Consider the following 116,382-nt stretch of genomic DNA (forward strand, 5'->3'; position numbering starts at 1 on the left):
CAATGTGTGGCCATCTGTTCGTGACCTCAAGCTGAAGCGAACTTGGGTTCTGCTGCAGGACAATGATCCAAAACACACCAGCAAGTCCACCTCTGAAAGGCTGAAGAAAAATAAAATGAAGACTTTGGAGTGGCCTAGTCAAAGACCTGACCTGAATCCTATTGAGATGCTGTAGCATGACCTTAAAAAGGTGGTTCATGCTCGAAAACCCAAAATTCCTCCACAGCGCTGTAACAGACTCATTGCAAGTTATCGCAAACACTTGATTACAGTTCTTGCTGCTAAGGGTGGTCCAACCAGTTATTAGGTTTAAGGGGCAAACACTTTTTCACACAGGGCCATGTATGTTTGGATTTTGTTTTCCCTTAATAATGAAAACCTTAATTTAAAAACTGCATGTTGTGTTTACTTGTTATCTTTGACTAATATTTAAATTTGTTTGATGATCTGAAACATCAGGAAGGGGGCAAACACTTTCACACCACTGTATATCAATTTGGCATTTTCTTAAAATATTTTTGAAGAGTTACCTGTGCTACTGTATATTCATTGTATATTCTTTTTTTGTATCGTGTATATACTTTATTAATTTTTCCCCATTTGTATTCACCCACATTTCTTTTCAGATTTTGCCCACACCATATGCGCACACCATATACACACCATGTTCTAAGATCTATCCACATATTTTTAAGACTGTTCAAGTCAGAGGCCTGTGAGGGAAATTCCAATAGCTTAACTTTGCCTTTTTTGATGTAGTTCACAGTGGGTTTTGTGGTATGCTTTGTTTCATTATCCTGTTATAGAAGCCAGTTTTGTTTTAGCTTCAGTTTATGACTGTCACATTTGTTTCTAGAAGTTGCTGATATTTACTGGATTAATTGGTCCACCTACCCATGCAGTGCTTGATGTGCCACTGTCTGCGACATAGCCCTTAGGCACAATAGATCCGTCCAGTTGCCGAGGTACTTCCATAAAATGCTGTTCCTTCTTTACTCCTAACATATATTTGGTGATTGCAACTAAATAATTCAGTTTTACAATCAGTCCAAAGCACCACTTTATTAAAAGCATCTGTCTTGTCACCAATCTTTTGTCATGAAGTTGCAGGTAATGTTTCCTTCTGATGACACTTCCATGCAGATCGTGTTTCTGTAAGCAACTTTGCAAAGCCGAATGCTGCACTGCCACTCCTGTAGGTTCGTAGTGTCATATGAGGGTTATTTTCTTAGTTTTTTCTGACAATATTCATCTTGATCTTGCCCTCACTTCCACAGCTCCTCTTACATACAATTTCTTAATGATACTTCAGAGGGTGTTTACTGTGCGCTGGAAGCACTCTGATATTTTTATAGCCTTTCTCTGCTTTGTAGGCATCAGTTAGAATAGTCAGCAGCTTAGAACTCATGTTGAGTGATAACACAAGATTTGAAGAGATTTGTTTGCTTCGCTCCACTTTTTTTAAATATAGCTGGGATGCTCTGGCCAAATTTTTTTGTACACAGCAGATCAAATTCAATCCATATACAATTTGAAAGTAATTTGTTAACTAAAACATGACACTGTCTTTACACTATAAACAGAATTTTCATTTCATCAAATATAAAGCACTCATTCTAAGACTTACCGCCACAGCAGATAATGGCAGCCACAAACAGTGCCAGGTCACTGTCATCCAGCTCCAGAGCATTGAATCGCATGGCAAACTGGAACTTGGATTCTATCATATCACTGAAAGGCTTGCGGAGACTCTTAAGAAACTCACGGGTAATGAAGCCGCTGCCCCGTGCCACCAGCATCCCATCCTTGTTCATGCATGATGCCAGCAGGGCAAAGAAAGCTTCATGCACTCCATACTTTAACAGTGTCACCTGGTCATTGAGGTCGAGGCTAGGGAAACCAGGCACAGCTTTTGCAAACTCAGTAAGCTGCGTGACCGTCTCAACCGATATGTACTGACAGCAGTGGAAGATGCGGTCCTCAGTCTCCTGCCCCTGAACAACTGCAAAGTCCTCTCTTCCCTCACTCAGCATTTGAGTGACCAGAACAGGCTGTGCCTGCTGTAATGTTTCCAGGTCATGAATGACAAAAGGCTGGTAAAAGCATTGCAGGGGGAAAAACATGAAACAATAATCACTACTAGCATTAATGTAATCAATAGTGTAGTAAACAGCAACTGTACAAGCTCAGGATGCACACATCATTCTTATCCTTATAACTAAATATGTCCTTTGTACTATTTTAGCTGCTTATTAATTCTTATAATTACAAGGTAATATTTTTAAATGGAATACTTGTATAATAAGCTGGGAGGCACATTATTGTGGGAAGTTTGCCATCATAAATCAAAATAGAAAATGTTTTAATTTCTATTATTTAATTAATCAGGCAGTAGTGATGGTGAAGTATTAGCACGGTCACATCACATCTATAGCTCCCAGGATCAAACCGGAACTGAATTAATTACTTTCATGAATATATAACTTCATATTATGCATGTAGGCTTAGTATTTTTTTCTCTATCTTAAAAGTCGGGCCAGGGGAAAAGGCTGCAAGGATGCTTTGGCTTAAGGTTCTATATACATTAAATATGTGACATTTTTATGTAACTATAATCTAAAAAACATGGAAAACCCAAAAATAGAGCAATAGTCAGAACACATCGGGTCAGATCACAACATGTCAGAAGATCACAACCTAACTAACCTCGTGAAACTAACAATACTTTGCATTGCATTGTCATGGAATTTTAAAGTCCATAAACTTTCAACTTATTATTCAGTTCTTGAAAAAAAAAAAGCATATAGTTTATTAACCTCTACAACTATATATGTAGTTACACAAGTGAGGAATTTTAGACTGGATCCCCTGAAAAAAGAGACTATTCTGGGCTAACTGACTGCTATGTGGCTGTTCAGATTAAAGACAACAATAGGCTGATATAACCAGTTCCCAAGAGAGCAGTGTATGCATATGTAATGATAAATATATTAGTATATATTAAAATGTACTATTAAAAGATAGTGTTACAAACTACAATTTGGTGTAAATGTATGAAGAAATATAACAATAATGTGCAAATGAATGAAATGTAATGCTCACTGGCATGTCGGTCTTGCCAGTGAGAAAACCTCGTGCTTTAGCCTTATTCAGGTGGAATTGTTTAAGATAGGCCTCATGGATTTGGCTGGCCAGAGTCTTCCAGTCATCCAGCTGCATCTTCCTCTCCTTTTTCTCAGGGATCTGCAGTTCTGCTCTGAGCTTCAGCTTCTCAGACTGTGGCATCCTCCCAAAACGAATGGCTGTAATGAAGACAAACGCTATAGGTATGATTTCATTAAAAACACACTATCTCACATAAACAAAGGTAAATACATGCACGCACACTGATGCAAACACATTTAGACAGCATACACATTGGCAGCCAGCCACACAGGCACACAGAAAACACATTAGAGAAATGTCAACATGTCACCATTCCTTGGAAGGGTACAAGTTGGCAGATGGCCTAAGGAGGTATAATATAAGTTAGAACTCATTCTAAAGCCCTGAATAGGAAGGTCACCAACTGCTCCAGAGTCTGCACGTGTCCTGTACGTAATCTCTATACAGTATGCTGGTCAAGGCCGATATATGCGGGAGGATTTGTAGTGAAATATTTTCCCACACAGCCAGACTGCTTTGTCCTTGACAAGTTGACGAAATCAAAGACCTTTGGCAAAAGTGGACATTGCAGCTCCACGTCATCCAGGTTATAGGTGATTGGAAAAAAAAACGAAGAAAAAAACCCTGTGTCTTTGTCACTGGCCTAAATTTGAGAGCCACAGCACGAGAGAACATCTTCTTTAGTATACAACATGCAACTCTGGAAAAAAGCCAGTATAAATTTTAATAAATATTAAGTAAATATTTTAATAAAAAAAATTAAAAAAAAATAAATCAATTATAAAGAAAAAATATATATAATATTATATACATTTTTATTGTGTTTGTTATTTGTTTTGTTTTTACCAATAACCTATTAAATAATGTACATTATGTTAATGCATTCATTGGAAGAGATTCAGTTTGAGTGATTATGTTGTAGTTACCTACAAAGTGATTTTATGAAAGCTCTACCATATATAATGACCAATAAAGTAATCAGAGGGCATACCTGGTTGTGTACATGTACCATAAACATATAATAAATGTGTTGTGGCGCTGTGATTGAAAGCCAGAGCCATGATGTACAGTACATAGGGCACTCACCGTTGTGAGACATGCCCACAGCGAGGCACTTGTGAAAACGACAGTACTGGCACTTGTTCCGGTTCTTCTTCTGGATCTTACAGTTGCGCTCACACTTGTCGTACTCCAGCTTCAGGCGTATGGTTCTCCTGAAGAAGCCCTGCAGAGAATTCATCCAGGGAGGGCTATTTAATGAGTATTAAAGACGGATTTACTTTTTTTTAATTTATAGGGTCTATTTCAATATCCTAGTACTGTAGTAAATTTTGATCATAACACAGCATGTGTAGTAAATATGGATGATATTACCAGGTCGATTGCCCTTTTGATAAGGCATATTGTGCCATTTCCGATAATCTTTATAAACAATCTCCCTTAGTACTAAAGAAAAACCAGAGGTATCCACCCACAAACTATGTGTTTAATTTCAAAGTCCAGTCATGATAGTTGAAACAGAGATGAAGCTGAAGACATCATGCTGTCAATATAAACTACTTACTGCTATCACCAGAATTCTTATTGTACAATTCATTATACAATTACTGTGCGTTTACCTGTGTGTTTTATCTTTCCTTTCCTTGCTATTTACTTTTTTTATCCAATGAAAATTGGATATGACAATAAAATCTAATTAAAAACATGACTGGTTGCCTCCTAACATGGCTGCATTGAATTATATGTATGTATGTAATACAACTAATGATCACATAATGGCATGATGTTATAGTAATAACTACTATTAATAGCCACTTATAACTACTAAGTTAATGCTCTTGCCAACTGTGTCTGAGGTCAGATAGTTGGTAAAGTTTGAAGCAAGGTCAGAAAGGGAAACGTCGGACTTGTAGGAATTAGAAACATCCATGTACAACAAATTACACTTTAGCCTTTACGCCATTGCATAATAGTAGTCTGAGCTATTTTTTTTAGTTTGTCAACGTACATGTGTGAAAGGTCCAGTGAGGCTCACACCAGACAGATATTTGCATCAAGTCATAAGATCTACATTTTAAAATAATTCATGTCAGCTGCTTAGATACCACGTCACGGTTAAAAACAGATGTCTTTGCATCACAAGCCTGAGTCAAAAACACGTGCATGGCCATGGGAACAAACATTCGCTCTACAGTACAGTGGACACTGGGCTATAAACAGCTCATCTGATACACAGCAATCATACCAGGACCCAAGGTATGATGTATGCCAGGATTAATAATGAACATATCACATGTACTCGTCCTAGAACACACTGTCTGGAGTACCCTGTATGCCTTTTGTACTCCTCAGTTGTACCTATTTACAATGTGCTATTCATGCTTAAGCCAAAATGCAAAATACAAAAACAGACTCATCTAAATACTAGTGAAAATAACTTTATCTGTCACTATTATACAAGTTAAGAAGTTGGCTCCCATTAAATGTTATCACTGTAAATATCAAAACAACAAATATTTAATCAAGTCCTCCGGCAAGTGGTATGCTACTGAGCTTTTTTTTCCCCCATCAAAAACGGTCCAGCAGATATGGAGGGATGGATTGATGACATGTTGGAACATGTTAAGGTTAATGTAAACTTTGCCATCTGTATGCCTATAGCACTACACAGGCAATGTGCTGCGATTTAAAATGAGATTTGTAAACCCTTGTGCCAAATACAGTATGTTGCTCTGTAATGCATGCTGTACATTTTTTTTTGTATGTACCATGAGATGTATAACAATTTAAATGTTAAAGACATGCTGACTGCAGTCTGGAAATATATGCATTACACTACTTCCATGTGCATAAAGCACTGCAATCTGCAATCAGGAATTGACTGATGCTTCTATTAAATCTTACCAGGCGAGGATTTGCTGGCTCATTGTTATCCAAGTTTAATCAAGTGTTTACAGAACAAAGTTATTCCATGACTAAGTAACTATGACCTAAAATGTACATAGTATGCTTTTGCTTTGGTTAGTCGAGGGTTGCACTAAAAAGGCTTAATCTTTACTGCAAAATCTTTACTAAAATATCTTTACTGCAACTACTGTGATACTTTTTTACATACCTAACATTAAGAGCTGTCATATTTTTAATACATTGTTGTGCACCAATAGGGGCACGGTGGCTTAGTGGTTAGCACGTTCGCCTCACACCTCCAGGGTTGGGGGTTCGATTCCCACCTCCGCCTTGTGTGTGTGGAGTTTGCATGTTCTCCCCGTGCCTCGGGGGTTTCCTCCGGGTACTCCGGTTTCCTCCCCCGGTCCAAAGACATGCATGGTAGGTTGATTGGCATCTCTGGAAAATTGTCCGTAGTGTGTGATTGCGTGAGTGAATGAGAGTGTGTGTGCCCTGCGATGGGTTGGCACTCCGTCCAGGGTGTATCCTGCCTTGATGCCCAATGACGCCTGAGATAGGCACAGGCTCCCGTGACCCGAGGTAGTTCGGATAAGCGGTAGAAGATGAATGTTGTGCACCAAGGCCTTGTGTGAACATTTGGCTGGTCCCCAGGAAGAAAACTGCTTGAAACATTAGTGTGTATGTACATCTGCTAACCTTACACCCCTCGCAGGCATGCACACCATAGTGGAAGCCTGAGGCACGATCAGCACATACACGGCACTCAAGGTTTAAGGGGCTGGGGTTGATCTCATCTTGTCCTGTGACTGCTCCACAGGTTGCTGAAGACGGACTAGAGGCTGGGCTCAAAACATCTAAGAATACACACACACACATTTTATTAAAACATTTTGTATTACTGTAAGAACTAGGAGAATTCCGAGTTTAAATGCTTATTTTAAGATATATATGAGATATATATTTCAACATATTTCAAGAAAAGTACAGTGTTGTCTGTTTCATTTTGACTAAAAACCCGCTGTAGCGCATAATAAGACTAGACTTGGAATGTGTGTTTCATAAATGTATATGAAGGCCCCAGTCTTTTCAGCATTGCTTTAACACCTTAGCCTCAGAATATCACACAGTCATTCATCTTAATGTATGTTATTCAGTAACCACTAACAGTATAAGGGATATCAAGTTACGAGAGTAAAAAATGTAAGCTAAGTCTTAATTTAAAAAGAAATTACAAAGAGTATAAATATACATATACCTGTATTAAACTTTGATCAGCACTTCTACATCTACAACATAATAAAAGTTAACATGCAGTTGTATGTTTATAAGTACCGAGAGTAGCAGAGCTGTTGGAACTTGTGCTGGATTCCTGGATGTCAGGAAGGTATATCGTGTTGAAGGGGTCATCGCTGAAGGATCGAGAGATGTCCTCAAGCTCCTCCATTTCCTTGATCAGATCTCCACACAGAGGGCTGTCCGATCCTATTTCCCCCAATGAAGGCAAAGGGTTAAATGGATTGGGCACATCTACCATGGTTCTAGGCCACGGTACTGCAAGCACTGAATCACTCATCAAACTGGAGAGAAAAGAAGAATAACAAATTCAGATTACAAGGTTAATAAATAAAAGAGTCCACTAAACAGTATAAAGATCACATTTTGATTTGTTTTGCCAAATGGCACAGATACAACAAAGGTTCAAGAACCTGACAAACAAAAAACCATCACAGTAAAACTTATCCATGGGTGAGATGGATGGCAGTGAGCCTTTGGCATGTTTGCTATGAGATGTTCAGTGTGTCAAGCAGCTTACTGTCCTAACAAACAAAGGGGTGACAATATCTTATCTCACACACTGATCAAAGGTTAAGTCCTCCATGGATTAGGAGCTAATGGAGATACACCAAACATAGGAAAGTGATAGTGATATAATAAAATGTGTTTATTATCCCAAGTTTAAACAGAAAATTTCCATTTTAGAGAATCTGTGACATTACTTGTATGTGAATTGATACCCTTACTGATGGTACTATTGATTATCACAACGCATCTAACATAAAAATGAACATTATGCTGGAGTTTATTTTGCTGTCATAGATTTGACATGTCTATCCTACTGCCAATAAAAGAAGAGCAAATATCACATGACCAGTGCTAGGGGTAACTGGGTCACAGCTTAATGAAAAAGGTATCCTGATAACTCTTGCAATAAATATTCAACATCAAATAGAAAAATAATTTGTCTGCTGCATCATCTGACTGAAACTCTCACCACTGCTCCTGTGTTTCCAGTCTGGAAAAACTAATTGCAAGGATTTCCTCTTTGCCCTGTACGATTCGTAACATGTGAAGATAGAACTCTTACCCAGTTGCTAACATCTTCCGTGCTGCAGCAATTTAACTGGAGAGCTAAAACGACCGTTCATTGAATTCTGTTCTGACTGATTCCTAAACTTCCACAGAAACATTAGCACATATTCCCTGAGCCTGGCTGTGTCAAACATGCACAGACAAGTGTTGCCACAAGCATTCTCACTGGGGAGCCACACAGGCAGACTTCAGTTTTGAGAATGTAGGTCAGTAGTAAGGGTGTATTTGGTGCGTGTTTTTTTCTAAAATAATACTCAAAATCTTTACAAATATGCTGTTGCTTATTTCTTAAAAAGAAAGAAAGAAAGAATAAATGAATTCGCTTTGTTCTGTTTAACCCTTGCAGTTGCAGAGGATCTCCGCAATCATAAAACCCTTATTCCCTTTTATTCAGCCTGCTTTTTACACACATCTGCTATGCAGCATGTGAGTATGGTTGGAGCTTCATCTAACCCACCTTGGTAGAAATATTTTTACATAGCAAGCACTTTTTCTAATGACATATTACACAGGTTTGTGGCATCTACTAGCTTTGTGCTGGCCCTCATAGCCAGTCTTGTTTCCTCGTTCTTTGTAGTTGAACACCTAGGCCAGGATATGGGATGTATTACTAGTTTACAGAAAATGGCGAATCCAATTTGCACAATCCATTCTACTGGACGTGTGCAAGTCAACTCTGCAAACTCTGCCTTAATTTAAATGAAAGTGCACTTCCTTTGCCGGTAAGGAAGCAGTGTAGGGCAGTGATAGAACTGGCTTTTACTTACGGTTGTGAGTAGAGGGACTACACAGTCAAGACAGTGTAGGCCTGGAAGAGTGGCAAATGTAGGAAAGATTTAAAAAGGTGGAAGTTGCTCTCTTGACTCTTCCTAGAACCATAAGTGCTTGTGTAGCAGTTTTGTATAAGAAAGAAAGAAAGAAAGAAAGAAAGAAAGAAAGAAAGAAAGAAAGAAAGAAAGAGAGAGAGAAAGAAAGAAAGAAAGAAAGAAAGAAAGAAAGAAAGAAAGAAAGAAAGAAAGAAAGAAATTCTACAACACAATGTCATTTGGTTGGTGGCACAGACAGACAGGACTGGAGTCCAACATGCCAGATGAATATATACCATGACCAAAGCAGAGCACACGTGATACCTGCCTTATGAAACAAGACTGTAGCCAAGTACAGAGAGATCATCAACAATGGAGACACATACCCTCAGCAGCCAGCACAACCATAACTTCATTACTCAACAGCATACTGTAAATAACACTGCAAGTTACACATATGGACATTCTCCATCACCTAAACACATATCCACACCCTCTAGCACCTAATCTTTGGCTCTGCACATCAATTAATTACATTACTGCAACCGCAACGCATAATGTAATCTTATCATTGCCAGCAATCAGAGTATCAGAAGTGTGTGTAAGACAGCTGCTTAGGGCTCCTGTTTCATGCTTAAGCAAGAGGAAGGAGAACTGAACCACAACACACACACGTGTTATTCCCAATGTGCAGCCAACATAGGCTACGTGCTGAAGAGGAAGTAGGCTGTGGAGGGTTATCACTTAGAAGACTGGGAAAGTAATAAAGCTCCATTAAACCCCTCTCTTCTTATTGTCCTCTAACTGGCCATGTTACTCTGCCTAAACAATAGCTGATAAATATTTTTGGGACTAGGGTAACAGGAAGTCAATCAATGTCTTTGCAGTAACAACAACAACAAAAACACACACATTGCTGGAATACCAGCTGAATATTATCTCAGAAGCATAAAAAACAAACGTGCAAAACAGATTTATACAACCAAAAAGAACTTGTACAAATAGATGAACAAAGTTAAGGTCTACAAAAACAGACTAAAAAACACATCAATTGATACATGATTACACCTAAACACAGTGCTGCTTACTGCAGGGAACAAAAAAAGACATTTTCCAGTCAAACTTGTCTCATGGTCAATGTCTCACAGCTGGAAGCAACATCAGACAGACAAGTGGAACCTACTCAGACATCAGTCAAAAAGGCAAGAGTATTTGATTACAGAAAGAAAAGCAATGCACGTTTACATGCAGATATAATCCTAAAAAGGAGAAATCTCACTTTTCACTGAAGAGCCCTACTTTATAAACTCATATCTATAAGACCCTCAGGTACCCTTCACCACCAGGAGACAGCAGAAGGAAATCAATGCTTACCAGATCACTCCACATGAGCTTGTTCAAGCAGCACCAGCCAATAAATACACTCTGGCCACAGTGGGGGCCAAAGTCCAAACCCCACACACTACTCTCCTGCCTCTCACTGTGGAGCAGATTTCCTGGCGCCTCACCAATCAAAGAGGGCAAGCAAAAAGCACTCACATCTGATAGAATGGATTTAATCTAAACATGTAAGAAGCATTACACATGTGTTCATGTCAACAACAATAGAGGCTTGATCTTAAAAACGCCCTCATACACCATTATCTATTATAATATCCTGACTTTTTCAGAACTTTCAGAAAATAACAGGCTCATCAAGAAAATGAGAAATGAGAAAGGGCAGACAATTACATATGCGCCTACAGAAGTGCAGCATGGGTGATGTTACGTTTTAGTCTCACTTTAACCTGGACATACATTCAGGGTCACTGGATCATCCATTGTGCAAGAATAAACTAAGGTATGATACACAAAAGAATAAATATCATACAGTCAACTGCAGTGATTCAAAAACAGTACAAGTAAAAATACAAAAAAGGTTCATTGGAAACAGGCTGGATGAGGCAAGCTGGGGGGTTTGATTCCCATGGCCCTCAACAGACCAGCTACCAAAGATGAGCCTTAGGAACAAAACTCTTATAGATGACTAAAAATGGGGTTCAGTGCATTAAATTGTCAGAAAATCTAAAATTCATATTGCAGCCTATGAGTGCATATAAAGTTAGGAGATAGAAAAGTACCAGGCTCCAATATCATCTGAAGGCTCAAAGTGTCTATAATCAGAGTATGGAGATAAAAGTCGAGTTTGCAATGCTGCAAATAAAATTGCACAATATATACATTACATAACTTATAATACAGATATAAAACATACCTACGATACTACTAACTACTCCTGATAATAATAAAGATGGTAGTCCTAATCATTATATAATATCATTGTACTTATTACATGAATATTATATAATCATATATCCGTCTTTTAAAAGCCTTTTAAAAGAACAGTCTACATAACACTACTGTCCATTACTTAATGATTACTACCATCACGTTTAATTAGTGACTGCCTGAGATTTTTTTGTACTATGTCCTGGCTTTTATTATGCATTCAACTTCTGCAGCCAAACAATTTCTACACTATCTATCTATCTATCTATCTATCTATCTATCTATCTATCTATCTATCTGTCTGTCTATCTGTCTGTCTGTCTGTCTGTCTGTCTGCCTACCATTCAACAATCTATCTATCTATCTATCTATCTATCTATCTATCTATCTATCTATCTATCTGTCTGTCTGTCTGTCTGTCTGCCTACCATTCAACAATCTATCTATCTATCTATCTATCTATCTATCTATCTATCTATCTATCTATCTATCTGTCTGTCTATCTGTCTGTCTGTCTGTCTATCTGTCTGTCTGTCTGTCTGTCTGCCTACCATTCAACAATCTATCTATCTATCTATCTATCTATCTATCTATCTATCTATCTATCTGTCTGTCTGTCTGTCTGCCTACCATTCAACAATCTATCTATCTATCTATCTATCTGTCTGTCTGTCTGTCTGTCTGTCTGTCTGCCTACCATTCAACAATCTATCTATCTATCTATCTATCTATCTATCTATCTATCTATCTATCTATCTATCTATCTATCTATCAACAATAATAGATGTCAATGACAGAATTTAGGAAGCTAAATTACATCCAAACTTGCCTTTATATACTTATTCAATAAATGTAAGCATGTTATATTTACATTAAGAGGACACCCCTGTTTTAGCCCCGCCTCCCCCCATAGAAAACTATAAATACTAGCTCTCTCTTGACTTTAGGACCGAACTGTACCGATAAAAATGACCCATATAACCTATTACAATGACACACAAGCTCATTGCTGACCAAAATGCCCCACTACCTCAGTGAAGTTCATTTCGCCCAATCCGAAGTCGCCATATAGCAGTTCCTCCAAACTGCCCCTTAGAGCTCCTATTTCCAGCCTCTTCGTCTCTGCTCCACTTCCTGTCAAACCCATCAGTTCAGCCAATAAGCGAAGGACAATGGAGTCGTTGCTATGCGACGGCAACGTATCTTGTGAATACATGATTACTTTAGGAGGCTATCTGGCATTTTAGTGTTTGCACGATCAGGAAGGCATAACGTGTGAAAGACGTTTTAAAAGTGACACTGAATTAAAGTTATAAACGATAAGAGTGAGTTACTCCAAAGACAGCTGCTTTGACTATCTTCTTAGTGTGACTAATAGGATAAAACAGCCACCTGTTAAAGTTGTTAAGGAAAAACCTGATCAGTGCTGCCATCTACTGATAAATTCTTAATAATATAAACAAAACTCAAACCTTTATTCATTAGATGTCAGGAAGATTAATGAATTCAATTTTGTTTAAGAAAACAAGTTAAGTTCTTTTAATGACTTAATCTGAGGTCGCTTAGGTTAATTACTTAAACTAAGCATTTGTACAGTTATATTTATTTGACTTTAAATTGATTTAATGTATTAAACACTGTATTAAACAATGAATTAAACAAAATTTGAACCAATAAGTTTGTTAAAACCTTAAATCCCATTTTGCTTTTTATTCTTAAATTGTTTTCTGTAATCTGAAAAAGAATATATCACTTTCTAAATGATCTGCATTCATAGTTTTTTATGATTCATTGTAAATTTATTCCTATCCTTGATTATAATGATATTACAGAGGAATTTTTCCGAGTTGTTGATTATTGCATGAAAACTGAAAGCAGTTTTTAATAGCAATACAAAATGTGAAGAATACTGGTAAAGATTTATGCTATATATTTTCTTCATTTAAGCTAGCTAATGCTCCTAAGAATTAATTTTATACATTGCATGAGTTGTTCCAAATAAATTTGCAAGGACACACAAACTATTTTCATAAATGTAGAAAAACATGAAATATACAATTTAGTTGAAACATTTTTAGTAAACAGTAAATGGGAAGAATACTGCTATCAGCCTAACATCCCCATCATGCAATACCATGGCAACAAGGTTACCATGGACCCATGTCAGCGCCATTACTTCCTGTCTGCCCCTCCGTCTGTTCTCTTGTGTGTGCCAGTCTCTGCGTGTCCCCCTAGGTGTCTGCCAGTGTCTATAAATTCTGTACCAGTCAAAGGCTGGCCAGCCTGCAGCCATGTAACTGCTCTCTTAACACTGGATAATGGCTTTAGTTACAGAACCAGCTGCTCCAGGGCTACACAATGGATGTTTTTGGGGAACAGTGTTGGTTATTTTGCTGATGTCCTGGTCCCATAGGTTAAAGTAAGAATAACAATTTCTTTAAAAAAAACTACAGTAATACAGGACTTAAACAAGAAATGAAATTTTATTAAATAAATTCAACAGACAAAACACACATAATACTATATTTATCTTTATTATTGATCTTCAGGCCACACTGTAAATTTTGACAGTCCTTCTAGAAAAAAAAAACTCTACTAGCTTGGTGCCATCTTGTCGCTGGTATCCAGTGACGTATTGCTGCCCTTCAGGGAAGGCAGTAGGTTGTATAGTTATCTCCTGATGGGGCAAAATAACGACCCTGAAACCACACAACCTACTACCTCACCCTGTACGAACATCACTGAAAGGTTTCTCCAGGGCACATACATCTTGTTTGGGCTCACAGACGAACAAACATCTGTGAAACTCAAAGAAGAGCTGTTTGGCTCTTGTCTGTCTCAAAATGTCAACAGAAATCCAACTAAATTGAAGACTGGATAAACTCAGATTCTCATTATTCAATTGTTTCATTGAGGCCAAAATGTATCAATGTTTTTAAAGTACACTTTCGTAGAAATTCTTTTTATATTTTTTTATATTATATTATTATTATATTATTATATTTATATCAACAAGACTACATCATTATCATGTCCGTTACAGTATGTATGTGTGTGTATATATATATATATATATATATATATATATATATATATATATATATATATATATATATATATATATATATATATATATGCCTTAAAGAAATATATATGTAAAGTTAGCAAGTTAGCAAAAAGATGTTGCATCCATCTTTTTAAATGTTATGTAAACTATTTTTAATAACTTGTATGTCCATGATTTTCTTTTACAAATTTCTTAATCGCATGTCATGTTTTCAGATATTCCTTCTTCAGATCAGGGTAAAGGTCAGGGCAAAAAAAAGGGTTTTAAAAAATATATATTTTTATTCATTTTACCTTATTTTACAGATTCCTGTCTTGTCTCATAATACACCCAACATTTCATCTTTACATTTTACATTTAATTTCCCACTTTTACACTGTTCTGTAGCTACTATCACAGGGACTCGAGTAAATCCTTAAAAGCATCTTTGTTGATTTCCTTCACTGACCATGCAGCTCTTGATTGATGACATTACGGCCACTTCAGGAAAGACAGTAAGTTGTATAGTTATCTGACAGCAAGGGTTCAACCCTAAAACTATACAACCTACTACCTCACCCCAAAGGACAGTGTCTCAGTGTCTCTGCAGCATTACTGTTGATTCCTGTACCTGGACTCAAACAATTCATTCTCTCAATCCAATACTGAGTAGTGAATGATGCATAAAGGTTATAAAGCACCACATCTTGCGAACATACATATAGACAAAAAGCATGCATTAATAATACCACCTTAAAACCCAGCTCTGCTTCATGAGGAGTTCCATGAGACATGGTTCTGTTTAAAAAATAATTCAGCCATCTGTGGAAAAAAGAAAGAGACAAAAAGAGATTGGATTGTCAACATATTTATTTACATGTACCACAATCAACACTGCAGTGACACTTGCTTTCTCTCACTGTGTCTTTAGCTGCACTGTGTGGTGTGATGTTTCTCGAGCTCCCTTCATTATTAATGGAATCCTTGTTTACAGTTGTGCTTGCTGAGCCTGAGGAGGATCAGATCGCACCTCTGTCTGGCTTGAGTGAGCTCTGGTGCATTGGTGCGTTTCCACGTGTGGACTGTGAGTGCACAGGTACGGCTGCGGCATGCATATGTGAATGTCCATATCTGAGTAATCGGGAGGTCTGCGGTGAGAGTAAGGAGGCAGTCATGTGTGGGAGTGAGAGTGTGGGCTACATTGTGGTTTACCTCAGGCACACGCAAACAGCTTACTCATACTACCACAGACCCCACTGTTACCGCAGGACTGACTCACTCACACACTCGCCACACACACAATCACACACAATGCACAAACATGCTACCACTAACTAAAACACTGATTCAGGTTCCTTTCAAAACAAAAGAACACTAAAATATCAAGGAGCTATTTTTAAAGAAATACATTAGATTTCCAAAAGGATGAACAGAAATTCAGCTGGATGAACGAATTATCTTTCCAAAACAAAAACCATATCAGGAATAAACATTTGCACTCAAAACCATCAAAATCAAACACCTTGGAAATGAACCTATGAAATCTCTTTATTTTGCTCCTGCCTTTTTCTCTGGCTTTCATAAGACATTATGTAAGCACAAAATTTATTTAAACACATTTGTTTAATGTTCTTCTTTTTATATGTTCAGAAAATAACATACACTGTTTTATTTTCTTATTGACTTTGAACCATTTTTAAAATGATTATGATTATGATGTAATTTGCATTACTCCTTAAACTCTTTCTTTTTCTGAGGCTTTTTATTGGACAGTGTAGAGTAGGAGTAACCTGCTCTGAATCATGCTCTATAAATGTACACCTCCTCGGTGAAGGGCGTTTAAAAAATCAACCACCTCTACAATAAAGCAGGAGAATTAACAACAACCCTCAAGCCAAATCATCCATCCACATCAAACTGTGGTGGGAGTAATTATAAGGCCTCCTCTGTGTCCTTGAAAGACCTGTTGGAGTGAGTAGAGTTAAATGTGAAGCCGAGCTCCACTCCCTGTCCATGTGTCTAACAATGTTTGGCATAACATGAGCTGTTTGTGCTGGACTTTTAATAGATAAATGAGAAGCCTTGTTTTATCCCACACATTCTGTTTTCCCCCTAGTTTTATCAAGTCACTATAACATTACATGGTGTGACTGGGCCATTATGTGACCTGTGACCTAGATGCAGGACTGGCACACCTCATAAGGACAGGATTAATCTCTGAGCGTATAAGATAAAGAGAAAGACAAAGAGGTAGAAAGATATGCCACGTCACGCACGTGGCGTGCCCATAAGAGTAAGCTGTAATATCCTTTAACGGCTTACTCAATCTGAAACATACAAGTCCTATACATTCACAGTGCACCCATTGTGTATTTATTTGTGCTAAATGTAGGTTATAATTGTCTGCTGTTTGAGTACTTCGCTCATATGACCCTATGGAGCCTGGTGGAGATGGTGTGAGGTTGGAGCGATTAACAGCCAGTAGGTGGCGTTGTACTCCTTAGGCTTGAATCCTGCCTGCTCCTTGCTGTGAGAGTGAGAGAGCTGTGTTCTGTGACAATAGGGCTCTTATGCAGAACAGGCTACTCTCTGCACTGCTCCAGAGTCCCGTTTCTCTTAATCCCCATTTGACCTTTGGGTGCTGGAGTCACTTTCACGTTTTCATGTACCTGATTTCAGTTACCAAAGCTGCAGCAAGGAACCTGGTCACTGTGACAATGTTGCGGCCGAGCACGGTTTGATTTGCGGTGGTGTGTGAGCTCCACTGACAGAGAGCAATGGACGCTGTAATATTCCAGTGCTAAATCTGTGCTGCAAGTATTTGAATGTCATTTTGCATATGTCAATTGATAAATCATCAAAATTAAAAATGAAAAACAATGATCTATAATCATTGATCGATCTGTTGGACATTTACGATCGCCGATCACACACTAGCCAGTACAGAAACGTACTATCGGATAGCAAAATTCTTACAGAAAATAAAAATAAAGCAACATCATCTAAGAAAAAAATAAACACAATATACAGTATATGTAATAAATACACAGACATACAAACGCACACAAGCAGCAAACCCAAAGTCCTAACCTAAAAAAGGTTTCAGTGCAACATGTACATTTTTTCCACCATTCTCACAGCATTTTTAAACTTCAGTTTAATTTGTTAATTTCAGAAAAGTTTGACTCAATCTTCCTTCCTCTACTAAATGTAGAGTCATTGCTGAAATTATATTGTGAATTAAATTTAATGTTAAAATTTTGTTCCAAAAAAACAGCGCTGGTCTACAATCCATCATCTACATGGTTACATGATTTTTAATACCAACCGCCGTAACGGAAATTGCAAACTTTAAGCAAACAGGTTGGGTTCAGCCATGTGTGAGTGGCAGTGCTAAGACTGTACTGTTAATCCTCTGATGTCACTAGGACAACACACAAATGTCCCTTTGATTGTGATTTCAGAGCAAATGTTATATCAAAGCAATGTAATTAATTTCAACATTATTTTCATTTAGCGAAAAAAAAATATAAAAATTATAAAATATCGGATAATTTAAAAAACCTGCAGTAATTTCGGCAAAATATTTTAAATCAAGAGAAAATGCACAGTACTGTATCTTTTTTAAGTTTTACTAATAAGTACTAACATCTATCTGATGCTGTAGTATGTGCACTATCTTATGTTATTATTTTTTCTAGAATACTTTAATAATCCAACGGTACTATAAAATTATTTTACATATGTCAGCCTCTAAAACTACCATAAAATGGTCATAATGATCTTTTTTTTTTTTTTCATTAAATGGTTCTACATTAAATTCAGTGATTCTAAAACCACACAGTATTTTTACATCCACAAAATTGGGTGTGCCTACACTCACATGATTTCCTTTTCTATTTAAAGCTGTTTGTGAATTGAAATGACGTACAGGTAATGCAGGTAATGTCACACACACATACACACACAGACATACACACACACACACACAGTCTGTACTGTAAAGAACGTTATAAATATGTTTCAGTGCTGATCACGCATTAAATGTTGATTAAAACCTCAGGAGATTTAAAAAATACAAATTAGCTTTCATTCTGCAATTAAGCATTAGTTAGAAATTTTAAGTCAATAATTTAGAAAAAATGTGGCCTGGCAAAAGCGCAAATATATACGTGTGTGAAAAAGCAAAAAAAAAGATCTTTTGCAAAATCACCGTTACAAAATCATTAACACACAACTTGCTTAATCGTTACTAATACTGCTATACAAAATATAGTTTTTTCTTAATAAGAAAGATTGCCATTGAATTTCTGTATTCATAAGTTTGAAAGATTTATGAAGTAATTCGACTTAAGAGATCAGAAAATTACCACACACACACACACACACACACACACACACACATGCACACAAACACACAATGATCTACCTTTTTAAGATATATATATATACGTATATATATACACACACCACACACACACACACACACACACACATATAATATATATATATATAAACATACAGTTAAACATAAAAACACACATACACACGTCAGGCACAAGAACCAATTCCATGCCTTAAACTCCTGTAGCACACAAAAAAACAAACTAATTATTCATTCATTATTAATTAACACCATCTTAGGAGTCCTAATTTTCCCAAACCTATAATTCTATAAACCTACTCATGTTTGAAATATTTAGCTAATTTGAAATAGCTTGATCATATTGTCAGTGGGTGTACAGATACAGCAATGACTATGCTTTAGATATTTATGTTACTAAATATCCTCAACCTCCAGACATACTAGATACATTTGGTTTGTTCGTTTCAAATGCGATTTGTTTTAAATCATTAAATTTTATGTCAAAACTCCTTTTAATTATTCACTGAACATGAGACACGTCTTCCGTCTAGACTGGGTAGGGATGAGTGTCTTTTTTTTCAGGTGGGGAGGAGGGGGTGGGGGTGTAGGCCCTTTAGTCTCATATGCACACATTAAAAGCGTGGGAATTTGGGAATTAATGTCGTGAGAGTCCTCTTACGGGGCACATGGCAAGAGTGTTTAGGTGTGTGTGTTTGCGTGTGTGTGCACGTGTGTGTGTGTATGTGTATGTGTGTGTGAGAGAGAGAGGGAGAGAGAGAGAAATGTATCTTTACATAACAAAGATGGCTTTTGAAATTTTGGGAATATTCACACATTTTAACCAGAACCACATACACACTTAAGAATGTTCTAGAGAAATACACCAAATAAATCTGAAAATGTAACCATTCACAAGACACAACATAAATTTAAATTCTAAACAAGATGCATAAATCAAAAGACACAATTTGTATTTCATAATTTCAAAATATCAAGGGTTAAGGGTTTAACCTGAATCTTCAGTTATGTCCTAATCGCCCTGCCATTTACGTGGTGGCACCTGCAATGTGCTTATACCATACACCATTTCTAAAACACTCCATTCATACAGGAAAATACAGAGTCGATGGGTAGACTGGGAAAGAATGGGTGGGGAGGGATGGGACGTGGTGTTCATTGCCAACTCAATATACCACTTATGTGCCAAAACACTTCAAAACCCCCCACTCAGAGTTTAATCTGTCATTTGTCCAGCAGTAAACTACCTATCATAAACCAACTCAGGTGAAGCAGACCTGCTGAACTACTTGCCTATAAATTTTAATTTAATTGCATTTACAGGGAGAAATGTTCCACTTACAACTGCACCACCATTAATAAAATTTCTAAAAAAAGTTCTAATTGTCTTGCTGAGTAAACATGTGAATTCCTAGATCTTTAAGAGGTGCTTGTCTGTGTGTGTGTGTGTGTGTGTGTGTGCATGTGTGTGTGTATGTGTGTGTGTGCGATCAGAGATCTCTTTTTGTCATGCTATTGAGATTATTTTTGTCTTATTTCTGCTTCCAAAATTAACCTACAAAAATTATATACCAGCAACATTAAAGACAATTCAGAAATAAAGTCAAACAAATACAGACATGGACATGAATAAAATGAATTATGGAAAATTCCAGAAATTACATTCAAATACTTATAAAGTAGCACATTTCTATTTAGAATTTTGTGATAAATATTATAATAATGTTATGTTACGAAAAATGCATTTTTTGGAAACATGACAAAATATCGAATGCGATAACAAAGCCGTCATAGTTTTTAGTTTTTGCAAATATTCACAATACTGAAAGATGACATATTTTAAAACATATATAATATTTTTTAAAAATACAACCAGTATCTATATCTGAAAAATATTCATACTATGATATTGCGAACATTAAGAAACAAAGCCAACTGTTTGTAGGCTAGAATTTAAAACCATAATATTATTATGCATACTTGTGAACACAGAATTGCTTTTATTTATTTATTGTAAATCTGACATTTATTTAAAAAAATGAATGAAGCGCTACACAATACAGTACAAGATTACGCATAAAAATCACTAGACTGAGCACAGTTAAAGCAAACCCAGAGTCAGGCAACATACGAGGTGTTTAGAAATAAAATCCTGTACTCATGGCTTCCTTATTAAACGAAATGGATGCCTGTAGAAAATGTTGGGATGGTAGCAGGGTTTGGCCTGGCCTTAATGTCGTAATGAGCCTTTATAAGGACTCGCTTGAGAAGGACTCCCTTCTCAGCCTTATTTTTTAGTGATCGAAAACCAAATAAGCTCAGCAAAGACATCAGATCCAAAGTTTGGTGTGAAAGCAGGCAAGTTTCCTTATTCTAAGCTCCTGAATATCTACGCCGTTCACATACTATCATTATTATTTAAAATCGCCTGCCGATTTGCGGCATATTATATAGAAATAAATTAGAATTTTATTCAACCTGTTACTGTGCAGATTTTGCATCTTGGTAATGAAAATTAAAAAATACAAAAAAAACCTGCATCCCAAGACATGCAAACATAGACGCACGTTTGAATGAAATATAGGAGCCTATGTTTGAGAACTACAACAGACCAGAACTGTGTGAGTTACAAGTTAAATTACAAACAAAACCTCACACAAAACTATATAAAACTTACCTCACAAAAGAGGAAAGTGTGGACAAACCGAGGCGATACAGACTGGTCCTGAAGGCCTGTGTTCAGGAAGAGGCAGACAGAGAGAGAGAGGAAGAAAGAGGGAGAGAGAAGCAAGCAATGAACTCTCGTGGAGGAGGCAGGGCCAAGGGGTCCAAGCCAGTCTTTCTACCCCAGCTGCAGCCCTCAGCAATGGGCCACATGCGTGTCCAGAACCGCTGGCCTGAGACAAGCAGGCCCTAACCACAATAGGAGGCCATGAGGCTCATCGGTGAGGCGCGTGGGTCGGCCCGTCTGCCAGTTAACAAGTCTTTGAATGAGGAATGTTAGCAAACAGGCAAATAGAATGTCCGATGCATGCTAATGATCCAGCCAGTCCGCTTGCAGCATTGGCCTGGGCCTATGAATAATTCAGCAGACTGAAAACCGAGCTCCCTCCCCCTTTAACCCCCTCCCCTCCACACCCCATGCGTATGAAATGCCTTCAGTGGACGGAGAGAGCGCACGAGGGGAGAGAGATGAAGAGAGCAGGCGAGACGGAGGAAAAGTATTCCAAATCTCAGCTCCCTCGCTAGCTAGCTCACTTCTTCCGCCGTTGCATGCTGAAGGTCCACTTTTACATCCAGCTGAATAAACACGCAATGTCACATGCACATGTACGTACACACCCAGCTCCAAATCTGCTCTTTCGTTTCAACATGCAACTTATTGCTTTCGATGGAGGCATCTCTCACTCATTGCCTTTTTATGTCTTTTGTTTGGAATTGGCACCTGTCCCAGAAAAAGCTCCACCACTGCACCACCCTCCTGCTCTCCTTTCAGAGAGAGAGCGAGAGGAGTGTGAAAGAAGCACTGTATGTGTGCGCATGAGAGAGGGAGCAAAGGGAGGGTTAGAGAGAATGTGAGAGAGAGAGAGAGAGAGAGAGAGAGAGAGAGAGAGAGAGAGAGAGAGAGAGAGAGAGAGAGAGAGAGAGAGAGGGCGGTACTTCAGCAATAGAGCTATTGGCACTTCCCTTCTCTGAGACATGCAACAAGCTGGAAGACCACAGCCATTTTCAAACCTCAGCATTACGAACTACCATCCGAGAACCCTGAGCAAGAACCACAAACACCTGCACAGCAGATCCAAACAAAACCAGCCAGGAGGAGAAAATGAATCTTTTGCAAAGCAGTAGGAAGTCACTCTTGTCATTTGTTGAAAAAAAGGCAATGCTTAAACTACAGTCAATAACAGCCACAAAAATCTGTAGATATGTAACAAAATTGTTATACATTGCAGAACATAATTGACAAAAAAAGAAACTATTCTTCACAACTAGATGGAAACAAAGGGTTAAAATCCAGAGTTGTAAAAAACCCTCCTTCTCTTGGCACAGACTGCCTGAAGGGGAGGATCTTACTGTAGAAATAGCAGCAGACGCTTTTTTCTCTTTTTTAGCTGTATGCTCTCTCTCCGTTCTACTACACACATGCGGTCAAGTCTGGAAAAGGAAGGGGGGCAACCATGGTAGAGGGAAGAGAGAGAGAGAGAGAGAAAGAGAGAGAGATAGAGAGAGAGAGGCAGAGAGAGAGAGAGAGAGAGAGAGGCAGAGAGAGAGAGAGAGAGAGAGAGAGAGAGAGAGAGAGAGAGAGAGAGAGAGAGAGAGAGAAGTGAAGGAGAAGGGGATGATGAAATGAGGGAGTTGCAAAGAACACGGGCAAAGCAGCTTTTTCATTCTTCACCACAGCCAGTGCGAAAAGCCACAGAGAGCGACAGCATTGAGAGGGAGGGTTGAGAAAGTGTAGAGAAAACAGCTTGAGACATAGCCTGTATTCTCATACGTTGAATATTCAAAGACATCTTAACTTGCACCTCTTCTACATGTGAAATCAATCGTTAACTCATTTTTATTATGTCCGCCTGTCTACATGCATTTATACACATGTTTGTATAGATGTTGAGTTATTTTTCATTATGTCCATTTATTAGTCAATTGCCATTGCAAAAACGTGAAAATTTCAGAATACAAAGTTTTAAATATAAAGATGCTGGATATAACAATTCCAAACCATAACAGATGGATCCAGGACAGTTCCTGACATCTTCTCCTGTTTAGGTTTGTGTTTCTAGGTAAGGTACTCATCAGTGTGTCTCACTGTAGTACCTCAGAGTCCCCCCTCACACTGTACTTCCACCAATCACAAGCTAAAGAAAGTCTGCTTTGCTAGAGGTGAAACAGCTGCTGTCATTTGCAGGGGAAAACTTCTTATGCAGTGACGCCACACACACACACACACACACACACACACACACACACACACACACACACACACACACATAAACAACCACACAGTGAAGCCACACCACAGCTAGAGCACAGCCTACCTGACTATCTGCCCAAGGTCGAGAAGTGTTTCACAGAAGTAAACAGTAGGGTCTTAACAAAATCACACTCGCCACTGTGATATTGTTCCTTCTGTTCTTATTTCGATCACAGAAATTGTATTTTGCATATAATACAAATGTCATATTAAGACCGCTGAAGCTTTTCTTGGTGAGAACACACAAACACACGCACACACACACACACACACGCACACACACACACACACACACACACACACACACACACACACACACACACACACACACACACACACACACACACATATATATATATATATATTGAACTTTTGCAGCCTGTTATCAAATCAAATCAAATCAAATTTTATTTGTCACATACACATACATACAGGGTACGACATGCAGTGAAATGCTTTATGCAGTGTTAGAACACTGTAAGATGAAAAAAATATTTCTGTGCTCATGTTCCTGGATGAACAGGAGTAGAGCACATGTGCAGTGCTGAACAGAAAGGCCACAGAATATATGGATCTGTCTATGTTACAGAACACACTCGGGATTCTTTAATACTCGGCTGTGTTTAGCTGAAGTGGCGCTATTTGTAGAGCAGTTATCACTGTGACAAATCCTGTGCTATGTTCACCTAGCACAGACATGTGAAGGGTGCTGCTGCTCCTTGAGCTCTCCCAATCCCTCTATCACACAGAATCTCTGACAAACACTCTTTGACAAGGAGGAGGGACAGAGAGTGGCCGGTCCAGCCTGACTCTCTATTACACTCTCTCTGCTTCATCGTGGGCCACCTCTCTGAGTTTCTACCCCCGTGCCTGCTGTTTGTACGAAATGCTCATTCGAGACAGACGAACACAGTCAGTCAGTCAGTGCCAGACACACACCACACCTTCAAGCCAGTAGGAAATCTGGGCTACAGTGCACCATGTGACACCCTGACAGGTAAAATGGAAAGTAAGCACTAGTTTTCATGCGACAAATGCAGATAGCTCACTTACTCTGGCAAGGCCTAGAATACTCTGACGTCACCTCGTGCCACGTCTCTTGACCAATAATGAAAGAGCAAAAAGGGCCAGCCATTTTTCACTCATGCAACAGCAATACAACATCTAAATGAAAATGGAGACAAGTTCGAAACATTTTGTCTTGTGGTGATTCTGTGTGACTCTGTTCTAATCTGCTACTTGTTTACTATTTAACCTGTGTCTAAGGAGCTTGGGCTTGGCATGTGTTTAGTGTTGTACACTGCAGAGTTCACATGAGGACACAATTTTGGTTTTGGGTTGGCTGCCAACTCCCAAACAGTATGCTGCTCTATAAGGCCTATCGTTCATAAGACCAATGGTCTCGGAGCACTACTGATCAAGTGCCAATCATAACAAACTCTTTATGATATTTTCACGGCACAACCTCAGGGCTGTTTCATGCACCACCACAAACATCATTTGTGAAAGGTTCAACCTATTCTCCCCAACCCTTAATGATCATGGGTAGCTTTTCCAAATTGTTGTTTTAAGAACATACTTATGGTGCTTACATTGTCATACAAATCCACAAATATTCTGTTAAATACAATTCATTGATTATGTACACATAAAGACTTGTGCTTTGTTATATTCTTATCTTACAAAATAACAGTTATTCATGTAGTCCAATAGCATATAAAATTGATCAAAGAAAAGTAGTGCATCAAAAACAGGCTTCATTTTCCACTTATGTCACTAAAGCTTGGCAAAATGTCCTTTCATTCACAAACAAAATGGCTGCTGCACCTCAATACATTAGTGCACATGTACAAAGTGATCTATTCGAACAATCCTTACATATTAATCATGTTTTCTTGGTGTAAATAGACAAGATGTATATGTTACTTATTCAGCATTTTTAAGGTTGAAAAGAAACTTTTTTTAAGCCTACGCATGATTCCTCAGGCACTATTTCTGGGGGTGTGGGTGCACTTATGAACATTTATCATCACGTCACTGGAAAAAAAAAAAATTCAACCACAACCAAGCGCTAAGTGAGTAAGTTTGTTAAGTGTCCCAGTCCAGCTGTGCAGTATATCGTCTGTTTCAACTGAGAGGATTAGCAGAAACCAAAAATGCTGTAAATTTAGTACTAGCAACTTTACTTCCAGATCTGCCAGACAAGTGAGCACACGATTAAACAAATTTGGCACCCAGATAAAAGAATGTGAACCTTATTGTTGAATCAAAGTGATGATAAACATCGAGATCTTCTAATACTATAGAAGAAGTCTGGTATAATGGAGGAGAGAGAGCAAACCTCAGTGGTCAGCTCTGATGTGATTAAATATTGCACATAATAATAAATAAAAACAAAGGAAATAAATATGGATCCAGACATATAGCAATTACTATTATAAGCAATAAAAATTCAAAATTGCATCCATAAAATTGAGCTCCCTTTATATTTAGCACTCAGTGTTCAGCATCAAGATGCAAGCTTTATCTATACACAGTATTTAGTGCTAAAGGACATTTTGTATAAGATAAAGGGTAAAAAAATACACCTTTTTCACTCACCTTTTACTTCCCGGCTCCGCTGCAGTGGTGGTCTCTCCTGGGGCCCCATGCGCACGTGTCTGCAGGATTTCTCAATTACAGCTGTGAACTCTAGGGTCAGCCTCTGTAGAGAGAGAAACAAAGGGCATGACCCTGGGGTCAGAAGTGTTACACTAGGAGCAGGTCGGCCCCCATTCAAATGGAGTGTACTGTTTGCTTTGTGTAGGTAAGGACCACTAAAACACTGAGTAATAGGGATTAGGAAGTGATCCCCTTAGGGCTGTCACTCAGAGCCTACGCATGACCTGACGGCTTCCATTAGGAGCCGAAAAGCCAAGTGCTCTCACCCTGCTGTCTGACAGTGCTGACAAGTGTTTATGCATTTTACACATCACTCACATAAGCAATTAATTAATATAGAGGGAGATAATAATAATAATAATAATAATAATAATAATAATAATAATAATAATAATAAAAAGAAGAAGAAGATCCATTTTCTTTTCAAATTGTATATTAATACAAAAAAAATTATTATTATAATTTCTTTACAAAAACTACCCTAAAATTGTACAATGAATATATATGAAATAATTACAGCAAGGAACATGACATTATTGAGCATTGCATTATCAGCAATAAAGCAGAAAGGTAATTTTTGCTCAAAAAACACCATACTCAGTACAGCCATAGCATTGGAAAAACTCTGCTAATTAACTTTAGTTAATAGACATGCATATCCAATGTCTGCAATTATCTTTTTTTAATTAAAATGTTTACATTTATTAAAATCCTGCCTATAAAAATATAATGTATTCAATTTTGGGGCACCATTGACTAAAAAAAATTTAAAAAAATAAGCTGGTATCTCAAGAGTTCAACAAACATTTCTAAAAATAATTAAACATATAACACTTACACTTTTCAAAACTTTTTAGACAAAGGAAAAAAAAGAAAAAAAATGTTTCCCTTTTCTTTATTATTATTATTATTATTATTATTATTATTATTATGATAATAATAATAATAATAATAATAATAATAATAATAATAATAATAATAATAATAATGGCATTCTGATGAAAATTAAATAGCATGAACTGTAATTCAAGAAAATTAAAACAACAGTTCCATGAATTAAGATCAAATGAATGGGCTAACAAAACAAACTTTGAGATATTCTGTTATAGAAAAGTGTTTAATGTGATTATTACAGAAAAGAGTTTACTGGGGAAATGTATTAGTTTTACTTTGTTCATTAAGAGTCAATTGGCATTCAGACATAATTTTGAGAGGGTGGGGCAGGACTGCAGAGAAACTCTGAAACAAAATGGAGCAGAGTGAGACAACATGGCGGATCCTTTTTTTTAACATAAAAGTGCCTCTCGATGTATAACAAGCAGAATAACAAATATTACTTGCTGTCCAACAATGTTATTCGTTAATAGAATAAAAAAGGACAAATATGACAAATGTAAAAAAAAAAATGGTGTGTAAGAAAACAACATGATTTCCAGCACTCATCTCCAGAGTGTGCAAGAGCTGACTCTGGGGCTTCGAGAGGGACGGTAAATGATTCGGTTAACTCTTAATAGGTCTGACAGTGTCAGAATAATCAGCACCGTCATTTCTTCTATTTAGAATATTCCAAAAATATTCAATTAAATGATGAGGAAGATACAAAAATGTAAATATGTAAAAGTTGGAAAACTGACATACTCAGAACTGAGATTTCTTTTCCCCTTCTAAAACAAGGATATTGTGTCTACGTTAATTATGTAAAGGCTTATTTTAGTTGTTTTTTTTTCTGCATGCACAAAACATAAATCCTGTTTATGTTAAATAAATGTTGTTTTCATTATTCAGAGGAATTATCCATTTTTAAAGTGTGATCACCGAATAAAGGAAAAGTGTCACAAATAATTCAGTAAATACAATACTTTAATATGTTAAATTAATTAGATAGAAATGCTTAAAGAATTTTTGCTTAACTGAACAAGTGGAAAGATAAGGTATAATTTAAGCTTTGGATTTCCATTTTTGGTTAATATCTCATTTTAAGTGAAATAGAGGGCTTATTAAACACATCAGACATAAATTTTAAATATATAAACAAAGTGAAATGTTTTCCGAGATGAGTGTCCCTGTACACCATCTCGCTTAAAAGCCATAAAGTCTCTTGATGATAAACCCTGGTTCAAAGAGATTGAATCTGTTCTTTATTAAATCCAAACAAATCCTTCAAATTTATCTTCCACCTTTTTTTCCCACAGTGAGGAAAAAAGGTTTTATGCTTCATGAAATGCTTTTTTGTTCCCATGATATATTTTGGAAAAGATAGTGTGTTCTTTTTCCCCACATATCTCCAGCGTGGTCAGCAAAAATGAGTTTTTAACTAATTAAACCAATTAAAATAATATTTTTAGAAAAATGTTCTCACCTTACATACATGATGTACAACCTGTTCTGATTTAATATTACATTAATTCATTTAACTCAGTTTCCATTTAACAAAGAGATGTTTGGCAAACAAAAAAGTATGTTTCTTTGAAGTTAATGTTAATTTTACCGAAGTTTATCTTTGGTAAAATTACTGCAGATATATGCTTTCAGAACATGAAAATAGTCCGATGACTGTTAGTCAGATGATAAACAGATGATAAACTGTACCTTTGAAATATAAACTTTGTGCATACTTGTATACAGTAACAACAATTGGCTGAATATCTGTATAATAATTCTCAATTTATTAAAATATACTTTTAAAGTGCATTTGAGTTTTATATATCACAATGTGCACACAATGAAACTCTCCAAAACAAAAAAGAGAGCATATTATTACACATTTATAAAATGACTAATTTAACTTGCAGGCATCATCCTGTATTAATTTGTGTGTGCTGTATTAATTATTCGTTAGCTAGATTTAGATTTCTATTTTATATATATATAATTTATTTTTAGATATTTATATATAATTTGTTTAATTTAGCACAGTAACGGTTTGTTTTAAATAAGACTGTGATACATGATTTTCACTTGTTTGAATATGAATCACAGTGAAGGGAACACATTTACTTTGATTTATAAAATTTCTTGTTAAATATTAAAAGTAAAAAAACAAACATGCAGGAGACACGTATAATATAAAAATCTAAACAAAATACAATTGCAAATACCTCACATTGCATATGGATCAAAACACAAAAACAATTAATATTTCTATTATTATTAGTTTAATTGTTGAGTTACTTTTTCTTCGGAACATGTCTCACCTTACAACGGTGACAATGGGGCAAAGATTGAAAAACTCCGTACTAACGGTGAAAGCAAGTACATGCAACAGCTAATTCACGCTGTGGCTAACTGCAGCACGGCTCAGTGTCTAGAACCTTCTGTGGCGCACTATGCTTCAGGAGTAGAGCTGATTCTGGGCCATTATCCCACACAGTCATTAACTCTGGCTCTTCCAAAAGCTCTGGCACAGGAGCAGTTAAACAAGAAATAGAGAAAAGGTCACTTAAATTATGTAAAATTCCAACAGCTCACCATTATCTTCTTCATATAGGTAAAAAAAGTCTATATATTACCGATTATGTGTTCAAAGGACCCTATAGAAACAGTACCTCGAATGATAGTGCTAACAAACCTCTAAAGCTTCAAACACACAAGTCACTATTCTAAGAATAGGTTGTACAAATATTTAGTTTAGAACTTAAACTTCCACATCACTGTTATATATAAAATGGTTTATAAACCTTTTATAATGCAATAACCTTTATTAATATTAATATGCTCATATTTAAAGCAACTCACAAGAAATGGAAACGTGTGATTTGTCTTTTTATTGATGGCTGTTAAATTAAGGTCTTGATTAATCTGATAACTTGTCAAACATTTTCAGTCCTCTATAAATTAGGATAAATTTTGAAAAAAGCAAACAAAAAAAAAAAAAACACTCAAAATTATTTTAACCACGAATCAAGATCACGTTTGTTCCAATATAGAAACAAGCCAAAGACATAATTCCCTTCCGAACACATGCTCAATAATTATTAATGGTTTCCAAAAGCAGGGTGATGTTGAAAACTGTTTACTCTCATATCTACCTGTTTTGCCAAGGCGCCTGTCCATCCTGGTCTGCTGGCGACAACAGCTATTTTACATAGAGCCTTTTTCATCTCTGTGCATACAGGCCAGGGCTGGAGAGGTGTGTGGGAGAACAGTAAAAGAACTGGTCCTTAAAAGACTCCAGGCCTTTGTAGCTTGTCCTCACATGTGCCACGTCACAATCCAGCAATATTCACAGAGCGTCTAGGATTTGCACCAGTCAAGCCCTCTACACCCATTCCCCAACTGCCCATGATATAATAACTGCCCCTGTTGAACAGCACACAGGAAACAGATTCTAACACTTTTAAAGGAAGATCAGAGACTCAGCTATCCAGTGCATTCCACACATCTGTTAATTCGAAAACATCAGTATGCCACCTTTTCAGTATGGGACACACGTGTAGCAAAGGCCTTGTAGATACATACATCGAATGCCAATATTTCATGCAAATCCCATGCAGCGGACAATCCCTTTAATACATAGGTCCGTTCATACAAGCGTTAATTTTTGCAAGTATGCTGCACTTGTCATTCTTTCTCAAGGGCATTAACCCCATTAAATATAATTTTAAAGGGACAATATAGGTCAGCAGAGGAGACTTGTAATTGCAAACACATTATCCTTGTGTCTTTTTTTTTTTTTTTTTTTAATTGTCTTTGTGGAAACACTCTCCCAAAGGGAATTCTAACCTTTATTAGGATGAGGTAAGAATGGTGTAATACTAATCTGTTTCTTCTGTCTGTCTTCAACATGCATTTAACAAAGCCGAAACTAGCGTTTACACTACGATAGCGTGGCCTGTTCATTTCAGTTTCTAGCTTCCTGAAAATATAGTATGATATAATAAGTATTCTGTAATAAAGACTGAAATATGTTAAGTACCAAGGCACAGTATTATACTCTATATTCAATTTACGTTTTTTTTTTTTTAATATTAACTGGATTATAAAATAAGGATTAAAGAACTTAATCGCTATAAGCCCCGTTTATCAGACCACACCTACTATTCCTTAAAACGCAGAAAAAAATCAAGCTAATATGTGACAACATGCACAGTCTGAACTTCCAGTTCAACTATCCCCAACACTATATAACCCCTGCATTATAAAACACTATATGCTGTGGTGTGGCTTGTGAGGGGTGGCCATGACGAGGGGTGCAATAGATGGCAATAGTCATGAGCATGCAGGCTGTAACAAAAGCAGCCTTTATGTAGAATGTATGCAGATAAAGGAGCCCCCCTTTTGTCCTGGGTTTCACACGTCAGGCCATGAGAGAGCTGGACAGTGACAGCCACGGGGTACTGCAGCAACACGGGGACACACACTGCCTTCATGTGGCCATGCAAAACACACACAAACGCACATATAAAGACATGCCATTTTTTAAAAGAATTGTCATTAATTTTCTATTTTGTACAGGCAGGATGAAATCAGTGTTGTTTGTGATTTCATTTGTGTATAAAATGTATTTTCTATATACTGATGTGAGAAGCCATACTGCTTGATAATGCAGTGGTCATCTAATTGCATATTGAATAATTATTACATAGACAGCACTGCTTTAGGTAAATGATTACTAGCAAGTATGGATAGGTTAAATGAGGCAAAGCTGTGATAAAGGACATATGGAGGGTACAGAGTGAATGCTCTAGGGAAAGGGACACAGTGTTCACAGTGGGATTAATTATGGGGACCTGAATCTTCAGGTTGTGACTACGTCTGCTTGTCTGAAAAGCTGTGTGTCAGCACTGCAGCCATTCAAACTGCTCACAAACACTTCTGAATAGGGTCCACTTAATCAGGTATGCTCCCTCCTTTCTCTCCCTCCCTCCCTCCCTCCCTCTCGCTTTCACGTTCTCTCAGTGCAGACATACAAACACGCATACATGCACACACATGAACAGTCCCTAATAGGCATGCTGAGGTGTGATAATCAAATTATTCTCAGCATTCGTTGGGGGTTACCAGGGGCCCCTTTCCAGCAACTTATCCTCGACGGGGAGTAAATCACTCTCTAGACATCTGAGGTGTTTCAGCACAAACATTACATAAACACTCGCACATGCTCACACACATGCACCAACATGGAGCGTTTTTCATAAGGTGGGAGACGAAATGCTCAAAAGAAAGAGGAGCGGGTTCCTTTTGCACGTTACTCCTTCTTGAGCCCATCTCTATTGACCTGTAAACCTTTGTGACTGGAACAAATGCAAATGGCGCTGACTTGCTCACACAAACTACTAAAGAGCTATTCAAATGAGCCTCTGCCAACAATGCGGCAGCGGCCGACCCAGGGAGCAGTTGCAGTCTGCAGGCTCGGAGGCCCAGTCTGGAACAGCCTGATCCATCACACAGCCAGGGCCTGAGCAGCACACTCACATTACTGTTAATCCTATACCTAAAGCCTCAAACAAACACTCTCTATATGAACCAGTGCTTCCTTTATGCAGATATAAAAGACTCCGTTGAGTGACAAACAGCAAATGATAACTTCTTTCACTGGCGAATTATCACAAAAAAAAAGCAAGCATTTCCTCAAATGCAAATACAATCACAGACTCTTTAACACATACATGCAATATAATGACTATATAAACTTTGTGAGATTATATCTTGTGTGTTTATCAAAAATAATCAAAGTTTTATTTGAAAGATTTTTGTCAGAGAGGAGCAAACACCTCTGTAACACTGAATTACTTCTAATAGCCCATATATCTGGCATTTGTTCTCTAGAAATACACGCAATATATAAAGTATATCTAATTCAACAATATAATACGATTTCAGTACAAGTTAAGAAATCTTATATCTATATCTATTTATATACATTATGCTTTAAACAGATGATGTCAAAGCTCTCGGGTAAAAAATTGGGTAAAAATAAAGCTACATTTGAAATTCTTTGTAAAAAACAAAATCTTTGATTTTCTTTATGATATGTCGAGAAGACATTTCAGTGTGAATAACAATAGTGCTCTGTTTATATTGAGTCTTTTAGAGTTTATCAAGGCACTGAGTCAGTGCTTCAGGTCAGTGGAATTTATGGCCAAGAGACTAACACAGGGCGATAAGGGTCAAATGATGTCATTCAAACAGAATAAATTATCAACCACAAGCTAATGTTAAGTTAATGGAGTGCAGAAGTCAGATCAGGAGTCACAATTGGACCAACCTGTGATAAATTTTAGCTTTTATTAATAAGGTTGTTTCTTATTGAGTATATCATATTGCTTATATATAATAGATAAGGATAAAAGATAAAAAGATAAGGATCTGCATCTTGACAGTAAGAAAAAATAGTTAATTAGAATGTATACTTTACTGCACAAAGCAAGTAATTCTATGATGTTCTGTAGCCATAAAACTATTTACCAATAAACATAAAACAATAAAAAACCAACACGTTTAAATGCAACATTGTTCTTTAAGAGAATAATACAGACCAAACTCTCACTCTCTCTCTCAGGGAAATGAGAACCAGGATGCTAGATCATCCCTATGAAAAAACACCTCTCATACCCTGACATTACGCCTGGTTTTACCATCATCAGAGCTCCTCTCTCTCTCTCTCTCTCTCACTCACTCACTCACTCTATCCTAACATGAGACCGAACCCCAGGAGAGAAATTACACAGAGTATAACAACATCTGGGAGACACCTGCAAATGGCACTGGACCTGAGAGTCATCTGCAGCATACAAACTGATATAGTAAGATGAGAAAAGATGGTTGGAAGATGTAAAAGAGACGCTGAGATAGTAGAGTGGTATGGAAGGATACGACGGAGGCTCCACCTGTCTGGCATTCTCAACCTGTCTGGCATTATTGCCCTCCTCCTCTTTCTACCCACTTGTACTCATGAGAAATGTAGATAAAACGTGCTGTGCTCCAGTTTGAAATTCATTTTGGGGTTCAGCTGTGAGCACATTACAGAACAGTGTCTGATAAAGCAATAATCTTGCCTGCCAAAAAAACAGGAGTGTTTTGAGGAAGTTATTTATAGCCTGCAGAGTTAAAAAAAATATTTTGAGGTATTTTTATTAGCTACATATAGATAACAACTGTGACATGAATAATAATAATAATAATAGTAATAATAATAATAATAACAATAACAATAAGTATTATTATTGTTATTATTATTATTATTGTTATTGTTATTATTATTGTTATTATTATTATTATTGTTGTTGATGTTATTGTTATTCTTCTTCTTATTATTATTATTATCATCATCATCATCATCATCATCATCATCATGGCATCATCATCAGCACGGTTGCTCTAAAATGCAGGAGAAGTGAGCTATTAAATACCTCACTCACTCACTCATTTTCTACCGCTTATCCGAACTACCTCGGGTCACGGGGCTATTAAATACCAGAAATTGTTTAATCATGCCAATTAATGGAATCTAGAAAATACACATACATTAAAAAGTAATTGTTCAGTCACTATAAAACTAAATCAATCAGTAAAAATAATAACAAAAAATAAATAATAATAGTAATATCATTCAACCTAAGCATAATACTAATAATTTTCTATAAATTTATACTTTAATTTTGCACTCCGGCACACTGTGTGAGACTGTTCTCACCGCTAAGTGTAAAGGCTTCTGATATTATCTGTTTTATATAACTATATAACTAATCGCCTTTTACCTGTATCATAAGGCCATGGATAAGCACCACATCTACCATATCTTCCTCAGTCTGTGGACAACAAAAGAAGAACAATATGTACGATTTAGGCAAAGAGCCAAACTATTTAATCCACAAATAATACATTTACATTCACAATGAAAGTCTTAAGTAATTTCCTTCATTTCATTTCTCCGAGTCGTTTTTTTATCACTGCAGTGAGGAATGTAGAATGGAACGAGAAGGAGAGACACATCTAACAGGATTCATGAACTTTCTTTTAACTCTGGACTTCGGCTACTCACTTTAGCCTAAAAAATAGATGTTTTCTTGGCAGCGTGTAAAAAACTGCAAGTTCAGCCAAAATAGACAATAAAGCAGTATAGGGAGCTAAAACACATGCCAGATTGCAGAGGGGCGATTCAGAGAAGAGGCCCTGCCCCCCACACACCCCCATCCCCTCCTTTAAAAAGATCCACAGTGGAAAGAAAAGCCTTCTCCCTGTCCTCAGATGAACTTGAACATGAGCTTCCTGTTAGACCCTGGGAGGAAACACCCAGCGCAGCAAACTTACACTCACAGAGGAAGGCCTTCACTGCTGAATTCTTTACTGCTTGCAAAATTAGGTCAAGCACTTAAGAACTCCTTGCTCAGAAAGCAGTTCGACCTCACTCTCACTCTCTCTGTAACAGATGCATATACACATGCACACATAACACAAAAACATATGCACACATAACACACAAACAGCATGTGATGCAATTGTCTTTACATCTCATGTGTAAACCACATCTCAGAGACAAGGGGAATATGTGTCCCACTCTGTATCTGAGTGGCTTATTTACCGTTTCCTACCCTGTAATGCTCTGTAATGCTCACGGTTGCACTCCAGCTCGATGCAGACATGTTCTTTCTGCGGACGCAGGCCTGTTCACACTCATATCGCTACAGCTCCCTCAGTGGCAGTCTCAGCCTATTATAGCCCTGTACACATATAACACTACTACTCACAAACACTTAACTGAGCCTGAATGGACACATGTGACAGGTGAGCTGTCATCATCGTTTTAGTTTCATTCACAGCTGGATTTTAGACATGGTTAGCCAAAGTAATCTAAATTATAAAGAGGCAGAGTGAGGTTCTGGAGGCTTTTTTAGATTTAGACGTCACACAATTATCTGAGAGGGCCCTATTCCACATGTTCCTGATAACACTATAAGCAGCAACCTTGAGCCATATCTAAGAAATCATCAGATTACAACATTGCGGCCAGGTCATGTTGACACATTACAGACTTGGCCTCTATTCTTTGGTGAGCAAAGGTTTTTTTTTTCTTTACAGAGAACAGGAAGCAGTGTGACCAAGAGCAAAAGCAAGGGAGCAATAGAGAGAAGGTCAGAGAGAAACAGAGAAAGAGCACAGCAATAGCACGCCAATATTCTGTCATCCGTTGCTACAGCAGGGAGTTTGGGGAGACATTCCTGTGGGATTGACAGTTTGGTATGGCTAGAGCTCCAACAGCTAGTCGTGGAAAGACACTTCCAGTGCACACACAGCACAAATTCAGCCAGCTGTACTGCATGCTCGTTGGCCACGGTCACTACATATCAGCCTGTCCAGAGTCCTCACACAGGTTCCCTTAGCTCTGAACTGCCAGCATATATTAGTTTACTAAACATACTAAACAACATCCAAGTTAAAAACTCAATCTGTTAATAAACTCAGTCTGTATGCTAGTTTTCTTAACAACGGCATAAATGGAGGCGGTATCAGTGAATATTTGAAGGCAATAGAAGTAAAGAAAATAAATATTCAGGCTGTTTAAACTGTAATGAAATCTTGCACCAGTTACTAGCCTAGCTTATTTAATGTTTTCAAGAGATTGTCATTGACAAAACATGCAAATCCAAACTTTTGGCAAATAGACCTGAGCACTGACTGGCAGCATTAAAGCGAGTAAAAACCAAAGATATCAAAGAACATGTCATCTTGCTAAGCTGAAATTGAACTGCTAAAATCATCAGCCCTTCAGTGGTCAAACCACTGGCTTGAAAGATAAATGACAGAGCAGAAAAGCTATTCTCTTAAACAAGTCCTTAGTTTTTTTTGTGTAATATGCATTAAGTACATTAATATTAGTAAAAATCTTTCTGTAAAAGTCTTTCTGTTAAAGTCTTTTACATTCTTACTGTAAGATATTCACATCGCCAGGAGTCGGAAGTAGCACTGAGAGTTAATTCAACAGAAAAGAAAGGCCTTACGGATGCTTGTGTACCGTTGTGATTTTCGTACATCTATTCCCCATGTAGCATTCCATATTACTTCCATTACGCAGTAAGCATATTGCTTAATATTTCATTAATGGAAAAGCCTATATAATGTACCTCTAGAATTCCAGTGATAAACCAGAGAGTTAAAAGCATGATTATTACATTGGTACCACAGAATTAAAAGCATTATTATTACATTGGTAACCACAGAGTTAAAAGCATGATTATTACATTAGTAACCTCAGAGCGGCAGGGTAAGGCTCCGCATGGTGCACTAGAACGATTCAGGTTCTAATATGTCTGCATATTCACTGCATTTTTCCTTTGTGTCTTTTTAGAAGGTACTCTTACTGCTTATACTATTAATGTATAATCGTAACTCAGTATTACAGGATTCTCTTCTATCTGGCACTTTGGTGAATTTTTTTTTCTGGCAATGTTTTCGGTGTAATATTTAAAAAAATTAAAAAGCGTTATATTCACCAATTATCATCCAGGATAAACATGCAACATAAACAGCTGTGGCCAATCAATGCTTGTGTTCTTTTAATGCTCTGACAACAGAGAGCAGACTCAAGGTCCTAGTACTGCGAGCACGAGGACAAAGAAACTTTTAGCTGTAAATGTTCTACCTTTGTTTATTGAGTTAAAAATCATTAAACATTTTTTAGCTCCAGCTAAATAATACAAAATGCATCAATATTAGTTAGCGATATGCAAAATGATTTATTTATCACCCCTTCTAATTTAATAGCCACAAGGTCAGCTAGACTTTTGTAGGGTGTGTGTCGTTGCACTTTACAGTTCTACTGTATTTTACTATTTCTAAATTTAATGTAAAATATACTGCCCAAGCAAAACGTTTGAAAATTGCCATATGAGCTCTTAGGCAAGATGTTAAAATACTTTTTTAAAAGTCATAAAATAGAGCATAAAAAGTGTCTTCAAAAAAGGCTGAGTCAACTCCTTTATTAGTCATTTACTGAGATTCATGATTTCTTTAATGAGAAACAGTCAAACAAAACATTATAAAACAAAACAGTACTTGAGCTTACATAGAAATATGGTTTTATTCATAATTGGCAAAAATCTACTTTCTAAATGTCTCAGAATTTTAATAATGTAATTTTTTAAATAACCTTAAGATGTAGCCATTGTGGAGCTGTAAAATTAGAATTCAGCACTTTAGAGTTTTGCTGGTTATAATGTTAAAACCTCAATTGCTGATATGTCAAAGCAAGTCTTTCCCAGGAGAGACCTTTATAATACTAAAGCCATAAACAATGTGAACACAACAGTGTGAATAAATAAACAAGGGAGATGGGGTGGTTGTTTCTTATAATACACACTGAAAATGCATTTTATTTTATCTCTTATCGCTGTTGTGTTATTTCACACAACACACACACACACACACACACACACACACACACACTCTAACTAGTCTACAAGGTCCTCAGAACTGTACCACACCTCAGCAATACACCCATGACCAAACAACCGAGAACACCAGCCAAGCAGTCAAACTGCTTCAAATGCCCATTACACTTTACTGAGGTTTAATAAAGCTCTGAAGAAGATTGTTCATGCAGTCGTAAGCAATCGTAAGGAACTTACGAATAAGTTGGCTTAAACAGTAAGCCAGAATAAAAGAGAAAATAAAAAAAGAGTAAATGAGTAACATCGAAAGACTAGTGCGGGCAGTCTGCAAGCAACACCCAACAAAGTCCTGGAGAATGATATTTAACACACTGTAATGCATGCACATGTGTACATGTGTGAGCATGTGTGTGTGTGTTCGGATTACCGAAGGACCTGTGTCCTTTGTAAGTAATAGCTAGGCCAGACTCAAGCAATAACACTCCAATGCATGACAAAAATACCAAATGTTAACCATAAAAGAAAATAGCAGTTTTGTTCCTCACTCACAAGGAACACAGGAAATAGCTTTACCACTGTAAAACTCTTTAAACTTATTACCTTTATAATGAGAATGGATTGATACTTAAATAAATTCTTAAACTCGATAAGTATCTCAGAGTGGCCAAATGCACCTTACTAACATTATAACTGAAAAGTGCTTACCATAATATTCGTGCTCAGGAATTGTATGCTATCTACACGATATTGTATGTACCGCTGATGTGCATTTCAAATAAGGGTTAAATTTATGAAATGATAAGGAAAATCTTACCTCATCAAGAAGCTGGCGAACAACGAAAGGGCTGCATGTACAAAGTTACGCCATTTTAAGCACCACTGTCAGACACACACACACAGCAACACACACAGTAACACACACACACACACACAGTAACACACACAGAAACACACACACACACCACAGATTTTAAAAAGATTGTTCTCACTAACTACATGTGATCTTATCTACTACAGGCACTTCAGAACCCAATAATGCTAACTGTTTTATCCTACAAATAAAAGGCAAACCCTGAGGAGTGCTGAGGTTCGAGCAACTTTATTTTAAAGTTAATAACTACTAAACACAATCTTTAAACTAGTATCCTTTAACAACAAAATAATTCCTCAGGCAACCTCTTCTCCCACAAAACTGTGGAATAATTAGTCAGCCAGAAACACTAACCAAACCACCATGGACCTAGTCTTAGTAAAATAAGTACACAGGCTTGTTCAGCTAATGATAAAATATTGTTTCAGCTTGTAGCCTACACTATTAAATGTCTCACAAGAAATAGCTTCTTTTGCAAGAAAACATCTCCTTTATAGCTTATAAGTACACAAATCAATTACAAATTGATATATACCAGATTTAGTCATCATTTAGTTAAGCAGTTTTACGCCCTTTAACCTCTTTAGTATAGTTTAAACAGTCTAAAACCAAGAGCTATGAGTCATTATGACTAAACACAAACCCAGGCCCTAAAAATATGACATTTTCTTTAACACACACACACACACACACACACACACACACACAGACACACGTCATAATTCTTCTTTGATCCTAAAAAATAGTAAAATTTGTATAAACCGTAGGACTTATTTCATCTAACAGGATGGCTTTAATAATCTCACTTTGTGGCATGAAGATGTACAGCAAGTGGGATAAGAGTTTATTATAAGGAGTTTTTTTTTTGCTAGGAGTTCACCTGAAGTGCTTTATGTGCTTACTTATAATTAGTTAATCTATGCAAAATAAAATAGAATTGCATACAATTTACACCACGATGGGACTCGTTAAAGCCATGCCTTCCTCTCTCTCTCTCTCTCTCTCTCTCTCAGTTTGATTAGGTAACTTAGTCACGTCTGTTGTTATGTAAAAACAAATAGAAACATATATATGAAAAAAAAACTTACAAGCAGACGGCGTTTAGGCTACGACGGAGTTCAAGTTCAAGAGCGAAGAGAAGCGACGGTAGCTCGCAGACTTCAGGCGCTGGAGAGCTGTCATTCTTCTCCATGGCGAATTCCCGTCGTCCCGGTTACTTTTGTTGCAGCGCGAGCTCCTCGGCAACGAAGGAGACGAGCGCGAGCGAAAAGCACAGCGATCCGGGCCGTCCCTCGGCGTCAGAAGCAACACAAAACAACAACAACGACACAAAAACACGCCTAACATACGTCGAGAGATGGTTTCTTTTTATGCTCTACAGTGTACTAACGACAGCGCGTTCTTTTCTTCTTCTTTTCGTGCTCGCGCAGCCGCCAGACGATGTTCAATGTCTCTGGTGAACTAGATCCCTTAAGTTCAACTGAGGTGAAGTGGGATTCACACCCGACCCGTTATACAAGCTGTTTCCCGAAATAATATCACATGTCTGGTGTTGCACAGTGATGCATTAGGCTCGGTGTTAGACAGAACATGGTGCACGCTGACAAACCGAAAATACCGGAATAAGGCGAACCGTGATGTCTAACAGCTCGTCGCCATTTATAATACATCTCTGAAAAAAAAGAAAAATCCAAAACAAGAGGTTTACAGCTAAACACCAAACACACAAATTCCCCCATAATAATAATAATAATAATAATAATAATAATAATAATAATAATAATAATAATCTACCTTATGTTCAGGGTAAAGTAGAGTCCAGGAAGTTTGTGCTAAATTAAGACTCAGAAAGTTTCTCTGTTTCTGTCTAACGCTAAACACAAACCTACAGAGAATTATTTAAATCTTGCCCTCTATTACTCCTATAAAGGCCTATAATAATATACTGAAACAAAATGACGAAAGGAATCCGGTAATGAATGAAGAATAGAAACAGACTTATTTTTTTCCTTTTTTTTTTTTTTTTTTGCTACGCCCCAAACAAGTTGCAGCTTTACTGTAGTCACACACACACACACACACACACACACACACACACACACACATGACTGCCTCCTTAGAGAAATAAGCTCAGTTTAAAAAATATGACTCATACAAAGACACACACACACACACACACGCAAAAAGATTAAAAGAATAGTAGACATCAGACTTGTGTAAGATGATATTTAATCTCAGCTGAGATTATCTTGCCCTCTCTTAACACCAATTAAGTGCGTCGTCTAAATGAATGTACAGCTCCTTAGGTGGTTTGGCAAAGAGCTTCTTCATCTCTTCTCTAAGTCTCCTGTATTCACCTCAGGGGTTTTATTTACTGCCAAAACAACAATGCTATTATCTGTATTGTAAACAGGTTATAATAAGGACTCTGTTCATTTCCATGTATTGCACAAACAGGCACTGATTTGATTCTAAACGAAATATTTATCTTTATCGTATATTAAATTAATATAATATAATCAAGTTTTTCATTAAGGTCAGTGCTTCTTATAAGTGTTAAGTCTAATTTTTATTTCTCCACAAAATAAAGCTTAACCTGTGTTCTTCAATGTTATTAGTCTTAAGTAGCATTATTTTCAGATTCTTCACTAAAATCTGTTAATTATTTTTGCATAGCTTCTAGGTGTTCACATAAAATAATAATAATAATAATAATAATAATAATAATAATAATAATAATAATAATAATAATAATTCATTATTTAACAACCACTTAAACCATTAAGTGTATCCCTTTTGTACCTTTCAACTATCTTTTAACTAGAAAGGTTCAAAATGTATTTGTTTTCTAAAAGGTATTTATGGTCCAATTACAGTATGTACCATTAAGCTGTTTTTAAAGATACACCATGTCCCCATATCTAGGAGCAATGTAAAATGAGCTGAACATAAGGTTACCAATAAACAGTTGAATTTAGTACACTTTTCCCCTTCTAACTCTCTTTCTGCAACAAGTGATTGGTTTGCAGTGATTTCTTGGATTATACGTGTGAAATGTAGTATTTCTAAACAAAGAAATAAAGAAATTAACATTTTTTGGACTAATCTAATAACAACACTGCTTCTAATAATAGCATGTTAAGATGTACATTGTGAGATTATTCAAATTAATAAAATAGACACAAATTATATATTATCTATTCATTTAACCAGTTCCTTGTGTTTATTGTTCTAAAAACATGTAACTATTAATACTGTTATATTCTACATTTTATTTTATTTAACAAAGATTGTTGGTCAAGAACAATAAACATTTAGCTTGTCTAAAGAAGTAATCTACACAGACAAATCCTTCTCTCTCTCTCTCTCTCTCTCTCTCTCTCTCTCTCTCTCTCTCTCTCTCTCTCTCTCATTATTATAGTATTATAGTAGGGGGATTGCCATAATTATACTGTGGTTAATTTTTTTAATTTTTTAATTTTTAATAATTAAATAAATAAAGAATGAAAGAACTAAATACATTAATAAACAGATAAATAAATAAATTAATTAATATTAGGAAAAATGAAAAACAATGAAAACAATAAAGTCAACACATTTTCCAAATTTTATTTATTTATTTATTTTTTATTCTCATTTTTTAAAATTCATACAAAGATTACACCCCACATTTTAGTTATCAAATAGTAGTAAATTCAGTTTATTAATTGTCATTAACTGATCAAATCTCTCAGAGAATTTTAAACAATATCACATTATTGCATTTTTTTAATCCCTGGTGCTACATGCAGTATAACATCTCAGCCTGTGCACTGACAAATTGTACCCACTCTTAAGACACGTGTCAATCACTACAAGAACCTGTCTTGGGAAGGGTTCTAGTGTCAAGCGGCCTCGTCTGCAGTGCTCAGAGGCTGTCTTTTGTCTTTAACTAATTACAGATTCAGACACAACATTGCTTGCATAATAAGCAACCCCCAATGGCACAGCCTCAACAGACCTCAACAAAAGAAAAGTCAAAGACATTCCACAAACAACTGATATTTCCACCTGACTGAAACAAGGTACTGGTCATCACTGAAGATGAAAAATTGAAATACATTGAATGCCAAATTTAGTATCAGAACTTTATCCACTTCTCACCCCCACAGAATGAAAGCACAGGAGGGTGGGGAGCAGCAGGGCCTGGGCTGTGCTAATTTGCAATCAGACACTCTCTTTGAGTTCTCCTTCTTCTCCTTCTATGCCCCCAGACAGTGTAAATGGCAGCTGAGACAAAGCTCCCATTCTCTCCATGAGGGCCCTCTTAGTTTTATTTCAGGCCAGTGCTCTCAGACGGGGCATTCTGGGAAAACCAGGAGATGGCAGTGGCAAAAGGGGTGGGGCTCAGAGAAAGAGAAAAAGAGAGCAAGATTTTGTGGCAGCACCCAACCCTAACAGCCAAGGGGCATGCTGCAATGCCACACCCTAAACCCATAGTAATATTGTAATGATCAGATTTATAGATAAACTTTAGCTGGTAATTCATTTGCAGTATTATAAATTCAAGTAATCATCTGAAACTAAAGAGTTCAGTAGAAATTCTGTAACTTGTTATTTCAGTGTTTTACAAGTATTTATGTACTACTGTGGTAAGAAATAATGTGAGAATGATCAGTAAGAGCCTTATATTCCTTCCAAGATGCAACCATGTTGTGAAGTGTATGAAGCAATTCTCTTCGATGGAAAAGCATTGGAAAGGAACACTACATCAAAATCCCACATATATAATCAGAATTTAGTCAGGATTAAGGAAAACCCATGAGATTAAAATTTACAATTAAAGGTAGCTTACAAGCATACTGTAGATGACAATTTTATTTTTCTCAAATAATAAGAGCATCATCTATCTGTCTACACACACCACACACACACACACACACACACACACACACACACACACACACACACACACACACACACACACACACATATATATATATATATATATATATATATATATATAGACAGATTTCTTACCACAGTGTGTGTTTGTGTATTATTATTATTTTACTATTATTTATTGTTTCCAGAACATGTTGATTATTTGAATTTTTTTTATATTATTCTATACTTACTATATTAATATTTCTATATTGTTGCTATTATTTTACATACTGCTTTTACATCCTTAATTTAATTAGATGTCAAATAACACTGAAAATATCACAGAAAATAACTAAGCTACTGTAAATAAAATACAGTGCACATGTTTTGTGCAAGCTACATATCTTTGTACACACTTAAGGACTGTTCAAGTCTTTCATTTCAGATAACAAATTCTGTTCTTTTCAGTTGTCGAGACAATGGTTGTCACACCAGTGTTACACAAGGCCACTAGTAAATGATTACCCAGCCAGTCAGTGTCCTCATACAGAGGTCATCGTAGCTGCAGTGTGTGAGAATAACACAGTGCATTGCCCGGCTGACAGGCTGACAGTGGGATCAAGTACATGTGGCAGCAGATGGCATCATTGGCCAAACAGGTTCTGCTTGTCTTTAGTTAGATTTGTGGAATTCGGCACAGGCGCTTTATGTTCAAAATGAACCAACTCTTTGTGTTTAGACATTAGTGTGTAAACCCATTAGATGTCCTTAATGTAATCCAGTATTTGAAGTATCAAAGTGCTCCCACTGAACCATTTTCTATATGGTTTGTGCCATGCATGTGTAAAATAATGATAAAAGGGACATGGTGTGTGTTTGTGCAGCTACAACAGTGAATAAGCTTGATCTTTTATTAATAACGACTGGCACAACTGATATTATATACACATGTACACACACACACACACACACACACACACACACACACACACACACACACACAGTTTTTGTATGCAACAGAAAGCATTTTGACCTCTGCATGACCTTATTGAGAGGTCCTAGGCCTAACATAGAGAACCACAATTTCTGTATATGATGCTCCCCCTCTCTGTCTCTGTGCAATCACAAACAGACATTGTTACTGCATACCACAAGAACAATTGTCTTCTTATGCCACTGACAGAGAGAAAGTCAGGGGACAGAGGCAGAAAGTTTAGCATTGAAGTCACACAATCAAATCACAAACTCTGAGCCCTGGAAGCATGTCCTTATGAGTGCCTGGGATTTGTGCAGCATGAGCCCTGTGCAGTTAAAAAAGACTTCTGGCTGGGTTTCTTTGCAACTCAGCAAAATGTGAACTCCATCCATGAGATCAGCACAGAAGTAAAATCCTACTCACCATATGCTTCATTACTGCATACTCCTACTGATTTTATAGTTCATTTCTGTTCATATAGAACACAGTTATAATGCCTTTGCGGTGATTTCCACCAGTATCACACATCACTGCACTACACTGTTAAAAGCAGGATGATAGGGATTTAGTATGCAGTAGTATGGGATGCAGAATTTAGGAACACCATCCACTCCTTGCCCCTCACCAACCGTTATCCTTCTCTGTCCTGTGCCAAGAGGAACATTGCACAAGGATACTGTCCACCCTCATGTCTCTCGCTCCTCCCTGCATCCCTCCACCCCTCCTCTGGCATGACATCATGCACATCTGTTGTCCCAACAGGGCGTCCGTCGCATGGACAACCTAATGACAAACTTCTCTTTTTCACCTCTTCTCCTGTTCGGCCTCCACACCCCACATTGTGTTTTTCTCCATGTGGCTCAGAGAGAAGCAGCTTCTCTTATTTCTCAATTGGCTGCATGCATAGGCATGTATGTAATGACAATGTGAAAAACAGCATTTATTAAAAGAAAATTAGCCATTTAGTTAACCTCACAATTCACCCATGCGATTATACTAAACTCCATCAACTACCTCCATTCTGTTAGAACACAACCTTTGAACATAACAATAAGATAATTGTCTTATTGGTCTCATTAGAGCAAGGTCTCAATGCTAGTTCCTAGTATTTTATTCTCTATTTTATTTTATTGTTCTTTCTCACTCTGTGTGTGTATGTAATAAGAGTATGTTTGTGTGTGTGTATGTGTGCGTTTGTGTGTGTGTGCTTGTGTGTATATGTAATAAGTGTATGTGTGTGTATGTGTGTGTATGTGTGTGTGTGTTTATGTTTCTGTGTGTGTATGTAACAAGTGTATGTTTGTGTGTGTATATGTTTGTGTGTGTGTAAAAAGTGTATGTGTGTGTAATAAGTGTATGTTTGTGTGTGTGTATAATAAGTGTATGTTTGTGTGTGTGTAATAAGTGTATGTTTGTATGTGTGTGTGTGTAATATGTGTATGTTTGTATGTTTGTGTGTGTGTAATAAGTGTTTGTTTGTGTGTGTAATAAGTGTATGTTTGTATGTGTGTGTGTGTAATATGTGTATGTTTGTATGTTTGTGTGTGTGTAATAAGTGTTTGTTTGTGTGTATAATAAGTGTATGTTTGGGTGTGTGTATAATAAGTGTATGTTTGTGTGTGTGTGTGTGTGTGTGTGTAATAATTGTATGTTTGTATGTGTATGTGTGTAATAAGTGTATGTTTGTGTGTGTGTGTGTGTGTGTGTGTACAAACAGAGTTCAGATACAGAAAAATCTAAGCTATTAAAACAAAACAATGTTATAAATGCTCTTCTGAGAACATTAGACAGAAATAATAAAAATAAAGCTAAAACTTAGTTAGTAACCCTATTTTAACTATTAACCACTAAATGTGAAAAGAAAAATATCAGTTATAATAATAATAATAATAATAATAATAATAATAATAATAATAATAACAACAACAACAACAATAATAATAATAGTTTTATAATATCTCTTTAGAAGTGCTGGTTCATTTCTTATCAGCCATGTTATTTTATTATTGACAAATGTGATGGGAAAAAACATTTTATATAATAATAATAAATATTATTATTATTAATAATAATAATAATAATAATAATAATAATAGTAATAAAATATATATATATATATATATATATATATATATATATATATATATATATATATATATATATATATATATATATAAATTATTATTATTATTATTATTATTGTTATTGTTGTTGTTATTGACTTTCCGTTTCTGTCTGGTCCTGGATTAAAATTAAATTTACATGTTGTCATATGAAAATATATATGTTTTCATGATGGTTTAAATTATGGCGGGCTTTGGCACTGATCGAGAGCGGGAAACAAGATGGCGGGAAGAGCGCGAGGAAACACGGCGCACGAAGCTCACGGTTAGGGCGGCGGCACATGGAGTCATGAAGACTGTCCAACAGCGACACGGTGAGGATGATGTGTGTAACTGCATCCATGCGGAAACGCGTCAGTAGATATCAGTAAAGACTCTGTCCAAACCTTCATACTGCATTTAGGTCTCATGTTCAAACAACCTCAGCATTGTACTGCAAAATACACCACAATCACACATTACTGTACATAAGCACTATTTTAAAACAGAATACACTACTGCAGATTACAGTATTAAATTATTATCTATAATAATATATATTATAAGTATTAAGAGTAGGTTATAAATACTCAAAATCAAGGGTTACTGAGTTCAAATCTTTGAGCTTTGTGTTTCTATCAACACTTTCTATCAACACAATGTCAGGCAACTTACTGTCAAAATAAAAGTCCCTGATGAATCGCTATGAAGTCAAAGAAAAAATCTGACAATAGAAATAGTGCATAATGTTAAAACGAGAAGACATTGTGTTGGAGTGTTGTTCAAGATCACATGATATTGACTACAAGATATTTTAATGCGTTTATATAAATTACATATAAATAAACATATAAATAAACTAATTTTTTTTAGTTCTTGGGAGCACTAAACCACACCTACTTCATTATAACTTGAAAACAAAGAATATCTGACACACTGGTTGTACAGCAATAAGTTCTCTAGGTATTGAATGTCTGTAGAAATACATATTCTGTGTCAGGTAGAATAAAACAAACAAACAAACAAACAAAACCTGCTTTGTGCATCAGTGTAATTTTCTTTAGTGTGATTTTTAGTATGAATTAGTTAATTGGCTGTATATACTCACTTTTCCCTATCAGTGTGGTTCTAACTTAATCGAATGATTAAAGTCTTTATTAATTTCTTCACAGGTCAAACTGGAAGTCCGGGGATCTTAGCTAGATTAGATGCAGGTTACACTATTCTTAGCTTCAGCATCAGAATGTAGTGGTCTGTTCCAGGAAGCTGATTGGCTTCTCTAAATTATTTTATTTCTGTGGTGTGTGAAGAAGTGTGTGATTGTGATTTGTGATTTAAAGTGTCCTACACCTTCTACCCCAGTCCCCTGGGATGATCACACTCTATCTATCTATCTATCTATCTATCTATCTATCTATCTATCTATCTATCTATCTATCTATCCATCCATCCATCCATCCATCCATCCATCCATCCATCCATCCCCTTTATAAAGATAAACTAAATGTCCTACATGTACATTATGATCATTGTGTGGCAATCCATAAATACATTTTTACACAGTCATATTAGATTACATCCCATCAGTCATTATAATTTCTCTTTTTAAACTGCAATCTCTTTTTCTCTTTTTGAATTGCAATTAGCATTAAATATTTAATAAAAATCAATACATAAATGTAGCTAAATGCATAATATATATATATATATATATATATATATATATATATATATATATATATATATATATATTACATATTACATTATTTCATATATATATATATATATATATATATATATATATATGAAATAATGTAGAATACATATAATAATAATAATGATAATAATAATAATAATTATAATAATTATAATAATAAATATATATTCATGAAGGCAGCTAGCATCAGTTTAACAGTTTTGCTGGCATTTTCAAGTTATTAATTGAAACTGAAAACCTTTGAGACTCTACTGGTAAAAATATGACACTGTATTTAGTAAATACACTATTGCACTATATTATATATGTGAATGTGTGTAATTATGGTAAAAGAGTTCATAAATATGCAGATGAGACACTATACTTCTGTGATTGTGTTTCATTGTCTGTGGTGCTCTGGTAAACACAGAGCCATATAGCTACAAGTTAAGTTATTGAGGCGTATCTGTAAATGTTTATAATATGTGAATGGTAATAAAATCTCTTTTCCTGCAATAATAACAGTGATTCTGTTCTTTGTATAAAAGTATTTGAATATGTGTATTATGTTGACAGACAAAATGATGATCTTGAGCATGCAGATATGTTCATGGTTTTGATAATAAAAGAGAAGGTTAAATTAAGTCCTCTGTGAAGGACACATAACACACTAACATGCTGTTAGTTAAACAAAGCTCTAGCACAGAAATTGGAAGAGGATGTTGTTTAGTTGCTATTCCTCTTTCTATACATTAACAATACATGTATATTTACCCGCTAACAGAGTATATATTGGTAGAAAAACTGTAATACACACATTCAAGGAAGCAATAGCCCCACTGGATGAACAAGCTTCTTGAATTTCATATACACCTTTTTCTAATTGAGTTAGAATACTTAATTTTATTGAATTAAATAACCAGATGTACTTAAGAGCAGTATGCACAGGACGTATCTCTATGCATGTGGGAGTGTTCAATAATCATTTACCGAACACACTGTTATGAAGAAAGGAGCCGATTTCCACCTTGTGAATCGTTTATTTAGACTTTTAACCATACCACATGTCACCAGATGTTTCTGTTCCTTTGTTTGTGCCTTTGTGAACTGACATCTGTTTCATAAGAACTTCAGCGCAAAGTAAAAAAAAAAATTCTGGCATGAATTATGAAGATCTGATTTGCACAGACATTTATATGCAGCACATTGATAAAAATATGTTGCCTTGTTTTTGATCTGATCTGTTTATTACAAAGTTGCACAACACTTTGTGACCAGTATAGTTTGAATAAGTAGTTGAGCAAATATGGTTGCAATTTTCTTTTGTCAGCCCATAGAATTTTGTTAATATAATGTCATGGGATTTGATGGGGAACAATAATCATGACATGGCTTTATGACTGGCTCATGAGATGATGGGCCATTGCTAAAATTAAACAAGACACTGTGATGCTCCAAACTATGAATATAAAGTCACTGTTTTTTCTTTTTCACCACAATTCTAAAGAACTGAAAAGAAACAGATACCAATTACATAAGCTTCCAAATAGTGACAGTACAGCTAAAGTGCAGTTTTGGCTTTCAGACCTGTGGTCTAATACAACAGCAATGGCAGTTAATGGAATTCTTTTCTCTGTCTGAGAAAATCCTCCAGATTTTGTGATGTGTTATAGTGCCATGGACTGACCTGCAGTTAGAGACATTACTCACAGGCCCTCTGGATCACAATGCCAGCACTGAATACTATCTGCTAGAGTTGTCTGATTTCAAATAGGATCTAAAGTGCAGATTCTATAACATAATTAAGACATTGATGAGTTCAGTGTGTGTGTGTGTGTGTGTGTGTGTGTGTGTGTGTGTGTGTGTGTGTGTGTGTGTGTGTGTGTGTGTGTTTGATGAAAGACATACAGAACCCAACCTATTTGCTTTACTAAAAGTGGAAAATCATATATATATATATATATATATATATGTATATTGGAAACCCCTAAAGATACGTGTGCGACCTCCACTATTGAGTGCACTTTGATCTCAGTGTTAGAGCAAAAAAAAACTCATAAACATTTCAACTCTTTGAAGCTTTATGATATTCCCTCCGGGTCTCTTTCTTTCAGAACAAACACGTTGGTGTTTGCAAAGTGCATCTTAAAAAAGATATGTGAAATGCATTTATATTTTATTCTTCAACCTTCACCTCACTTTGAAAAACAATATTAACTACAATTTGCTCATAAACACATTCTGAACCTTGAATAGAACTGTGTTTTTTTTACTATGAGAATGAGCTTAGAGCTGGAGGTTTATGACATTGCAACTGCCAGGTCCAGCCACCAGGGGGAGCAGTCTGACATACGGAAAACTGAGATGATGGTGTCAAAGATGCTGCAAACTTTGTACTATTTTGCACTAAGTTCTAAGTACAAAGTTGGTATACAATCTGGCACAGTTAATAACACAAGTATTATATTTAGTCTAGTATAAATAATACTACAGTTTGTACGCACACCATTATGCACAGTAATGAATTGCACCAGTGCAGTTTTATGTGTGTATTTATTATATGAATTATCACAGCTTCAGTGCAACCAGCTGAGGCTGAATATAATGAGTCAGTTTCTGCACATACACTGTACAAATCATTAGCAAGGACAGCTAATAACCCGAGAAAGCTGTCCTTCATACAGATCTGTATCAGAGGAGGAGGAGATGAAGAGTCACCCAGCTGTCCTGTGCACCACAAAAAGTGGGCGGATGGAAGGATCCCCCACCTCCTTCTCTGCCAATGGCAAAGCGATGAGAGAAGACCGGGTTCTGCAATCTGTAGATCCCCCAGCAGCTTGACTGAAACACACACACACGTACATATTCGCGCGTGCACGCACAAAGGCACACACACACACACACACACACACACACTCACACACTGCGCCCGTAGGCAGGAGATGCAGGAGAGACACGGACTGCTCTCCACCGATAAGAGCAACAACGAAGCGTTTCTTGGCTCTCCGCAAGCACCGGCACACCGGGAAGGATCCCCGAGCCTAACACGCGCCTCGTCCTGCTGTCCCATGCCACCATGCGCGTTCTTTCGCCGCGCGCCGCTCTTCTGTCGGTCTCCTACTCTCAACTGTTCCTCATCCTCACCAGCGGCAGCTACCTGTGGGTTTCTCATCACTGACTCTACTCTCCTCCACTCTCTTACTGCTAAGTGCGATGAGTAGACGTACTGTATGGATGTGTAGCCTTGTGGGTGACAGGTGTTTGCACGCGTTCTTACCGGCTTTCTGGTTGCTTTATTGGAAGCTCTATTATACCTGGCACCTGCAGGAAGGAAAACAGGCTTTGGAACCTGTGCACAAGTTACTCCAGACAGAGAAGAACAAAATATCTATTTAATGCCTGTTTAACTGGGAATACGGTTGAGTGCCAAAGTAGGACTGAGGGTTTTTTTTTATACCAACAAGACATTTAGTGTCTGGTTACACAGATGTTCTTTTATTATCAAAAGATTTTCAGTGTGTCAGATATTAATAGTGGAAATAACAAAAGAAACAAAATAATAGCAGTTGAAAAACTTGCATCCCTTATTATTTAATAGATTAACTTGTATGTCCACACACATAGAACTGTCCCCAGTCATTGAGCAGGTTTTGTTTACTCTGAGGTATAATAGTCACCACATGCTTGTTAATGACATACTTGTTTTGATTCTTTCATATCGAACGGCTTCTCTTTGCCTTTTGCCCTTAAGATATTTGTTATAACTATAACCTTTGTCAAAAAGCAAATTATATGCTACCATCTTTGACGCCGTTCCAATCATAATGATCGGGGCATAGAGTTCTTTCATTTAGTAACTTTTTTCCCCAACTATTTTTGGTTGATCAAAAAAATCCCTCTGAATTTCCATTTGTCATCATAAACTGATTTTTTTGTATTTTGTAAAATTTATCCAAAATCCATGAGGAATGCAAACTTTGGCACTCAACTGTGAGAAAGCATAATTATAACCAGAGAAACTGATCATTTTATGCCATATTTCATGCATTGGTCCAGAACCAAACAGAGATGTTGAATCTTCAAAATTTAAACTGCCGTGCAGTGTACCCAACACTGGAAAACAGTAACCCCAAAGAGTTCTGTTTTTCCAATTGGCAATTAGTGGCCACTGTTCTATTTTCCTAATGGCACAACCAGCCTTGCTCGATGCCCAGTGCTTATGGCCAGTGCACTTCACAAAAGATCATCACATTATCTGTCAAACCGTTTCCATAAAGCAAGTGAGAGTAATGTATGCCTGCACTGTGCTCTGATCTCTGATGTTTCAGCCGTAGCGTTTTAATACTGTCTGCCCATGGAGAAATTAAGAAGCCATACATTTAAATCTTTCCACTGAAGCACAGGCTTGTGGTTTAAATAGGATGAGAGTGCATGGATAATGTTTCAGAACTGGTCATTATTATGTTAAGGTTGGAGGACCACATTATTAAATGATATAACAATGTTCACTTTACATTGTGTGTGTGTGTATATATATACATACAGTACACACACACACCAGCACAGTCACAAATCCAAGCAAGTATCTTTGCCTATGTAGCTTGATGTGTTTGTACTGTTGACAGTTAAACCTTAACAGATCTGTATGTGGAGATAAGATCTTTGCATGTTTGATGTCTATTAAAAAGAGCATATCAGGGACTGGTGACTTCAATTCTCCCTTTAAGAGAACGTTTTAAAATGTTTCAAAAGACATTTTGTATATATATGAGGTGTTTTGTATGGTAACTGATATATTGTGTATAAATTTGGGACAAGTACAGTCTTCATGGAACTTTTTCAAGATCCAGAGTTACTTAAAGCGAGCTTGAATTACAAGAATAGTCCAGATTTTATGTGAGGGCTGATGTTTTAATTGGCTCATATATTCCTCCATCCTTTTTTGCATATTGTCTAGGTCTGTAGAATAACATACATTGGTCTGCTAATTTGTTTGGACATTATGTGTGTTTTTGTATTCTAAATGTAATTCTTTGCTTGTATGAGAGGGCTTAGTTGTGTAGTTGTGATTGTTATTCAGAGATTTATATATAATAAATGTAAACAGGTATTGTTAATTTATGTGATCTGCTTTGTTCTCCTACACAGGGCCTTATCCTCAGTGGTGGCTCTGGGTGCCAATATTATCTGCAACAAAATCCCCGGACTGGCCCCCAGACAGCGTGCCATCTGTCAAAGCCGCCCGGATGCCATCATTGTTATCGGTGAGGGTGCTCAGATGGGTATCAATGAGTGTCAGTACCAGTTCCGCTATGGCCGATGGAACTGCTCCGCCCTCGGTGAGAGGACCGTCTTCGGCCAAGAGCTTAGAGTCGGTCAGTAGTTCAGCCTGTCATGCTGACTTTATGTGTCACAGATGTGTGTGTGTATGTGTATGCATGGGTCACTAGATTTATTGTTGTAAATTTGTAAGCAGGGTTTAGTTTAACCGCCAAATGCACTCTTACAGTGGCAGTGCAGTCTATAAAACAAGAAATAAGATGAAGATCAGGGAATGGGGATAAGGAAGAAGGGGAGAGGAGAGAGAATAATCTGTTCCCGAAATGTTGTGGGTGACTAAACTTGGACTTTGACTGAAAGCAAATTTCTTTAGTACAACAGCAATGAAATTACTGTAATATGTTTCAGCATTAAACACACACACACACACACACACACACACACCACACACGGAGATTCACAGGCACAAATAACTCTAGTTTCTCTGAGTAAACCTCAAACAAAAGAAGTAGACTACGTTTGCTGGAGTGCACATATTGCTGTAATTGGGATTAAAATGTCGAGTGCCCATATAAATGGCCTCTCAGTTAAAAATGTTTTGTTTTGGTCAAAGTGTGGTTGGAAGCTGTGTCTAATCCAGTGGCCCTGGTAACAATCACTTTTTGGGGGGTGGGATGTTGGCTGACTTTAAACTGGCTGCAGTTATTTCTTTTGTTCAATTAAATCTATCGGTTTCTCTGCAGTGGTGTTCTCCATGGTAGGCTTTCCTTCATCTGAACACATCCCTTTATTATACTCTTTTGTGCTTGTGGAGGCTCACAATATGATTGCATGATTTCGGACCAAAACACATGAAAAGCACAATTGACTTTGTAGGGGTTTGAACTGTCATCTCAGATAAATCTGTTAATACCACAGATTTCATTTAGGTTTTACACAAAGCAACCCACATTCGTTTGTGGAAGTAGCACCATGTTAACTGCTGGGAGGAAAGACATATGGATTTTGTTCTTTCTCAGAGCATTTTGATGACCTAGAAGTTTTTACATTCAATTGGAGCGTTAACGGAAACTATTTTATATTTAATCAGTCAATGATTCTTCAGTAAAAGATGTAAATATGTTCTGAAATCAATGATCTGTATAGGTGTGCTTATAGATCACAATGGTTGGTACATGGCACTGCAGTCAAGTTTTAGACTGTGATTTATATGTATTTTAGCCTGTATATGTAATAAGTAAATCTGAGTAAATAACAACCAAAATATTACAGTAAAAATGCAACGAATCACTATACAATTTTTATAACCCAGTCCGCCAGGGTTTTCCTGCCTCAGACCCAGTGTTCCCTACCAACTTTATGACTAGGATAAATTGACAATTAATGAAGATGAATGGAATAATAAATTCATTATTTACGTTTTTAATGACACGCCTTTCCATACTATGTGAAGACGGGATGCCTCTCATCAACTTAAAACTGAACCTTTCAGACCACCTGTAGCCTTGATGTTAATGAGCCACCAGCAGGGGGCATTTCCATCTCCCTGCTTCCCTATGGAAATGTCTGAACTGACTGAGCACAGCTCATAAAATAATCACACCTCAGGTCTGATACTAAACACGTTAGACTACTTTCTGATATATACTTGGAAAGCTTAATCAGTGTTCCATCAGAATGTCTATTTCCAACAACCTAATTAGCATTCATGTGTGCACTTGGTGGAAAAATGAATGGTGAATGATGAATAGATGGCGAGCAGACAAACACTTGAACAGAGTGCTGAGACTGAACTGAGATCACATGGCATATACGTATGACCGAATGCAACCAAATGACCAAGTACCTTTCTGTAATATGTGAGGCGGTTTGGGAATTCCTTCAGATATTGCTGTGGCTGAACGCTGAAAACGATCATATAAATCAGTGGTGAATGTTGTTTGCCAGGAGAGGTCAATCCCTTTCTATCTAAGACAACTTAATGAGTCTCTTGTTTAAATGTGCTATGTGACACTTATCTCAAGTGATGAGACAGAGACTCATGTGGTGGCTGATAATCAAAGTGAGAACTCAATTCCCATTGCACTGCAGTACTCCTAGCAGAACATGGCAGACATCTGTCTTTTTCCTCTCCCTAGGCAGCAAGGAGGCAGCGTTTACTTACGCCATCACAGCAGCTGGAGTGGCCCATGCAGTTACAGCAGCGTGCAGTCAGGGCAACCTGAGCCACTGTGGCTGCGACAGGGAGAAACAGGGCTACCAGAATCAAGAGGAGGGCTGGAAATGGGGTGGATGTTCAGCTGACGTCAAGTATGGAGTCGAGTTCTCCCGACGCTTTGTGGATGCACGTGAGATAAAAAAAAACGCCCGCAGGCTCATGAACCTGCACAACAACGAGGCAGGCAGAAAGGTAATATAGATACATATAGAAAACTGATCTGAGAGGGTAATGTATTGTCAGAAAAATCACAGAACATACACACTATTCTATGAGAACATAAAATGTTTTTGGCCTTAGGAATAATTTATAACTTTCCAGAAAATTGGCTGACAACGAGAGTCATTCAGTCTTGTCCTCCGTTGTTTGACACAGTAGGTATAGACATGATATACCACCCACACTGATCATGCTGTTTTATAATAAGGGAACAGTTGAGAAATGATTATAACCTGCTTGGGACAAAATGAAATGACTAATCCAAAAGACTTGTTTCAAAATGTAACACGTCATGAAATATAATTCACCGGAGCAGAGGCCTGTACTACTCGACACATATTATGTTTTCTGCAAAATATTATGTCGTGTTAATTTTCTACAGGACTGTACAGTGTCTCCAGGTACACATTCATAATTAAGACAAGTTGGCATGCTTTATGGAAATGTTTCACTTCCCGATTAGCCGAGCCTGACCTGAGCCATGCTCCCTAGTTTCATTTGTCACTTCAGAGGCCAAGAAAAGGGGGCTGTTGGGCATACAAAGCCCATCCATAAGTAGAATTACAGTGCCTAATGGAGTGGTTATGGAGTTGAGGCTTTCTTCGTGTGTGACAGGAATGCAAAGGCCAACTCGACCAGAGGCTGCCAGTTGGAGGCCTGCCACAGACCCTCAGTCCGTTCATTGAATTACAGAGCATTAAGTCAGGATACAGGATATTATTGCTAGTCTCTTTCTCTTCCTCTGTTTCGTTCACTCTTTTTATTCATACACAGCCAAATCAGGTCCTGCTTAGCTCTACTAACACTCCATGATGAGGTCTTGAAAAATAAGACAAAATAATCAGTCTTATCAGCTGATTTTTGAATTTATTATTTTTCTCAAATTTAATAAACGCTAGGGGAAGAGGACGCTCAAACTCCTTTTAAAGAAACCCGGTTAAATAAAAGAAAATTGTGGTAGTTATTTTACTATTAATGATGAAACGTCTTCAGTCACTTTAATTCAGAGCTAATATCAGACATTAATGAAATGGTTTAAAGTCATCTGCCAGTAAAACAAATCAGTAACATGTTAAAGAAAAAAACAAAACAAACAGATCCATATTTAACTCAAACAAAACTGTATAAACAAATGGTTACTTGAGAGTCGTGGATATTTTTTCTTGCCTTCTGATGTGGCTTTTGGAAGGTAGGGAAAATTACAAGGTATGTTTTGGCAAAAAACTATTTTTTCCTCCCAGATCTGACATATAGCTGGCAATACTTATTGGGGCATTGCACAGAATTTATTGAATAATGAGGTTTGGTTTGTTTTGCCGCAAGAGTCAAAGCAGAATGTCAAGCATTTCCTTCATCATTCAGCTGCATGAATTCGCTAATACCACAAATGTCGAACTGATGCAATTTTAGTTTCAAGTCAAGTTCCTTGAGATTAATAGCAACACTATTCATCTATATTTTTTTTTTATTCTTGAGGCTAGATACACTTTTAAAAAAATCTTGTAATTTTTTTTTTTTTTGTTGTTCATACAAAAATCAGCTAAGTTACTCATATCATCAGTATATCACCTGGTTTAAAATGTGCGAAAATATTAGTAACTTTTTTCAAACATCGAAACAAGCAAATTTTGTGATTTTCCATTTGATGGAAGAAAATGGCCTTTCCTGTAGCTAGTATTTAAAGGGCATAAGCATTTTGATACTCTGAGAACTACTGAAAAAAGAGTAATAACTAGCAACTAGATTGAAATGGATATGATATAGTTAGGCATTCATGACTTTCATAGATCTGGCTTAGATCTGCCCTACAATGATACATTGTGTCCCTGCTCACTCAGATTCTGGAAGAGAGAATGAAGCTGGAGTGCAAGTGCCATGGCGTCTCGGGCTCCTGTACAACAAAGACATGCTGGACGACGCTGCCTAAGTTCCGTGAGATTGGCTATGTGCTGAAAGAGCGGTATGGTTCTGCTGTACAGGTGGAGGCAGTGCGAGCCACACGCCTACGCCAGCCCTCCTTCCTGCGCCTCAAGCAGTCACACGGCTACATCAAGCCCACTGACACGGACCTGGTGTATTTGGAACGCTCCCCTAACTACTGCGAGGAGGACGCTTTGACGGGCAGTACAGGGACGCGGGGCCGCCTCTGCAACCACACCTCACCCCACCCAGATGGCTGCAACCTCATGTGCTGCGGCCGCGGTCATGACACACACCAGTACACACGTGTATGGCAGTGTAACTGCAAATTCCAGTGGTGCTGCTTCGTCAAGTGCAACACCTGTAGTGAAAAAACTGAGGTGTTCACTTGCAAATGAGAACAAGCAAACAAAAAACAGGCAGGGGGCACAGAAGCGTGAAGTTAATAAGCTCAGTTTGTCACGGCTTTGTTTTGCACATCAGGTACTCATTGTAGGGGGAAAGGACAAATATAAAATGGAGGTGTCTTTTGGGGGGAAAAGTGCACTGACTGCAGTCTGACATATCATATGAGTTCATGCTCTATGTGGGACCTCACAGAGTGAAAGGATTTTATAGCTCAGAGTGTCTAAGGCCATTGGAGAAATTTTCTGAGGATCTGATAGCGGCTGTGGTTGCATGATTATGTCAGACAAAAAAGCTGATAAAAAGAAGCAATTCTAAAGACTGAAACTGATGTTCAAGGCAACATGTGTGGATGGATAGGAGAAAAGACTGATGATTTCCTCGACATAACATGCTGGATTACTTCAAATGTTCAATCACACTGTATCTGTTTGAACACTGAAAAAAGACTGACTTTCTCTTTGTCCCCTTCTGGAGAGAGAGAGAAATCTTAACTGCATAGTTCTCGTCCTGACTTAAAGGCAGATGTTTCTTTTACAATTTTGAAAAATGGTTGCTACTGATATGTTGCTGTTGTATTGCCATAACTCATAATATTTCAGAACCATTGTGTAATAATAAGAACACACAGAAACCAGGTGTCAGTTTCAAAGTTGGCAGATGAGTATTTATTTTCCCTGCTTTTCTTTGCTGCTCAATGATAGAAAACAGGCCAGCTATGTCCACAGCCAACTGGACAAGATGTCATGGAGTCACTGAATGTGTTGCTGATTGCTGTGGTGGGATGTGTGATGTTCTGTTTTGTTGTGGCCTCCCAAAAAAATGCATACTTTTGTGGGAACGGTTAATGCTGAACCCTGATATACGGAATCAAACCACCACAATGTGGCAATGAGATCTGCATTGTCTGTTCATCTCAGTGTATAAATGTGTATTTTGTGCATGCAAAAAAGTATGGGAGCGCAAGAGAGCTGGTAAAATACTTCATGCAATTGGGTGACCAAACTATGCACAGAATATTCTCACAAATGCCAGAGACATGGGATTCCACATCACTGGCCCAGCTTGCACAAACTCCCCCCAGCCAACTATATTCCTCCTGAGCCAATGGAATTTGCCTAACCATACAGCTGGGGGCTGAAAAGATTCATGGGTAGCGACATTCTTTTATTCAAAATTGTTTATGCAAGGTTTAAGGCTGGCAAATTTGAGAAAGTATATTTTTTTACTAAGCAAATCCGGCACTTTATGTCATGTATATTCAGAAAAAGAGTAATTATTACTATTTTCTTTATTATATATTATCATTGTTTCTTTAGGATTGGAATCATTAATTTTAATGAATTGTGTCCCAAATTAATAATGTAATTATTATTAATAATGTATACATTATTTCTTTTTTTCTTCTTCTTTGACATAAATCCATCTCATCCTTTTGTAGCCTGGTTATATGTGTAGTATTGCAGAAATGTTACTAGGTTAATAAATGAATTCATTTCAGTGACCCTTGTTCATGACTATTCAGTGTGAAATAGATTTTATAGAAATCATTCATTAAATATAAAATATATTAAATCAGATCAACTTGTGTTCATGAAGCATTTTCTAAATTGAGAGCTGTTGAGTGATGGGTGATTGTTGCTAGCGTGGCACGACCCTCCGCTCTGTCCAGTACTGCCCAGCAAGCATTTGAATAGTTGTCCACACCGCCTCATTCCCTCGCTCAGCGCTCTTTTCTTGTGTGAAAAGCATTACAGGCAGCCAGCGGAGCAGAAGTAAAGCAGTTGTGTTTTGTTAGCTGTCTGAACCGCTGGCTACCGGAACCACATAAGCTCCCAACACTATAGCCTGGATTGGGAGAAAAGTCAACCTCGATTGTTTCACACAAACATTTTGTCATTAAAAAATATGAGGCAGAGCAAACAGGGTTGCGTGTGTCAGGAACACTTAGTTCATTCTGCCAGACTAAGCAGGAGATGAGGTGTCATCCTATCCAGCAAGATAGGTTGCAATGTGATTGGGCCAAAAAAGACTTTTGTCTGTGTATACGAACATGATGGGCTAACAGAGGGACTAAGATGATCAGGTACCTGATAGGTCAGAGCTGTACAATATAGATGCGAGTAGTGGAGTAGAGAGTATAGGAAGTGATGGCATTTTGTGTGAAAACAGACTCTTTTAAACCACTGGAGAAGAAGCCCATTCATCTGCAATAAACTCTACAGAGCCACATAAGTGAGTATTCATTTAACTGTTAAAGAGAAAACCAGTACCGGGACTGTGTGGCCCTGTATATGTGACTAGCCAAAACCTGACACAAAAACAAAACACAAAAAAGTGGGGACCCAAGTCCCACGGCTATTGAGAGGAAACCCTCATGTGAACGGATCAATGGGGCCCCAGGTCTCCATAAAACTCACTGGATTAGAGATTAACCTCTATTCCCCACTGGTCACTAGAGTTTCTTTGGTGGCTGAAAAGCCAGGAAGACATGGGTCTCCTTGTTTCAGAGGATTTGAATCCTATTCACTGGGAGCTGGAATCAAAGGATACTAAATGCATCACAGGCACCAGCATGAGTCCCTGCAGAAAAGCCCCTTGGCGTTCCTCTTATGCAAAGAGTACAAAGCAAAGTACCCCTCTCTCTGCTTTCCTACCCCCTTGTGTTCTCAGTACTGATTGGATATTAAAATGCACTCTGTTTTCTGTGTGCACAACGTTCTCTGTGGGTGTCTTAAGCTGTCTCCAGAATGTGATGTCGAGTGCAGAGGAGTGGATGGGATAAGATAGGTGCTCCAGGTTTAGTGCTCTCTCTGCTCTTTCTCCTTTTTGAGTGGTCTGAGGAGCAGGTTGCCATCTCTCTCTTGCACACAGAAGCCCAACTCTCTGAGTACAGAGTCATCTGACACTCCCTGCCTCCTTAAGCCCTGTACCAGCTTCTGGTTCTCCACATTGTGCTCCAGAATGTTCCGGATGGCAAAAACAGCCCACTGGCTTATGACTGGAGCAATGGTTAAGGAAAGGAATGTGATCAAATACACATCATACATTTCTGTCAGTATAACGTTACCTTGCCCACACTTTCTCAGTGTTTATTATGAAAATAAAATGCCAGCATAGCATTGTGGGATACCCTACTCCATGAAGATATCTCTGCACCCTTGGGTTAACCTTGGCACCATGTCATTTGGAAACTTCCATGGTGTTCATACATTGCATTCAAAACACTCCATTTTGTCAGGGTTTAGTCATTTAGATATTATGCCTTTTCAAAATATGGATTTTTATTTCCTCCTATAATCCTACACACCTGTATCACAGGTAACATTGTGTGCAGAGGCATCAAATCTAAACCGTGTGTCCACTGTCTTGGGTTGTTCCAGTGATCCTTGTTCTTGGCTGATGCGGTCTTTTATGTTGTAGATATCAAGGTTTGACATGTTGCGTATTATGAAATTATTTTCTGCTCACTATGGTTGTAAATAATGGTTATGAAAGTCACTGTAGGATGAATTCTGAAGTACAAGTGGCTATATTATCTGCTCAGTTTCAGACAAATCCTTAAAAACGAATTTGATGCTAATTCATACTGCTGAGAGACAATGACCAACAACTATAAAAGCAACCAAAGAATTTTTTTTTTTAAGGTAGGGATGTCAAATGTTCTGCAATGGTCAAGTCAATCACCTGACTGAAGTCCAATTGAGCAAGCATTTCACTTGCTGAAGGCAAAACTCTCAAAGAACAAGCAGAAACTAAAGACAGCTGCAATAAAAGGTTGGCACAGTGTCACCAGGGAATTATCCCAGCATCTAGTGATGCCTATGGGTTCCAAACTTAAGGTAATGATTGACTGCAAAGGACTTAACATGACAATTTAATATGATTATGTTATTTTATCCAATTAAATTTTGGTCCTTGTAATTTAAAAAAAAAAAATAAGGGCAATACATTTTTATATTTTATAAAAAATGATTAGAATATAAATACCCTTAAATTAAAGCCTGCACAATAAGGTCATATTCATATCAATTTCAACTTCAATATTCTGTGAAACTTTCTACATTTATGGACCTGATTGTACAAATCATTTGGCAGTCACCCTTTTCCAGAGAGACTTACATTTATCTCATTTATACAGCTGAGCAATTGAAGGTTAAGGGCCTTGCTCAGGAGCCCAGCTTGGTGGGAATATAGAAAGTTGGGAGTTCAACTCACTCAAGTCCAACGCCTTAACCACTGTGCTACCACATCGAAAATAACACAAATGATTTCATAATTCTGGACCCTGATTTCACTGGGACATTTCATGCATCTTATACAGTACCTGGATGCATATTATGCACAAAAAATGTGTAGATGTAGCCAAGAAACATTGAAAACTAATTTAAATCCGATTGTTACACACGTCAATGTTTTTGATGCAGTAGCCATCATATAAAAGGGCAATCTGAAAGCACATATATGTGCTGATATGCATATTGATGCTAGATCCGTTTGTCTGACTATACTGCTGTAGTTATAATGAACTCAAGCACAACATAGCTGATTATAAGGAATAAGCAGCAGGATGTGGCCCTCATGCTGTATCATGCCCAAGTGTGAATGAATGAGAGCTTACTAGCACAGCTGCTGCGGATCAGAGTGTCACATTCTCAGTGATGCAGTTAATGCCGAATGGTGTTAATATCCTAAAAATGCTAAATGTCTCATAATTTAAGTAGACATTTTACCCATAATTTCAATCAGGTTTTCCATAAACTGTTGCACATGACTAAAACAGACGTTCTCTTGATACCATATAAATAGTAGATATTGTATATGCACACACACACACACTCAAGCCTGGCAAGCTTTTTCCCACTAGAGGATATATGAGATTCAACTGAATGAGATTCAGTTGAGGCTATGCTATTTGGAATACCTGAAAACTGTGGTACATGACATTTGCATCAGCCAAAAACATCTACACTTTAACCCTGAAGGAGTGATTGCTCATTTCCTACCTTGTGGTGTGGTAAACCATCCATTAGTTATGGAAGCTAAAGGTTTTTTTTCTTCTATGAGTTATTGGGTACACAGCTGGCTATTAAACCGGAACAGAGACCTTACCAAAGTGTCACAAACTGAAGTGGGTATAGAAAGAGTCACAGTCAAGGATACAGGGATTGTTACTGTCTATACTGCAGTTGTCCAGGATGAGGGCTATACCATCTAGTTCTCTGACCTAAGCAGACAAATAAAAAATAACAGTGAGGATATTAATATTAATGAACAGTGAAGACACATCCATAGCAGTACTGTAAACAGCATTAAAAGCCAGACCAGATAAAACAGAACATTTTTTTTTCATGAAGTTGAATTTTACATGGCCACAAACGATTTTCAAGTTTTTGTGCTTTCACTTTCTAACTACTATAGACATCTTTTGACCAATATATGTTCTTAAATAAAGAAAACGATCATATGATTTAATAAATAAGCAGATTTTGTAATAAATCTACTCTTGGTGGTACTTAAGAGGCACAGTGAGAGATGCAAAAGAAGAAAAATGAGGAATTACAAATTCTTAATACACACCTGTTGAGTCTGTGTAAAAGAGAAAGCTAGGTGGAAGAGTGGGGGAGGTAAATAAGCTCCAAAAAAAAAAGAAAAAAAAAAAAAGAAAAAAAAAAAACACCTAACAAGGCAATTAAGTTCGGCATGTTTTTGTGCTGGCACAGATGCAATATGCTCCAAGCAGGGAAACCCATGAGAACGCAGCGGTGAGTGGCAGCTTTAACAAGTGAAGGATTACACGGTCAATCAGTGCGACCACAATCTTGAGATGTCTCGCTATTGTTTTTTGGCCTTTGACCCTTTAGATGTGTGCCTTGACCCCATTTAACAGGACTGGTGCAAGTCTCTGCTCTTAGCTGGCTGAATGGGAGTGAACAGAAAGGGTGCAAATGCTGCCATCACAGGAGGGTACTCACAAAGGAATTCATTAAAAAGAGAGTGAAGGAACAAAAAGTAAAAATCAGCTTGGGGAGGGGCAGAAGAGATGATACAAGCAAAGAGATTTGGATAGTTCCTGGAGCTTTTATCAGTACACACTAATCCCTAGATTAGTTTTCAAGGAGGGAGACTTCAGTGACAAAAAAAAAACAAAACAGAACCCAAGTAGTTAATAGTCAGTAAGGGTGCAAACCACGAGAAGGGAGGTTGCTTTCTGTGCAAAATCTAAAGAATGAATAAAAGGATTTCTGAGAAGGAATTCTGGTCGTTAGAAAAAAAAAAATTGTCAAAGTGTTAATAAACCAGAGTGAGTATTTTTTTCCTCTAGAATCAACTAGTCCATTAAAAAAACATTACAATAAAGTGCAATCTATTTATTCACTTTGTCTGATGACAAATATTGTATAAAAAAAAGACAAATATAACAAAAATGTTAATCCACGCTAGATTTATTTAGTTGTTAGTAATCTTGTTAGTAATCTTTTTCCTGCATTTTTGTGCTTGGTTTGTGCCATACCTGGTTCTGGTTGGCTGTGTGTCCATGGCACAGGTTTCCAATCAGCCGGATGAGGTGAGCTTTAAAGCTGAGAGCAGGGTGTGTGCTTGCTTGGTCTGATGAAGTGAGAGAGAAATCCTGCGCTGCACTGAACACATTTTTATTGGCTTTCCCTAGAAAATGCACTTCCTTCAGGAGCTCTAAGGCACACAAGATATCAAGATTGTACAGTCAGAAAACAACACTTTAACATTAGTGAAACCATTGTTCTGTGAGACAAGGTCACTGTTTTAAAGGTAAAACAGTTAGATGAGCAAATGCAATAACTTTTAAATATGTAAATTTCTTCCAACTTTAACAATATGCACAGTAATTGAATTGCATATTGTCTTTGAAAACTGGCCTTGTGAAATATCCATATGGAAACATACTGGATGACAAAGTTACTAAGCAAGGACATAAAAGTCATAAGACAGAGCAAATGCAGAGATAAATCATGTATGGTCATCCCCTGTGTCTCTAACCGTGGTACAATGTAGCGTGTAGCTGTAATGGAGTGTGACCTGCTGGTGGAGTAAGTTCCCAGCAGTGGCACACAAGAGAGACGACTGCTTTATGTGTTTTCTGAATGAGACAAACTGTCCAGAAATAGACTCTTTCCAGTCAGGGGCATTTAAATAACCACAGAATCTGACAAATAGCCCATTCAAATGGTGTAGATCTAAATTTGGGCTTTCGCTAGAATTTTACAATAGAATATTTTTGGAATCAAGATAGTAGTTCAAACAACATATTTGGTGATGTGAGAAGGTAAACAAGAGTGTGTTTAATGTTCTGATCTAACAACACAATATCTCTCAAACACACACACACACACACACACACACACACACACACACACACACACACACACACACACACACACACACACACACACACACACACACACACACACACACACACACACACACACACACTCTCTTAAACCCAATACCATAAAAAAAGTTCTTTAGCTTTCTGGATTTGGGGAAACCCTTTAAAAGTCCTATTTTTCCTTTAACAGTGCAGATTGACCAGAGGCATCCTGATAGTTTCAACCATGTTTAAATTTGGAAAAATAAGAAAGTTTTGTGGTATTGAGTTTTGAGTAAAAATAAAAATGTTTTGGAGTATGATATGGTAAAGAGATACAAGCATACAGTGTGGTGGTGTGAGAAATTCCTTTCATATGGAGAAAACGTTTGTTTTGAAAATTTACAGATTACAGATTACAAATTTCCTGATCTATGCTTTTATTTTCTTTATCTCATCTTCATGTTATAGCAAAAATCTGGCCACCCACAAAAGCACTTAAAATACAATTCTCATACAGATCACAACACAGACAATCACAAACATTTTCAGCCTCAAACAGTGAGCGTTAAGTGAGAATTGATTAACTTATGCTTGCTTTTGAAATTCAATATTAAAGCACATTCTTTGTGTGAGAAAATCAGAAAGGTTTGTCTTTTTTTTTTTTACCCCTATGTAAATAAAATACCTTTTTTAATAAAATATATAAGTATTCTTAAACTTTCTGGCTATATATTTATTGCCCATACAAAAGCAGAATCTGCAAAAAAAAAAAAAGTTAAATTCAGCAGAAACTGCAAAAATCCTGTCCTCTATAAAAATCTTCAGTGGAAAGTTGGTATGGAAAAGACAAAAAAATGTAGTTGTCTGTTCTTATAATCTGTTACAAGTTGTGCAGTGTATAATTAAATTTTTTTTTGGGATGTGAGTTAAGGGAAATATTGCTATAATATAAAAAAAAAATAATCTGGTAAGTTGACCAACCACAATGTATTTACCAATTGTTGTCTGGAGAAGGTCTTGGTGATCCTGCAGAGCCATAAATTTTCTCTGTCCAGACGTCATATCACAGAGAATATCCAGAAGCCTGATCACTGCCAAGGCCTTATTCATAAAAAAACAATTATGATATCATGCATTTCCAGCCATTTCAGATTTGTTTTATCATACAATGAAGCTTGATAATTACCTGCTCATCAGCTGATGAGACAGAGCTGAGAGAGAGAACAGCCTTGCAGCTGTGCTGGAAGGACGATGCAAAAAACTGAGCTGTTCTCAAAGGAATCACACAATCTTCCTCTTTAACTTCTCCAAGCTGGGCTAACACAAGGTCCAGTAAAACAAGCCTTTTCAAACACAAGTAAGAATATAATGTAAGTAAATGACATTGCATGTGTTTTAACATTTGATTATACACTATCTATTAACAGGTGTAATCAACATGACAAATAAATGTTCCTTTATTGTATCTAAACACACAGATTTTAGCAAACAATTCAGCAGCCTCACAGAAGTGCCAGAGTAGAAATCAAATCTTTGTAGTTTGTTACTGGTTTAAACTTACATGCAGTTAGCCAGCAATCTACAAGTAATATTACATAAAGGGACACGATTTCACAAGGACATCACAATGACAACAACAATCCCCCTCCCTCCTAATTACTAACTAGAAAATAACAAAATGAGCTAACAAAACGAGTAACATACAAGTTTAACTAGGCTTAAAATAACTGCTGCAAGATATGCTAATCTACAACAGTTTTCTAGTAGCATTTCAGTCATAGGGAAACAAAATGAGTTATCATTCGTTACTTAACATACAACTGACCATAGTAGCAATACACATTCACTTTTGTCCCATAACATGGTTAGCAAGCGAATACAGCTAGGAGGCAGCATGACAAGAAGGATCTGGGTGTGTATTAGAGAAGACATTTATCTATATAAAAGGAAATTAACCTCCTTACTGAGGCACCGGCACAATACGGTAGCTAATGTAAGGCTTTCTACCTTTCATGATCATTCATCTCTGCATACATCATCTCGATGAGCTCAGACGATTTGAAAAAATGTTGTGTGACAATCAGGACCCTGCAAAAGCAAACCAGTTACTTTATAACAATTTTAACTTTTACTTCCATATAGCTACATAACAGCTTATCCGAAAATATGGTAAACAGAACAAAATGACATACGTCCAGTCAATGTCAGGCAGAGTCTGGCACAGCTCAGTGACCTTCAGTGCCACTTTCAGCTTGATTGGATCCATGCCCAGCTGCTCGGTCTTCTTTGTATCCAAACAGGTGTATATGACCATGCACGTATATGCCACAGCTCTCTCATCATCCAGTTCTAAAAGATCCCTAAGACAAAACAAGGCCTGATTCAGAGGCATTCCTGGCACAATATGTATGGAACTAGTCTCATTATTAAGGGGACCTGCATAATGAAAAACGCAGGGTTGGTTTGGGTGATGTAAATTCGCTTACAAAAACATGTGTGGAAAACCACAGGCCCAAATGTCGTCTTTGCATAGTTGGTTCCCAACTGCGGCATTGCCGAGAAACTGAATTCCACATCGAAGTGCTGCCAAAACAAGATATTGGATCTGCTGCAATGTCTAACTACAATACAACAGTCATTCGAGAATGTAAATGTACTATACAGAAATGTCACATGATCATACAGCATTGTGTTGAACTAATCAGGTATAAGACAGGACCATTATAAGCGAAATGCTGCTAGGTTTTAAATATCATTTGGCACATTATACAGACTTACCATCGAGACGATGATCAGATGCTCCTGATGTAAGCTTAAGCAACTTTCCTAAAATCCCTAGTGATATCTGGATACAACCCTCATCCCTATTGGGTGAAAAGGTTAAATGTGACACTTCTTTTGTTAAGAGGTTTCAAAAGCACATAGATAACTTGTGGGAAATGGCTGGATATACAGTGCATTCAGAAAGTATTCAGACCTCCTTCACTTCATTGTTTTCCTCATTAATCTACACTTGCCATAATGACAAAGAGAACATAATGTACATAAGTATTCAGATATTTTACTCCATACTTAGTTGAAGGCATTTTGACAGCATTTACAGCCTCGATTCTTTTTGGGTAAGACACAACAAGCTTTGCACACCTGATTTGGGGGATATTCTAAGATTCTTCTTTACAAATCCTCTCAACCTCGGTCAGGTTGGATGGGGACCATCGGAGGACAGATGTTCAGTAGGGTTCAAGTCAGGACAGTTGTCCTTCTGGAACTTTGTCCCATCTCCATACATGATCTCTGGACCTCAGTCAGAGTAACCATTGGGTACTTACTAAGACCCTTCTCCCCGATAGCTCAGTTTGGCTGGTCAACCAGGTCTTGAAAGAGTCCTGGCTGTGTCAAGCTTCTTCCATTTGAGAATAATAGAGGCCACTGTGCTCTTGGGAATTTATTTTTTTTTTTGTATTCTTCCCCAGATCTGTGCCACAGACCTGTCTCTGAGCTCTGCTAGCAGTTCATCAGTAAGCTCACGGCTTTATTTTTGCTTTGGTATGCATTGTCAGTTGTGAGGTCTTCTATAATGTCTGCCTTCTGCCTTTCCAAATCATGTCTGGTCAATTTAATTTACCACAGGTGGACTCAAATCAAGGTGTAGAAACATTTCAGCAATGATGGAGAGAAATGAGAAGCATCTGTTTAAAATTGTATTATATTGTATTGTATGTCTTTATTGTCCAAAAAGGTGGACATTTTTAACCTTCAAATTTCACATGTTGTTAAGGATCTGAATTCTTATGTACGTGTGATTTTTCATACATTTGCAAACATTTCTATAATTTGTTTTCATTTTGTCATTATGGGATCCTGAGTGTAGATTAATGAGGAAAAAATTCATTTGAATGATTGTAGTATGCAACATGACAAAATTGAAAAAAGTGAAGGAAGCCTGAATACTGTCAGTAGAATTAAGAGAAAAAGCAAAAAAAGAGACTTCATGCACACCTAACAATAATATTACTAGTACCCAGGTCTGCAAAACAGGTCTTAATTAGCATGGCCTTTCCCTAAGCAAGTCAGATTGCTATACTTGCGGCAAAACGGTGGTGCACCTCCAGTGTTCTTGGTTTGACCCCAGTGTAGCCTGTGTGGCACTTCACTTGTTCTCCCTATATCCATGTGTGTTTCTCTGAGTTCTCTTGTTTCCGATCATGTCCTCCCTCCTACTCATTAAGTCCGTAGGTGAAATGGCTTTGCAAGGTTGTTCAAGTTTACTTTTGTTCGAGTCATTAATATTCAAGAACGGAGTAACAAAATTTCCTTTACATTGTAATTGGAATAAACACAGTGCAGTGTAAAACTGAAAGTGTAATTTGTATATAAAATTGCAGTAAATGGAAATTATTCGCATACAAATCCCATTTTTTTAATCGTTTGGGGAGCATGCGTAAAGCACTACAAATTCCAATAAGTGTAAATAAAGCCTAAAAATCCATCTACAATGATCTGGCTGACATTTAAGTGTTAAAACAGCCTAGAACCTGCTATACATAAATGGTGTTTGGTTTGTTGAAAAATCAGTGTAAGCTTAAGCTTAAGCTTGAGCAATGTTTACTCTTTAAAAATCTTTAAAAATCCCACCAATAATATGCAAGGTAAGTTACCGTAGAAAGCACTGGTTGCGAGGACATTGCACACAGGCATTTCTCTGTGCCCGGAAGCATTCAGATGCAAGCTGGAGACACAGTGGTGTTGTCTGTGCATCAGAATCCTCTTGAAGCTTCGCAGAGAGTCTCAATAAAAGTGCAGAAAGACTGCGCAGGACCTCGGTCTCCACACCAAACCTGATAGCACAAACATGTCACTGCAATGTGAAAGGACTGCGTCACACATAAGCACAAAATTATAATGAAGTAGGATTTCTTTTTTAATGCCACAGTTACACCAAACACGGCACAGGACTATGACTTCAGCCACTGCACACCACACGATCATGATATTGTACCATGGTCTTTGTTTGCCTGTAAATAAACTACACTGCACTGCACATACACAAACAACACATTTCACATTAAGGGTTGAAAAAGTTCTGACATTATCTTGGATTCATTTTTTTTTTTTTAACATCACAAAAACCTGCCTTTTTTTTTTAAACCAAGAGTGTGTGCAAATCTTTCATATCCATGGTAAGATTTTGCCTTCTATTTAAAGTGAGCCTATGTTTAATATGTGTAACAGTGTTGTGAAAACATGATATTAATGTCTTCATTAATGTTTAATGCTGTGTTGAACAACAAACTGAAAAATTTGATGTGCTATAAACACACAACCCCTCTCATATACAGAGATATACAGACAGACAGACAGACAGACAGATAAACAGACAGATAAACAGACAGACAGACAGACAGATAGATAGATAGATAGATAGATAGATAGATAAACAAACAGACAGACAGACAGACAGACAGATAGATAGACAGATAAACAGACAGACAGACAGATAAACAGACAAACAGATAGATAGACAGATAGACAGACAGATAGATCAGACAGACAGACAGAAAGACAGACAGATCGCCAGACAGACAGACAGACAGACAGACATTATTCCTGCTATAATTAACATTATAAAGCACTGACGTTAGCTAACGCTAGCTATAACAGATGGGACTGGAGGCGGCAGGGCATAAAAAACATTTTCGCACCTGAACTGCTCATCTCTCAAAGCCTTCGTTACACTCTGTAATGAGGACAAATGCTCCAAACTCAATCTATTAACACATATTTCATTCATGACGGAGTTTAAACTCAGCGTGCTTTTACTAACAGAACAGTGAAGACCACAGCAGCACGCTGAAGCATGTCAAAATAAAAGTCCAGAACGCGCGTGCTCGCGGCACCGGAAGTGACGGTTTGGGCTTCCAATTAAGAGTTTATTTTACTTTTTTTTATTAAAAACTAAGAGACACGTGGACAACTTTATCTAATCTTTTATTATATTCGTCCTTTTGTGCTCGATTAATTCTGCTGTTTTAATTAACAGTCATGAGAATTGTTTCAGGGCTTCAATTTATATATATATAATTTATTTTTAACTGCTACAACTGCTTGAACCACAATCACTATGATAAGCAGGCTCTTTGCTTGGATAGACAAGAAAAGTATATAATGTTTGCACCGTTATTGCTGGAGGTCATATGCCACTTTCCAATACATTATAGTACATTTTTTACAATAGTTTTATTCAAGTGTATACATTTCAATGTATGAATTTAATGGAATTATTTTAGAAACATTGTGCTTAATAAAATGTTCATAAATTTGCCCAAGTCTGGCCTTGTACAGCTATGAGGCTGTAGAACAACCATGTACCTGTACAGTCTTGTGAGTTTGTACAAAGTGACCGCTGGCCTGACCTTTCACCAGTTAAGAACAGTGGCGTTTTGGTTCTCTCCATTTATTGTCAATGGATTTTCTTGATAGATAAAAAATCTACAATGTTTCAGTAGTGTTTGTCATATCAATGAGAGATTTTAGCTCGTCGTACATCCCCTGCCAATCACAGTGTCTCTAGCCAATTGTTGGGATCTTTGAGCTCATGTATGAGGTAGAATGTAGAAAGCACTTTCCTCCAAGTGTGTAATGCTGAGTTGTGATTCAAAAAGAGAACCAGTTTGAAAACATGCATTTTGCTGGCTTCATGTGTCTCAGAGGAAGCATGTTAGCTTTCACCATCCCTGTTTGGTAAGTATTGGGGAGAAAATAGGTTAAAGCCAAGAAAGAGTTTCTTGGAAAATAAAACCAAAAAACATACATATAAAAAATACATCAATTCCATACTGATTCTGTACAAATTAAAGTCTCACTAAACCCATACATGCACAAGACCCACCAACTTTCCATTTCCATGTTAATGTCATGGCTGTACTACGGGTTTTCCACAACTCAAAATATCTGGTCAGTTGTGGTCCTGTGATGATGCCTTTCTATTGATGGACTAGACTGAAAACAGACCTTAAGTGCCCTTACACGGTTGGTTTACATGATAAAATGTCAACTCAGTGTTTGTTGATGAGAAATGGTTACAAGCTCTGGTTGTAGCTCATTAAAATGGTCGGCCACTAGCAGAATCTCTACAGCTGTGTACACAAATTTAAAACAGTACAAATTTAAGTAAAGCTTTTCTCTCAGGAGCTCTTCGTGATGTAACATTCTTAGTATGTTTCTATAAGAATGACATCAACAGCAGCACCATAAACCAGACTATCTGATATCCATTCATCTAAACCAGGATAGGCTGCAGTACTCTACAGTTTGGCCATTTCACTCACAAACACCTCCTGAACCTGGTAATTAAGTGGTGAGTGGAATCAGGTGTCTTTGAGGAGAGAAATCATCAAACTGTGTTGGACTCTGTTCCTTCAGGACCACAGTTGGTCACCTCTGATCTAAATCAAGTGTTCAAAAGGGTTTAACATCAATCGTTTCATTTTTCACAACGTTGTGGGGATAAGTCTCCCAGCTGTAACAACAAGGGCAACTTTCACTTTTAAATTTTCATGAGTGCTAGAGTATTTTTGGTCGTTGGCTTACTAGTCTGTGGTCCAATTTCATTTTTTTCTGCCCTAGGAAATGCACCAGAGGAAGTTGGTTGAGGCTAAAGAATATAATTACAGGTGGCTCCATATCAGACAGTGATCCTATGGCTAGGGTGGGCCCAGAGCTAATACACAAATGGTGTGCTAGAGCAACCAGACCTCAATATAGACACAGTGATCACATGAAAAGAAAGCAAAGTAAAAGCATCTACTTAATGGCTTATGGAAAAGCTGCAACTGTTCTACTTACCATATCTGTATTTGGTGTCTCTGAGCAGAGGGGAATTACATATGGTAAATCAGTGATTATTGAGCACAGCAGATAAAAAGGATCTAAAATTCTAGAATAGCTAAAGCTAGCTGATGAGAGTGTAGTGGGTTAATAAGACTTCTTAATACACTTCATTCCAGGAAGGCAAACTTATGTCGTCTGTAACGGATCGCACTTACTAGTGTAGTTTGGCTTCTTCATTGTTGTGAAGGACGTCAGCTGTCCTGTTTCAGAAGATTTAATAATCTGTGTGAGTATAAGCGTGTGTGTTGGTGTGTGTGCATACATGGTGCCTAGTGATGGACTGGCTACCCAAATAGACTGTATATAATCCTCACTCCTAATGTTTCCTGGATGGTTTCTGGATCCACCACAACCATGACCAAGATAATTCAGTAAAATAAGATGAATGACTGGATAAAAAAAACTATTAAGCAATTAAAAAGTCATTAATAATCCAGTTTGTAAAATTTAGTTGCCATTTAATTATGTAAACAAAATTCCACACAACTAGAGCAGCTCTAGGTGTTGAACTCTTGGTATTTCTGAGCCAAACACCCTTTTCTAGAAAAATTGCATCTGGCTTTTGTCTTTCCCGTTCCCAGCCATATCCAGCCTAAACAACTCCTAATGTCTTATTCATTTGACCCTGCTTCACTAGAGTGTGAATGGATGCCAGATTATGTTTTTGTAGAATTCTATTGTAATATAGGGCTGATTGCTAAGGAACAATTATCCTTGGTTTATATTCTGTCACTGCTCCTTTTCTCAGAAGAGTGCCTGTGACATTTGAGCTCACGTCACCAACTCGCAATCAAGTCCGTCACTAGAGATGTCTGGCTATAAAACATGCTCTCTTGTTTGCCTCAAAATGAAGGGACGCACCCAGATAGTGTTCCATGTTTACAACCACAGATTGGATCAGTTCAGTGTTGTCTATGTCTACTACTATTAGACACTTCATAGTTGGTCATATGGTCTTTAGAAGCTTGTATATTTGAGCTACTACAAATGAGAGTGTCTGATGTTAATTATAAAAATGTACTACTCTACAGCATTCTTGTAAATCTTCTGAAGCAGTAAGTAAAGTTTCTAAGCATGTATGCAAAAACTCAGGTGTTAAAGCCAGCATACGTAACAAACATTTGTAAGAATATTTAGCTCTATAAACAGAAAGATTCCAAACTCTAAGGGAAAAGATCAGATTTTGGAAAATCACAAACCACGACTGTTTCACAAAGATCATTTACAGTCATGCTATTGATTATTACCCAAAACCAGCACAGAAGGCCATCATTCATCTTTGTGGCTGGGAGTGATGTCTTGCAGACTGAGTTCCACTCAGTCGCCAGCATCCACAGAACCAAATATGGACGGCGTGAATATTTTCAACATCCAGCACTAAAGAAGTGTTTGTTTGAGAGCGTGTGACCAGCATAACATTATCAGTAGCACAAAAACGTTAACAGGAATATTTTGGAACCCATTTATTTTATTTTTAACTTTTGTAGTGAACAAGATGACGAAGAGGGACCAAGGTTTGATCTGTACATTAACTTTTGGATATCAGGAGGCTGAAAATTCTAAATCAAGTGCCCCCTCTACTGGTCATCCATAGAATTACAAATAAAACCTAAAGTATTCAATACAGAAGCACAGAACCCATTACAGAAGAAATAAAAGATAAAGCACAAGTAAGGAATATAGTGTGTAAATTCACAGTTTAAGTCATTGCATTCCTTGCTTGACCCTTATCATTTATTTATTCTGTCTCATACGTGTCATATCTTACATAATAAACACTGCAATCAGTCCTCACTTTCAGATAGTTCTGTATAGCTAGAGCGGTGTAAATTGCTGATGTTGATATATCTGCTGAAGTAGTAAATATACAGTATACAACATGCACCAGATTAAATAATAAAAGGAATATAACTACAGGACGAAGTTTGTATGTTTGAGCAAACTATTGTGCATAATTAAATGGTTTTCTTTATTATTCGTCGATACGATATATTGTATCGTGGCATACAAAGTATTTCATTTCATAAATTTAGTGATACTGTAGTTATGTAGATAACAGTGTTTGGATTTTTCAACAAAACAGAATCAATGGTTTGAAATAAATAACATTGCATACTGCATGTGTTTGGTGTTATCCGTTTGCATTAAAACCACAAGCACACACACATACACACACACACACACACACACAAGCTTTACTGTAGATTACCAACATTTTTGCGAATACTACAACTACTTTTTTTTTATACATTTACATGTACAAGTTGCTATTCATGTGTGTAAGATGGTAAGTCTACTACAAACAATAACATCTCACAAAATGTGTACTTGTTGAGTTTGTGCCAGGGAGTCACTATGCAAGGTCGCTGCTCTGCTCAACCTGTTCTCTGTTTTTTTGTGGTTCCTCAACGTGACATGCAGTGATTAGGTCTTGTGTGTCTACATCCTCTTCTCTCTTTCGTAACTGACTGTTGGAGGATTCTGTTTCACTGACGGTCGATTGAAACTTCAAAATGAACTCTGTACTGGTGAGTGCCTGGTCATGTTTGGGATAGTTTGACCTCACCGGCAGACGCTTCATCTTGTCTACACATGGATGGGGGGAAAAAGCATATCCACATAACATTAAGTTCAAATGGTGTTGTAAGCAGGAGTTCCAGCAGGATCTCAGTGACAATTTAATGCACTGGGCCACCTGTCCCAGACAACATTTTTGCTTATTATCCCTTTTGTCTTCTTGTCTACTCAAAGCTTACAATTTATTACTTCACAGTCTGTGGGCTTCCTGGGTACAGCAGATTCTAACAACAAACCCTATATCTGACTAAGTGAAACTGAAATTCAAATATCTGCCTGACAGTTCTCTGTGAGGATTTGTTACCTGCTGGTGTGATCGGCTTCATAAGGCCGTTGAGCTGGACGTTCCAATGTCTCATATGTAGTGCTTTAGAAAAATTCTCAGGAACTTTCTGCAAAATAAGACAAATTGAGAAATTACAATTGTGCTTGCCTGAAAGACGAAGGGCCAACAGTTGATCTACTTCTCATCAGTTCTCTCTACTCAGCCTTGTTTAATTACCTCCACATTGTGTTGATGTGTCTCCTCTGTTTCTGTAAACTCCTGGGATGTACACGTTGTTAATTGGGGGCTAGAAGACGGAGGAATCACAGTAGTTGCATGATCGAGTATGTTATCCTCCTCCTTTTGGGGTTGAGGTGTTTTCTGTTGGGTTATTACTGCACAGTCAGGAGTCTCCAAGTGCCTCTGATGGACCATCAACTCAGTCAGCTTCTTCCTTTCTTCTTCCAATAGCCTGGAAGACAAACAAACACATGTATATGCACTAGGAATGTAACAGAGTATAGAATAAATTAGTCAGAATGAGCAGAATGTGCTCAAAACTAATATAAATATGGTTACACACAGTAAGTGTTACTACAGTATAAATGTTTCAGAAACATTCCTAACCTCAAATACAACTCAAAATCCACACAAGACTTAAAACAATCCAAAAGGATTCAGGAACTGCGTAAGTGAGACACATTTACATTCTTTTTCTTAGTCTTTATGTGGGAACATAAACAGTTCTGTATACACAGGTCAACTCTCTTGATGCTGGTAGGTGGAATACCAAATAGAAAAAAATACTTAATATAATTTAATGGCATTTGGGAGAAAAGGTTTGTCTTTCTTTGATGCTAGGCCTTAGTTGATTTCTGTGGTTGAATATAAAAACTAGAGGAATTTGTTATGCCAGCTTGCTCAATACAAAAAACAATAAATATATCAATGAATACATTTTGTAAAAAATATTAATAGAAACATATACTAAAATAAAATACAAATCAGACAACTGCCACGTCTAACTATTGACATTCTTGGTATGGTGCAAGGTGCTGGCCATCGTCTGTGGTATTTGTTGTGTGCATGCAAATTTTCACAAAAAGCTTGAGGCAAAGTTAAGATGATGGATGGTGATCATTAACAGGCCCTGGTGGCCATTACATTTCCAAAATCAGCTTGATGTTTGATGGGATAAAGAAAAATATGTCTGTGACTGACCTTTCAAGCTCATGTCGGACTTTCTCCTCCTCTAAGTGGACCTGAATCTGTGTGTTGAGCGCCTCCTCAAGTTTCTGTTGTGTTTGTTCCAGCTCTTGTATCCTCTTTTTTTGTTGCTGTACCTCCTTTTCCATTTTAGCCAATTCAGTCACCATGTTCTCTCTGGCCTGGGCAGCAACCAGTAAACCATCAGCCAGAACATTTAGAAATGCATTCTAGTAAATAGACATTACTGCTGTCAATAATGTCTCATATTTCTTTCTCTGAACGCAAGTGGTAAATGTTTAGACCAACACGGTGCACTTAAATTATAAAAAAGGACACATCTGTGTCTTACCTCATTTGCTTCCTTCAGCTGTCTCTCCAGCTCTTCTTGCCTCTCCTGCTGCTTCTCTTTCACCCATGCATCCTCCTTTTTGCGCTGCACCTCCATTTCCAGGTGTTGCTAAAACACACTAAATTAGTAAACTCAAAAGCTTGAGCAGTATCACTTATGTCTATTTATTCCCTCTCTTCTACCTGGATGATGTCTATAATTTCCAAGTCTGGTTCCTTGCTCTCTGTTTCTCCGTGTTGAGTCACAGAGCTTGGCTCCTCATCTTCAGCACTATGTTCACTCTGGCTGCTTTGGCTCGAGCTTCTCTTACTACTTTGGCTGGTCTGGTTCTCGCTTTTCTGACTATTCTGGCTGTTCTCCCGTTGCTCTCGTCTGCGCATCTTTAGCTCCTGATGCACTGAGCTCTTCCCCTCTGTCTTCAGACGGATGGCTGTCTGCATAGCTAGTGTACATACAGAGAGTCAGACAGGCTGATCCAAACATTGCATTGTAAATATATTAGGAAAATTGTGTCTGTCTTACAATACTATGTGAAGTTCTCTTAACCTCAAGTTTCAACAGAATTAACCAGAAAGGCTTAAGTACTCACCCTGAATCCATTCCACTCTCTGTTTCTGATCTGAAGCACTCATCTCGTATGTCCTGCCAGGAGTCTTCACACAGAATAAACAGCGTTTCCCTTCTTTATCAGGTATAGTCTGTCAGACAAATCAAAGAATTATTAGCCCTACATAATGCTTAGCTGTCTAGATCTATTCCTGGGATTTTAACACGCATTTAAATTTGTACAAAGTGAGCTGAGGATCTTTAAAAAAAAAGACCTCACTGATTCACATTTATTCACTAAAACGCTTTCAAAAAATGAGTGAAATAATTTAGAAATGTAAAATGTTCACAGGAACAGTTTTTCAATCTGTATTTTATTTACAGGAACACATGATAAGCATATATTTTATCTTCCACCATTATTGAAATTCAGTTCAAATGATTAAAAACAAACAAAACTTGAGCCCATCATTGGTGATTCTGTTCTCTTTAGGAACTATCAAAGCTATATTTTGTGGAGGAAAATTTGATTTGCAATTGAACACAGACACTGAACAACAGCAAAACTCACTTCTATAACACAACACCCATCCAGCTGGACCTCTCCCTTCTTCTCTTTCTGGTCTTCACTAATATAATAGGCCAAGCTTCCTGGCTTAAGCACAAACCAGCGTTCATGCCAGTTCCGACGTACATGCCCCTTTTTCAGCATGTAACCCTGAAAGAAAGAGAAAAATAAGAAAGATCACTTAATAACCGTATTACTTTATGTTAGATAAAGAAAGAAGATATGGAAAACATAACTATAAATGAAAAAAAAAAAAAAATTTATTATCAATTATTTATTAATTTATTTTTAGTTAGTTTATTTACATAATGTTAGTAATAAACTAGTAATTATTTGCTTGAACTACATGTCATTTTAGTAGGTTATCATCACATTTAGATCTGTAACATCTCTTTTAATTACTTTCCTCTTAATGGAATAGCTTTACTTTTCCTCTTGTTGCAAAAGTGCTTTACAGAAAACTCATTATAAAACATATTAATGATTATAAGGCATTCTTTCTAACAAGTTTTAAAAATGTTTATTGGTCTTAAATTATGTGAAGTCTCCCTCATATAAGTTTCCCTCATATAAGTCCCTATGAAAAAGCCATTACTATAGAAATTACTATAGAATTAGTATATTGACTTAAACCTGTGATGTGAAATACAGCTGGAAGAACTGGCAGAGCTTTCACTCTCACTCATTTTCTACCGCTTTTCCAAACTATGTCGGGTCACGGGGAGCCTGTGTCTATCATCAAGGCAGGATACACCCTGGACGGAGTGCCAACCCATCGCAGGGCACACACACACTCTCATAAACTCACGCAATCACACACTACGGACAATTTTCCAGAGATGCCAATCAACCTGCCATGCATGTCTTTGGACCGGGGGAGGAAACCGGAGTACCCGGAGGAAACCCCCGAGGCACGGCGAGAACATGCAAACTCCACACACACAAGGCAGAGGAGGGAATCGAACCCCCAACCCTGAAGGTGTGACGCGAACGTGCTAACCACTAAGCCACCGTGCCCCCCACTGGCAGAGCTGTTATTATAAAATAATATTCAACAGATTCTGACCAATCACATTAAAATTTCTGTGTAGTAATAGAAATATAAAAAAAATTGCATCTCGTTATTTGTCATTCTCATTATTATTGTTCAGTCCGTAGCCTTTCCAATTATTGATAGACGGTCACCTTCTTCAGCACATTGTGGTACATCTCCATGAAGATGTCAGTCAGTGCCATGCTGAAAGCCTCTTTACAATCCACTCTCATAAGGTTCCCTGCACTGAGATGCTCCAAAAACATCCACACGGTCAAGCCATTCTGCAAAGAAGGATCCTGGGATAGCAAATCCTCCAGTGTCTTCCCATCCCACTCCTGGCTCATAGCAGTAGAGATCTTCTTCAGCAGATACTCCAGCTGAGGACATAAGTATTTTTCATATATAAAAGGGGTCAGGGTCATAAATGTCACATTTAATAACTTCTGCAAAGATAGCAAGATATCTTTATCTCTATGAAATCGGTCTGAATTAATGCAACCATACTTGGATTAAATGTTTGTGCAACTCATGGCATTTTTTGCACAACACGAAAGTTGGTAGATTGCAAACAAAGATTTACAGTTTGTGTAATCAGCAGGAAGCCCTATGACTCTAGTTCTGTTTTTACTGTTCTTTAACTTCCTAGCCCATGATAACATTGCAGACAAACTTAAATGAGTTACACATCATTTACTGCATTTTATTTACATTACATCTTACACTTGACAGATGCCATTATTATCTTATATTTATAGGATAAAATCATGCTACCAAAAAAAGAAATCTAGGATCTTAGATCATGTGTAATAAACATAATTGCATGGACTGAAGAAAACTGATCCTATACCATTCAAAATCTCCAAAATACGATCATGCTAGCACCTCTGATTATTATCCATTTATTACCTGTGGTTTCCCTCTATATACTATAAAGCACCAACCTCGGGTTGGATGATGACAAGAGGATAACGATCCTCAGAGAGCAGGTTAAACAGACAGAAGAGCTCGAAGCAGTCCCTTTGGGAACACACCCCCTGCTGAATACTGGGCTTGAAGTTCTTCTTAGCCGTCATCATCCAGCACAGCTCATCAAACGTCTCCTTGTTAAATGTACCCTCAGTAGCCTAAACATTAACAAAAAACAAATAAAGTCAAATATTTTCTTTTGCAAACTCCAGTCAAAGGATAATTTATGCATTTCTACAATTGTGTATAAGCAGATTATCAGATTAACAAGCACAAACTCTTACGTAACAGGCTCCACTTACTATTGTTTTGTGGATTACTGCAAACTTGGTAAACAGGAAGTCAAGACAGTCATGAGTTTATATATATATATATATATATATATATATATATATATATATATATATATATATATATATATATATATATATATATGTGTGTGTGTGTGTGTATATTTACATGTGTAAATGTGTATATTATATATATATATATATATATATATATATATATATAAAACTGTCGTTTGTTTGTATGTATGTATGTATGTGTGTGTGTGTGTGTGTGTGTGTGTGTGTGTGTGTGTGTGTGTGTGTGTGTGTGTGTGTGTGTATACCTTTGCCAGAATGTATTTGTTGAGGTAAGGCATATATCCATGATCAGAGACAGGTCCATTGTCATTATCCTTAAAATGTTCCTCTAAGGCAACAGGGTCATGAGGGATGTTCAGAGCTGTGTATAAATTGTGAGACAGAACCTGTGACATACACAGAAAGAAAAAGAGCATTAAACACAACACAGCTGTACAGCACTGATAGGTGCAAGAACCTGCAGCTGAAGAGAAGGAGTAAAACTGTAATTTATTAATAAGCAATAGGCCATGCTTTGAAAATCTTACTAAGTAATGTTGTAGAATGTTCACTACACAAATAAGCTTGATAGCACTGAGGTATAACTAATCACACTATGGTAGAATATGGTAGAATAATAATAATTTCTTTTTTTTTTTTTTTGACTGTTTATAGAGACAGACTGGTAATAAAAATCTGGTCTATACATGGGATCATAATAGAAATATTACACCAAGGAGCAAAGGTGTGATGTTTTATGTGTGCAAAACAATCAGCTGACAAGCACACTGATGAAATGAGAGGAATGAGAAGTGGAATTCTCTTCCCCATGTCTGTTGAAACAGTGATCTTTGCTTTGCAAACAGCATGTCAGGACAGCTGCCTGATGTTGCTTTATTTTCTAAGCATGGGATAATTTAAGGATGTGTTCCAACATGAGACATTCCACACAAACTGCCGGGATTACCTGCACGGTTCAGTGCTTGTGTATTTTGTGTATTTATGTGCATTGAAAGGACGACAACAAAGATTTTTTAAAACTACAGCAACACATTTAACACAAATTTACATTGTCCTCAATTATCTTATTGAACTAGATATTTTGGTGCAGTATGTGTGAGCTGACCTCAGATTTATTACATAATCTTAGGATGCAAAATTACAACTTGTTGCTATCATATAAACCTATATAACCTATATCTGTAAAAAAAACAAACAAAAAAAAAAAAAAACAAGCAAGAGAACACAAAAGTAGTGATGAACAATGTTTACATACACTCTCAGATATAACTGTACTTTTTCTTTTTGGAGTGGTGCAAGCAATAGGATGTGTTTTGTAATTTTATTATGTTTACATTTTATTAGGAATATAGTTAAAGGTACACCATATGCACTTTCCATACTTAAGAATTAGAGCATTCATCCTTGATTGCACAAACCCATCAAACCAGGAACAGTCATTTTACAGTCCTTGATAACGTTATGGGTTTTTTGTGTGTTTTCCCCAGTAGCAAAAAAAAACCCCTCTTACCTTCAACTGGGACTTGGACACTTTTCCGCTGCCCTCAGCCTCCAGCGACGTGAACGCGTACCAGATGGACTTAAGCAGCTCGGATTTTAGGTCCATGTCGCATCGGATCGCTCACTGACCATCCTGCAGTTAAAGGGAATAAATCCAGGGCGTTTTTTTTGACGCCGTGAACTGCTCTAACACGTTTCAGAAAGCGCACGGCGCAGGCGCTGTGCAGGGTTGCCAGATTGTGTGTAGATCCAGAGCAAGTCTGTAAAAACTTTCTCGTCAATTTGCGCCATGAATCATCCAGTAAATTATAAGTAGCAATCATCTGAAGCTGTAATTGACTTTAATTAATTTTAAAGACATCTTAGTCTACAGGACACAAAACATATATGAGTGAACCTAACCCTAACCTTAGTGTTGGCAATAAGTTACTCATAATGTTCAACCATGCTTCAATGTAGACATGCGACATTCAGCTAAAACATGCGACAAGCAGGAATACGATCAAACCTCTATACTGTTTATACAGTGTTGTAAAGTGTACAGAATTACATTAAGTGGAAGTGAGATGTAACCCATCCCTTCCTGTGATATTCTTCTGCACCAAAGGCATATGTTCTATTGTAGTGTATTTTTTGCACAAAAACTGCACAAATGAGAAGGAGCAGCATTGCCACCTTACAGTTAAGACCTTACAGGTCCCTGGTTTACTTCTGAGCACAGACTTCTGTCTGAACATACACAGTGTCTGTGTGCATTTTCTACCATTGTATCCTATATAGTATATTTTACAGTGCCTTGCAAAAGTATTCATACCCACTGAACTTTCCCACATTTTGACACGTTACAACCACAAAGAAAAATGTATTTTATTGGGATTTTATGAAATAGACCGAAAGAAAGTGGCACATAATTGTGAAGTGGAATGAAAATTATAAATGGTGTCCAATTTTTTTTTATTTTATTTTTTATTTATTTATTTTTTTTTTTACAAATGAATATCTGAAAAGTGTGGTGTGCATTTGTATTTATCCCCCGTTACTCTGATACCCCTAACTAAAATCCAGCGAAACCAACTGCCTTCAGAAGTCACCTAATTAGTAAATAGTGTGCACCTGTGTGTAATTTAATCTCAGAATAAATACAGCTGTTCTGTGAAGCCCTCAGAAGTGTGTTAGAGAACATTAGTGAACAAACAGCATCATGAAGACCAAAGAACACACCAGACAGGTCAGGGATAAAGTTGTGGAAAAGTTTAAAGCAGGATTAGGTTATAAATTAATATCCCAAACCTTGAACATCTCACGGAGCACTGTATAATCCATCATCTGGAAATGGAAAGAGTATGGCACAACTGCAAGCCTACCAAGACATGGCCGTCCACCTAAACCAACAAGGAGAGCATTAATCAGAGAAGCAGCCAAGAAGCCCATGGTAACTCTGGAGGAGCTGCAGAGATCCGCAGCTCAGGTGGGAGAATCTGTCCACAGGACAACTATTAGTCATGCACTCCACAAATCTGGTCTTTATGGAAGAGTGGAAGGAAGGTCATTGTTGAAAGAAAGTCATAAGAAATCCCGTTTGCAGTTTGCGACAAGCCATGTGAGGGACACAGCAAGCATGTGGAAGAAGGTGCTCTGGTCAGATGAGACCAAAATTGAACTATTTGCCCAAAATTCAAAACGTTATGTGCGGATGAAACCTAACACTGCACATCACCCTGAACACACCATCATGTTGTGGGGATGCTTTTCTTCAGCAGGGACAGGGAATCTGGTCAGAGTTGATGGGAAGATGGATGGAGCCAATTACAGGGCAATCTTAGATTGGCCTCGCCATCCAATCTGACTGAGCTTGAGCTATTTTGCAAAGAAGAATGGGCAAAAATTTCACTCTCTAGATGTGCAAAGCTGGTAGAGATATACCCCAAAAGACTTGCAGCTGTAATTGCAGCGAAAGGTGGTTCTACAAAGTATTGAATCAGTGGGGCTGAATACAAATGCACACTTTTCAGATATTTATTTGTAAAAAAAAAAAAAAAATGGACACCATTTATCATTTTCCTTTCACTTCACAATTATGTGCCACTTTGTGTTGGTCTATCACATAAAATCCTAAAAAAAAAACATTTTTGTTTGTGGTCAAAATGTGAAACGTGTCAAAATGTGAAAAGGTTCAGTGGGTATAAATACTTTTGCAAGGCACTTTATATAATGCATTAGAAAGTCATTTTATTTTAAATTCTGTGTCTGCTAGACAGTCACAGTTTGTGGATTATAATCAGTATTTATTATTGGCTGAGTGGAAAGTGGGTGGATTTCTTCATGGTCAAAGTCCTGTCTGCTCTAACAGGTGGAACAAATGTAAGTAAACGAATGTCTTGCTCTGCTTGTGTGGTAATAACTGCTTAAAGCTGCATTAACCTGGATTCAATTCTCTGGACCTAATCTATTTGTTGAAACAATATTGACTTTATTGCTCACACACATTTTAGACAGGTTTGCCTGCCACTGCTTGTGGTATATTTTATAAAGGGAGAATTAGCATAGGATTGGGGTTCCCAGTAAACTGTATTTGGAAGTTTAATCAGAATAATAATCAATGTACTGTTTAAGTGTATAAGAAAATTGCCATTGCTTTAGTCAACTGTTGTTTTTGAGTATGAAGCTCCAACAGCAACACCTCTTCATTGACCCTGTGCAGGGTGAAGCAGGCCAAGGTTAAGGCCACTCTACAGTGTGAATACATCTGGTTTAAGCAATGCATTCCAAAAAGCAGTAGATGGCGCTATAACACAATGTAGACAGGTGTGTCAAAGCAAATGCCCAAATGTAAACATTTTAAATAGTCTGTAATATTGTTGTACAGTTTGAGAGTTGGCCAATATTGTTTTTGTTTTCTCAAAGCCTCACAAAAGAGTGGAGTGGAGTGAATGTTATTATAACAATAATCCGTGGACTAAATCTGAAACAAAATGGTTGTGATGGTAATATGCTCTCACCTATATAAGGATGAGGTTCCCCTTTGAGTCTGGTTCCTCTCAAGGTTTCTTCCTTTACCATTCAAGGGAGTTTTTCCTTGCCACTGCTGCCCAAGTCACCTCAGACTTGCTCATTGGGATAAATACAAATATTTAAATAGATGAAATATTAATCTTGAATTTTGTATTCTATTACTCTTTATATTATTCTTTATAATAACATTTTGTTCTATGTTTATGTTCTGTAAAGCTGCTTTGAGACAATGTCAACTGTAAAAAGCGCTATACAAATAAATGAATTGAATGGTAAGATTTTTTTTGTATTTTTTGTATTTTTACTTGCAAATTTTATTTAGAGTGCAGTTTCAGTTATCTTCAGGTATCTGTATATGTATTTGGATTTAAATGAAATGTGAGTGTGAACTAAACCATAAGCAGATTATTATTTTTTTTTATTATTATTCAAAATAATAAAGATCTCTATTTCTATGGCCCTTTCCATCCCTAAGGGTTATATGCGAATACACATACATAGTAATTTGTGTCAGTTTATCTCCCATATCTTTAGAGAACACACCATGGCCTACAGATACGGTTCAAAACACAAGAACTCTGTTATGTTCACAGTCACCAGACTTTTAATTATGTCTGTCACAAATCACACCAGTCCATACATAAAGGACTCACACAAATTCACTCAATGCAAAGTAAACATGTTATACATGACCTTAAAAGTGCTCTTTGCTCTTTTTCTTGAGTTTTTTCTTCTGGTTTTTCCTCTGTTGAGTCTTTATGCACATCACCTGACATTTGACTGTTTTTTGATATTGATTTGTTTAATTGTGGTTTTCACACTAAACTTTATCTGAATTTGCATCAGTTTGTTATTCTTCTACAGCAGAATTGTTCAATCTTGTCCAGATAGGGCTGGTTCGGTGAAGTCTTTCGGTCCAATCAAGTAGAAGCCACACCTGAGTCTATTTAAAGGCAAAATCTGATGAGACAGATAGAACTGCTTGTTTCTGAATAAAATCCTGTGAACACACTAGGTCTTTATGAATAAGTTTGGATACCCCTGCTCTACAGAGTTAAAAAATTGAAAACAAAACAAACTGTGACTGATAAGCGATTGATAATATTTAGGACATCTAAATTCAATTTTTGCTTTGCTATCAGTCATCTAAAAGCACAGGCTTACTATGCACATTTCTATTTGTAATAGCAATTCTAAGTCCAATTCTAGATCTTTTACTGATTGTTATTAATGTATTTGTTATTTAGGAAGTATAATTCATTTAATAAAGTGTAATATTTCCAAAAAGGCTCTGTGGACCAGACATTGTGTAAATGCAATCACATGGAACACTGAAAAATTTGCAGTAGGTTTAACCAGGTAACATTCTTGCTAGCTGTACATGGTTTCTTTGAAAGAATCTCTCCATGCAGGTGGAAGTTTTTTGGATCACTCTTTCTATGTAATCTTTCCAGTTTGCAATAAAAAGCACAAAAGTGTATGACTACTGAAAACCTAGACTGACCTTTAGACTGAACTAAAAAATTTGTGCATATTATACTGCTAATATGTGTTACTACTACCAAAAAACAAAACTATTGCGTTTTGTTTAAAAAACTGTTCTGTTTACAGAATACAGACATGATTTTGCCTCAATTCTGAGGAAATTATGTTAGTTACCTTTCTTGATAATACTTTTCTTTAAGATAAGTAAATTGTGCATATAGAACAGCAATTCTTGCTTCATTTTCAAATATGACTAGCGCCCAAAAACAGATTTGGTCCATGTATGTTTTGTGGTAAAAATAATGTGGCTATGAAAAGCAAAATATAAGTACTAGGAACTTGTAATACCCACACTCTCTTGTGTTTTGTTGACAGTTTAACATGTTATGCAGTATGCTAAGTACTGGACCTGTTTGAATTTTTTTGGAACATTAGCACCACATTTTTATTTGGTATTGTCACAAATTTCATAGAAATATTTATGAAAGTTGCCAATGAAGAGAAAATGTCTGTTCCTTAAATGAACTCCAATACTCATGCATGTTAAGTCAAATGCACAAATAATGAGTAACTTATAATAAATATTTAAGTAAAATGGCTTTCGTATGTCAATCAAACTAATATAATATGCATATTAACAGAATTCAGAGGAGGAATAACAGGGATATTCTTCTGTGGAGTCTGAACATTTTCCAGATCTCTTTGCACATGAAACTAAAAAGATTGAACGATTAAATGTTGCTTTTGAGCATGTGGTTAAGTAATAAGGACTCAAATAAACCTAATTCTTAACCCAAGTCTTTCCTTTAGTGTATCATTCCTGTATACTCTAAATCAATTGCACAAATGATCATTTACTTTAAAAGCCACATATAAATGTATTTTTCATGGTTACCATATAGACTATAAATTCCAAAGTGACATTTTTTGACTTGTGCTATTTAAGATGGTAATTAATACTATTGTCAGGACCATTGAAGAAAATATTTTTATTCATCTTTATCGACAACTACCTTAGTCAGGGTTTAAATGGATGCAGAGATTATCCCTGGAATGTTGGGAACAAGGAAGGAACACTCTCTATGTCCTGCTGTCAGTAGACCATAACACGTCATCCTGCACAACAAAAGGTAATTTTACCAAATTAGCCATTTCACCTACTTGCATGTTTCCGGAGGTGGAATTAAATTAAGGACCTGGAGGAAACCCACAAGGAAATGGGGAGAACACATAAACAGTAGCCTGAGCAGAATTGAACCAGGAGCCTTGAAATTGTAAGGCAGCTGCTAGTACACATAGAATACCCCCTAATTTAATAATTCCATTACCCCCAATTCCCTTGTTACTTGAAACTAAAATATCTGCATCTAGATTGGCTGCTAGTCATAGTTATAAATAATTAACATGTGTGACATTGGATTGATCCAGTTTAATAGGGTTTGATATAGATTTAGATAGTGGAAAAAATGTTGTATTATTATAACTTATGCCAGTATTTTTATGTAAGCATTTCCTCTTTGAAACAGCTTACCCACAAACATGAGAATTTCTGCAAATAGAATGGAATAGAACGCACATACTAGGAAACTGCCACATGTAGAGAAAGAACAACACAAAGATCTCTACTGGGAAACAGAACATACTGCAAGTCATCAAGACTCCATGACTTAAAAATGAAGATTCATCATTATATGGCACTGGCAATACACTACTAAATAGTACCTGCATTTACATAGAATTCTATTCTGTTTTATATGTATGAAACATATGAATATGACAAAGACAATATCACAAACCTTATATGACTGGCTAACACTTCTACTACTACTACTACTACTACTACTACTACTACAACTACTAGTAATAAGAGTCAAATGCAAAAGGAACAGTATTTAAAGTAGTTTTAAAGCTGATTTCAGAAAATGTTTCCTTAAAAAGATGTAAAGAATGACACTTTTTGACAGCCACCTTTATCTCCATCTCCTCCTGTAGCATTGACACCGCCCACCAGTCAACTTCCCTTATATATAAATGTAAAAGACAGGTTTACTGGTAAATAGATAGAACAAGAAGGTAAATAAGAGAGAGAGAGAGAGAGAGAGAGAGAGAGAGAGAGAGGATAAAATAAGACAATAAGAACAGTAACAAGAACAGAAGAGTGAAGCTGCATTTATTGGAAACATGGCATTTGCACATGACATTGAGCACATATTCAAGTAAATTTCAGTGAAGTGATGGATGATTAACAATTTGTCAATCAGATGAAAGAAGATCAGATTTGAATTGACAGGTAAGAATTATAAAATATACATTCTACTGACTGTGTTACAAATCATGGGTGGATTAATGGATTAATGTAAGTTCATCTGTAGTATAGAACATTTAAGGAATTAAAAACTTTGGGATGTGCTGCAATAGAAAATAGTTACCAACCCAATGTTGCACATTTTTCTATAACCCATTGTTCTGAAAACTTAATTCCTCTTATACAACAGCTATCTGACAATTATTCCTTTATATATTTTTTTATATTAATGAACTATATGTTGTGTACTTATTATTTTTTATGCATTTTGGTTGAATTGCATGGAACAAGTTTCTATTATTTCTATTATTTCTATTACCACTGAGGTTATTATAGTTGCATAGTTAATATAGTTATTCCCTTATCAGCCTCTCATTTAAAGTTAATAATACAATAAAACGCACAGTAAAAAACTTTTTTTTTTACATTAAGCTGAGTTTGAGAAAAGCAATGGATGCATCAAAAATCACCTCAACAAGAAAAATATTCTTCCATGTAAAAACAGGTTATCTTCAAGATGGACAGCCAGAACCAATATAATGTGTCACGGCCCATCTACTCCGTACGTGCCTTTGAACATGTTAACGAAAGGCAAGCCAGAGAGAGAAAGACCATCAAAGAAAGGCTCAGTAATTCCTGCAGGTTAGTTTAGAATCTTAGTGAATCTGTAAAAACTCTTTATGATGTGTGGGGTTAACTACCATGCATGACTTTTCATGCCTTGTTTTTAGCAAACTCATGTATAATTGACTTATTACAGTTGCTCTGCAAAACGGGTTGTGCGGCTGATTAAGGGATTTTTCCCAATCCTTGAATGGCTCCCAGCATATCAACTCAGGCAATGGCTTCCTGGTGAAATTGTAGCAGGAATCACAACGGGTATGGTGTGTGCTCTGCAAGGTAAGATTTGCTCTGGGAAAATAATTAGTTTGATCTCTAGTTTTTATTGTGTTTCTGAAAGGCATTATAATGTTTTTTTTTCCAATTAGGACTGGCCTACTCACTGCTGGTTAATGTTGGTCCTGTATATGGACTTTTTGCTGCTTTTTTCCCAATTCTCCCCTACTTCCTTTTGGGAACCTCTAGACATCTATCTGTAGGTAGGTTGTCTTCTACATTGTATAATTCTGAATGCTGAATCATAAAGGTACTTTTTCCTTTTTTAAAAAAATATAACAGCCATGTAATATCTTAATAATAATAATAATAATTGAAGCTGATTCATTTTGATTTAACAAGTACATTCCCTGTCTGATACTGGGCAGGCCCATTTCCAGTCACCTGTCTGATGATGGGATCAGTGGTGTTGAATCTTGCTCCTGATGAACTGTTCATGGTGCCAGGGAATGGGACAGCAGTGAATGGAACAGTAGCAATGGTGGTGAATACTGCAGAAAGAGATGCAAAGAGACTGGCAATAGCTACCTCTATGACTGTCCTAATTGGACTGTTTCAGGTATTGCTGTGCTAAAATAAAGAAAAACCTGTTCCCATTATTCTCAGTCTCAAAGACACCTCCAAACAAACTTACCTTTGTATGATTTATTTTGTACAGTTTCTTGATTCTGCTCCATAATTCATAATGAATTAATTGTCTGTCTGTGTATGGAATGTTTAAGCTTATTGGGCTAAGATGTTGATAGTTGAATAGAAAAATTCAGTTCTGAAAATAGGATCTTTATAAAATTATGCAAGTGTTGTTTGTTGTGTGTCTTTGCTTGATGTAAATCTCTACAATTTATGTTTTCCAGTTGGCAATGGGTGTGGCACAGGTGGGATTCTTGGTGCGTTATTTGTCTGACCCATTGGTAGGAGGGTTCACTACAGCAGCAGCTTGCTCTGTAGTAGTCTCTCAGCTCAAACTGATATTTAATGTTCCCACTGGTAACTACAATAGTGTCCTGTCTCTTTTTTATGTGAGTATGTAACACAACAAACATCACTATCTTTGACCATTATTAGTAATTAGTTTTACATGCTTTAAAGACTTATTAAGGTTTATTTTCAGTATTTTCAGTATTACATATTTACACAATTTCAGTCAATTGAACTGCTATTATTGTATGATATAAAGGGATCAGTGACATGACATCTTTTGTGTCCAGTCTAATGTAATAAAATCATGATATATACCACATTTATATATATATATATATATATATATATATATATATATATATATATATATATATATATATATATATATATATATATATATGTTTTATTTACACCTGAGAACATGTTTTTCATCCCTGACCAAAATGCATTTCTACTTTTGAAAAGCTTCATTAACTGAATATTTTTCTGTTTGTAATTTGTTGTTAGACTATCGGGGACGTATTTAAAAACATTAAGAAAGCCAACATGGTTGACCTGATTGCTGCAGTAGTGACTATTATTGTTGTTATGCTTGTAAAAGAGTTCAACGCCAGATTTCAGAAAAAGCTTCCAGTGCCTATTCCTATTGAAGTGGTAGTGGTAGGTATCTCCTTTATTTAACCATTGAAAAATAATCTCTAAAAATCTCCATTAAACGTTTATTAACGAACCTCAATGGTGTATTTGTGTTTCTCAGTCTTCAGCTCTGCTATATGTTTTTATTTATTAGACAGTTATTGATTCCGGAGTTTCTTATGCACTTGACCTTCGCAACAATTACGGTTCTGGCATCATTCAAACTATCCCAAGAGGGTAAGAATAGAATTTCTTGTAAAACTGAACGTCAATGATTTAAGTGTGAACATTTGATAATAAGAATGTAAAATATAAGATCACATTTGCTGTGTGTGTGTTTTTAATAGATTTGTTCCACCTCAACCCCCAGATGTATCACTCTTTAGCAGTTTTGTGGGCCCAAGCATTTCCACAGCAGCAGTATCTTATGCGATAGCAATATCAGTGGCTAAAGTTTACGCAGCAAAACATGACCTTGTAGTTGATGGAAATCAGGTATGTGGGTGTGTTCATGAGAGATTAGGAAGTGCAAATTCAAGTTGGCAGGGAATTCTATTACTCCCTGTGATTTTTGACAGAGACCTTATTAACCAGATTACTGCTATCACTGCCAACAGAGATAAGCAACTGGAGGTGAACATACAGTCCTATTACTCACAGGCTCTGCAACAGATTTTTTTTTACCTTTTTTTCACTCAACAGGAACTGATAGCCTTTGGATTCAGCAATATTTTCTGTGGCAGTTTTGGTGGCTTTGTGGCTACCACTGCACTCTCACGTACAGCAATACAGGAGAGTACAGGAGGCAAAACTCAGGTACACACACACAAACACACGCACACACACACACACACACACACACACACACACACACACAGACAGACTGCATGCAAACAACACAATGCATACAAAAATCCTGTTTTTATTGTGACTTTGTTGGAACACAGGTAGCATCAATAATATCAGCTCTGCTAGTGCTGATAGTGATTGTGGCTCTTGGGCCTTTACTTCAGCCTCTTCAGAAGGTATGTCAAAAAACTGCAGAACAAGTAATAAAAGGGTTTCATGCTCAAATTCTATATAGCAGTAGCCTATAACAAAAATAAATGATGAATGAATTATTCTAATAAATTATGCTATTTATTGAAGCCACAACATTTTCAAAGGTCTTTAAGATATACACAATATTTTAGGTCAGTGGTGTTAAAGTAAAATCTGTAAATTTTAACACGTGAACCTCAAATATAAATATGCATAGTGTACTGTTGGTTAACCTGCCACATGCCAACCACATGCTGAATCTGACCACATCTGCAAAGAAATTACACAAACAACAACACAGTCAAAATGAACGATCACCCCTAACAATTTACTTTTCTGTTCTCCTTCTTAAACTTCCAGTCAGTGCTGGGCGCCATTGTAGTTTCCAACCTGAAAGGCATGTTTATGCAGTTCCATGATGTGCCCATATTATGGAGGAAGAATAGGACCGATTGTGTAAGTGGTCATAGCGACATACATACATGCAATGCCAACAAAGGCCAACCTTTCTAAAATTCCAAAAAAAAAATAAATAAAATTTGTATGACAAAGAATCCAATCGTATTAACCTGACTTTAAATATTAAGAATTCTCATGAGATCAGATTCCACAAAGAATTATGAACATAAGTTACACAAGTGAATCAGAAGCATTGGTTATTGACATGAATGGATGAATAAATAAATAAATTAATTCATTCATTCATTCATCACCAGTTACCTAATTATCCTGGTCAGGGAAGGGGTGGATGCAAGAATCTGGGGCTTGAAGTAGAAATACATATTAAATGTAATTTTAGTCAGTTTGCAGGACCCACACTCATTCACATCTTGGGAGAAATTCACCTTTGTTTAGGAAAAGGAAGGGAACCAAAAAAAATGGAAAAAAATGGCATATTGGTTAAAAAAATATCAAATCATGTATATATTCTTTTGGGATCTAGTAATCAGGATGAACAAGAACGACAGCATTACTTTCATTCAACTGGGCTGTTATTTAAAATCCAGTAGATACAATATAACAAATACATACTGATTATATTTTTACATTCTCACAGATTATTTGGGTGTTTACATTCATTTCCTGTATCCTGCTGGGGCTGGATATCGGTTTGCTGGTTGGCCTAGTGTTTGAACTTGCCACTGTGGTTGCCAGGACACAGTTGTAAGTAAACTTGGCCCCATTTTAATGCCATTAAAATGTGTTAAAAATCTTTTCTAAGATTCCGTATTTAAAAATACAATAAGAAATTATTGTTATAAAGGCATTTAATAAATAATAAACTTAATAAATAATATATTTTTATATCAGTCCATCCTGTTCAACACTTGGAAATATACCCAGTACAGACATCTACAAGAACATGAAAGACTATAAAAATGTAAGAAATAAAATATTCCATGTACTGTTTTAACCTATTCTTCAATTAAAAATTTCATTCATTTTTTATTAACATAAAATGTAAAACCAATGCTCTAATTGTCTTTGTTTGGTCATAAATGTTTCTTACAGATTATTGCATGTCCAGGAACAAAGATTTTCAAGTTTTCTGCACCAATATATTTTGCCAATATTGATCATCTGAAAGACCGGATAAAGCATATAGTAAGATCTGCATGTGTTTGCATGTATTTCTTTAATTACAATTGCTTGATATTTTAGATGTAAACATTTTTGCTGGATTGATAACATTTTAACTGTTCATGGCCAGGTGGGATTTGATGCAGTGCAAGTGTTTAAGAAAAGGAACAAAGCATTAAAGAAGATTCACGGTCTAATCAAGAAGGGAAAGCTTAAAGTCACAGAGGTATACAAGCAAAACTGAACACTATTAATCAAAGTTTTACAAGGATTATGAAGTCAAACTAGTGGCACATTCTGGTGACATTCAAATGATTATATTACTAAACCTTCCACTGTATTAATCACAACATCCACTGTATTAATACTACCTGTAGAATGCAATGCATAAAATGCAGCAGCATACAACTGTGCAAACACAGGTCAAAAGCTTTAGTAATTGTTTACATCAAACATCAGAATGGAGAAAAGATATGATCTCTGTGACCTGCTGGAACCATAGTATGGTTGTTAGTGGCACGGACTTCTTCATTTACTTTTTCATTTTCCCGTTAGGGGTCGCCACAACGAAGCATCTGTTTCCTCCAAACACTATCCTTGGCATCCTTAACTCTTGTACCAAGTAGCTTCATGTCCTTTAACACTTCCTTATATCTCCTCTTTGGCTTTCCTTTTTAGTGACACAGACATGTGTCTTATTTTTTTTTAATTATGTGTATTTTAGTGATGTCATGTCTTGAACACTTAACCTATCACCCTTCCTGTTGCAGAATGGCCTGGTGTCAGTAGAACAGCTGGGTGTGATCAATGAGGGGTATGAGAACGAGCAGGACCCTCAGCAGGTGGAAGATAAACCACAGCAGGAAGTGGAGAATGAAGCTCGGACAGACGTGGATATAGAGGTGCAAGTGGATTGGACGGCTGCACTGCCTGTAGATGTCACGGTCCCCAAAGTTGACATTCACAGCTTGGTAATGGACTTCACTGCAGTCTCCTTCCTAGATTTGATGGCTGCAAAGTGTCTTAAACTGGTAGGTGTGCAAGTTGTTAAGTGAGTCTTATATAGTAAGAATACAGAATACTCAAATGTATTTAAAAGGGATAATTAATAGTATTAAAGTAGAGAAAACATAGATTTCTTTCATTTTTTTTGTAGCTTGAAAAATTGCACCAAAATTGCAACAATTTTAATACAATTTAGATAGTTCTGGAAACTTTAATTGAGAAATTACAACAATTAAAGGTTTTTCAAAACAAAAAAAAAGAGGACCAAAAGATTTTTGGAATATTTTTATAGGGGCAATAATGTATTTTTTTCTTGCTAGTACAGATAACCTGGAAAATATGTACAATATAAAATACATGCAATTGGGCCAGAAAAAAAGAAAAAAAAAGAGAGAAAAACTACATGGTTCTAATGTTGTTGAGCTCCTACAAATAGAGATCTAGTAGTGACTTACCTTAAATAATGTACCTTTAAGCAGTCTTTCTTAAACCCAAAAATCTCATTCCTAAAAGAAAGTTTATTAACTTAGCTAAAGTAAAATTTGTGCCATGACTAATTTAACAGGCAGAGAATATGTTTTATGAAACCTAAAAATGCAAAAGCTGTTCATTAATACTTATATTATAAGACATTGTTTTTATACTTTACAGATAATAAAGGAATTTTTACGCATTGGAGTCAATGTATATATTGCTGGCTGTGATGGTATGTACTGATAAACAAACCTCTAGTATATTATGCTTTTAGATAATATTGGTAATCTGATTTAAATTGTTCTTACTTTATATATTTTTGAAATACTAAATATTATAGATGAAATTATCATGAAGATGGAGTCAATGGGCTTCTTTGATGCAATGGTGCACAGAGGCATGCTCTTCCACTCTGTCCATGATGCTATTCTATACATCAAGATGGAAACTGCTAGTGATATCACAGATGACCCGATGTTAGATAAGGTATGTATTTATGGCGGAATTTGTTTGGGCATAAAACAAAATGTAAAAATCAGCTAAAATTAGAGCTGTATTTATAAATGATGCCAAAAGATTAACCACTTGTCACGGACGCGGGGGTAAAAACGGACCCAAATGCAAGACAGCTTAACAAAAACAGGGATTTAATAACTAAAAGACACAAAACAGGACAAAGACGAACCAGACATGACGACAACAGAGGATTCCGTGCTGCACAAGGCAATGCGGCTCAATTAAATAATACAAATAATTAACAGACATGATGGTCAGGTGTGCAGAGGCGGAGAGGAAAAGACAAGGGCGGGGCAGACACGTGAACACCAAACATAATCAAAAGGCACATGGCCAAAGTCCGGGCAGAGTCCTGACACTACTGAACATACTAACTACAGTACTGAGAAGTGTTTTTGTTTTTGGTGAAAAGTGATTACAAGACTGAATATGCTTTTCTTTTTAATAGATAACAAAGTATAACTAGCCTGAAAACTACTATGTGCCCTAGGCTAAAGCTAAAACTAGTTTGTTCTGTGATCTTGTAGTTGTAGTTTTAAAAAATGCTTAACTTGGAAAAAAGGGTGAATATTTAAGAGGCACTACTTCTGCTCCCATGGATCAGTAAATGCAGACTCAGGGGAAAAATACCGGAAATAACAGACCCCCATTACCTTTACTTGTGTTTAGTTAATAATTACCCAAAACAACATCATAAATATTTTTATAGGAATTATTTCACAATATTATATATATATATATATATATATATATATATATATATATATATATATATATATATATATATATATATATATATATATTTAAAATATACTTATTGTTTTATGGTTAAATTGATTGCGTCATTCTCTTACAATGTCTAGATCTCACAGCTACAGGATGACAAAGAACCTTACACTGATGATGAAGACTTGATTGAGACCTATGACAACCAGCGCTTGGTGATCATCTCAATTTATTTTTACAAGACAAAACAAATCAATTATGTAGATTATATTATAAATGTTAATATTTACTGAAATTATTATAACATGACTAGTAAAAACCTACTGTATATATAAAAAGTTTATATAATATTAGTAATAATATATAGTATATACTTTCTATCTAACTGTAACTCTTTCTCTTTATCCATAGGCTATCCATGGACTCTCATGTTGAGCCTGAACTGATGTTTTCTGAACCAAGAAAAAAGCCAACAAAGTCTTCCAACCAAAGAAATTGATTCAGATAACCGATTTTCTGGGACAAATCACCATTAAACCTTTAAATTGTCTGCTTATTTATTAGTCTTAAAACATATTATACCTTGATGCCCACTGACGCCTGAGATAGGCACAGGCTCCCCGTGACCCGAGGTAGTTCGGATAAGCGGTAGAAGATGAATGAATGAATGAAAACATATTATTCGGGAAGTCATATGAATTATTGTATAACTACAGTGAAACTAATATAAAGAATGTGTATATAAATGGTAGAACCATATGCTTAATGTCCAGGGAGTTTAAGGGGGTTAGAAGTGTTATGAGTCTTAATGGGATATAATATGCTTAGGAGCTTTATTTAATTATCTTATTATTTTTGTAAGCACTCTTCTGATATGTACTGAAATTTCATCTGTACCTGATACAAATAATCATGCAGTTGATACTGTTTAATATTTAAGAAATTTTGTAGACAATTTATTGACATACAGCATCAAACATGTTGAGGTATTTACAGCACTTTTTCACTTTCACCTCCACTCTCTGTGCGAATCCCTTGCTTTCCTTTATGCTGCATAATATATAACATTCAATATATGCACTGCTCTTGCCTTATAATGTTTTCTTCGGACTACCAAGCATCTTGCTTACTTTTGCTATTATTACATCCTTCTTTAATTTAAAAAAATGTACCAACAAAAGCATTTATTTATCTCTTTTTTGTTATTTTTTTTTTTTATAATCCATACATTGTCACTTTATTCATTTTTTTCTGTTATTGCAATCCTAAATAAAACTTCTTTAACTTCACCCCAAATTTTATTGTTTCTATCTTTAATCTGTGAAAAAAAAATGTAAAACAAATGAATTAGAATTTAAGTATATTATGTTTAATTATAAAAAATGTTAATAATGAATAATGCACAATTATTTGTGTTAGAATATGAATTTTCCTAGCATTTTAAGATTCTACCAATGTCCTGAAAAGCTATCTGGGCTATCTGCTCAGACATCTACAGTAGCTAGAATCATACTTCAGAGAACCCTGCTGTGGATTGGCAATTCTGATGCAAAGATTGTGGAGCAGGTCATCTTAGGTTGTCTTGAGAAGTTGGTGATTAACATGGGGTCCAAAATGTCCTCAGCTGGGTCCCATGACCTTTGCTCCAGTTTTAATACTGAATAGTCAACGTGGTAAAATATTTGTCAATCTTTGTATCAAGGATCCAGCAGTGCTCTGAAAATAAATTTGGGAGCCACCAACCTCCAGTGGTGAAAGAGTTTAATCTACTTGATAGAGAAACATTAAAGGTAGGTGAAATCCTATACATTACAGGAAGTTGAGAATGATATAAGATTATGATAAAATTATGATAATGATATAAGATTATATAAATCATTTTTGTATTTTTGTAAAATATTGTATCACATATTTTTTTTATTAAAAATAATATATGTAGAATATATTGTTGATTTTTGATCCAATATTTTCAATCCACTGTGAACTATCATAATGATGTTTCCAGTTGCATGTTTGGACTTGAGTAATGATGTCATTAGAGTGATATCAATGTTTAAGTGGTTTCAAAAAGTTATTCATAGTTTTGAGATTTACTGAGTCCCCTGGTCTAGAATCCTGTGTTCAGGAATGCAGTAGAACATGTCTATTCAATAAGTTTGTTATTGGTGCCAGTTCGTGAAAAGCATTTCAAAACAGGGACCAGAGAGATATGGCTTGAAATATGAATTATGTCACAACAACAATATAGGAGCACACATGTTGTATTTTTGCACCATAAGACACTCAAGTAAGCTTTTTTCCTACATTTTAGCATGCTCTTGTTGTATTTTGAAACTACATATAATCAGTGCATCGTGAGACGCCCAAGTAGACTTTTTTCTACGTTCAAATGGGTAAATCAGCGAGCCATATCGCCCTCGTTTAGAATTTAACTAATTAACTGACACTTGATTGCACATAATAAAAAAGTACACAATATGGAAAATAACATTTATTCATGGTATATTTGTCAAAATAAATTATTTTAGTATGAATATTTAAACTACAACATCCATCTCAATTGGCAAACATTTAGGCTGCCTTCCAATGAGAGATATTACATTTTTTTAGATTTGGCAACGGCAGTTTGGTGCAGGAGCTGGGCTATGAGGGATATGTGATTACTCGGTTTATTGACATTTATGTCTGAGTATGAAGCTTCGAATGTGTAAGTAGACCTAGGGTAGTAGAGTAAGGTTAATGTAGTTTCACTGAATTTCCCATTTTGTGGAAAACAATTGAAGGAAGAAATGAACAGACAAAATCTGTAATCTTTCTGTCAGTCATCAAGATTTACAGGATTCATTAATAAATTTATTATAGAGATGTCTTTTTCACACTAGTCCACGTTAAGGGCCAAGAGCCGCCAATTGAATAGCCGGCTGTAGAGCATAAAAACATTCCAAACAGCTTGGTCATCTCCAGTGACATAGGGAGCTTAGGCTTAGGCTTACCTTAGAGTGGAACAGATACTGATGTAACTGTTGATGGGAGTTAAGTCCATGAGAAAGTCTACACTAATGTGTCAGCTTCTATTACACAGGGTGGGATGGAGAGTATTGGGGGTTCTGAAACTGAATGGGATCTAGTGAAATGTGAAATAGGCCTGTTTGAGCAAAATATAATGTCTAGTAATGTCTTGAACTTTATTAAGAAGAGGAATGGGTAAAGGTTCAAGAAGACCAATTTCAATAATAATTATACAGCTACTATTCTATTTACCCACACATACTGGATGCACTAAATACCGCTGTGAATCCTTAATGCATGTATACAAATCTACAGATGCAAGGTTTTCGGGAACACCCTACAGGTTTAGGAACTGTAATTCTAAAGATGATATTTGAGATCGTTTAAGTTCTTTGTAAACGTGCAACGTTCATGTTCATAATTGGTGTTTAAAAAAATTATTTATTTATTTTTACTCCTATCTGGCCTCCAAATGTTTGAAACTTTTCAGAAGTGGTGACGTCTGTGGAATTTAAAGCAATTCAGTGATGTGATGGTAATTGCCAAGCCTCATGCTATGCTGCAGCTATGCTCTGGTTGATGCAGTTCTACTTGCCATATGATCAATTATTTTGTAATCTGGTTTTAAATTTAACTATTCAAAGTACTTTAGAACATTGCTCTGGATGAGGGTGTCTGCCTAATGCTGTAAATGTAAATGTAAACTATTCCCCTAGAGGGAGACAAAGTTATGGTCTTTTTTATTGTTTATAATAAATAATTAACAAATACAAATGTTTGACAAAGAAATAAAAGAAGTGTTTGTGTTCCTTTCTCTGGTCATTATGGTCATTGGATAAGAAAAGAAAAAAAACACTGCTTAGCCTTATTACTTCTTTTCCATAAAACTACTAATCTACAAATGTTTTAGCTAAACAAAACAAGAAATAAAACTGAGAAAAATCTTCTAAGACTTGTTACAACATTATAGAAGTGCCTCTCAGGATTGGGGTTTCCATCAGCTTTTGTCAAAGAAACAATAAACTGTTAGAAGTGAATTGTACATTTGTAAATGTTAACATCTGGAGATGAAATAAATAAATAAATACTGGCTGATACTTGATGCTGATCATATACTCACATTTGTTAGTAGGAAACAATAGCTATTAGCAAGTGTAACAACTCACAGGTATGAGATAAAAGGTCTATAAAACAGTTTGACTCTGGTCAAGTTTATTCTCGTCTGTTTTAGATCACAAAATATTCGATTCAATACCAGTTAAGCATTCTAGATTATGCATGTCATGAAGCAGACATTAATATTTGTCAGATCAGATTTAATTGTGGTTGATTTATTCCATTTCACAATTACAAATGTTGTTACAAATGTGACTGGTTTGTAAATGTGTTACTAATTGTTGTTGCAAATGTGACTGGTTATGTATTATTCAACTGTCTAAGAAGTCTGACAATAATCTACTTTTTACTTCACTATATGATAATACTTTTCTGGTGCCCTGTCAAATATTAACAAACAGGTAAATACCAATGACTTAAAATGCCTTAGCCATTATATCATGGCTATGTGTTACAATTAAGAACTTTCATTGTTGCTTTGATACAGATTTCCATTAAATGTCCTTAATGAAAATCTGTATCAAGCATAAACATACTTAATTGTAACACACAGCCTTGAGACACATAGTATTTGCACTATACATCTCATGTATTTGATCTAATCTGTCCAAACCCATACCCACTCTCTCTCTCTCTCTCTCTCTCTCTCTCTCGTACAAGCAAAAATTGCGTAGTCTTTCAAGACAAACAGATAAAAAAACCACACACACACACTTTGGGGTCTGATCTTTTTTGGGGGGCGAAGAGGAGGAGGAGTAGGAGGTGGTGGTGGTGGGGGTTGTTTTATCCGACATTTGAAAGTAGAGCTCTAAAGAAACCAAGTAGGTTAAAAGGAGATCAGTTTCAGAAAAAGACTCCATACTGCATAAGCTGACACAATTCATGAATTGTAGCAGTGTTCAATAAAATCTAAAGAAAACCCTACCCCCCAAAAACTTTGTTTTATCTTTGTATATCTTTTTTGCTTTCTCTCTCTCTCTCTCTCTCTCTCTCTCTCTCTCTCTCTCTCTCTCTCTCTCTCTCTCTCTCTCACACACACACACACACACACACACACACACAATGCCTTAGACTGCCTTTGGCAGATCAGATTCTGTGTCCCCAGCACACACACATACTTTTCTGACTAAAACACACAAACACTCTCTCACTTGATGCTGAGCAACAGCTATCACTGGCAGAGTGCATACTGGGTGTCTCTGATGTAATCCTTTCTAGCTTCCACCATCTCCTCAGCCCTGCTACACCTCCCACAACCCAACTTCGCTTAAAAACGCCCAAAAAAAAGGATGACTCTCACTCTCTGAGCAACCCAGGCAGAAAGGGTCAGAGCAAATGCCATTTCATCTATTTTTATAGCATTGACTGTGTGGGGGAAAAGAATGGGTAGTTTGTTTTTATCTCCTTCTGTTCAGACTGATACCAGACACTTAAATTGACAGGTAAGGCTGACTTAATTGTTTCAAAATGTTTCCAAGCTGCAGTGGCAATTACTATATTGAAAATTTTTTTTTTTTTTTTTTAAACAAAAAAGATCCGGTACTGAAGTGCACATGTTGCACTAGTAATCTACCATGTGTGAAGACAATGACTTTAATTGTGTGTTCATTAAGGAACTTAGGGTTCTAATCTGGTGACTTTTGAACTTAGCCCTGATGAGATGAAGGGTACTCGCTTTACTCTGGATACAAACCTCCTTATTCAGGCCAGTACTCTGTGTTCTCCGCCTCCTTTGTTTACCACGGCTCATAGGGGTTTCTAATATCAATAGGTGCAGTTTACTCGTTAGAACTCTGGGAGAGTGGCTGCCTATTAAGTAGGGACGGATTGACTAAAGAAGGAGTAGAGTTTATTTATTTATTTATTTATTTATTTTTTTTTTTTTTAGAGTAACCAAGGAGAGGTGGATAGTGGTGGGCTGAGTGCACTGGGTTGTCTTACAAAACTGTCTAATCATATGGGACTATGCCTGGCAAAAGCTTGGCCTTAGGTCATTGCTCTTCTCTCTGTTATTTAAAGTCATCTGTTACAGCCTAAAACCCCTAAATAACACAACACACACATACACTTGCATGTCTTTGTGTACAGTATATATACAATGGCTTATCACGTTTTACCTTTTCTTAACAATGCTTTCAGTTTCAAGTCCAAATGAACGTTGAACATGAAAAATCCTATAGTAATAAGTAATATACTAAATTATGAACTAAAGCCAAAACCCTAATAGACAGAAAACATTTGAAAGTCACAAGAAATCAGCAGCAGTAAAGATAACTTCTTAAATTAGTTAGCCGATTAGCTGATTACATTGTCTAAGCTTAAAATATAATGATATGCCTACCTGCCCTTATTTGTCCAATGTTTGCCCAACACATACAGCTCTGTATAGACAGTTGTTACCTAAATAGAATTATGAACTATTTTAAAGTGTTTTAGCAAAATGTTCTCAGAAATATTGCAATAACCTTATGATTAAAATATGATATTTTTTTTAATATCTGTTTGCTGTGGCCAGACCATAGAGATATTGCTAGTCTTTCAGATCCCGTATCAAAATTACATCAACATGCCGTAAAAGAAACACGATTCCAATAACAAAATTAAAGCAATAGCTAAAGAAACATTGTTTTCATGAGTGAACATTGTTTCATGGCGTTTCAAATAACACTAAACTAACAAACATTTGACAGCTTTGACATGAAGCAATTCATGAAATTTATTTATTTATTTATTTATTTATTTATTTATTTATTTATTTATTTATTTATTATAAAAGTACTACCTATATTTGCCATCTACTCATCTTACAGTATATGATGACTGGCCTATCTCCTCCTGCCAACCCTTACTTTATTTCTCGACCCATCTACTCTAAACGAGCCTTTGATGAGGAACATGAGAAGCTGTTGCTGGAAAGCAGGACCTTCAAGGAGAAACTCACCACTTCCTGCAGGTGATATTCTGCTTCTGCGGTTTCTTGATGTAAAATGCTTGAGTATGGCTTAGTTTTTAAGTGAACTTGTGTTCAAACTTTTCTGGAGCTCATAGAGATTAATTTTATTAACCTAATGCAACTATGCAAATATTGAGCACATATATAGCTAAATATATATTATTATATCAATTAATTACTTACTGTAGTAAAATGAAGTTAGATTCAAGTAGGCATTAGTTAGAAACTATAAAAACTAATATAATAACTTGACAGTAACAGCCCCAAGTCATGTGCCACACTTTAAGAAGCACTGCTGTTACCATTCAACAAGACAGTTTGTATGTCTCATTGTACACCTTACAGATGCTCTAGCAGCAAGGTCAAACCTGCTCTTAAGGGACTTTTCCCAATCCTGGATTGGCTGCTCAAGTATCCAGTAAAGCTGTGGCTTGCTAGTGATATCATATCAGGAGCCAGCACAGGGTTAGTGTGCTGTTTACAAGGTAAGTAAATCTTTATCAATGCAATCTAAATCGAACACTGATGTTTGTTGTAAACCTCAGAGTGTTTAGTGTTTTTGTTCTCTCTAGGCTTGGCTTATGCATTGCTGGTGTCTGTTGGTCCTGTATATGGTCTCTATGCTGCTTTCTTCCCAATCCTGACCTATTTTTTTCTGGGAACCTCTCGACACATATCAGTGGGTAGGTATTAGTGGGTTTACTCTCAAGAATAAAAATATACATGTATAACATTTTTCAGGGTTCTGTATTGTGAAGCCACTGAGGCACTATATACAGTATTGCATCTGAGTGAGATTTACTTTAAAACATTTATAAATACTTGTGCAGATGGTTGATTCTTTCCCTTTGATCATGGACAGGTCCATTTCCAGTTACCTGCCTGATGGTGGGCTCTACGGTTTTGACTCTTGCTCCTGATGAGCAGTTCATTCGACCTGGAAATGGGAGCACTATAAATGGGTCATGGGTGGGCACAGAGGAAGTGGATGTTAATGCAATGGAAGCCAAAAGAATTGTAATAGCCTCGACTATGACTGTACTAATTGGATTGTTCCAGGTAGGGTTTAACTTTGTTATTAATCCAGTAATGAAAAAGATTTCCAAAATAATATCCGCTGCTATAAAATACAAACAATTCTTTAAATACCAAAGAATGGATGGGTGACAAGATAAACCGGCTAATTAAATAGCAGCACATTATGGAAACAATATGAATCATGAAAAATCTATTTAACAAAATAATTCCCAATATCGATTATAGGATAAGATGTTTTAATCTGTATTTAAAACAACTATTGATTTGCTCTACCTAATATTCTCTGAACGATTTTACCAGACTTTACACATAATGTAAGAAACCATCCACCTGCAGAGTCTGCCTCAGCTATACTATTACAGGAGCTCAGTATGCTACTGTACAGTATATCAGAGCTAAACTGGAGTTTTGAGCATTCTGAGAAGGACACTGTAGTCAATGTGAAACTTAATCAGCAGGCAGTGTTGAATGAATACGACTGAGAAAGTGCACTTTGATTTCCATTTGCTGGTAAAGACAGACTGCTGAATTGTATACTTTTCATAAGCAATCAAATGGCCATAAGGTGGCAACAAGGAACCAACCATCATTAAAATACATTACAATAGTCCAGTCTAGAATATGTGAAAGCATGGAAGTTCATCATTGCCTTTTACAGTTAGCATATGATAATCAGAAGCTTTAGAGTTTACATCAGAACCAAATGATAAACCAGCATCTAGGGTTATAACAAGATTCTTTTTAATTTTGGCTTTACAAAAAAATCCACAGTCTTGTTGTGTCAAAGTTTGTACCCAACATTAATATTACTGTTTGACAAAATACAGAAAAAAGATGTTTCTATTCATTCATTGTTTTTTATACAGTCTTTGATTTTGTGTAGCTCTGTGTAGCTTTGACAAATCTCTATTTGAACTAATCATATGTTAACAATCTATCCAGTACAACATCTTGGTCAATAGTGCACATGGTGCACCCAAGTCCAGCAGAAAAGAAAAACATACTGGCAATCAGAGGGAAGCAAGGACCACTTTAGTCAGTTTATTTTGTACAATGATTGAAATTCTTACTTAGAAAGAAACAAAGCAGGTAGAATAGCAACATCTTAAATGTGTTTTATAATGGAGTGGCTTAAACGCTCTCCTAAAACACTTTGGGATATAACCCACATGTTTGTTGCCATATGTTATTTATATCATGTTCAACTTTATGCAAAATAATAATCAAATGTTGGATCATTTTTATTTTTTCCAGTTGGCAATGGGAATGCTCCATGTGGGCTTTTTGGTGCGCTACCTGTCTGATCCACTGGTAGGAGGCTTTACCACAGCGGCTGCTTTCCATGTGTTTATCTCTCAACTCAAAATGGTTGTGTCTGTTCCCACCCACAGTCACAATGGCTTCTTCTCAATTGCCTATGTGAGTGGCTTACTGTCAGCCGTTGGCACTTCAAGGTTCATGAAAAACACTTGCTTTAAATGATTTCACATTTCCCAAACTTACTGTACTTCAGCTGGATGCTGCTTCTGATTAATCTCTATAACAAAACTGACACAAATATCACAGAAGTGATGCAATTAGCTAACCATTAAGACTGAAAGCAGTCAAGAGTGATAAGAATGTAATATATTTATGTCATGTGTATTTAAAAATGTATTCTTTTTCTGTTATTTTTCTGTAGAATCTCAGTGATGTGTTTCGCAATATTAAGCAAACCAATGTGGCTGACCTGGTTGCTGGTTTACTGGCCATAATTATGGTGGTGGTAGTAAAAGAGATCAACACCAAATTTCAGCATAAGATTCCAGTGCCAGTCCCCATTGAAGTGATTGTGGTCTGTATCTGCATTTTCTGACATAAACAGCTCTTTGTCTGCATTACATTTTCTGTTCTATTAAATAGTTCAAGTAATAAGCAGTATTAAACAGTTTTAAGTTGATATAAGGCAAATAATTAACAAGTGTCAATATATTTATTAAATGGAATAATTATTACATTGCTTCCCAATATAATATTCTATAGGGTCAAAAGTCTTTGGATACCAGTTGATCACACCCATATGTGGTTCTTCCACAAACTTTGCACCCTTTCACTGTGCTTAACAATACTAATGCTTTTGTGACTGTCAGCAAGTTACAGCCATCTACAGCCATGCTCCAAAATTTACTGAAAAGAGTAGGTGTGATATTTAAGTGTCCTCAAACCTTTGACCTTGTAGTGTACTATATGTCAGTGATCGTTTCCCTTTCTTTATCGGAAGTAAGCTGTAATGTGATGTGCTGAAAACCATAATATAGAGCGATATTGTCTCATTTCTAATATTAATTTAATTTAGCTCTGGTTTCTATATTAATAACATTATGTTGAAGAAAATATTTGTTGCTTTCAAAAACATGTTAAACCATGTTAAATCTTTCATAGACAGTGATTGCTACAGGAATCTCCTATGCAGTGGATCTTAAATCCCACTATGGGGCCAATATTGTTGACAGTATTCCAAGAGGGTGAGGGCACTTTCTAAGAAATTTCCACAATATCAGAGCTTCTGTGCAGAGTTATACTAACACTCATGATATTTGTATTGAGATTCTATTAAATTATTTAGCAGAGACCAATAAAAGTGAAACATTAACATAAAACACAATTGTTGCAACAAATTGAGAAATCAAATAAAAAAAGAAAAAGAGATAGAATGTGAGATTAATTCAATTCTATTTTATTCAAATTAGTGGGGTAGGTCAAAGGATAGATAAATGCATGTTTGTGTCAACAGGTTTGTTCCAGCACACTTTCCAAGTATAGAGCTCTTTGGAGATATTGTGGGCTCCAGTTTTTCTACTGCAGTGGTGGGATATGCTGTATCAGTATCAGTGGCTAAAGTCTATGCATCAAAGCATGATTATAAAATTGATGGTAATCAGGTAGGTGTTAAAATCTTCAGTCATGCAAATGTGTTTGCATTTGTAAGAAATGTAATGACTAATGAAAGCAAGTGTGTGTGTGTGTGTGTGTATGTGTGTGTGTGTGTGTGTGTGTGTGACTTGTTTAAGAAAGAATATTTTTAGAAATGTAATAAGACAGGAGCCATTTAAACAGGAGCTCTTACACATGATGAAGGAAACCTTCATGAACTAAAAGAGAGATTGATCTGACTGACCTTACATGGGTCACAATAACTTGCTAGAACAGAGATAAAAGGCTGGCAAAAGTCTTATTACTCTCATGTTCTGGAATGTAGAGCTAACCTACAGTACTTTTGCATTCGTTTCCAACAGGAATTAATAGCCTTTGGAATTAGCAACATTTTCTGTGGCTGTTTCTCAGGCTTTGTTGCTACCACTGCACTCTCCCGTACAGCAATCCAGGAGGGCACAGGGGGCAAGACGCAGGTATCCCCCCCATATCCCTCTCTCTCTCTCTCTCTCTCTCTCTCTCTCTCTCTCTCTCTCTCTCTGATATTTTCATCTGTTTTTGTTTTAGGTGGCAGGGTTAATCTCAGCTCTGATGATGCTTATAGTAATTATGGGCCTAGGGCCTCTACTGCAACCACTGCAGAAGGTAGGATGGGCATAATATCTATGGACTTCTTTCTTACTTTCTTCCTTACATCCAAGGAAGTTTTTCCTTGCCACTGCTGCCGGATAAGCGGTAGAAGATGAATGAATGAATGAATGAATGAAGGACATATTGCATGTATAGCTACTATGGAATATTATTAAAATACTGAAAATTAATTTACAAAGACATTATGTACATTTACTTACAATAATGCTTTTAGATATATAGTAACTATTCTCCATTTCTGGCTTTCAGTCAGTGTTGGCTGGTATAGTCATTGCAAACCTGAAGGGTATGTTCATGCAACTCAAAGATGTGCCCATACTGTGGAGACAGAACAGGACAGACTGTGTAAGTAACATACAGTACACATATTATAGACCTCTGTTTATTGAATTATCAGTGAATTAATATCAATTAAAAACATTGACAACACTTTTTGAGGTGTTTTATGAGTCATTTTAGGAAAGGTGCAGGATTGAAAAAGTCTATTTTGGCATAAAGATTAAAAAACAAACAAACAAACAGACAAACAAACAAACAAACAAATAAATAAATAAACAGTTTTTACAGTTGTCTCCATTTATGTATTATAAATTATAATACTGTGTTATCTTAAAATCTATAGTGCATGTCTGTTATAAGATATTGAAGGTAGCTCTGCTGGGAATGTGACTAAACTGGTGTAATATTACTATAGACTCATATTACTGGTTATATACTTAATTCCCTGCAGCTAATTTGCATGTTTATATGCAATAACATTGCATGGTGGGGCTGGGAGTAAGTTAAGGGATGAGTACTAATCATATGCTTACTTTTTAACAGTATATTTGGGTGTTTACATGCATTGCCTGCATCTTGCTGGGGTTGGATGTGGGTTTGCTGACTGGCATAGTGTTTGAGCTTGGAACAGTGGTGATCAGGACACAGTTGTAAGTAACCTGTATTCGGAGATTAAAAGAAAAGATATTATGAATTGCAAATGTACTTATTACTATGAGTAACATGTCCGAAATTACCTTTATGTCTAAAGTTTTCGCAATATATTGTAATCTAGCCCTTCCTGTTCGACCCTTGGGAATATACCAGACACTGACATCTACAAGAATATGAAAGACTACAAAAATGTAAGAAAATACTAACTGGAATAATATTATCAATAGCATAAATTTGCAAATGCAAATTTCCATTTCAAAATGATTGTTTTCTTTTCAGATTAATGGAATTTCTGGAATAAAGATTTTCAAATGCAACTCACCCATATATTTTGCCAACATTGACTATTTCAAAGAGCAGTTACGAGATGCTGTAAGTTGCAGATTATATGTTTTCATTTAAACAAACAGGTTGTAAAAAAGGTTTTATAAATTACAGAACTGTATTGGTAATACCATTTGATTTACATTATCTTTGCTTTCACAGACTGTAATAATTTATGTGTAATTACTTATGTCCATGTTAATGCATGACAGGTGGGATTTGATGCTGTGCAGGTCTTCAAGAAGAGAAACAAAGCATTAAAAAAGATTCACAAACTAGTTAAAAAGGGAACTCTGAAAGTCACTGAGGTACACAAACAGAAAAGGATGTGGATATCATAGATATAGTGTATTGCATTTTATTATTTGTTAATACATACACAAGTTTAAGGAAAATCCTCACCATATGAATAAATTAAATTAATATAAGTTAAAATATTTAAAATAAAATTATATTTGTCTAAAGCTTAAATCTTGTGAAATCTTAACTCCTATTTAAATCTCATGTTACAGAGTGGCTTGGTGTCAGTTGACCCTCTAGGTGTGGTTAATGAGGGGTTTGAGAGTAAGCGAGACCCCGAGCAGGTGGAACATGGACCACAGCAGGAAGTGAAGAATGAAGCTCAAAGAGATGTGGATGTGGAGGTGCAAGTGGATTGGACGGCTGCACTGCCAGTAAATGTCACAGTCCCTAAAGTCAACATCCACAGCTTGGTGATGGACTTCACTGCAGTCTCCTTCCTGGATGTGATGGCTGCAAAGTCCCTCAAACTGGTGGGTTTTGATATGTCAATAATTTGTATTTATTTCTCTTTTCTCTTTTCAAAAATAAAATTACGTAGATACTTCAGAGGGCAGATAACCAGTAAGCATTTTAATGGAGAAATATTTTTATTTATTTATTTATTTATTTATTTTAATTCTAATATTTACTTAGCCCAGAATTCATTTGGAATATTCATCTGGACAGTTTCAATTATTAAAGAATGACAAACTGAACGTTTTATCTAAAGAGTAAGAGGGACATGTTTTGTTTTTTGCACTTATGGTATAACAACAGTAAACAGGTGTTCCCATTCCAGTATCTCTTTAGTGCTCTATTAAAATTACAAAAAGACAAAAAACTTTATGTGTGACAAAACCTAATGAAAAAGATTTACCTCTGACCTACAACGCACTAACACTGGAGACTAGAGATTCTCCTCAAGGTTGCATGTTGTTGTTACATGAAAAGAACAAGTTACATTAATCTAACGTGAGCATTGCTGTAGAAGATTAATTCAACGACGCTGTGGAACAATCTGCATTCATAAGCGGAACGTATTGCCACACTCTAGATGAATCACATCACCAAATCATTTGTATTTAGCATTATATCGAGTACGCACGCAGTAAAGATTTGCACCTGTATTATACAATGAATGTCAGAGTTAGATAGTACAGCATTGTAAGCAACACTGTACTGGTGTATGGAATGTTATCAGATAACAACCGTATCATTCATCATGAACTTTGTGCATTTATTGATAGGTCTCACTGCCTTGTATTGGTCAGTGATGAATCATCTCTTTGTGCTTCACAGGTCATAAAGGAATTTATACGTATTGGCGTCAACGTCTATATTGCCGGCTGTGATGGTGTGACTTGTGTCAAATCACACACGACTGTAGATAAGCATAACATAACTTTACATAATAACCCTTGCATATATTTCACTGTAGATCCATAATCTAATAAATAAGTAAGAATAGATCATTTCACTATTATAATAGAAATTTATCCAGGCAGTTTTGAAACAGCATGCCTTTCTCTAATAGGAGTTAAACAAGTGTTGGCAGTAATAAAAGGCAAGGCATGCTGTTACTTCAATCTGTAAGTATTTGGTGTTTCAGATGAGACAGTCAGGAGGATGGAGTCCCTGTGTTTCTTTGATGATTTGGTGACCAGAGACCTACTCTTTCTCTCTGTCCATGATGCCATCCTTTTTATTAAGCTGGACACCTCAAGAGGGATTATATCAGACCCAATAGCAGATAAGGTAGGCTGTAAATATTTAAAAGGATCCTTGCAGGATAAATGCTAAGAGCTTTTGTAAAAACAAAAAAATAAAATTTTTGTTTAATATATTTAAATAATAAAATGTATATATTTAAATATATTATAAATATAAACAATTAAATGTATTTAAGAATTATTTTTATATAGTGCTTTAGGAAAGCTTTGGCATCTTTATATGTATTGATAGCTATACCTAAGCCGTGCTTGCCTGAATTATTGGTTGTTTAATAAGACTGATATTTTAACTATATGCCTAGATATCACAAATGCAGGATGACAAGGCACCACCACCGTTCACTGAAGATGAAAACCAGATTGAGACCTATGACAACCAGCACCTGGTGAGCATTAGTTCTTAATCTCATATTACTGACTTTGACAAACTATTAATCAATTCCTCTCTTCGTCATCACAGGCTATTCATGAACTCTCAGTCTGAGTATAAGTAAATTGATTGAGTTGTTGGACTCATTGCAAAGAATGTGCGCTGGTCCTCCTGTCCGAATGCGAGGAGACGGACCGAGGACCTTAAATGACCCCAGGAGAAGTGACTGGACCATTTCTCTGTATATGTGTAACCACACAATACAAAGCAGTAAATAATGTAAGAATGTGAAAAAAATATTTTAGCCACATAGAACTTTTAGTGATTAAAATCATCATTTTTGAATTTGGTAATAAAGATTAAATTCGAATTGTTATGTTGTCATGTTATGTTGTCCTCTGTGTGCTTTTAGAAGGAGATTAAAATGAAATGTTACAAATGTACTGTACATATTGTCAATGACATTCACAGTATTAAGGCTTGCTTTGGTAAAATTCCTGATATAATAATTGTACATACAAAGAATCATTGTGTGTCCATGCTACAAATTAGTTATATTTGTTTTACACTAGTGTTTCCAATATATGCCATAAAAGTAACCAGTGAGGCAGTGTTACAAGTAAGAAAGCCATTTATTTAACTAAATTTCCCATTTATCAAATTATAACTTTTCAAATCTTCAAACTATATTCATCTCAACTGTTTTTTTGGTTGCTAAATTTAATTTTGGTGTCATTGTGCCACATATTAGTCTTCAAGGGCACAAACATGAGAACAATGGATAAATCCTAGATTATTTACATAAACAATAATTATATGTATTAGTATCCACATAAATTAAAGGATTTTTTGGCCATTATATTCTCTGTATGACTCATGAGATCTAGTTTTTGATTATCAGAGAGGACTAGCATGGATTTTAGACATGTGTGCAATGTGTACTACAATTTGTTACAATAAAGCACTTGTGTTCCTTGTGACATTCTTCTGCTGGCTACTCTGAAGGTCTCGTGTGAAAAGTTAAAGTTACTCAAAACATTAATCACACAAGCAAACACACATGAGCTATCGTTTGCGCTCTCTCTCTCTCTCTCTCTCTCTCTCTCTCTCTCTCTCTCTCTCTCTCTCTCTCTCTCTCTCTCACACACACACACACACACACACACACACATACACACATACTTTAATGCTAGACCAGGTATACTTTTAAATATACCTGGCCCAACTTCACTGCCTCACTCTTGGTGGAAGGTAAGTCACAGATGTTGTAATATTGAATCGTTGCAAAAGACCATAGCAGTGGGTACAGTAGGTTGGAGCTACCTGCAGAACATAAAAAAACTATTTTAAGCTGTTTTTAGAATTGAAGAAGTATTTTCTGGTGCTACAGTCTGTAGCATGTTACGTACATATTGACCTTTTCCAATCTTTATTGCATCAATCATGTGGTAATACAAAAAAAAGTCTCCTAATATGTCTCATAAATGTTCCTAGCTAAATGTGTGAATTATTACGGTGAAAGCAATACATACTGATTATTTATTCACTATTAATAGTACTATAATGATAGATTTGACTAAACTCTATGCTAAATTAAGCATGCTGTAAATATGAATACTTAACTCTTTATGATTAGTGGAATGTTAAACTCTGTCTGATTATCACCAGCAGGTAGATAAAGAATATGGCTCTGTCATTATAGTTGGTTGTTAATAACTGGTTATAAAATGTTATCTTCTGTATCCAAATAAAATAAGTTACATTTTATTACAGTTAAATATTTATAGGTTTTAAGGTCAAGCCCTGCAAATACAGTCTGACACATTAAGACCTTGTATATTTATTAGTAATGGAAAATATTGCCAAATAGAAAGTAGGTAACTTTTGAGCCTTACCGCTACGCACTGCTTTACAACACCCTTTCATAATCAGACTAAATGACGTTACATCCACCTCAATCTCCAATCTAGTGATATCAGAGCTGTGATATGAGAGAGAGTCAGTAAAGAATACAAATATGGATTTATTTGAATGTAGAGGTTCATTCAGAAAGAACAAGGCAGTAACTTACTTCAAAATAAATTGAGATTTTAAACAAAATAATTGAGTAAATGAAAAGTAAGTGAAATGATATTCAATCCAGGACATCTAAATAAATAACACGGAGATTTGTGATGAATGCTGCTCTGAATATAAGAAAATAGAAGGAATTACTACTGGGAAATCACTGCCTGTAAAACATATCTTGTGTAAATTAAGAGATATTTAGATTTTCCCTCTCACTTTCCTTTGTAGATAGGCATGTTTATCATCCAGTTAAGGATACATATTATCAGTTGTGGGTAGGACCCGAAGAATGGAATAGAGACAGTTATGTT

General features: G+C 36.4%; 6 protein-coding genes across 11 annotated transcripts in view; 3 read left to right on the forward strand and 3 right to left on the reverse strand.

Moving 5' to 3' along the window:
• Positions 1–12,779, reverse strand: part of LOC132859063 (protein MCM10 homolog) — a 30,711-nt gene extending 17,932 nt beyond the window's left edge. The window contains exons 1-6 of one of the 4 annotated variants that reach the window (XM_060889641.1): positions 12,547–12,779; positions 7,405–7,649; positions 6,769–6,926; positions 4,252–4,390; positions 3,103–3,302; positions 1,628–2,093 (exon numbers count right to left, since the gene is read on the reverse strand). In XM_060889641.1, coding sequence (XP_060745624.1) covers positions 1,628–2,093; positions 3,103–3,302; positions 4,252–4,390; positions 6,769–6,926; positions 7,405–7,645 — 1,204 coding nt within the window. In that variant the 5' untranslated portion in view covers positions 7,646–7,649; positions 12,547–12,779. Of the gene's footprint in view, positions 1–1,627; positions 2,094–3,102; positions 3,303–4,251; positions 4,391–6,768; positions 6,927–7,404; positions 7,650–8,437; positions 8,582–10,622; positions 10,708–12,546 lie in introns of those variants that run through there. The other 3 variants (XM_060889642.1, XM_060889640.1, XM_060889643.1) reach the window with 3 other exon arrangements.
• Positions 12,780–52,498: 39,719 nt separating this feature from the next.
• Positions 52,499–59,708, forward strand: wnt7ba (wingless-type MMTV integration site family, member 7Ba). Its single transcript, XM_060889051.1, has 4 exons — positions 52,499–52,581; positions 54,571–54,797; positions 56,841–57,112; positions 58,978–59,708. The coding sequence occupies exons 1-4, from the start codon at positions 52,499–52,501 to the stop codon at positions 59,455–59,457; spliced, it is 1,062 nt and encodes a 353-aa protein (XP_060745034.1). The 3' UTR covers positions 59,458–59,708.
• A 397-nt stretch (positions 59,709–60,105) lies between these two features.
• On the reverse strand, positions 60,106–74,038 carry atxn10 (ataxin 10). Of its 2 annotated transcripts, none has more exons than XM_060889050.1 (11): positions 73,702–74,038; positions 71,471–71,650; positions 69,591–69,676; positions 69,299–69,395; positions 69,005–69,172; positions 68,820–68,900; positions 67,999–68,155; positions 67,808–67,913; positions 65,979–66,157; positions 64,628–64,691; positions 60,106–62,465 (listed from the first exon to the last, which is right to left on the reverse strand). In XM_060889050.1, the coding sequence occupies exons 1-11, from the start codon at positions 73,716–73,718 to the stop codon at positions 62,266–62,268; spliced, it is 1,335 nt and encodes a 444-aa protein (XP_060745033.1). In that variant the 5' UTR covers positions 73,719–74,038; the 3' UTR covers positions 60,106–62,265. The 2 variants fall into 2 exon arrangements, with proteins under 2 accessions (XP_060745033.1, XP_060745032.1); XM_060889049.1 differs by lacking the exon at positions 73,702–74,038 and adding an exon at positions 72,515–72,661.
• A 2,112-nt stretch (positions 74,039–76,150) lies between these two features.
• On the reverse strand, positions 76,151–84,287 carry def6c (DEF6 guanine nucleotide exchange factor c). The gene is made up of 12 exons (XM_060889918.1): positions 84,097–84,287; positions 82,832–82,972; positions 82,194–82,376; positions 81,402–81,629; positions 80,220–80,366; positions 79,692–79,800; positions 79,285–79,544; positions 79,103–79,210; positions 78,766–78,932; positions 77,782–78,016; positions 77,584–77,671; positions 76,151–77,288 (listed from the first exon to the last, which is right to left on the reverse strand). Exons 1-12 carry the CDS (start codon positions 84,190–84,192, stop codon positions 77,056–77,058), a joined length of 1,995 nt encoding a protein of 664 aa, XP_060745901.1. The 5' UTR covers positions 84,193–84,287; the 3' UTR covers positions 76,151–77,055.
• A 6,368-nt stretch (positions 84,288–90,655) lies between these two features.
• Positions 90,656–99,974, forward strand: LOC132858991 (pendrin-like). The gene is made up of 21 exons (XM_060889519.1): positions 90,656–90,873; positions 91,394–91,530; positions 91,649–91,788; positions 91,878–91,988; positions 92,154–92,344; positions 92,640–92,804; positions 93,214–93,366; positions 93,497–93,579; positions 93,690–93,837; positions 94,045–94,158; positions 94,290–94,367; positions 94,744–94,839; positions 95,441–95,547; positions 95,695–95,764; positions 95,896–95,988; positions 96,095–96,190; positions 96,735–96,995; positions 97,621–97,675; positions 97,784–97,929; positions 98,823–98,900; positions 99,097–99,974. The coding sequence occupies exons 2-21, from the start codon at positions 91,406–91,408 to the stop codon at positions 99,118–99,120; spliced, it is 2,334 nt and encodes a 777-aa protein (XP_060745502.1). The 5' UTR covers positions 90,656–90,873; positions 91,394–91,405; the 3' UTR covers positions 99,121–99,974.
• Positions 99,975–100,402: 428 nt separating this feature from the next.
• On the forward strand, positions 100,403–114,377 carry LOC132858989 (pendrin-like). 2 transcript variants are annotated; one of them, XM_060889515.1, is made up of 21 exons: positions 100,403–100,475; positions 105,621–105,763; positions 106,109–106,248; positions 106,336–106,446; positions 106,626–106,822; positions 108,056–108,220; positions 108,483–108,635; positions 109,223–109,305; positions 109,575–109,722; positions 110,077–110,190; positions 110,282–110,359; positions 110,615–110,710; positions 111,188–111,294; positions 111,420–111,489; positions 111,578–111,670; positions 111,835–111,930; positions 112,135–112,395; positions 113,204–113,258; positions 113,514–113,659; positions 113,937–114,020; positions 114,095–114,377. In XM_060889515.1, the coding sequence occupies exons 2-21, from the start codon at positions 105,624–105,626 to the stop codon at positions 114,116–114,118; spliced, it is 2,361 nt and encodes a 786-aa protein (XP_060745498.1). In that variant the 5' UTR covers positions 100,403–100,475; positions 105,621–105,623; the 3' UTR covers positions 114,119–114,377. The 2 variants fall into 2 exon arrangements, with proteins under 2 accessions (XP_060745498.1, XP_060745497.1); XM_060889514.1 differs by lacking the exon at positions 100,403–100,475 and adding an exon at positions 104,129–104,252.
• Positions 114,378–116,382: the final 2,005 nt, after the last annotated feature.

The sequence above is a fragment of the Tachysurus vachellii genome, chromosome 16 (assembly GCF_030014155.1).
Source record: "Tachysurus vachellii isolate PV-2020 chromosome 16, HZAU_Pvac_v1, whole genome shotgun sequence".
In the NCBI taxonomy this organism is placed as follows: Eukaryota; Metazoa; Chordata; class Actinopteri; order Siluriformes; family Bagridae; genus Tachysurus; species Tachysurus vachellii.

Bases quoted from the DNA above. Each gene is read 5' to 3' on its own strand.
- wnt7ba (XM_060889051.1), top strand. From the start codon at position 52,499: ATGCGCGTTCTTTCGCCGCGCGCCGCTCTTCTGTCGGTCTCCTACTCT. The intron at 54,798-56,840 runs GTCAGTAGTTCA...TCCTCTCCCTAG, and splicing joins CGGCCAAGAGCTTAGAGTCG to GCAGCAAGGAGGCAGCGTTT. The intron at 57,113-58,977 runs GTAATATAGATA...CTGCTCACTCAG, and splicing joins ACAACGAGGCAGGCAGAAAG to ATTCTGGAAGAGAGAATGAA.
- atxn10 (XM_060889049.1), bottom strand. From the start codon at position 72,603: ATGAATGAAATATGTGTTAATAGATTGAGTTTGGAGCATTTGTCCTCA. The intron at 67,914-67,998 runs GTAATTATCAAG...TTTATGAATAAG, and splicing joins TCTCATCAGCTGATGAGCAG to GCCTTGGCAGTGATCAGGCT. The intron at 62,466-64,627 runs GTATCCTTGACT...CCATTGCTCCAG, and splicing joins TATAGACAGTAACAATCCCT to TCATAAGCCAGTGGGCTGTT.
- def6c (XM_060889918.1), bottom strand. From the start codon at position 84,192: ATGGACCTAAAATCCGAGCTGCTTAAGTCCATCTGGTACGCGTTCACG. The intron at 82,377-82,831 runs GTATACACACAC...GTTAATGTTTAG, and splicing joins ACAAATACATTCTGGCAAAG to GCTACTGAGGGTACATTTAA. The intron at 78,933-79,102 runs GTAAGACACAGA...GTTGCTGCCCAG, and splicing joins AGCTGAAGGAAGCAAATGAG to GCCAGAGAGAACATGGTGAC.
- LOC132858991 (XM_060889519.1), top strand. From the start codon at position 91,406: ATGGACAGCCAGAACCAATATAATGTGTCACGGCCCATCTACTCCGTA. The intron at 91,531-91,648 runs GTTAGTTTAGAA...GACTTATTACAG, and splicing joins AGGCTCAGTAATTCCTGCAG to TTGCTCTGCAAAACGGGTTG. The intron at 95,548-95,694 runs GTAAGTAAACTT...TTTTTATATCAG, and splicing joins GTGGTTGCCAGGACACAGTT to TCCATCCTGTTCAACACTTG.
- LOC132858989 (XM_060889515.1), top strand. From the start codon at position 105,624: ATGATGACTGGCCTATCTCCTCCTGCCAACCCTTACTTTATTTCTCGA. The intron at 106,249-106,335 runs GTAAGTAAATCT...TGTTCTCTCTAG, and splicing joins GTTAGTGTGCTGTTTACAAG to GCTTGGCTTATGCATTGCTG. The intron at 111,295-111,419 runs GTAAGTAACCTG...ATTGTAATCTAG, and splicing joins GTGGTGATCAGGACACAGTT to CCCTTCCTGTTCGACCCTTG.